This window comes from Juglans microcarpa x Juglans regia, chromosome 3S, assembly GCF_004785595.1.
Source record: "Juglans microcarpa x Juglans regia isolate MS1-56 chromosome 3S, Jm3101_v1.0, whole genome shotgun sequence".
Lineage (NCBI taxonomy): Eukaryota > Viridiplantae > Streptophyta > Magnoliopsida > Fagales > Juglandaceae > Juglans > Juglans microcarpa x Juglans regia.
In genome coordinates, this window is record NC_054599.1 from 18,718,149 (window position 1) to 18,861,328 (window position 143,180).

The window sequence follows — 143,180 nt, forward strand, 5'->3', positions numbered from 1 at the left end:
AAAGCCTTTGGATTGAAGTAGTTTGACGGAACTCAGCTTTAAAAACCCAACCAGATGGATTACCCCCATCGAAATGAGGAAATTCTAATCTCACACATCTAGGCAACAGTCCCCCATCTTCTTGACAGATTACTCTAGATTCTTGCACCTCACCTCTCGGTGAAACCATTCTACAATTTTCAATTAAAATTTGAATCATATCGCTAACCTTTATGTGATGACGTTTATGGAATGTTGTTGATCTTCCAATTGCCTCTGCATCATCTCCTGCTTTTGATTGTTTTTTTGCTACGCCTTTAATGAGTTAGCTTGAGTTCCCTCAACCATAAGAGGATCTTCCCTCTTTGATACCAATTGATATGGATTTTCTGGGTTATGAAAGAAATAAAGAAGATAAAGAAACAAGAATAGATTCAAGAATCCCTCAAGAATCATACACTTCCAAGAATCCCTCGAGGAAAAATCATACACTTCCAAGAATCCAATTTTCACAAGACTTTCCACATAGTATTACAAGTGTTCTTCTCACCTTATATACCACGGCTAGGGATTAAAATGCATAACAACACTAAAAACATACAATGCACCGTTTAAGCTAATACAAACGATTGTATCAAAATTCCTTGTATCCCATTTTTCCTCTTCGATAACTATCACTACTTCCACTTATATCTTCTGCTCTCTTCCACTTCATTTCACTTCTAACAAAATAGGAAGAAAGAGTTAGATTTACCTCAGAACGCCATAACAAAGAAATTCCTCCACTTTATCTAGTACTAGCCACTGCTAAATAATAAGAAAAATCCAATCGAAATTTCAATATTTCCATAAAATAGAATTAGACTCCCCATTTGGATAAGAGTTAATCTCAATTCATCTAATCTAATCATTATAACTTTTTTAAATTTTTACACAAAATATAATAAACAATTTAATTTTTTCAAATCTCAAAACAATAATAATATTAAAAAATAATATTCTAATAATATTTTATTCAACTTTTATCATCCAAACCTCACCTAGTTTTCATAACAAACACTATATCATGTTATTCCCTTTTGAGAAGGTCACAAAGGGGCATGAACGCCCTGAGGTTTCAAATTTGCAACCAAATTTGATTTGAAATCCCAAATTAAAAATACTAACTTGGATGAATATTTAAAAGCCGATAAATATCTTTTAGGGTCTAACATGTTGGGCCTGAACGAATGAAATGCCCAACCCAATTGCTTGTAGATGAATACGGGCGAACTAACAAAAACGACAACGTATGGTTGAATCTGGGGATTTGTCATTTGTGGAGGCAAAAACGATAACATATGGTGTTTTTTTTTAATAATATTTGAGACCAAACAGTGCGTTCAGCTGGATGCCAAACCCGTCATACGATTTGGTTTCTCGTTGGGTATGAAACAAAGTTTTATGTACTATTTCATCCAGGTCAGTATGACCGAAATTTATAGTGTTGGAACAATATCTGGCACAGTAAAGGTGAGTGTTTCGTACCGAGTTAAATATCGATTTTGATTAATACCGGTCATTTCAGTCCTCGATTAATACTGGTCATTTCGGTCAATACCAACTGATTTTTAGATTTCGCCTGGAATAAGAAAATTCAATCCGAAATGTTAATTAAAAGTGATAGCGATTTTGTAATTAAGAGCACTGGCATCAGTCTCTTCAAACATTGCCACTTCTCAAAATTTGAAATGGTTTGTAATTAAAAATATTAAAATCTCTAATTTTAAGTTACAGTAAATTTAAATTCATCTCCATATTTAAAGAGTGATTGTTCATTGCTATTCCCATTATTTTATTACAAAATCATCCAACTGCTTTGTCCTTTTCGCCTGTGAATCCGTTTCTTTCTCCCAGATCCCCCTTTATTTTCCTCTCCCTTTCTCCTAACAGCCCATGAATCCCCAGATCCCTTCTCTCTTTCTCTCCCACAACCCGTAAATCTCTAGATCCCCTTTTTCTTCCTCTCCCTTTCTTCCCCCCCCCCCCCCCCCCCCCCCGCCCTAATAGCCCATGAATCCGATAGATGTTTCCTTTCTCCCTTTCAATTTTTTCTCTGCTCTCTTCTCTTTCTCATTCTCTTTCTCTCTTCCCTTTAGAGCCCGACACTCCCTCTCTCCCATTCTCTTCATTTTTTATTTAGGTTTCGCTAAACCCAACCTTATAAACTCACCATTCCCAATATAAATTGTGCTTGAGGAGCAAGAGAAAATCTGTGATTTTGTGGGCTGTATATCACGCTTGAGGGGTTAACTTGAGGAAATCACTTGAGGGGTTTACCAATCCAGAAAATCACTAAGATTTACTCGAGTAAATCTTCAGGTACTTTTCTCGTTGGATTATACTGGTATTTTTGCATTTGTTTTGTTTAGATTTTTGGGTTTATTTTGGTTTTTTATTCCACCCTTCCCCAAATTGGGTTTTTGATTCCAGCTTTTTCATTTTTGTGTGCTCACGTACTCCATAATTACCATATTCTCAGCTCCAAGCTCAATCGAGCACTCTTCTTGACCTTTCAATTTTTCTTTTTACAAATTTTAGTGAAAGGACTCGTAGCAGTTTCGATTTTTGCATATACTCCATCTTGGTCTAATTCAGGTATTTGATCTTTGCGTGTGTGGAGTATAATGTTTTTGGTTTTTAGGCCCATTTTGGTGGAATTGACCATGCATTAATATACTGTTGATTGAGCTGAGAGTTCTGATCCTTAAAGTTGTTATTTTGGAATTGTGACTTGATCTTCAACAATAGCATGCTAGAAATGTTAACTTTTTGTGGGCTGGAAATGTTAAATTTCATCATCTTGTGGGCTGGTTGTAACTTTTTTTAAGTTTGTTGAGTAAGTTGTTTGTTAAGTTTGTTAAGCTATTTGTTAAGTTTGTAAATACTTATGTGCATGGCTATACTTGTATGTGATGTTTCCTCATGAATATATTAAGATCTGATTTGTTAAGTTAGCTATATTAAGTGATGATTTGGTAAGGCAGGTTGCTGCTTTGTTGGCCATTTAAAAGTGGAGGTTTTTTTTTTTTTTTTTGGTTACTTCACATTTACATTTCATTATATTAGGACATAAACGTACTTGGTCTGCTATTAAATGCTATTATATTATACTCTATGGAGAGTTGGTATTATACTAGTTGGTTTTGTATTATATATTACTCTAATTAAGTTAACCTGTTGTATTTTCGCTTGTAAATTCCTTAATATTTAGAGTTTAAAAACCTGAATTTTAGCTTGCATATTCTCCCGTATTTTAGCTTGCATATTCTGTTGGATTAGAGTTCAATGACTTGAATTTTAGCTTGTATAGTCTGCTGTATTTTAGGATTTCAGTTTGGACATATGAGTTAGGATTTATTTTCTTAGTAGCTATATCACGGGTTTTGATGAATGTATTACATGATTTGAAGTCCTATATATATAGGTTAAGCTGCTGTATTTTGACTTGAAAATTTCTTCCTATTCAGAGTTTAAAAACCTGAATTTTAGCTTGCATATTCTGTTGGGTCAAAGTTCAAGTACTTGAATTTTAGCTTGCATATTCTGCTGTATTTTAGGGTTTTGTTTGGACATGTGAGTTAGGATTTATTTTCTTAGTAACTATATCACGTGTTTTGATGAATGTATTACATGATTTGAAGTCCTATATATGTAGGTTAACCAGCTGTATTTTGACTTGCAAATTCCTTAATATTCAAAGTTTAGAAACTTGATTTTTAGCTTGCAAATACATTGGTCAGAGCTTAAAAACCTAAATTTTAGCTTGCATATTCTGTTGGTCAGTTGTTATTCTTTTGTCTGACTTCTTAAAAATTACGATTCTTAAAGGATGAACGCTCCATTTGAGGAGGACCCCTTCTTCACCACTCTTTTACAAAGTGAAGGAGAATGTTGTAATAGTACTCCAACATATACACAACATTCTAATATTGTGGTCCAAACAACTCCATTGACGGTGAAAAGAGGCCTCTGACAAAAAAAGTTCAAAGAGATGCAACTTTTACTGTAGAGGAGGATAACTTCCTTATCTCTGCTTGGCTCAACATTAGCATTGATACCATACAGGATACTGATAAAAAATCTACTCAAATATGAGACATAATTTTTTTATTTTTATCACAAGTATAAAAAACCAAACACTGGGAACCGTTTTGTAGGGTCATTGATCAGTCGTTGGTCCATGATCCAGAAATTCACAAATAAGTTTTGTGCATTTTTAGCGTAGGTAGATTCATTGCACCTGAGTGATGCGATTGAGCAAGACAAGTTATATACCATTTTCCTTTAATATTGCAATTATGTAGGTAAGATTTATTTTCTAACAATATTCATTCACATTTTCAGATTGAAAAAACAAAAATAATATACAAAGAGATAAAGAATGGAAACTTCACAATGGAGCATGGTTGGCGTCTTTTTAGACATCAATCCAAATAGTAGCAACATATGATTTCACTGAATACGAGAAGGCCACATGATAAACGTCCAGCCAATGAGCAGTCAAGTGAAGATGCTGATGACGTTGTGGAGGAGAACATTGGGAGGCCTCCAGGCAAAAGAGCTGAAAAAGAAAACTTAAGGAAGCGGAAGTCCTAGAAATCATGTGATGCTGAGTTCCACAAGGCTGGAATGATCGAGGATAGACGGTTGTTCATGGCAGAAAGGAGAGCATGGGTGATGAAGGCAGAACATGATAGATGTGCACAACTGGAACTTGATTAGAAAAAGTACAAGGCAAAGATGATGAGCAAGGATCTTGCTTGCATGAATGCCATGCAAAAAGCTTACTTCCTTAATATTCAGAGGAAAATTTATGAGGACTCTTTGAATATTTTTGAAAGTACATCTGACAAATCTACATCTACACCTCGTGGAGGTGTGTAATTGTTGGTACTGATTTTAGATTTCCAGCTTTTAGTGGCTGCCCAGCCACATAAACATGTGGCTAACAGCCACTATGAGATCTGAATTTTGTAGGCTGGATTGTGACCTGTTAAGTTTGTAAATACTTTTGTGGGCTGAGGTGCATTTTTTCCAGATTTGTGGGTTGAGGTGCACTTTTTGTGTAAATACTTGATTTGATTTGTTAAGTTGGAAATTGTTTTGATTTCAAATTTTTGGTTGCTGAGGTGCATTTTTCCAGATTGAGTTAACTTTTTGGTGTAGTTTTGTGATGGCTCATGGCCTGATTTTAGATTTGTGGTTAGATTGCTTGTTATTTCTTTAGTGTGATTTTTCCTCATGAATGGCTCTGAATTGTGGATTGTTTGGCTTTATTTGTGATGGTTCATGGTATTTTAGGATTTCATAATTGTGGTTAGATTGTTTGTTAGTTATATTGCTTGTTATTTGTGATTTGTGAAAATATAATGATGTTAGGACACCTAATCTGGATGAGGATGTGAAGGAGGAAACACGCGGGTTGGTGTTATTAGATGGATCTTAAGTAAGGAATCTTGTGTACTTGGGTGGATGTGAATGTAGGAAACACATAGTTTAAGTATTAATGATTAATGCCACTACGGTTGGTGTTATTAGATGGATTTCATATTAATGTCACCACGATTTAAGTATTAATCAGGATTAATTAAGTTAAGAAAAAAATTAGTTAAAAAATAATAATTTAAGTATTAAATTAAATTATTAATTAACATATGATTAGTGTAATTATAAAATATAAAAAATAAATTAAAAATATTATTATTAAACAATTAATATTATATTATTATTTTAACTAATTCAGTAGTTAATTCAATGTGAGATTATGGTTAGAAAGGTTTTGAATTTATGAAAAATATGTATTTTTTTATCAAATTTTAGAAATAATTTAATGAATTCAATGTTAATGCTCTAAGATTAAACTCAACGTAAGCTTTGTGAAACTCAAAGAAGCTTAAGGGGCGTTTCCCATTTTTTAATTTTTTCTTAAAGTGTTATTAGGGGTTAAAATGAGATAAATTGAAATGAAAGATAAAAGTTTATGAAAATATTATTTTTTAATATTATTATTATTTTAAAATTTAAAAAATTAAATTATTTATTATATTTTATATAAAAATTTAAAAAAATTATAAAGAAGAAAGTGGGGTAAGAATTTCACTGTCGGGCTGAAATCCTCTCCGTCAACTGTCTCTCGGCTTTCTTCTTCTTCAGATCTTCTCAGTTTTCTCCATTTTTCAGATCTACTTTTTCTCCCAGCACCCCCCCCCCCCTCTCAAACGCAACCCTAGCGCCACGCCACGCCGCCGACACTGTGACCACCACGTCCGGTCCTCCACGCCGTCGCAGACTTGCAGGGACGAGACCCATCTGCTCGTGTTGCTCCTCGGCCGCAGGTCGACGCCCACCTCCACAGTCCATTGTCAATTCCGTTACTCCACGCCGTAGGTTATATGCAATCCGCCATTGTCAAATCTCTTAGAAGCATCGGCACTTTTTTTTTTTCCTTTCTAAGAATACCGGCACTTGCACACTACATGGAGAGAGTGGTTGTGTTGGCTGCAGTGTTCACGGTACATAGAGAATTAGAAAATTTGCATACCCTCTAGTAATTCGGGAGGGGTTCGAGGGGCGTTGTAACATCTTTTTTATAAGTATTATAAAGATGAAATCTTTGATTCTGCAGATATAAATAAGTTTTTGGGATAATGAATTTTCTGCTGCGACCTGCTCAAAGTGCAGCTGCGGAGGAGCTGTCTGTTCATGAATCTCCTGCAGACATGAATTATAAGACAAAACCTGCAGCAACTTTGGAAGGCCTTATAGCTGGAGATCCATATCCGCAGTATTCCACGGTCGAGGATCGAAATGGAGGGTCTGTTGGAGTTGAAGGTGAAATTGGCAGTGTTGGAGGTCAATCTGCAGAAAGTGAATCTTCTTCTGTAGTGAAGCATTCTGACGTTTCTGAAGAAGAAGGATGCATTACCATTCCTTGTGGTATGTCCTTACAACTATAGCGAGTTTGTGTATTTTCTTTTTCAGTAATATGATCACATGCAGACATTTACATGAATTTTGTGTATATAGTTGCATCGGATGTTCATTTTGTGTGAACTTTTGATGGATGCATGCATGCATGAGTCGAGAAATCTAGTCAATCGAATTTAATAGGGAAGGCAATCATTAAATGAATGAAAAAAAAAAAACAAAACTTTCATTGGCAAGTTTGTGCAATAAGTTGATCAAGCTCTGTTGGGTAGCTGGATGATTGGTGGGTGTGGCTATGATTTTAATCAGTATGGAGAGAGAAAGGCCATCTTTTATTAATGAATTTTTGAGAATATTTGAGGTATTTTTTTGAAAAATTTTGAGGTGTGTTTTTTATTGGGACTTTTTAAGGTAGATACGAAAGTTCAAATAACTCTTGTTTTGAAATATGTTTTGTATTAGAATTTGTGAAAATGTATGGGAAGAGATGGAAATTTTTTATTTTGGTTTTTGTGTTTTAACTTTTAAATTTTCTCTGAAATATTGGCAATTGATTAGATAAAAAGTTAAAATAGCATTTTTTTTAGATTGAAAAGAATTTTGGTTTTAAGTTGAAATTTCTTTTTGGAAAATCTTGAAAATTGGAATTAACCAAACATGGCCTTAGTATTCTGCAGCGGTTTACTTTTGATCATTGCACTCTCTAGATCAAAGGATGAAACTTGAAAGTATCTCTACTGTTCCTTAACTCCTGGGGGTGGCTCAAGTGGTAAGGGCCTTGGTGTTCGTGGTATGCTCCCTTCTGGTCTAAGATACAAATCCTCTTGGATGGAAACAGTTTCTAGGGCTATTGAACCGGAGGAATTTCCCCTTGAATTACCCAATGTACACTTGCCGAGAGCCCATGCACCCCCGGGATCAGTTAGGACTTTGTTCTCAGATACCCGATGCCAATTAAAAAATTTTCAACTGTTGCTTTAGTCTTTTAAAGAAATGTCACTACTTTCTTACTATAGCAAGGGCTTTGTTATAGAAAAGATGAGGATTCCCTAATATTGGTTTTTGACTCAAATGCTTGATTGATATGATCCTATTTTTTTTTTGTTAGTTAGATTGAAGAATGGGTTCTTTTTAGTCTTACTTTAGCATGCTTTGTAATGTGCTGTATGAGATTCTCTTCATAGTTTACTTTTTCCTGTCCCAGTGCATCAAATGCTTGGTCTTCTTTTGTAGGTGAACTCCCCGACAATTGGAATGATGCAACAGATATTCATTCATTACGCAAAATGGACCGCTCTTTTGTTTTTCCTGGTATTTATTTACTTCTTAAATCTCTTACTTCTTTCATTTCTTACATGCGTTGGTTCTTTTTCCATGATCAAGATGCTGCATTATTTACATTGGACCTGAATTCTATTTCTTATACAGGTGAACAAGTTCATGTCTTGGCATGCTTGTCAGCATATAAGCAGGATACCGAAATTATTACTCCATTTAAAGTTGCTGCAGTAATGAGTAAGAATGGCAAAGGGCAAAGCCCTATGAAACAAAATGGAAAAATGGAAGATGGAACGAATTCAATGTCTAAAGAAGGGAAAAGTCCAGACGGTCAAGATATTGATAAGAATGACGAAAGGCTATTAAAAGAGAAGATTGATCCTGTGAAGGATGTCTCTGCTGGTGAATCCCTTTTAAGAATGGAAGATCACAAAAGACAGACACAGATATTATTGCAAAGATTTGAGAGCTCCAACTTTTTTGTTAGAATTGCAGAGTCAGGCGAGTCATTATGGTCCAAAAAAAGTTATCCAGAGAAGTCTTCAGAATCTCTGGGGATGAATGGTCAAGATTCTACTGCAAATGGAACCCAAAAAACAGCAAAAAGCATGCCTCATTTTAATGCAGTTATTGATAGAGGAAATTTTGATCCCAATATCTCTGGTGGAGTGGCAAGGAATTTTATTAAGTGTTGCTCTCTCTCTAGTGGAGACATAGTGGTAAGTGCCACAATCTTCTTGGTCGATAAAGAAAAACAAGTTCAGATGTTTTATTTTGTAATGATTTACATCTGTTCTTGCATTTATAGTTAATCTTACATGTAGAGAATTTATGGTGTATATTCATATGTGCCAGCATAGCATTTGGGAGTTGGATGCTATTATAACTTAAGCTTGATATTTCTCTGATATGGTGTATGTTCTATTCTGGTTCGAGAAAGCATCCTGTGTGTGATACAAAAGTGAAAATTTTATATCTAGCTGTAGATTCTGTAGATGATATTATTTTCATGTTTTGAAGCTGCCAACTTGTACCACAGAATTTTGTCTCATGACTGACATGTATTTACTTAAACTGCATAATTAGTATAAAATCTCATCAGTTTTTCAACTGTGTATTAGATTTGTTAATGATTTTTACAGATCAAATATGTTGGAATCAAGTTAGCAGTAATCTCCTTATTGTCCTGCATCTAGAAACTCCATTTTTTTTTTATCGGTAATCATGAAATTTTATTCATAATAATAGGCAAAGCCCAAGTACACAGGGAGTATACATGAGAATTACCTAACTATAGTTTGCAACTGAAAGTAGAAAGTCATGGACATTAAGTCCATTACAAACAATGGCCCCCACCCAAGAAAAGAATATTAACCACAAGCTGAAGATCTAAGTTATTGATTGAATATTTGACAAAAGCTACAAAAAGTATAGAATGATTTTTTTGGCGAAAACTAAATAATTAAAAAGCTAGGAAATTTTTGTTGCATGATGGGTGGCTAATGAAAAAAACCTGTAATTTCTTTTATTATGATGGAAAGAACATTTCAATTTAGATTATAGTAAATACAGCATATAGTCACAGCTATTAATGTTCCTAGTTTGGTCAAGATCTGGAGCAATCAACTACAGTTTATACCTTACTTGCTTTGGAGGCTACTGATCACATGGAATCTTGTGCTTTGCATCACTAAGCAAACATTTAAGGATTTTGGTCATAATATACCCCCATTGGCTGTCTATCTGGTTTTTATATGTTTGGAGGGTAATCCTCCTCCATGAACATGCAAATTATTTGTTTTTTGTTTTCACCCCTTTTGTTTGCTTTTCCTACTACTAAGTTTGGCAATTAGGATAAAACTAGTCGTCGACCCGCCAATATGCAAGAATAATTATAGTAGAAAAGTCAAGTGGTGAGGAAGTCAAAGGGGTAATAACAGAGTCAATAGCTACAATATCATGAACTCAAAAAGTAATAATAAAATGATAGAAGAATTAAGTGGTGGGAAAGCCAAAAAGACAAGTAATAGGAAGTCAATAACCACTATAAGATGCAAAGTCTTTTTTTCCTTTCTATTAATTTAGTAGTCATAAATGGTAGGAAACCTTTTGTCTTCAAACCATTTTTTTTTAACTTTATGTCAAAAAATTGAGTGGATTTATTGTAGAAATTAAGGACAAGCTTGGAGAGTGAGATAAGATGATAATTTTGTGAATATGAGTTAAATAGTTTGTGAATAGTAGTGAGATAGTTTGTGTTAGTGTTTTATAGGGTTTTGGGAAATGAGAGAGAAAAAGTTGAATAAAAAATATTTTAAAGTTAAAATATTATTAGAATATAGTTTTTTAATATTATTTTTGTTTGGGGATTTGAAAAGGTTGAATTGTTTTTTATTTTTTGTTTGAAAGTTTGGAAAAATTGTAATGATTAGTTTGAAAGTATTTGTATTTGAGTGATGTTTAGGAAGGAGATGAGATGAGAATTTTTTCCAAACAAGCCCTAAGACTATCTTTTTAGCAAGTGAAGGGTTGGGATAGGTCAATAAAATAAAATGAAATGATGAGGCGGCTCAATAGAAATGAAGCAGTTGAATGTAAGATGTTTTGCCCACCTAAAAAGCACTTAATGTACAGCCTAAAATGACGGGATTTATGATGCATGAAATCCAGTTTGGCATAACCTTGTTCAAAGTCACAAGTTTTATGTCACTCCTAGATGTGCATTTTAAGTTATTCCGCTCTCTACAAAATTTTACTAGAGGAAACAAGGGGTGATGCTAGTTTGCATTAAAATTAATTTGTAAATGTGCTTACGACTATAAACAATTTTTTAAAGTGACATTGGGAGAGGTGGAGGGGGTCTTGTGGGATGGCAAAACTCAATTGAAGGGAGTTATGGAGTATGTGAGAGATTTGATGATTAAAGTGGATAAGGGGCTGGACCTAGTCGTGGGTTTTAGTGGTGGGTCGAGTATGGATGAGGGAGGGCGGGGGGTAGATCCTTCGGGTTTGAAGGCCACAAGTGTGCCGTCAAAGGGCGTTTCAACACCATCACAGATAGGGTTGTTGGACGCTGGCATCTTTGTCCATGCCAGTGTCACTATGCCTCCTGAGTGAGCTATAGGGCCTCAGGCATCAGATGCAGTTGGGGTTGGTACTTCTGTCCGGGGTTCATCTTTAGTTGAAGATGAGGGTCCCAAGTAGTTTGGAAGAAACAGTCAAGCCTCTTTTAGAAGATGCAAACTGAGTTACAGAAGGTAGTGCTTCCCCTACCTGTTCTATTGAGGGAGCAGTAGGGTTAGACAAAGTGGCACAATAAGGATCGTCGGGGGGTGGTGCAAATTCAAGCAATGTTGATGGAGGGGAGGAACCTGTAATGGTGACAAAAACAATGGACAACAACCATATAGCTATCGAGCAACCATATGGCAGGAAGGAAACTAGCGGTTTGTCGCTGGTGCCTCATGTGGGGGAAGGTTTAGAATCGGGAGTGCAATTGGGTACTATGGCTGGGGATAATGTCATTCCCCTGGTTTCTGAATAAAGTTAATGGGTTTCAGCAAATCCTGGGGCTTTCATATGGAAAACATGGAGAATATGAAGACCAATTTAAAGCTCTACTCACTGCGATTGAGGCGAGCCACGCACTTGAAACCAAATCACATTTTAAGAAAAACAGGGAGTTAAAACGTCTTTTATGGGCAATCAACTACGATGCTAAATGAGGTAGCTCAAGTCAAGGGAAGACTAAAGGGAGGGCATTGTGAAGACGATCTCGTAGTGGAATGTTTGGGTAGAGGATTAGTTTTACGGAAACAAGGGCTGGGTTGCGGAGGTGTATTACATTCCAATTCGGGCTTGGTGTATTTTGGGTAGGTTTCATGGGCTTTTTGGGTCATTAGGGGCTCTCTTGTATGAGCTAGGTGTTTTCTTGTATACGTCTAGTATACTTGGTTACTCCTATTGATATATATATATATATATAATATTATTACTTATAAAAAAAAAAAATTAGCATAGATGTGTGAGTTTAGTGCACTCACTGCGATGCTTTCTATGTTTTATATTGCGTTACGCCGTTATCCCATATTTTGGCTGTCAGAGCTGAACAATGTTTTATCTTGATGCAGATTGCTGCATTTTCCAGTCCTTCAGATTATTGGTTCTCATCACATTCTATTGTTTGGAAGGATGCAGGTGCTTTTGCAGGTCAATGTTGGTGTTGATTTTCTAAGAGACCCAGTCATTGAAATTCTTCAATTTGAGAAATCTCAGGACAGAAATATGTCTTTTGGAAGTCAGGACAACTCAGTTTCTGCAATTCAGGACCCAAGTGGAGAACTGTTAAAATGGTTGCTTCCCTTGGATAACACTCTCCCTCCCTCTCGTCCTTTATCTCCTCCTCTAATTTCTAGTTCAGGAATTAGTAGTTCATCTCAAAAGTCCACCTTTTCATCCTCGTCTAGCTCTCAACTCTTTTCTTTTGGCAATTTTAGAAGTTACTCCATGTCATCACTACCTCAAAGTACTACACCACCTCCTGGACCTCTTAAAGTTCCTAGTTCTAAGCCAAGCTTTGACCTTGAAGATTGGGATCAGTTCTCACCTCAGAAGCCTTCAAAAAGTCAAAAAGCTGGAGGTGAAGACCTTTTATCTTTCCGTGGTGTGGCTTTGGAGCGAGAACGGTTTTCTGTTCGTTGTGGACTGGGAGGTATCTATATACCAGGTAGAAGGTGGAGGAGAAAACTTGAAATTATTCAACCTGTAGAAATTCATTCTTTTGTGGCAGACTGCAATACAGATGACCTTATTTGTGTGCAAGTAAAGGTATGAGTGGTTTCTACAGCTGTATCAAGTCATTGGATTAAACTACACTTCTTCCCTAGAATTTATATAATATTTGACCTAACTATGTAGAAATGACATGTTGGTTTTGGGATGCAGAACATTTCTCCAGCACATACACCAGATATTGTGGTATACATAGATGCTATAACCATTTTTTTCGAGGAGGCTTCCAAAGATGGACCACCCTCATCATTACCAATTGCTTGTATTGAAGCTGGAAACGAACACAGTTTGCCTAACCTAGCCCTCAGGTTGGTTTTCACTCTGGGCATCTTAATTTACTTTTTGTTATAAGCCTTTTACTGTACTCCCTGGAGTATCACTGTTCCCATCTATAGTGGTGATTGTGTATCTACTTCGTTTAACTACCAATAATGTTTGGTACTAACATATTATATATAGTGTATTGATTGCTTTGCGAATTTCAATTCATGGGACAGTGCCTTTGTTATGTGCATGATAAGTGAGGAAATTTTGATCCAGCAGATCTGGAACTAACTTGATGCAGAAAAAATGCTTGTCTATGCTAATGCCGGCATAACAAAAGGCAACTACCTTAAGTTTAGCTGACGCACACAGTAATAAAAGCACCACTTTCCCACTCTGTAGCTACAATAATTTGTTTAAGATCTGGGATTTAGCTCAGCAACAAAAGGCAGCATGAAGAATGAAGTTGGAACTTCGAGCAGGAAATTTTAGGTTCAAGAGTCTCAGGAAAGATTCCAATTCTGACATGTATTCTAATAAAGCTGGCTTTGTACTACACCTTCTTTAGCAACCCACCCTCCAATTCTGGCCCTTGATTGGATGTACATCCTTTTACTTTTTGCTTCTTCAAGTTCATTGAAGGTAACATGCTAGAAAATGTATTCAAAGGCCATAAACTAAATTAAAAAAAAAATGGTAACATATAGAAAAAGGTAAGAGAGACCAGCTAAATGTTGGGCCAGTTTTGGAGGACATATTTGCATGGTTTATCATGGCTTGCATCTAGAGTGTGCCCTCATCAGCTTTAATCCGTAATGTTGCTTGCAGTATAATTTGAGAATGAATTTTTATGGACTTGTGCTAACTAGTACGATGTCCTTGCTTGTTAAGTCCTCTAGGGAGATGAGAGAAATGTGGATTTGCTGCCAGCCCCATGGTTTGGGATATTTTAGATTGCGGGTCTATCATGTTCTAAAGGTTTTATTTTGAGAAATTTTTTCTCAGTGAGCTAATGGGAAGTAGAAAATGATAAGCTATAGCTCCACTTGTTTAGAAAGCGATAAAAGTGCTAAGTATAAGAGAGAGACCTAGAGAAAGTACCTCCTATAATGTAAACCTTTTTGGTATATGTTGCTCAGTTATTGAGAAGATAATAAGAAGGGGAGAGAGAGAGAGAGAGAGAGAGAGAGAGAGAGAGAGAGAGAGAGAGAGAGAGAGAGAGAAAGTTGGTCTAGAAAGGTGGAGGACATTTCATGATGTGATTGGTCTAGAAAGTAGGGAGTGGGGTGATGTGGAAAGAACCTCAATTTACCGTTTGCAATCACAAGCTGATATGTTCCCTTAAATCTTTCCCTCATGACAGAAGAGGCGAAGAGCACTCCTTTATTCTTAGACCCGCAACTTCACTGTGTAAGAATCTCAAGGTTCATGGTGAAAGAAGCTCTCTACCATCACATTTACAGGCTGGAAATACAGCATCAAGTTTGCAACTTCTCTCCAAGACCACTGAAGGAAAGAAGAGTTCTTCAACTGCTGATCAGTATGCGATTATGGTGTCATGTCGATGCAACTACACTGGTATCCATACTGCTCTTAGTTTACCATATCATCTGAAGGAGATGCAAGTAATTTTATGGAAAAATCATCTTAAAGAAGTTAGTTGTTTCTTATTGTTGCTATTCCTATGCCGTCATTTTTGTTGAATGTAGAGTCAAGATTGTTTTTCAAGCAGCCGACAAGTTGGCGACCACGTATCTCAAGGAATTTTATGATCTCTGTTGCATCTGAAATGTCAGGACATTCTCCTTGTTCTAATGGAGTCTCCCAGCTTCCCGTTCAGGTTACATATGAATTTATCATTCATCTATGTCAGTTTGTGTGGGTTCTCCACCTTTTACTCATGATACTATGCATGATACTATGCCTAATTTTTATCTGACCAGTTCAAATTCTCAGGTCTTAACTCTTCAGGCTTCAAATTTGACATCTGAAGATCTTACTTTGACAGTTCTTGCTCCGGCCTCATTTACTTCACCTCCATCAGTGGTGTCCTTAAATTCTTCACCATCCTCACCAATGAGTCCCTTTGTTGGGTTTTCTGAGTTTAACGGAAGGGCAAGGCTGGGCTCAGCACCTCTTGTATCAGATGATCGGAAAGAGAACAGTGATGGTGGAGCTCGGTCAGTTTCCTTTAAAGAGCAGACTTCTCCCGCTTCTCATGTTGTTCCCGGTACTGGTATGGGTTGTACACATCTGTGGCTGCAGAGTAGAGTTCCTTTAGGGTATGCCTCCCTTTCTTCTTCTTTTTCTTCTCTCTCTCCCTAACTACCCCTTCCCCCCAAACAATATTTTATGTGTGTGTAATGAACTAATAATGATGATGATTACATTTTTCGATGGTTATATTAGATGTGTTCCTTCTCAATCTACGACAACCATCAAGCTTGAGCTACTTCCATTGACTGATGGCATAATTACCCTCGATACATTACGAATTGATGTCAAGGAGAAAGGTATCAATCTGTTTATTTTCATTGTTTGCATGCTTAAGGTGTTAGAAAAGATCACTATTATCTTTGAATTCATGAAGAAATGCTCATCTTCATGGATGGAGCAGTTTAGAATTTTATGAACGGACCTACAAGTTGCCACCCACAGTTACTAGACCATAGCCATGTTTTGTAACGGATGAAGGTCCTTATTTTGACACTCCTATTTCCAGCCACTGGCCCTACTTCTGGTTGTTTGGTATCCAAATCGTATATAGCATCTGTCGTAGGCTAATATTTGTTATCAGTTAAGGGTTTGTCTAGTGGAAGGCTCTTATCTTGTTTTATGATTGCTGCTTCTTGTTTATCCCTAAAAACTGGTGGACTGTTTTGATGGCTATCCTCAGAGTAATCCAAAAGATAACCACAAGTGATGAAATTCTAATTGAAATTTACCATCTGGCATAACAGGTCTTACCTACGTCCCTGAGCATTCACTGAAGATCAATGCAACTTCCAGCATTTCCACAGTGATTATATAGGATTGAAGATTTGCAACTAGAATTCTCACCACATTATCTTGAACAGCAGAAAGAAGTTGGAGGTGTTATCCAGCCATCAGGCTTGCAGCTTTCCATCCAGACAACTATCACCAAGCAAATTTATTTTTCCTCTCCTACTGTAGTTCTCGTTCTCATGTTAATTTGTTTGTGAAATATAGCTTCCCATTGTGTGCTGTCAAACATGATCTTGAGAATCGGAGTTCTATATACCCTTTAGAGGAAAAGGATGTACGCTTTGTAGATTATCTACTCCTGTGAAATTTTAACTCATTTCATCACTGCTTTCTGTATAAACGTAGAGAAATCATTACAGGTCTTTCCAGAGTGAAGGTGGGTCTGATCTTGGGAGTTCTAGTGAGTTCATATCATTTCCTTTTCTTCTTCTGTTTATACATTATTCCATTTCTTAATTTCTTCATCCAGCAAGATTATTACAATCGTTAATGAATTAACATACCACACTTTGTGTGTTTTTTTTTCCTTTGTTTTGGGGTTTGGATCTTCCATTCCCTATAGAAGTAGTTTAAAGTTTGAACGCTTCATGCTTTTTCCAAAGCTTGACTTTTGAACTAAAAGTTTTAGAATGAAAGTAGTTATGATAATGTTATTTGGGGTGTGTGTATATATGTGTATACATATATATATATATATATATATATGAGAAACACTACCATGCCACCCCATTCTTACCCCTTTATTTGACCCTTTGGCAAAATTTTTTTTTTTTTTTTTACTTTGTGATTAAGGAAGTGATTTTAAGTGTATTGGTGTATTTTTTTATTTTTTAAAAATATTTAAATGTATTAAAAAAATGTGAAAAGAAAAAAAATAAAACTTTGAGCAGTACGTTTTGCAGTAAGAGTGGGGCGGTATAGTAATTTCACTCTATATATTATATATATATATATATGTGTGTGTGTGTGGAGACCCCATTATGGTTTAGAAATGTCTACCCAATGACCTAAACTCTACCTACTTTTATTCTATGACCAAACCTAACCTAATAGGTTCTAAAAGGGTCCCTACTTCCAAGTGGCTAGCTACCTTCCATATGGAAGTGTGAAAACTTTTACCTTTACCTGTTGAAAATTGTTATAATTTGAGCAATACATATTCCTGACTAACCAAAAAACCAAAAGAAATCATATCCTCCCTTATCATCTTTATAATTGGAGCAATAAATATTCCGGACCAGTTCTGATTGAATTCATAACTACCTTTGTACCATGTATTTTACTTAATTCTAGGATGCTTATAGAGAAAATGGGGATTCTAATCCTGCTCAAGGGTTCTTCCCATTTGAATAAATTAAAGTCTTTTGATATGGATAAATATCAATGCGCAATGGCTTGAACTAGCACACAAAGGTATTAAACAACTATTTCTTCTTGTTTTTAGTTTGAGAAAATCTATTTAAAAGTCTTATTTATAACACACCTAACACACCCATGATGTAGAAGGTTTACAAGTCAATTATGCTAAAAACATATTGGTATTTGATTTTTTTTTTTTTTAAGCTATAATGGATCCTACTTTAAGATATTGCTTATTTTTACAGATGAGATAAGTTGAAATAAAAATTAAAAGTTTAATAAAATATTATTAAAATATATTTTTTAATATAATTTTGTTTTGAGATTTAAAATTTTTGAATTATTTATATTTATTTTATGTAAAAATATAATAATTAGATAAAATAAATAAAATGAGTTAAAAAATTTTGTGAAAAGAATATGCTATCCCCATTTTATTTTTGTGTAACAAATTTTAAATGTCAAAGCACAATGACTTGAACTTGCACGCAAAAACAAAAAAACTATTTCGCTATCAGATTTTTATGTAAAAAATTTGGATTTGGATGGATTTTTTTTTTTTTTTTGGGTAAAAAATGAATGACTTCATATATTAATCTATCTCATGTTGGAAGAAAATTTTATTTTATTTATAATACAACATCAAATAAAAATAACGTGTATCAGTATTTTATAATTATTTTAATAATATTTTTTTATTTTAATAAAAAATATTAAGATATATATTGATAATGCAATTCTCAATTTTTTTTTATGTAAAAAAATTTGGTCGATAAATATTTTGAAATTTTCATTAATAGTACGAAAATTTTGCTCCATGAGATGAATGTGACGCGAGGGTTTGCTTTTGTGTCTGCCCACCGAAGACCGGCACGTCACCATCCTATGTGGGTCCGAAACCTTTTTATTCTCTCTCCTGCCCGGATTGGCCATTCGTCTCTCTTTCTCTGACCTAAATGCCCGCCCATGTCTCCAACGCACAACCACCGTCGGGCTTGTGTTCCCTACGGCCAATCCCGGGCAGCTAAACACCCACTGCCCCTTTTTCTACGGTCAGCTCGATTTGCTTTTTCTGGTCTTCGATTCCCAAGTAAAAATAAGAAATAAATAAAAATAAAAATGAAAAGACAATACTGAGATGGATAGATAGATATCTGATGATTCAGAGTGTATATCTGATATTTCCAAATTCCTATTTTTTTCCCCAGCTTTTAAGCTGGTCAGCTTGTGAGAGCCCCTCTGAGATTTCTGTATCTTTGAGCAGACATTTCTGGGTTCCACTGAGATTTGTTACTTCTCTCTGGTAAGTGGTAATGCTATCACTGTTTTTTAACACCAACAGTTCCACAAGGTGAGTGATCAGTTTTGGGTTTCAAGGTTTTCTTCAAAACATGATCTACTCCATGTGATCTGTATCTTTTCTCATCTGGGTTTGTCTAGTTTTCGCTACTTTTCGGCTTTGGGAAGAGAGAGGGGGGGGGGGTAAAGTTTTGAACATTTTGGTACTATGTGGCGATTTTGTTTTTGGGTTTGTCGGTAAAGAAAGACTGAATGGTGGTGGTGGTGGGGGAGGTGGGTATTGGGATTTGGGCGTTGTGATGGTATGTGTGGCTTGAGTGTTTAGGGCTAGTGAGGCATGGGATTGGGTGGTGAGAATGGAAAGGTGGAGACTTGGAAGGTGGGCAAATCAAAGGGTGCGATGAAGAAGAAGGAGGAGGAGGAGGTGGAAGAAATGGGAGAGGAGGACATTGGTTGCTGGGTTAGGCTGAGGTTCCTTGGGAGCTGCATTTCTTCAAGATCCAAAGTTGATAGCTCAAGCAGTGGTACCACTGGTAATTACGGTAACTTCTATTGTCTTTGAACCTTCTTTTGGTTACTATGTTTTTCTAGTTTTAAAGCAGTCATATGTTTCTGGTTTCGCACTACCACTTATTTTGATTTCACTTGGATGTGTTGTTTTCTAGGAATTCTCTATTTTCGCATATGTCGTGGATTAAGTTAATCAACTAACTAGTTCATGTTTCCAGATGTAATTATTATTGTGATCTTCACTAATGGCCCAAAATATTGCGAGTGATTAACGGATTATAACTAGAAAACACCATGCGACGTGAGGAGATTGCTTGATTGCTTGAAGGTGATCCTATAGAACTTAGTTTGTTATCGGTTATTTTGATAACTTCTCACTTATAAAAAAATGATAACCTCTCGCCCTCTCTCTCCTTCTCTCTCTCTCTCTCTCTCTCTCTCTCTCTCTCTCTCTCTCTCTCCCCCCCCCCCCCCTTCCTTTTTCTGGGGCGGTTCTTTAAGATAGCCGGTATGGTCTTGGGGAAAATGTTATTTATGCCTTGTGTTTTGTAGATAACATGGTTGATGGAAAAGTGGATCGGTTTTATCTCTGAGCAGAAACTACTTAGAGCTACATTTCATAGAAAGAAAACCTTAAACTAGAACTCAATCCCGAAAGCAACTCTAATCTGCTAGAGCTTTCTCTCTAGGCCTACACATCAGACCAGGCTGGAGGAAGGTTTTCATTTACACAAATAAGATTCTTGTAGTGGCCTTTACTTGAAGCAATCATTGCACAATCAAGTAGGATAAATGTTTGTAGCGAATGAGTCTTCTATATTTTCATAGTTTTTTACCTACAAAAAAAGCATGTTCATTCTTTTTCCATTCTGTAATCGTCTTTTGGCTTGTCATCCAGAGCTCTCCGTTACACTCTCTCACTCCTGTCATGTGGAATACATCTAAGCTTGTTGCATTGTATTTTTTATTTTGTTCATTTTGTTTTCTTTGGACGCCTTGTAATCTTGTCAAACTCTCTCATACACTGGTCCATCTTCTGCTTTAATTGACTTTTCATGCATGCACTTGTATCTAGAGTCTCTACTAATTGTAGATTTTTATGCTTATTTAAATGTGGCATAATGGCACAACACAATACGTAGGAATACTTGATGTCCACCTCCCTAGTTTATTCTTTCATGTTAATTTACATTCTTATATGCTGGTTCTTTGTCTTGGTCAGCTGAAAGTAAATCAACGAATGATACAAACAGAGACCAACCAGCAGCTCCAATTGTCTCATCCTCAGCCACTAGTAGTGCCGAAAGTAATTCATCCACTTCCAAACTTGAAGAGGAACTTAAAGTTGCGTCTCGTCTGCGGAAATTCTCATTTAATGATCTTAAGTTGGCAACGAGAAATTTTAGACCTGAGAGTCTTCTTGGCGAAGGTGGTTTTGGTTGTGTGTTCAAGGGGTGGATTGAAGAAAATGGAACTGCTCCTGTGAAACCCGGCACTGGGCTTACTGTTGCTGTTAAGACCCTCAACCATGATGGGCTTCAGGGCCATAAAGAATGGCTGGTTTGTAACTTTACTTTCCTACACATGAAATTTAAGCAACCATTCTCTCCTTTTTTTTTTTTCCCTAAGTTTTGGATTTTTTTCTTAATTCATTCAATATATTTGCCTCTCTCTCTCTCTCTCTCTCTCTCTCTCTCTCAATTCTCATATTACAGGCTGAAGTGAATTTTCTCGGTGATCTTGTTCATCCGAACCTGGTCAAACTTATAGGTTACTGCATTGAAGAGGACCAAAGACTGCTAGTATATGAGTTCATGCCTCGTGGAAGCTTGGAGAACCATTTATTTAGAAGTAGGTGACTGCCTTTTTGACACTTTATTGTCCTTTTTCCTTCACCATTTCATTTTTTGTTCATAAATGTGACACCCTTTAGGCCTTTTTGAATAAAGGATCTTTCCATATAATTATAGGTTGGTTTCAAAGTTCTCTCTCTCTCCAATATACCTAGAGGCTGAATAAAGGATCTTTCCAATTGAATAAAGCATCAATTTTTAAAATATTTTCATCAAACTAAAGTTTTAAATTCTTCAGGGGATTACATTCTCTCTCAAATATATCATGGATGTGATGGAATCTGTTGAATGGGAACCTTAAGTAGGGAAAAAAAGACATTTAGCTCTAAATTTTGGCAATATCATTTAGTAGGTAACTTATTTCTAAATGATATGGTGCAGTCTAGTGGTTAAAGGGTGGACTTACGATGAACTGTAGACCCAGACATCCTAGGTTTAGTCTGCAGTAGAAATTCATCTGGATTACCCATACACAGTTCTGGTGAGTGGAGTTGTGTATGCTGTAGACCCAGACATCCTAGGTTTAGTCTGCAGTAGAAATTCATCTGGATTACCCATACACAGTTCTGGTGAGTGGAGTTGTGTATGCTAACTTACAGTCAAAGCAGGTTTAAAATAGAGCATTCTTGGGCCTTTTCCGGAAAACATTCTGCAGAAATATTAATGCAGCTATGTTATTTAGATTCTCAATTAGACACCTTGAACTGAGTTTTGTGGTTAGATTCAGAAGGTCCTTGTCTAACATTCTGCTGATATTAGTCTGGAGATAAAGCTTCCTATGGAAGTCGTAATTCATATGTTTAAATACTGCTGTACCACTGAGGAACAATCTTAGAATTTCAAAAAACTTAGGATTAGATGGGGGCTCAGACACCGGTGCCAATCGAAAAAAAAAATTAAGAATCTTGGAAAGATCACTAACTGACTCAAAACATTTTTTGTACAAGTTACATGGATGAAAAAAGTTAGAAAAGGAAGAAACAAAGCTTCAAGAAATGTAGTACACCACAGCGTGATTTATGTTAAATGGTTTTTTTTTTTGCAAGCGATCTCTTAATGTTCTGTAGTATAGCCACCTCATGCTTACTATTTAAGAGTAGCATTTTGGAATTGTGGAGGCTCGTATCTGCTTTATTGGCAGGTGCTTCTATGTGACAATGCTCTGCCTTTACTTTGCATCCTTGTTTGATGTTCCCTGAATCACATGTTTTATATGCAGGGTCCTTGCCTCTCCCATGGTCAATTAGAATGAAAATTGCACTAGGTGCTGCAAAGGGTCTTGCTTTTCTTCACGAGGAAGCAGAAAGGCCAGTTATATATCGGGATTTTAAAACCTCCAACATCCTATTAGATGCAGTACGTAACTAAACCCAAGTCAACACAACAATTTACCCTTGATATCGTTCATCATTATAATAACATGCTCTTTCAGGACTTCAATGCAAAACTTTCTGATTTTGGACTCGCCAAAGATGGTCCCGAGGGTGACAAAACTCATGTTTCTACCCGTGTGATGGGAACCTACGGATATGCAGCCCCAGAATATGTCATGACTGGTAAGCGTTGATAAATTCATCCCCCCTTCCACACTCATGTTCTCATTCTTTCTCCCTTTACAATGGATGCATGCAGTAGTCATATTTCTGTTGAATGAGTAGGGTGGATTATGATCTTGCATTCTGTATAACTACATATAATGTGGCAGTTCTAAGCTTGTTGAATCTGAGGCTGGAATTTCTTTCTCTCAATAATAGAATGTAAGAGATGAAATCTTCAAAGACTCTTATCTCTGAATGCATTGCTTCTGTTTGATGCATATGAATACACCTAATTGCAAAAGCATCAAATTCTTTGCATTGCCTGGCTCTTTCCAATCTTGTCTCATGTATTTTTTTTTTCCCTTAACTAATTTATGTTTAGTAACTTGCTAAATCAGGTCCTATTTTTTTAGCTGTTTTAGATTGGCTTGGAGGCAATATGCCCTTTATGGCCTTGTTAAGTCAAATACAGGGCTCAGTACCGCAATGGTTGGGCAAAGGTCTATAGTTTCTTTAGTTTTGCTTTTAGGAAATAAGGGGGTGTAACCACTCCCTATGGTCAGTCATTTCCATGTTTGGTGTCTTGTGGAAGTCATACTTCCTTATTTTGTGTTTTACTTTTCATTGGCTGCATGAAAAATTTCTGGGATGCATTCAATGCTTATGCATGCTTTTGTTGCAGGACATCTTACATCAAGGAGTGATGTCTACAGTTTTGGTGTGGTTTTACTTGAAATGCTGAGTGGCAGAAGATCCATGGACAAAAACCGACCTAATGGTGAACATAACCTTGTAGAATGGGCTCGGCCACATCTAAGGGAGAGAAGAAGGTTCTACCGGTTGATAGACCCTCGGCTCGAAGGTCACTTTTCAATTGGAGGAGCCCAAAAAGCTGCACAACTGGCTTCTCACTGCCTTAGTCGGGATCCAAAAGCCAGACCCCTAATGAGTGAAGTTGTTGAAGCCTTGAAACCTCTGCCAAACCTCAAGGACATGGCAAGCTCATCATACTATTTTCAGACTATGCAAGCTGACCGAATTGGGTCCCCAAATGCTAGAAATGGCATCCGAACACAGGGAGGATCCTTTTCAAGGAATGGGCAGCAGCAGAGGAGCCTTTCCATGAATGGTTCCCATGCTTCTCCATATCACCATCAGTACCCTCACCAGTCTCCGAAACCCAATGGTAAACAATAAAATTGGCTGTGCTAGTTTCTCTCTCTCTCTCCAACCCCTTGGCATCATTCATTTCTTTTTGCTCCTTCCTTGGTATGGATCGATCTTCTGTTAAATCAATTGTTCTTATAGAACCAAAAAGCAACAGAGAAATATGCTTGCTTTTATGTTGTTTAGAGTTGTGACCTCCCTACCGAGGAAGAATGTAAGGGCAGGTGAAGCTGATTGAGGAAAATGTGTATGCCAACCAATGTATTCCTCCAGCTTGTTTGGAAATAGCGAAGTGTAACCCTCCCGTTCTCTTCTTTCTTTTTCCTTTTGTCCTTATCATCTCATTCTTGATTTAATGAAAGTGTGCCATGTTGTATGTTTCTCGTTGTTGTAACTTGTGGGATAGGGAGAGTGGCATCTTGTTTTTCTTGGCAAGGAGAGTGGTAGCTTAAAAAAATAAAAATCGAAGATTTACTGCTCAAATGGGAATGAGTGCTTGTAGGGTTGATTTTGGAGTGGTTGCTCAAAGATTTACGGCACATCAGGGTCACTCGTGTGGTCTTCATATACTACATGTTTAGCAATTAGGTAAATGGATTGTTCTAACCAAATCATGAATAAGTTTTAATTTCTACACACTATTACTATTTTAGGATACACGTTTAGAAACCCATAACCCCTTTGAAGAATTTCTCTATCCCTTAATCAAGAATGTGTAAAAAAGTAAAGAAATTGTGTATACTTGGGAAAAACTTCTTGTCGAGAGTTTGTGCACTTTCGAGATTAGACAGGAGATTCTGTTTCTAGACATCCGGTGCCAATAAAAAAGAAGAAGTAACTATGCTTTGAATTAGCCGAGTAAAGTTTCACTCCTACCAAAGATAACAACATCCTCTGAATTCAATAATATTGCATCTCTTTTGGAGCAACAAACAGTAAACACCAATATTCCTTATTTATGTGGAGCTTTATGTCGCGTATTCCATCCACGTGCACGGTCTGTAACACGAGTGGTACGTTGGTTTATTTATGAATTGTGAGAGTAAAATCTGAAAGTTTGTAATATGACCTGTCAGTGTACACTACCCTCTTGTGCACTTCTCTCTTGTTATGAATTCTAGGTTAGACTATTAGTATTTAAGGATTTTTTCAATAATAAAAAAAAAGTTTTCCCGGACTAAGAATTAATCATTCGAGTTTTTAGTATGGTTGTGAGTCAAAGTTATGGCTCAAACTCGATTTAAATGAGTGCTTATGGCTTTTCATTATCTAAGCTCCTCCTGTTCGACTCCTTGAGAGTAAGGTGCTACTATAGTTATATTCAAATAATGAAACCACCTCTAGTTGCCCCCCTCCCTACCATTTTTACTAAAAATATGCTAATTAAAAAAAAATTAAAAATCTCATCAAGCTTGTGATTGGATATGAATGGTAAAACTACTTAACTAGCACCTTGGAACAGCAAAGTGGCAAGTGGGCACTAAGTCAACGCATTTCAGTCAACGACTCTAATCCAAAACCACTTGATCGGAAACGTGATTGTTGAAGTTATCCACTAACTATAGTCGTCTTTCTTTCTAATAAAAATAACCTTTTGGTCCACAAACTCAATTTTATCAATACCATCGTAATGGAAAAACCACACCATTCTTTCCGATAGTCATGAAAAAATTTCGCCCTTTTTCTTTCCTAGTGTAGACACACAAATCTTTCAGGAAAAAGAGGGAAAAAAAAAAAAGTGTAAACAAAGTGGCCATATATTAACATATTTATTTATTCTATTTTCAAATCGATGTGTAAAACTTATGTAACTTAAATAAGAAGATTTGATTTATAAGATTCAAATTTTAAAATTCAATACTTTTATTAGATTATTTTTTAGTTGATAATAGAATGTTTTTTAGTTGATAATAGAATTCTTCGTATAATAATGTTAGAGACAGTTTAAAAAACACAAACATTTTATAAAAAATTGAGCTTCGGTTTGTATTCGCAATTCATCTCAACCCATCTCACTATTATTTATTACTATTCATCAACTTTAACTCATAAATTTTATTACTATTCACAATCCATCTCATTATTATTCACAATTCATCTCAACTCATCTTCAAATCTAAATGACAGTCTTTCACATTTTATGGATCCTTTTTTTGTTTTTTTAATAATAATAAAATAGCTGCTCAAGGCTTGTAGTATAATATATCATTATTGTTGTTTAAATTCTATAATTTGATTAATTTTTAAAAAAGAGTTATAATCGATCGGGCTGAATTCTACCAAAAAAACAGCTCTCCAATTATTTAGAGTGTGTTTAGATGTTGAAGTGAGTTGAGTTAAAATGATAAAATATTATTAGAATATTATTTTTTAATATTATTATTATTTTGAAATTTGAAAAAGTTAAATTATTTATTATATTTTGTGTTAAAATTTAAAAAAATTATAATGATGAGTTGAGATGAATTGAGAGTAGTTAAACATAAAAAAAAAAAAAAAAAGCCTTAATCTTATGAGACCGCATCCAAGAAAAAATTTACTCTCACACTCAGTTCTCCCCATTTCAGTTCCCTTCTTCGACCAACAAGCAGACGTCCAAATCTCACAACAGATCTCCCCCTCTCCTGCGCAGATCTCTTCATCGGCGAGCTCCCTCTCAACACTCAGATCTCCCCTCCTGTGCAGATCTCTTCTTCCTTCGAACACCTGCAGCCCCTCCATCCAAATCTCACATTCATGCAAGGACCACCCATGTTTTCTGTACCTTAGGACATCTTAAAAACGAGAGATTTTGATAGTTAATATTGCAAGATATTACCTGAAGCCTAAGCAAAGAAGTTGCCATGCGAGTTTCTTTGGCCACAATGGACTTGACGATCTCTTGAGCTTTTGGTTCTAATTTTTGGGTTTGTTTTAAAATGTACAAGAAGCAAACTTAGATGGATTTTTCAGAGGACTGGTGTTTTCAGAATCGAGATCCAGGTTTTTTTTTTTTTTTTTAAGTTTTTTGAAAAGAAAAACCTTTTTTTCTTTTTATTTCTAGTAGATTTTAGTCGTTTTCTTTTCATTTTTCTTTGGATCGGCTTGGAGGGTTATTTTTTATCCCTCAAGGTTGGTTTTTTAGGCTTTTGGATTAGAAGAGGTTGTCTATTTAAAACCCCTTTGATCTTTCTCTGAAGATTTTTTTTTTTTTTTTCCTAATTATCTTGTTTTTTGCTTGTCTTTAGAACCGAAATCTGTTCTTTAGTTTTGTTAAGAAGCAGGTTCTTATTTCTCCTCCTTTGGTTTGAAAAATTTGTAATTTTTAGGTAGAGTGTTTTTAAGGCATATATGGCAGCTACTATGGATTTTTATAATAGCAGACGGTGATGGATTTTTATTGCAACTTAAATAAGAAGATTTGAAGGCTTGAACAATAGAATGATGAATTCATTGTGCTTTATGTAAAATTGCTGATGTGGCAAATTGTGATTGAGGGCTGTTAAAGCCGAAGGACCAGCCCGACCGCTCCAAAGCGTTTCACTTTCAGAAAACGCTTCCCAACCTTAAAAGCCGGAGATTTCACCGGGTAATGGATTCAAGAATCCGATCCGTTGCCAGGGAACGTGCGTCGTGATAATGCGGGGCGTGTGGAGCCATAAAGTGCATTATGCCATCAAAGCATATCCAATTTTAGCACTCATATCATATCCCGGTTGTTTCTCCGCAATTCGTCGTCGATCTTCTTTCTCCGCAATTCTACTCCGCGTGTTGTCCCACTAATATCCTGTAAAATGAAAACCTTTCCGATTCTGTGAATTCCATTCTCTCTCTCGGAGGCTGAAGTTTCGAGCTCGGAGCTTACTAGGTTACGAAGACTCTCTGCTGAGTTGTTTGTCAATTTTTCTTATTCCTGTTTTATTTTGTTTTTCCTGGGTTATGAATTGCTTCGCTGCTTTCTTTGCTTATATGCTTTGTGATACGGACATGCGAGAGGACCATTCTGCGATATTTCCATGGAAACTTAAGAGTAATTATTTGTTCTTGCTACCATATTTAATGGTTTTTGCTATGGATGCTCGAGAGGCTGACGCTATCTATTCAAAGTCTCAAATATCCTAGTTTGCATGTATACATTTGGTTTTTTACTTGTTTTTTACTGTTTTCCGTATTTCTTTGAATTGAATTGGTCTTATCCATGCGTGTTTAAATTGACATAGGACAGGCTGTTTCTTTTCTCTTTTTATATTTGGAACATTTTTGTTCTTTCGACACCTTGCTGTCAGCTGGTGTCGGACCTTTTTCTCTGCGTTGAAGGTGAATATGGCATAGGTTCTATCTTTTTTTTTTTTTTTTCTAAGATAATCTCAAATCATGACTTCTGCTGATCTAATCTACAGTTTCTTTAAGAAAATATAATTGTTATGTGAAAGGAGAATGTACGCGTTTGGCTGTTACTCATTATTGTTGTGATCTTTGAGAATAGGATCAACAGATCTAGTTTCTTCCAGTTTCATAGTTTGAGCAGCATAAACTAGACTAATTTCATTGTTGCGTAACATTCTTTATTGTCAATCTCCTTGCTAGGCAGTTGGTTGTGCGGCTCTAATTGTTCTGATACATACCTGGCTGAGCATTACTGCCTTGCTTCTTTAGCATGAAGTCAATTATTTTAAATCCTCTTCTATTATAGTTGATGTCATTGATGACCATATAATTGTTGAATACCACGGTGATGTTTAAAGTTTTTTTCTACACTTACCTTGTTTGAATATCTATCTATATATGATATCTTTTTCTTTATGGTATTTTCTGATGTATTTTTTAATATACATTCCTTGCGTATGACAGGCAAGCTTTGTAGTTTGTTCCGTTAGAGCTATGGTATTTGTTTTGGTTAGAGGTAGGATTGTTTGGTCCTGCTGTTACCTGGGGAAGTGGTTTTTTTCTCAGTATATAGTCATGCTTCTTTCAGATAATCAGAATCAAATTGAAAACGGTTGTCTTTAGATATCAACGTTCAATAGGGGATAATCATTTATCGTTTCAGAGCCCTTTTTCTCTTACACCAAAAGATTTGGAAGAACACAAGGTATTGTTTTGTATTAACTAGTGTTTGAAAAACACTGGTCTTCGTATTTTTTATTTTGTCATCCTGCTGGAGGTGTATATTTTATTGCATTTTTTGGAATCAGGAACCCAATTTTATGGTAGATACCTACTTTGAGGCTTTTAAGTTTATGAAGATGAGTTTCACCTTTTGTTACAGTTTAATATTTGGAGAACTGAGATGACAGCCATATCAGTGACAATTAAAATCTGAACCGGATGCACCAAGTTTATTATGGTTAATAGATGTGATCATAATTTCAGGATTTTTTTAATAACAAGTTTGATTTGCACCTGTTGCATAATTCTTTTTCAAATATACTTTGGTTCTTCATTTTTCGCCTTTTTTCCCCAAATATTTACAATTAGTTCTATCTAAAAAAATTTACATTCGTTTATTAGTGGTTGTTGTGTGATTTTTTTTATTATTTATATATATATATATATATATATATATTGTTTTATCTCTTTCATGTGGAACACAGACCTTGTTAAGTCTTTTGTCAATTGTGCATATTAAAGATTGCTTTTATACTGTAACTGATTTCCATATCTGATACTGTAGTTTGTAGGATAAAAAATGGGGCAACTTTTATGCTGTGTTCAAGTGGACCAGTCAACTGTAGCCATTAGAGAAACTTTTGGGAAGTTTGATGATGTGCTTGAGCCTGGTTGTCACTGCATGCCATGGGTTTTGGGCAAGCAGATAGCTGGCCATCTCTCCTTGCGTGTGCAGCAGCTGGATGTTCGATGTGAAACGAAGACAAAGGTTTGTTTCACTTATTTTTGCCTTATTTTCACTTCATTTTTCTCCAGTAAATCCTGTTTTACTTATTGGGTGTTACTGACTTACCAGGAACATGCTCAGTGCTATTATTTTACCTGATATACTACGATTTTACCTGAATTTGTTTTTCAAGTTTATGAATGTCACATATATTATTTGGAAGTTTTCTTTTTGTTTTTGATAAGTAACTTGGTATTAACTGAAAAAGAATCATGAAGAGGAAAACTATAGTGGGCATGCCCCAGAGTATTGACAGCAGAAGTATGCCATGCAACTACCGAGCACATGAATGAACCCAACCCCTTCCTAGATTCCAGCTAATCAACAGCGGTTATGCAACAGCCATAGATACGTTCCAATACCTATATACAACATCCATGCAGCCCTCTCCTGCATAAACAGAAAATGGCTATAGTCTAGCCACCATCCAGAAAGCTCAATATTGATGGATCTCCCCCTAACTAGTTTCAGCACACCCATAAATCCACCCATATTAGCACAGCCACAAGCCAATCCAGAATGACCCGGCCTGCATAACAAAAACCATCTAGTGCCAATAAATGCAACAGAACGGGCATAAATAGAAAATAAAATAAAATAAAACAACACAAATTCCATAGATTATCCTGCAGAAGCGGGGATATTTTGAGAAAACCCAGAAGATCACTCAAGCCACGCATTTTCCTGAGCGAGAGCAAAACCCTCCCTTGAATTTATGCTATTCCTCACCCAAAACAATGTATCCCATAACACTTTCTCAACTAATTGGGGAGATGCTGCATGCAGCCTGGAGTTACTCTCCTTCCAAATAAAGAAGAAAGCAGCATCTACCATGGGTTTAATAGTTAAGTGCTTTAAGCCTTGCCCATTGAAATGAGCATCTAGTCCTTGTACCATTTCTGCCCAACTTTTTTGTGACTAGAGGATATTACACCTGTTCACAGGTAAAACCAGATTTTCTCAGAGAATGGGCAAGAAAAAAAATGTGAGCGGGGTTTTCCTCTTCTCCATCACAACTAAGAAATATTAACATGCTGAATGAAGCCAATCCCACGAAATTTCTCCCACAAGTTCACTCTTCTTCTTATTGCAAGCCATTGAATAAAAGCATGTCTCGGCACCATACCTCTAAACCATACGACTTGCTTCTAATTAACTCGGTGTCCTGTATATTTTTTTCGAATCAAGTTCGATGCCTAGGCTACAACATTATCCTTTTTTTTGGAACAGAAAGCCAAACTACTTTATATGCTTCTGATTTATGGTATATTGTCAGGATAATGTCTTTGTTACTGTTGTTGCTTCTATTCAATACCGGGCCTTAGTAGGGAAGGCTGCAGATGCTTTCTACAAACTCAGCAATACCAGAGGACAAATACAATCCTATGTCTTTGATGGTATGGATGTGTGACTTGACCTTGAAAGCTATTACGTTAGTCGTTTCAGTCTTTATAATGAAAACAAAAGGTCATATCCTTTATTATTACATGTCCCATGGTCCCTTTTTATTTGATAGAAGTTTCTAAAGAAGTCTTTTCTAAGAAGTCTTTCCTACTTCAAATTGTATATAAAAAAAAGAAGTCTTTCCTTGTATGGCATTTTTTTTAGGTTTTCTGAAAAAATTGGATTGTTTATTTTTCACGAAACTACTATACTAGGGCAATTGACAGATTCGTCGCGATTTGCATAAAGCATCTTCATTATCTATCTTCATACATTGGACTCGGATGGTAGATTAATATTAGCACAATATGTTCATATGGAGAGGACGGACCATTGATGCTCCTTTCAAATGTAATCATAATCGTGATCTGATTTAAAGTATTATGAGAATAAAAAAAGGAAAAATTATGTAGCATTGTTATGAGATTTTCTCTGTAGAATCATTTTTGGGTTGAGAAAAGCTTTCATCACTACTGAGCATATTCGCCTTGAAGACAGCTATAGCGTGCCTATTTGTAGATCATGTTTTGGAGAAACTAATGAGCTTTTATGTTTAGTTATTAGGGCAAGTGTTCCAAAGTTGGAGCTGGATTCTGTTTTTGAACAGAAGAATGAAATAGCAAAAGCTGTGGAGGAGGAACTAGAAAAGGTAGCTGTCTATCTACTTATGTGGTTATAATTAGTCAATTTGCAGAAACTATAACATTTTCTTTTTATTATCTCTGAAACTTATATGCATAGGCGATGTCTGCTTATGGGTTCGAGATAGTTCAGACTCTCATTGTGGATATTGAACCAGATGAGCATGTGAAAAGGGCAATGAATGAGATAAATGCCGGTATAATTTATGCATCCCTTTTCCACTGGAATATCTTCTTCCTTTTTTTCTATTTTTTTTTAATTTAATTATTTTCTTAGAAACAAGAATGAATTTGGTCAATAGTATTATTTGGAACAATAAAATTGAAAACGACTCTCACATTTTGTGGTGTTGTAAAAGAGGCTTTGTTCAATAATAAATTCCATTCACTTTTAAATGAATAGCTGCTAGAATGAGGGTGGCTGCAAATGAGAAAGCCGAAGCAGAGAAGATATTGCAAATCAAACGAGCTGAGGGAGATGCCGAGTCCAAGTATCTGTCTGGGCTTGGCATAGCTCGGCAACGTCAAGCCATTGTAGACGGGCTGAGGGACAGTGTGCTGGCTTTCTCTACAAATGTTCCTGGGACTACATCAAAGGATGTCATGGACATGGTTCTGGTGACTCAATACTTTGACACGATGAAAGAAATTGGTGCATCCTCGAAATCCAATTCCGTTTTCATCCCACATGGACCAGGTGCTGTGAAAGACATTGCTGCACAGATCAGAGATGGCCTCCTTCAAGCAAATATCACTCAGAAATAGTGTATACTTTTTAGAGGGGTGGCTTTTCTCTTCTTACTCTTTTCTCTGGTTCTTCTTCCTCTTCTTTGTGAATCAACTACACGACTAGAAGTTTGAGAGTGTTTTGCAATTGAAGATATGGTGTGTATGTGTCGTAAAGTTTGGTTGGGGGCGGGTGGCGGGATTGTTTATAATAACAAACGGTATATATATATATATGCATGGGTACCCCTCTGATTCTGTTTGCTATTATGTAACTGTAATCTGGATTCTTTTGAGGACATGATTTTCTTGTTCTCTCAGCAAATAGGCTATGGTGAGAAATCGTGTAGGATATATATAAAAGTGCAGGATACATAGAAGGGCTGTAGCCTGTACCCTACCTCTCGTTTTGGTTCAAATCTTTGGCTGCAGTCAGTTTTCTGGAGATCATTTCAATAATAATAATAATAATAATAAAAAGTCGATGATTTACTTGATCCGAGTAATGTGGGCGTGTTACTGTTACACGAATATGAGATTTAATAGACAAAAGACATGTTGCAAACACCACAAACATAATACTTGAAGTAAAGATTCCTTCTGAAAGCTGTTGCTGAAGCCAAGACAGCTGATCCATCGATAAATCCAGACAAGTCACCTATGCCTGGTCGGAAAGGTGATTGTGACAAAAGTAGTTACCTTGCGAGAAATTTAAGTGAAGCCACAAAAAATACTGTGGATATAAAGAAGTGCACACAAATCCAGACAAGTCACCCCTGCCTGGTCGGAAAGGTGATTGTGACAAAAGTAGTTACTTTGCGAAAAATTTAAGTGAAGCCAAAAAAAATACTGTAGATATAAAGAAGTGCACACCAAAAGAGGCGGCTGACAAATGATTAAGCATCAAAAACTTCAAACTCATCCATAGGCTCTGCCTCTCCAGTTCCAATAATATATCAAGACAAGACTCATTGTTGCTGCAACGCTACAATAATAATAATAATAATAATAATAATAATAATAATAATCGGGTGGAACATTATTTAGCTTTCAAAGCAAACATAGGATGCATTGTTTAAACTTTAGATTGCTGCTATCGTAATGTGCATGAAGTTTCCATCTCATAGGAGATTTAATCGATAGGGCCAGTGTCCTTTACAAGGTGTTAGATGGTATTCTTGTAATGAAGTATACTCGGTATACCTTTTTTTTTTTTTGTAAATAAAAAGGGTAGGAGGGGGCAACTGGAAATGATCCCTATTTAGGGGTGACTATAGTAACATTCTACTTGCTGGGATACACAATGAACATCTTGCTTTCTTTTAAATTATGTAACAAATAAAGGTGTCCTATATTAGTTCTTTCAATTAACTTCTCTGCATCCCGCCAAACCCCCCCCCCCCCCATATTAGTTCTTTCATTTATAGAGTTTTGAACACTCTGTCAACGGCTTCTCTATATCCTTTCACATATAGATTCACTAAGAAAGAGCACTTTCAATGGCTTCTCCATTCTCAATTTTAAGTAAAATCATCTTTTACCATCAGATATATAGTCTTCGTGTGGACATTGATCAACAACCTGCACAAGCTCTCAAATCTTAAATTCCATATATGATATATCTTAAAATTAATTAGACTCAATGGATGAGTAAACCTACAAATCTGCCTGAGAGTCGGTCGCTTCCACGTTAGCCATGCACTCTTTTTCAGCTAGGGGAGGGAGTTCTTGAGTTTTGCACTTCACACTATACCTGTGCCATTCACCCTTCAAGTGACCCCTGAACACACACACACACACTCTCTCTCTCTCTCTCTCTCTCTCTCTCTCTCTCTCTCTCTCTCTCTCTCTCTGAGCAAAGTCTTCAAAGTCCAAGCCTGGTTTTTTCGTTGAAGAGGAATTGGAAGACTCGGCTTCTCCTCCTCCTTTTTCCCCATCTACCTACTTTGTTTATAAAGTTAGTTTCACTTTCTTAGTTGTTTTATTTCCTCCAAGGCCAAAAAAAACGAGTCTATAATTTTTTGACAACTTTCGAGAGGTATGTGTTGTACGAGAAGGTTCCCAGGCCACTAATGCCTCAGATAGAAGAGGCATTTTTCTAAAAATCTCCGTGCGTGACTCTCACGTGCCACCCATAGCCCCACATGGTCCTCACGTGCCTCCTCTACCAGAAGCTTTTCTCGCCACACACGTCGAACCAACGGATTTGCCACCATCAGATCCTTCAGATGTAACCGTTGTGGCTACACGGAGGCAGGCCCGTGGGTCCCACGTTCTATCATAGATTTCAAAGCCTACCGAAGTTGGTCTAAATTGTAATCTGTTCATTTTCGTCTCTATCTTAATGCTTTTCTCATCGCTTTCTTTACTGATTTTCCTAAATTTTGCTGGGATACTCTTAAATCCATAGAGTTTAGAAAAACAATTTGAACCATTGGCGCCCGACAATCACCACCCCCTCTTTAGTTCTTTGGTGATCTCTTTTTGCCATAACCCATTATCCCTATTTTGTTTACTTTTTCCCTTGACATGAGAATCACATGTATTCCTTTAGAAGAGTGTGGAGTCTTGAACCAACATATAACGCGATGGAGTTAGGATTTTTTATTTGACTTTTTATTATAAGAGTTATCCTATTTGGCCACAGAATCGTGAAGACGAGACAATGGACTTCCCCAACAGCCACTTCAAGACAAAATGCAGTTACTACAATCACTATGGCCTTCGATCATGGGACTACAATCTCACTCATGGATTATATCAAAATTGCCACTTTGTGTGGCTCCCCTTTAGTGGGAAAGGGTAGGAATATATTTGTTTACGTGCCAATTTCTTTTTATTTTTTTATAGTATTGCACTAGTTAAGAAAGGATGTTTGTCGGAGTCTCCCTACCCATTATTCATATATTTTTGTATCCTTTAAATATAATATATTGAGCTTTCTTAAGATAAAAAAAAAAAAGTGACCTCTGAACTCATTGGAATCCCCAACAAATGCATTGCACGTACTGAACTTAATTTGCTTTCAAAATTGCTTCCTGAATAGGATTGTGTATACGACCCTCGCATGAATAGTAGAAACATTGTTTAGAGCTAGCTTGGCTTTCCCTCCCCCTTGGCATTCCCAGTTCCGACGGTAACATTATTATGATTTTGGAATTTCTTGCTAAGTTCAGCCACATATTTGGTAGATCCCTTCAGTTTGTGTGAGGACAGGATACTCATGGCAAATCCTCATAATCATCTACATGGGTGTCCTCCACATGCACAGTATGGGGAAATAGCGAGTAATTATTAGTTTGTCTTCTGAAATGTGATAGGTAAATATTAATTAAAACTGGTGTTTGTATGATTAATTTTAATTACATGATCTCTTAGGATAGGATGAAAATATTACTTTATTCATAATGCAAAATGTGAAACTATCTAACAATTTATTAAAAAATGAAAGAAAAAGATTTGAAGCCATATGCACAAACTCTTTTTAAGGGATATGGTTTTAAAAATTGCATAGTAAAACTCTTACCTCATTTTGTATCAATTCCTTGTAACACTCTATATTTAAGACAATTCTAAAATATAAACTCTAAACTTCTAAAACTCTAATGTCGATTATTTTTAAAATAATCATTAGACATAATTTCGGCCTTTAGACAGGGGTGGCAACCCAAAAAGATGGTCAAAACAATCGCAAAAGAAATTGATTTGGCCCTTGCTTGAAATAATCATCTATTGGGGGGTGATCGAAACTTGTCAAAAAACCTGTTGTGACAGATCCAATCAAAACCAGTGGGAGCCATGGGCGGATCCAATGGCTTTATAGAGCTAGATGTAGTAGATCAAGCACCACCTAGGCACCGAATCTAGTAAACTTGATGCAAAGGAGGTTCCTCATCCGGCCTAATTTGGCCAATTGTAACACGCGTAGAAGAGACGGCCAATGTGAAGTCTTTTGAACTGGTGAAGTCTTTGGAACGATGGAATTAATGCAGTGTACTTGAATTAACTGAATACCTAAGTGTTGGAAGGAATGGGCCATGGGCCAGGGCGATGGGCTCTATCTCTTAGTTGTTTTTATTTTCTTAAGTATTGATAGTTTATTAAATGGGTTGTAAAGACAATTGGGCTTGACCCTTTACTCTTAGTTGTCTTTTATCATTCCTGTTGTAGTTCAGCCTAGTGTGGGGGCAACCCTAAGTAGAGAGTGTCTGCTACTCTGATGCTCCTTTATCGAATCAGACAAGAACTTTTTCATTCTCTCATTTTTCTTCTGGAGGAATCTCACCCTCGAAGTGGAAAAAGTATCTTACTTTTACAGATTTATCTTACTTTTCAACAGAGGATTGTTACAAATTGGTATCAAAGTGACACCAATCTCTGTGCAAATACAAAAACTACAAAAAAAAAATAAAAATAAAAATAAAATTCTTCTACCATGGCTGAAGGCACACGTCTAAACTAGTTGCAAGATGGGTTGACAGCCTTGAAAAAGTCCACTGATGCTCAGTATCGTAACCTGAAAATTGAGATGATAGCTCAATACTGTAAAAGTGGCTGAAGGCAGCAATTGACAACCTTAACCCTAGAAATGTAGAAGATAAATTAGAGCCTTGCCTTAGGGGAATCAATATCTGGGTTACAACAAAGAAAATATGGCAACATCTCATCTGGAGGGGAGGTATACAGTAAATTTGTGCACCTTGACTTTCCTGTGTTCCATGGTGAAGACCCAATGGGATGGTTATACAAGGTAAACCATTTCTTTGTCTTTCACAATATACTACTACAACACATGATTAGCCTGGTCTCTTTTCACATGGTAGTGCAAGCTCTAGTGTGGTTTCAAAGGTTGGAGGAATCTGGACAATTGTATGATTGGGATGCCTTGTTAAAGCCCTGTTGGTCATATTTGGCTCTAATGTCTATGATGACCCAATGGAAGCTCTAACTAGGTTAAGGCAAAGGGTTTCAATTGAATATTACAAGGCTCGATTTGAAACTTTATCAAATATACTAAGAGGGCTTTCTGACACTTATAAACTTAGTTGTCTTATGAGTGGACTTAAGGATGAGATAAGGTTGACAGTGAGGATGTTTAATCCCTCAAATCTGTCTACAACCTATAGCTTGGCTAAAATATAGGAAGAAAATATGAATTTAACAAAAAGAGACAGCAAGCCTCTCTTATCTCAACCACCAGACCCATTGTGATACCTCATATGATAATGATAAGGGTATGTGGTATATGAGATCCTACATTGTTTGGGAAGGATAAGTTTTTGCTCTTTATAAGATTCCAATGAGGCTCCAATTGTATAATTGGTTAGTCCTTTTGGAGTATAGGCTATGTTGTTTGAGCCTTCCATTGAGGCGTTACAAATAGTATCAGAGACTATCCCAACCAGAAATGTAGGACTTGAGCCGTGCCACCTACGACGACCTGGTCCGACGAGGACGTAGGAAATTTTAGGGGGGTAGATTATGATACCCCATATGATAAAGATAATGGTAGGTAGTGTATGAGATCCAACATTGCTTGGGAAAGATAAGTTATTGCTCTTTATAAGGTTCTAATGAAACTCCAATTGTATCATTAACTAGTCCTTTTGGAGTATAGGCCATGTGGTTTGAGCCTTCCATTGGGGCGTTACACCTATGATTACAAAAAAAATCTCAGTTCACAAAAAACCAATATAGCCCATCCATAGAATCAACCAAACCCAAATGAAGGACACGAGGGAGAAGGGATTGTGCTACCATTATGATTCCAAATGGAGCCCAGGACATAGATTTTTAAATGCTAAGCTATATCTCCTTTAGGAAGTGTTGTAAGACCCTGAAGTTGAATCTCACAAGGAAGTTGTAATAACCAAGAATGAAGGAAATGGGGAACTAATGAAGTTGAAGGCTGTATAAGAGAGCTCAGAAATTTCATTGCATGCACTCACAGGGTCACACAACCCTAAGACCATAAGGGTTAACGGAAGGATAGGAACAAATTGGGTGACTATTTTAATCAACATAGGCTTAACTCACAATTTCTTGAACCCGGTGAAAGTAAAGAAAAATAAATTACCCTTGGACACCATTGAAACAATAAAAGTAAAAGTGGCCAGTGGAGAGTTGCCTCCAGTGAGGTTAAAAGTGAGGGGATTATGATCTACATCCATAATACTAAGTTTAAGTTGGATATCCATGTCTTAGTCTTGGCTGGTTGTGACATGGAGATGGAGATCCAAGGGAGTTGGGACCTATCTAGTGGGATTTTGGAAAGCTCTCCATGAGTTTTTCCTACAAGGGTTAGCCTATCAAATTAAGGGGTTTGGAAGCCACTCGGTCAATTGAGGAAGGGTTACTAAATCAAGAAAATAAGCTAGAAAAGAGTGGTATTGTGTTACAAGTGCTAGAAGGTGAAAATGCATGTGTGCTGGACGAAAATGAAGTGCAATCGTTGGCCATCCATTCACTTCTGGATGCATTGATGTTTTTTTTTTTTCAACCTAAGGGATTGCTCCTACCAAAAATAAGGACCATGCTATTAACCTATTGCATAGAACTAAACTCATTTCCATTAGACCCTATCGATACCTATATTACCAAAAGGATGAGATAAAGAGAATTGTGAAGGAACTTTTGGACTCGTGTGTCATTCAGCCCAGCCAAAGTCCATTTTCCTCACCCGTGTCATTAGTAAGAAATGTGGATGGAACGTGGCACATTTGTGAGGACTATCAAAGGCCCAACAGTGTCACAATCAATGATAAGTTTCCTATTCCGATAGTGAAAGAGCTAATGGATGAATTACATAGGGAGACACTATTTTCTAAACTAGATTTAAGGTCTAGACACCACCGAATTCGGGCTAAGCCTGAGGATGTACAAAAAACTATTTTTAGGACCCATGAAAGGCATTACAAATTTTTGGTCATGCCATTTAGGCTAACTAATGCCCCATCCAACTTCTAGAGCTTAATGATCGTGGTTTCTAAACCATATCTTAGAAAATTTATTATTGTATTTTTTAATGATATTTTGGTTTATATTTGCAGTGAACAGAAACATGTGAAACGCTTGAAGATGACTTTACAAATTGTGAGGTAACACCAGTTGTATGCTAAGAAGACTAAGTTTAGATTTGGCTGCCAAGAGATTTCCCACTTGGGATATCTCATTTCAACCTAAGGAGTAAGGGTAGACTCGGAAAAGTTAAAGGCAATGAGAGATTGGCCACTTCTAGCATCCCTAAAGGCCCTAAGGGGATTCTTAGGGTTGACTGAGTATTATAGAAGGTTTATAAAGGGTTGTGGGGGTATTGTAGCACCCATTCCTGGGATGCTTAGGAAAAATAGATTTTTTTGGAGTGAGGAATCTAGGGCTGCTTTTCAAAAATTGAAGGAAACGATAATGTAGCCTCCTATTCTTGTTCCATATTTTTCCCTACCCTTCACTATCGAATGTGATGCTTCGAGTTAAGCCATAAGAGCAGTTTTGATGCAGAGGGGAAAACTGTTGGCTTTTTTCAGCCAAGCTCTGAAGAAAAAAACTAAAGACATGCCTACCTATGAGAAGGAATTATTTGCGTTGGTTTTAGCAGTGGTAAAGTGGAGACCCAACTTGCTTGGCCAACCATTTATCATCAGGATTGACCAGCAAAACTTAAAGTACCTTTTGGACCAGAAGGTGGGCACCCTTGTCCAACAAAAATGGATCACAAAAACTCTTGGGATGACTTCGTGGTTGAATATAAAAAAGGTTCTAAAAATAGGGTGGTTGATGCCCTAGCCAAGCTAATCAGTGAAAAAGAGACTTCACTATCTTTAATATCTTTCCCAACCATGGATTGGGTGGAGGAGTTAAAAGAGGCCTATGCTAAAGATGAAACACTACAAACTCTCATCACTCAGTTTGAGGAGTAGAAGTTTCCACCACTGTTCACTTTGAGAGGAGACTTACTCTTCTATAAGTTTAGATTGTATGATCCCAACCAAGAGGAGTTCATGACTAGGCTGTTGGAATGGATGCACAACAGCCCCAAGGGTGGTCATTCTAGATTTGATAAAACCATACACAAGGCAAGGAGGGAATTTTACTAGGCGGGTCTCAAGGGAGATGTCAAACAGTTAATCAAGAATTGTGATTTATGTTAGTGGGTCAAGATAGACAACACCCTTCCCAATGGACTGCCACAACCCCTTCCTATCCCTAATTAACCTTGGACACATATTTCTATGAATTTTGTGGAGGGGCTCCCTAACTTTAATGGCTTTAACAACTTGTGGGTGTTATAGACAAGCTTACTAAATACAGCCATTTTATACCACTCAAGAAGCACCCTTACACAGCCAAGACAATAGTTGACTTGTTCCTCAAGCATATATGTAAACACAAAGACAATACTTTCACCAGCAAATTCTGGTAGGAGTTTTTCACACTCCAAGGGGTGCATATGAGTCTAAGCACTGCATACTACTCCCAGATTGATGGCCAAACAAAATCAGTAAACAAAGCCATTGAGAACTACCTATGGTGTTTTATAGGGGATATGCCCAAGGATTGATCACACTGGATACCACTGGCTAAGTGGTGGTATAACTCTACTTAACACTTGTCAACTCGGATCACTCCATTTGAAGCCTTATATGGCTACCAATCACCCAGGTTACTAAGCTATGTACCAAGAACATCTCGTTTGGAAGCTGTGGAAGCCTCACTTCAGACTAGGGACCAAATACTATAACGCATAATCTACAAAAGGCCCAAGACAAGATTAAAAGGTACTCAAATCTACGCAGAAATGAGCAACAACATGAGATTGGGGATTGGGTTTTTCTAAGATTGCACCCTACCGACAGGTTTCAGTAAGCCATCGTTGTGACCTTAAACTCTCCCCTAGGTACTACGGACTGTTCAAAATCTTATAAAAGGTAAGGGTCGTGGCATACAAGCTAGATCTACCAACAACAGCCAAGATCCATTCCATATTTCATGTGTCACAACTCAAAAATAAGATAGGGTCAAGGATTACTGTAGTGCCGACGTTACCTCCAGTTGATAGCATGGGGATCTTGAAGCCTAAGCTGGAAGAAGTGCTCGGCCAACGATTAATGAAATCCCATAATAGAGCAAGTGTGGAACTCTTAGAGCATTAGCACTGGATTGGTCATCTTATTCTTCAAATTTTGATTAATATGTAGTTTTTTCACTTTTAACTAATCATTCAAAACTTGAAGTCTACATTAGATTAGTTATCACACTCTCTATAATAATAAAATATTTTATTTTATATTTTTATATTTTTTTAATTAATTTTTATTTTTTAATTACTTGTTCATTTTATTTTCATAATCTTCAATAACCTCTAACAAATATATTCATTTTTATTTTTACAATCCAACAATCTATAATATAATAATCTCATATGTATATAGATGATAAAATCTCATATGTAAATAAAAATCTCATATCTATAATATAATAATCTCAAAAATACTTTTAAATTTGTTATAATTCTTTTCATATTTGAAAAGAAGAATAAATTTACTGTAACTTATATTTTGGATAAAAACAATTTAGCTAATTCAATGTGGAGCAAATATGGACGATATTTATTAAATTTAAAGATGAAAAGACATTTGACTAATCCAATACCAATGCTCTCAGTGAGGTGGCAATGACAAGAAATCGACAAAGCCATGTGGGAAGATTTCACTCAGTTGAAAGAAGCGTACCCTCACCTTGTGGGCAAAATGCTTTGACGGAGGTGGGTTATGAAACACGCGTGGAAGAAACGGCCAAGGTGAAGTCTTTGGAATGATGAAACTAATGCAAACTTGGATTGACTGAAGACCTAAGTGTTCGAAGGAATGAGCCATGGCTCTATCTCTTAATTATTTTTATTTCCTTTTAAGTACTGATAGTTTATTAAGTGGGTTGTAAAGACTATTGGGCTTGGCCATTACTCTTCAACAGATGATTGGATCGAGGTACTCCACCACCACTTTGGCATTGGAGGTGGAGACAGCCCACTAAATTTTTTTTTTTTTTTTTCATCAAGATGAAATTAATTTAATTATTTGAAATTAGTAGAATTTGAATCCTTTTAGGTGACTCTATTTTACCATATTTTTTTTATTGAAAGGTGTAGAAGACCTTGTAGTTGTTTATACTAGATCCTAATTTTAGATTTTCTCTTAATAATTTATGTATTTTGTAAATAATTCATTTAAATCAAATTAGATCGGATTGACTTGGGAAATGATTTGATCTTACAAATAACACCTGAGAAATGAGAATGACACATATCTAAGGGTTTATTTGGAAATAGATCTTATCTCAAAATTATCCTTTCATCTCATCTCATCTACTTCCTAAACATAATTCAAATACAAATATTTTCAAATTAATCAATACAACTTTTTCAAACTTTCAAATAAAAAATAAAAAATAATTCAACATTTTTAAATTACCAAACAAAAATAATATTATAAAATTATATTATAACAATATTTTAACTTCATAATATTTTTTATTCAATATTTTCTTTCTCTTTTTTTTTTTAAAATTTAAATAATACTCTACTTAAACTATTTTATTATTATTTATAAACTATATTATCTTATTATTATTTATAAAAATTTTTATCTTGTTTGGAGATAACGTAGATAATAAGTTATTCACCGGCCCCTTTCATATTGACAGTCAAAAGTTTTCTCCAATTCATGCAAAAAAACGCAGCAGTTCTGCAAAGCCCTATTTCTTGGAGACGATGGATGTTGACCCTTTGGATTCATGCAAACTTGCAAAGACGGCTTGATTACTGCGATGGGTCCAAGTGCAAGTTGAAAGGAAAAAAAAAAAAAAAGTAAAAAGTGCTAAACTTTCTTGGGTTTTTTTTTTTTGGGGGGGACGTTACGTCCACAGATGAAGGCCACCGTGTTTTTTTTTTTTTTTTTCTTACACATATTTTTAGAGAAATTTTATTTATAATTCTAAATAAAAGACTACGTATATAATTCTATTCATAAAAAGAAAAAAAATATTATTTTAAAATAAATATTATTATAATTTTAATTTTTTTTAAATATAATTGTATTGAGTTGTCTGAACAATCTCTATTTTGGGAAGTATATATAGACTAATTTATCTTTAAATTTTTTTTTTTAAAATAAATTTACAATATCATTTAAAAATATTTTTTTAATCATAAAGTAAAAAATAATAATAATAAAAAAAAAGGAATCGGTGCGACGGTGGCTGTTGCTTTCGGTGGGCTTTCTGTGGAGCAAGCATTTTCCCTTTTTCTGGGAAGGAAAAGATGAGTAAACTTGTAAAAACAAGGAAAGAGACTTCTCATGCTACGTAAATATGTGGACAGAAAATAATCGTTCGGATTGATTAATTTTTTGGGATTTGAGATATCTGGCGAAGAAAATTTTGAATGAAAAAAAAGAAACTTCCTTTCTATTTATAAGCTCCTGGTTCTCTTCTCGCTCTTTTTTCAGTGAAATTCAATCATGTCGACCGTGAGCATAGAGCCTCTGCTCCACCACTCTGTTCGTGGTGGCGTTAGGTACGGTCCCAAATCCAAGACTTTCAAGCCCTGCTATTTTAATTGCTCTCCGAATCGTAAGCTGCTCTTCCAAGCCCGAGCTTCTGCAACTTCAGGCCTTCCAACTTTCACGCTTTCAGAGCTAGCTCTTCTACCGATACAGCTCTCGTGGAGACCTTGGAATCCGCCGACGTCTTTTTTAAGGAGACTTACCCTCTGAACCGAGTCGAAACGGTGCATATTTTTCTGTTTATATCCTAATATTTCCGTCGCTTTGTTTTGCGTGAGAATGTGGTTTCTGTTCGGTTCGCGTGAGAGCGTTGGAAAGGAGATGCACTTATTTGGTTGCCGATCAAATGAAAGTTGAGGGTGTAAATATTATTTGTTTTTGGTTTCTAAGAAAATGAGAAAAATTTGAGTAGTTTCATCGGAAATAGTCGTACAAATGCTTCATTAAGGCTTATACACAAGGGAAGATTTTCGCCGATCTTTTTCGTATTTCATTTGTTTCTCAGCTATAAAAAATAAAGTTTATTGTCGATTAGAAGCAATGTAACTTCTTCTGGCTAGTAGATTCCAGTGCCTCACTTTTTCCCGGGAAAAAAGAAGTGCATCAAACCCAAAATTGTGTTCTTAAAATAAAAATGCTCTATTTTTTCAGCAGCTTGGCAGAATTGAAGGGTTTCAATCTGATTAAAAAGGTACCTGTGATTGAATTGGATGGTTGGTGGAGGGAAAAATCTTCATCAGGCTAGATCGCGGGCAGAATAATGAGAATATGCAGCTCACTGTAGGTTGTAATCTTCCCGGGAAATGGATTCTTCACTGGGGAGTTTCTTATTTGGACGATGTTGGCAGGTACCCACTGTTTTAATGTTAGATTATTGATTCGGTATTTATATGGGTTTAGAAGAATCTTACTTAGAATACAAGTTTGTATAATAGTCGTATGTTATCAAACAAGACCTGTCTATTTAACTCTTACAGCGAATGGGATCAACCTCCTGCTGAAATGAGACCACAGGGTTCAATTCCCATCAAGGTATGTATTGGTTTCTTAGGGTCGTGTATAGAGCCACTTTGCATTGCCAATAAGAGTATGAGAAAACAAAAACCTTTTCAGGACTATGCCATAGAGACACCTTTAAAGAAAGCATTATCACCGGATGGAGATACTTTTCATGAAGTGATGATCGATCTTATCCCGAAGAGTGCAATCGCCGCTATCAATTTTGTTTTAAAGGTTTTGCTTTTCAACAGTTACCAGTTGACACTGCCAGTTCATTGTGTGGAGATCTTTTTGTGTAATCTATTGGGAGGTTTTGGTGGTGCAGGATGATGAAACTGGTGCTTGGTATCAGCACAGAGGAAGAGATTTCAAGGTGCCTCTAGTAAACTACCTTCAAGATGATGGCAATATAGTAGGAGCAAAAAGGAGCCTCAGTATGTGGCCAGGTTGTAGGAGCTATTATATAATACTATGGTTCATTTGGTTTCCGTGTTTAATTTGTATCTGTTCATTGCCCGAACTATCTTCAGCCTTAATTACTCTGTCATCTATTTGGAACGATTTATAACCCAAGCAAACATATGAGTCTGAGTTGACAACATCTATTAAACCATGAAGTTGTGTCAAATAGAGGTGATTTCTCGATAAGACCCACTTGCTGAAAGGGGTGATAGATTCAACAGCAACAAATCAGCATTCCTCATTTGTAACTTCCTTCTGATCTTCGATGCATTTGTTGTTGAAGTGAGTATTAGCTGGTGTTAATAGCATGTTTTCTCTTCTGTCCCTCCCCCACCATTTTTTTTTAATTGAGCTTCTGTAGACTTGAATTTTCTTTTCAATGTTAAACAGTTGAAGATTGATTCCTCTTTTGTTATTGTTATAGACGTGTTTCACCGCCACCACCTCACGATCACCTGCAACCAAAGTGTAGAGAGCACGAGGATCCGAGGGAGCTAGCCTCAGTAATTTGAGGATAACAATAATAATAACAATAATTTGATCCCTTTACTTACCTAGATTTTTCCTTTATATAGAACTCCATGAGCTATCTTTATTCTCTCATGGATAGTGGTTATCCATTATTCAAATTCAAATTTAGAGATGAGGATTCATCTCTTAGCAAATTCGAATAATAACCTCCGTTATGTTTTACCATTGACTGGATACTATCCCGTCAGTATTAGCTTATCCAGTCGTTATTGGCCATGGGCTGGTTTCCTTTGTACTGGGTTGGGCTCCTCGGTTATGATATGGGCTTTAGTCGTTGGTAAGGGCCCAGGTCCATCTTAGGGGCTAATGGGTTGGGATATCCTCTCTAGTTACCCCACGAAGTCTCATTGCGCATGGACTTAATTATTAGGTGTCGTTTCTTTCTTCGAGGTGTTGCCCATTTTTCCTCTTCTTTTGGTTTTCTGTCACGTTTCTTGCTTTCCTCTTCTTCTCTAAGTTCTTGCATTTCTCTTCTCTGAGTTCTTGCATTTCTCTTCTTTGGTTCTTGCATTCCCCTTCTCTCTCCGAGTTCTTACCTCTTTGTGATTTCTTTCAATCCTTCCATAGCTTCCTCTTCTTCCAAGGGTAAGGCAGTTGCTGCTCCGAACTCTTCTCCACCCCGTGACTCCCCTCCCAGACTCGTTGTTGCTCCACCGGCTCCCATTTTTGCGGGTTCTCGCTGGTCCTCTGTCGTCACTTTGCGTGAGTTGGAGAATGCTCGGAATAATTTCAACATCCCTGATTCCGTCGAGTTGAAAGCTCCAGCTCCCAACCAGAAACCTGTCGACGCCAAAGGTATGGCTGCCTCTGTTGCCCTTTATCTTGCTATGTTCACCATGGGACTTCGTTTGCCTTTTGTGTGCCCTGTTCGCGACATATTAGACGTCTTAGGGCTTGCTCCAGCTAAGTTGGTACCCAACGCCTGGAGGATCTTGATGGCCTGCTGCGTTTTGTGGCGACGGGTGCTGGAACCCATGGGCAATGAGTACCCAGACCTAACAACCCGTGAGTTTTTGTCCATTCACAAGTTTAGGCACTTGGATGGTAATCTCTGCAGTTTTACAGCCCGTCGGGCCTTGGTTGACTTAGAGCGCAATGACTCTCATGTGAAGGAATGGACCAATAAAATTTTCTTTATTGATGGCTCTGGCTAGGAGTTTCCTGCTGATGAAGTTCCTAATCGAGAATTTTCCATTAAGGCCTGTTGGTCTCCTGTCTCCGATGGGGATGACTACGAAGTGATTCTTTCCTCTCGTGAGGAGGCCTATGTTAGGCTAGTGGAGTCCTGGGCTCAAGCTCACCCCAAATTGTGCCTCTCGGATGCGCTTTTAACCCCTAGTAACATTGAGAGGTTCATGATGGTTCCCAGTCGGACCCATATTTTGGGGCGCGAGTTTTTTGGTCCTCCCCCGCAGTCAGGAGATTTGAAAAAGAAGAAACGTCCTGGCGAAGGCGGGAAGAAACAAACAAATGTTAAAAAAGCTCGTGTCTCGTCTCGCTCCGATGAGTCCATTTCATCCAAAGGTGGTGTTCTACTTCCCTCAGCGGCGGGCGGAGATACAAAATTGGTACCTCCTAAAAAACAGAATGGGACCAAGTTGAGTTCTTCTCACGAATTGTCGAGTAAAATTGCCTCCCAGAAAGGTGGGAGCACCAAGGTGGCCACTCAGGAGGAACTAAGTGTTATGGATCCACTATCTCTTTCTTTGGATGACATCATGTTGCAAGCCGAGGAAGACCTCGATAGTATCCTCGCTGCAGAGATTGCCGCCAAAGCTACTGCACAGCCTTCAATGGCTCCGACTGATGATTCCCGACAGCAATGTGATGATACTCCAGTGGAAGAAGACATTTTTGTTTTGAACCCTATCCTCCTTACAATGCCACCTTCCGCTCCTGCGAGCTTCCCGCCCTTTGAAGCTTTTACGCCTCTACTGACCTCGCTCCTTTGGATCTACCTTGATTGGAAGGGGTGAAGAGGGGAGTGCTCAAGAGTTAGTTGCAGCACTTAGTTCCCCTTGCCTCAACGACTTCGGGTGGGGTTACTATGGATTTGCCCTTTGTTTTTCCAGCCCTCTCCCTCGCCAGTGGCAGTAGGGTTTCGATTCCTTCACCGCCTTTTAGTGTTTCTCCTCGAGGAAGTGGCGAAGCATCTTTGACAACTCCTGAGGAGGATCTCAGGACCAATCAGGCTGTACCCCGCTAGGATGAAACTGGTGAGATATGGAAGGCCAAAAACTGCTTGGTCCCTCCTGTTGAACCATCTGTTTGCCGCCCTTTGTTCGTCGCTATTGAAGCCGCCTTTCCCCAGGGGGATTTTGCTAATATCTCCTAGCCGGCTATCAAACCGAGAGGCTCTTCTAGCTCCCATCCGGTAGCTTCCCCGGCCTCCTTACATACTCACCGAGCAGAGGTCATCAATGCCTTTGTTCAACAGCTTTGTAGTGTTTTTGCGCCGGTATTGCCACGTTCTCCTTAATGTTTTGGTGAATAATTCCAAAGAACATATTTTTAATCCTTCTTCTTTTTATTTATTTATTTTAGGGTGTTGATCGTCTTGCTGCTAACCTGGCGGATGATTGGATGAATTTGGAAGGCGAGAAAAACCAATTGGTTGACGAGTTGGCTCTCTTTGAGGCTCGCTCCCATTTTTCTAATGACGAGTTGGCTACCCTTCGTGCCCAAGTTGCTTCACTCCCAGAAGAGTTGGCGACTTCTTCTGGGGATGTTGACCACTACCGTCAGGAGGTGGTAGCAATTGGGAAAGAATGGGATGACCTTGCTACTCGCCTGAATGAAGCAGAGGGAGCTGTGCGGGAGAGGGACAACTTAGTTGCCAAGGCAGAGGCTTTTAAGAAAGAATGTGATGAGTTGGCTGCTTAGGTGGAGTGTGTTTTGAAAGAGCAGGATGGCTTCGCCGCCAGCTTTAATCGCGCGAACTTAGAAATTGAAGGATTGGCCAAGTCCAAATCCGAATATGCTTCTCGCCTGACCTCTCTTGGAGATGAAAAAAGGGAGTTGCTTATAAAGCTGGGGGCGGCTGAAGGGATGAAAGCTGAAGCCGAGAAGAACTTGGTTGAGGTGAAGGGCCTTCTTAAAGACTGCGATTGCCAATACCTTCAGCTTGACAAAGTTGTTAAATCTGCCAAGAAAACAATTTCTATCCTGGAACGCCGATTAGTTGAGGTGGGATCTGCCTTGGAGAATTCTCAGAATGACCTTAACCGGGTCCTTCTTCAGTTGGTTGCTGCCCCTAAGATTCGATTACGAGCCTGGGGTATAGGCTTCAAATTGGGGGTAAAACAGCTTCGTGAGTTTCTTCTTCGGGAACCCACAACGAACCTACATACCTTGGAATGAAAGTCTATTAGGGCTAGTGAGGTTGCCCTTCATTTCTGTGACTCCCTTGGTTGGGCCGAGATGCCTAACACTTTTTGCTGCCCATCCTGACGCTTGCTTAGCTTGGAGCTTTCTCATTCCCATCGGGATTTGCTTTCGATTTTTTTTAAGCCTTGTAAATGACTAAATTTTGAAAGACTTTTTTTTTTTTTTTTAAATTTTTATATTGGACCTTTGTAAGTCGTTTTTGAGACTTTTGAACTTTGCCTGTTGGATGTGAAGTATTCATTGCTGCTTCTACATCATGATATCAACCCATGCTATTCATACCTTTTGTGTTAACCTTATATTGTTCTTGATTGTGAGAGTTACATCGCCCATTAGTAGGAGTTTCTCTTGACCTCCTTTATCCCTTTGGGGCTAGGGGGAGATTTCCTCGACCGTTTTATCCTTTTTTTTTTTTTTTTTGGTTCGTGGGAGAGTTCCTCAACCACATCGCCTTTTGGCGGGAAGGTGTTTAACGAGAGATTTCCTCGACCATTTTAACCTTCAAAGTTTTTAGGTTCGTGGGAGAGTTCCTCAACCACGTCGCCTTCTAGCGAGAAGGTGTTAACGGGAGATTTCCTCGACCATTTTAACCTTCAAATTTTTAGATTCATGGGAGAGTTCCTCGAGCACGTCGTCTTCTGGTGAGAAGGTGTTAACGGGAGATTTTCTGTACCATTTTAACCTTTAAGTTTTTAGGTTCGTGGAGAGATCCTCGACCACATTGCCTTCTAGCGAGAAGTTGTTAATGGGAGATTTCCTCTACCGTTTTAACCTTTAAGTTTTTAGGTTCGTGGGAAAGATCCTCGACCACGTCGCCTTTTGGCGAGAAGGTATTAATGGGAGAGTTCCTCGACCGTTTTAACCTTTAAGTTTTTAGGCTTGTGGGAGAGTTTCTTGACCACGTCGCCTTCTCCTTTTTCTTTTTTTTTTTTGTTTTTGTTTTTTTTTTTTTCAAGTCTTGGATACTTATTGAAAAGCCAAAAGAAACAAAACAAAGGAAATGGTGGACAAAACGTGCCGACATTTATTGAAAATGATATTCATACATAAATCAACAAACGAAATAAAAGAAAACTACATATCTTTCCTTTAAACGTAGTACTTTCGTAGGTGCTCTGCGTTCCATGGGTGATAGGGACCCCGATCTTGTCCCTAACACTAAGGACTACAAGCTTACCTTGGTGAGGATGATGACCGAGTGACCTTACCAACTTGCTTGGCCTTCAACAAAAGGTTGGTGTTTGGGTGATGGAATGATGGAGATGATGATGAACTTGGGTAGGCTAAGTGTTTAGGGAGGACAAATCAATGTGGGTGGCTAGGGACTTGTCCTTGAGTGTGGCGCCAAGATGATGGGCTAGGATTGGATAAGTGAGGTGAGGTTAGGGTTTTGGATGATCTAAGTGATGATTATGAGTGTTTGATGTAATTGGACGGCTTGAAGGGTGTCCTTGATGCTTGGGCCACTTGGATGGTAATTAGGGTTGGTATAGTGAAGTGTAGCTAGGGTTTTGTGAGGTGGCTAGGGTTGATTTCGAGATTGGGAAGAGTTGGCTTAGGGTTGGAGTTTAGGATGATACTAGGGTTTAGGAATGAGGTAGAAGAGTGAGGCTAGGGTTTGGAGGCTAGGGTTGTCGTGGCTAAGGATGAGGGATTAGGGTTTTGGATGTTGGATGGCTAGGGTTGCCAAAATGGATATGGTGAGATTAGGGTTGGCGAGTTGGAGGGAGTTGGCTAGGGTTGGATGATTTGAAATGGATATGGAAAGATTCTAAGATGGAGGAATCTTTTAGGATAGGTGGAGGATTTGGGTTTGGCTAAGATGGCAAGTCAATGGTTGACTAGAGAGATTTTAGGAAGAATGATTTAAGGAATTGAAGAGGATTTGCAATTCCTTAAATTAAGGGATTTGAATTTGAATGTGAGGAAGTCAAGACTCCTAAAAGGAATGAGTTACCTTATAGGGGCTTGAGGTGGGCGGCTAGGATTTTGAGGAGGGGAGGCTTATGATGTGGCCGAATGTGGTAAGTGTGGTATATGGCTACGGCTTTGTGGATATGGAAAGATTTATGGGCAAGCCATTTATGGTAAGTGAGACTCACGGCTAAGGCAAAATGGAATGAGGAAATAATGTGGTGGCCGAATATAGATGGAAGCCAAATATGGGAAGTGGACTTCGGCTAGGGCAAGTTGGATGATGGGAAGAATTTATGAAAAGTGACAAACACTTTAGTGGTCGAGAATGAGGGTATGGAAGGATCAAATGAGCAATGAAAGAATGAACACCAAGAACAAAATGATGAACACTCAATAACAAAGTAAAATACTTAAGAACTTGAATGAACAAGAGGTAACAAATCAACTAATGATCCACGGATTGCACAATAGTTGTAATAAACCTCATGAATTGATAACTTGATAAAAACAAGGATAACAACTTAGATTCACGAATTGCACCAAGTTGCAAGAACAAGATAAATGAATCACACATATTCACGAATTGCAAGGTGTGATCCTCTCTTTGGGATTCAAGAATTGCATCCAAAAAGTCCAAGTGCCTAGCATTGATGGTTGATCTCCTAAACAAAGTAATTCTCCTCTAGGGAATTTGCAAAAGATCCCAATGCAAAGACTAAGGGTCATATTTATAAAGATTACAATTTGGAAGCCCCCAATAGGTCACTTGGAAAATAAATAATTAAATTAAAATAAACAATAAGCAATAACATAATTGGCATGGGCCAAGTTGACCCATGGCATGCATGAGCCCATGTGTGGGCTAGGCTGACCCATGGCATGGGCCATGGGCATGGCTGACATTACTGGCAAGGTTGACATGGCTAGTGGCTTGGCCATGGGCCACAAAACATAGGGTCCTACCAGTGAGGTAGCTGGCGTCCTACGGCATCCTTGAGGTGGTAAGTCCCTGGCTTGTGGCTTGCTACTACAACATAAGGTCTCTCCCATCGAGGGCCTAATTTCCCTTCTTCTCCCGAGGTCACGTCGGTTTCCTTCAGTACTAAGTCGCCTGCTTTGAATGACCTAGGCCTCACTCGTTTATTGAAGTTTTGCTCCGCTTTCTTCTTAGAAGCCACAACTCTGACTTCTGCATCTGCCCTTATCTCCTCTAACAGGTCTAAGCTTTCTTCTAACTCTTCTACGTTTGTTTCTAGATTAAAATTTCTTCTTCTGTAGCTTGGTAACCCGACCTCTACTGGTGCCATCGCCTCACTCCCATAGGTTAGGTTGAAAGGTGCTTGGCCTGTTGAGGTTTTTGCTGTCGTTCTGTAAGTCCACAAAATTTCTGAGAGTTCGTAGGCCCATAGGCCTTTTCTGTCGCCTATCTTCTTTTTCACCATTCCCATGATGGTTTTATTAGTTGCTTGCACTTGTCTGTTTGCCTGGAGAAGAGTACTTGACCTTGATTCCTAGCTCTGCACACCATTGACGATAATGTTCAGAGTCGAATTGTCTTCCATTATCATAAATGATACACTGAGGTATCCCAAACCTGCATATTACTGCCTTCCATAGGAACTTTGTCACGCTTTGAGCAGTTATTGTAGCTATCGCATAAGCTTCTGCCCACTTTGTAAAGTAGTCGACAACTACAATGATGAATTTGGTTCCTCCTTTGCTAGGGGATATAGGGCCCACCAAGTCCACTCCCCATTGGAGCAACGACCATGGGGATGTTATGGACTGCAACTCTTCAGGGGGTGCACCTGGGATCGGTTCATGAATCTGGTACTGAACACATTTTTTCGCAAACTCCTTCGCATCTTTGAGTGTGTTTGGCCAATAGTACCCTACTTTTACAATCTTTGCAGTGAGTGATCGTCCTCCTGAGTGACTCTCGCAAATCCCCTCATATACTTCGCTCATCACGTACTCAGATTCTTCTTTTGTTATGCATCGCAACAATGGGTTTGAGAAATCCCGCCTATAGAGTACTCCGTCAATGATGGTAAATCTAGTCGCCCTGCTTTTTAACTTTCTCGCTTCTTCCCGAGATGAGGGAAGTTCCCGTCTCTAAATACTTTTTTATATCATTAGTCCATCCTGGTGTGTTCTTCCCTATATGTAAACTTTCTTCTCCTACCGTTGGTCTAACCATTGCTTGTAAATCAACCTTCCATGATAGTGTTTCTTCTTGTTTTAAGGAGGCCACGCGTGCCAATCGGTCAACCTTGGAATTGTCTCCAAGAGGTATCTTCTCGATTCGAAAGTACTTGAGATGTTTGCTTTGTTCCTGTACTTGGTGAAGGTACTTTATCAACTTGGATCCCCTTGCCAAATTCCCCTGTGATTTGCCCAACTATCACTTGTGAATCAGCTTTCATCTTGACTTCTTCACCTCCTAATGCCCTCGTGATCGCCAAACCAGTGAGTACTGCTTCATACTCAGCTTCGTTGTTTGTCACCTTGAACTCCAATCGTACTATGTGGTACAATTCTTTCCCCTCACTTGTTACTATGTACTCCTTGACTCCACCTGCTCGGCAGGTTGACCCATCTACATACACTTGTCATGGATTCTTCTCAGGTGGTTTGTGGACTTCTTCTTTGAGATTGGAAAACTCTGCTACAAAATCGGCTAGTATCTGCCCTTTCACAGTGCTTTTTGGTATGTAGTTGATGTCGTACTCACTTAGTTCAATTAACCATTTGACCAACCGTATTGAGGTGTCTGGTTTCTGCACACCTTTTGTAGAGGCGACGAAATGATTACCCTTATTGGATGGGCTTGGAAATAAGACCGTAATCGCCTTGCTGCTACTACCATAGCGAAGGCGACCAACTCCACCTTTGGATACCTGGTCTCTGCTCCTCTCAACGCCCTGTTTACGTAATACACCGACTTTTGCTCATTCCCTTCCTCTCGTACCAACACAATAGATACTGCGTCTGGAGTTACTACTAAGTACAATGACAATGGCTCTCCCGATTTGGTGTGACTGAGCAATGGTGGCTTAACTAGATACTCTTTCAAATGAGAAAATGCTTCTTCGCAGTTGGCATCCTACTCTTGTGCTTTCTTAAGCACCTGAAAGAAAGGAAGACATTTATCTGTTGATCGGGATACAAACCTGTTTAGAGCTGCAATCTTGCCCGCCAATTTCTATACTTCGTTCAAGTTCGTGGGCGACTTCATCTCTATTATTGCTCTGAGTTTCTCGGGATTTGCTTTGATTCCTCTCTTTGACAACATAAAACCAAGTAATTTTCCCGACTATACTTCGAATGCGCACTTTGTTGGGTTGAGCTTTATTTGGTATTGACGTAAAACCTGAAAAGCCTCTCTAAGGTCTTCTATGTGTTGGTCAAACTCTCTACTTTTTACTAGTATATCATTGACGTACACCTCCATTCTTCTTTTGATTTGGTTTTTAAACATTTTGTTTACAAACCTCTGGTAGGTTGCCCCAACGTTCTTCAGGCCGGAAGGCATCACTTTATAGCAATACAGTCCCCGGTCAGTTATAAAGGCGGTTTTCTCCCGATCAGCCTTCTTCATTCTTATTTGATTGTATCCTGAGTAGGCATCCATAAAACTTAACATTTTATGCCTTGTTGTTGCGTCTACTATCAGATCTATCCTTGGTAATGGGAAGCTGTCTTTCGGGCAAGACTTGTTGAGGTCGGTAAAATCCACACACATTCGCCACTTCCCATTGGACTTTTTTACTAACATCACGTTAGACAACCACTCTGGATAATGTGCTTCTTTGATGAATCCAGCTACTAATAACCGATCCACCTCCTCTGCGATTGCTTCGTACTTCTCGGTACTAAAGTTTCTCTTCTTTTGTTTTATTGGGCTTACCTTTGGGTCTACATTCAACTCATGTTCGATGACTTCCTCGCCTATCCCGGACATATCTTTATGACTCCATGCGAATACATCTTTATGATCTAGAAGGAAATCTATTTGTTGCTTGTCTTTCTTCTTGTGCCAATTTTGTCCCAATCTTCACATGGCTTTCGGGTTGATTCTGCTCAAGGGTGACCAGCTCTAGAGGCTCATCTGCCTCCCTATGCTTCAGGGTATTTTCATCTTTAGTCTCTAACTCCGTCGCCATTACCTGTGGTCCCAGCGGGAGGATCGTATGCTTTTCAGAATCCACCATATTGACCTCCCTTTGCCCTTGTCTGAGCTCTTGCACATAACATTCTCTGGCCAAGACTTGCTCGCCGTGTACTTCGCCTATTCCTCTTGGTCTGTGTACCTTGCATGTTGGGAACTGCATCTTTAGATGATAAGTCGAGGTAATGGCCTTTAATGCATTCAACGTGGGCCGCCCAATGATCGCATTATATGCCGACCGAGTTCTCACTACTAAAAACTCAATCATCGCCGTGACGACATAAGGGTCTATGCCTTCAGATATTGGTAACGTAATGGACCCCATTGGTTGCATTGTATCTCCAGTGAACCCTTTAAGTGTAGTTGGTGTTGGTATCAACTACTATTTGCCGATTCCCATTTTGTTGAAGTATCCCAGAACAAGATATCCGCTGAGCTTTCATTGTCAATCAGTATTCTCCTGGTGGTAAAATTTGCCACCAAAGCATCATCATGGGGGTACATAACCCCTCGACAATCTTCCTCGTCAAAAGATATTGTGGGGGATCCTTGTACTCTGGGCTGTTTGACGGGCCTCTCTACGTTATAGATTTTTTCATATCTTGCCCACCTTGCATAGGTCTTTCTCCCTGAGGAAGTTGGGCCACCTCCTGCATATCCGCCGATAATAGTGTGTATCTCGCCCAAAGGTTGGTTTCTTCGGTTTTCATCTGCTCTCGCTCTTCGGTCCCTAGGTTCATTTGACCTCCTTTCCCTTTTTGGTGATTCCCATCGCCTGTGGCTCTTACTTCTTCTCTTCTTGTGCCCATTCTTCCTTTCGTTTGTTCGTCGTGGGCGGGTCATGTTCTAGGCGATCAATTGTTCTAACTCGTCATTGTTTCTCATTTCTTCTACTTTTCGTTTCAGGTTGTAACAGTCCTCAATTCTGTGTCCCCTTGTCTTATGATAAGTGCAGTACTTCTCGGTTTGCCGTTCATTCTTAGTTGGTTCTTCTTCCTTTGTTTTTTCTGAATAGAGTACATAATTGCCACTATACCTTCTTACATTACCATCCCGCCTTGAGTCTTGCTGGTCTCTTTTCGCCTTTTGTCCTCCATCTCGGTCTTTCCTTTATCCTCCTTTTGTTTTCCGTTCACTCATTCTTTCTGGTTGGGTGGTCAAAGCGATCAAGGTATCTTCAGCATTAACAAAATCATCAGCCTTGTCCATGAACTCTCATAAAGGTGGAAGGAGTTTTTCGGACCAGCTCGGCCATAAAAGGGCTCCTTGGCCAAACACCTCCCGATAGTGCTGCTAAGATGATTTTCTTGTCTTAGTCGTCGGTCATCATCTTTTCTTTATTGAAGCGTATGAAATATATTTTCAAACTTTCATCCTCCCTTTGTTTGATAGTTAATAAGTAGGCGGCGGGTCTCCTACGTTTTCTACTTGCCATGAATTGGGTCAAGAACTGTCGGCCCAGCTCTTCAAAACTCTCTATGGAGTTTGGTTGCAGTGCACCAAACTATTCGCTCGCCGATCCCTTTAGAGTCAAAGGGAAAGTTGTACAAGCAATTTTCCTCGGGAACCCGTGAAGCGTCATATGAGCTTTGAAAGTCTCAAGGTGCTCCACGGGATCTTTCGAGCTGTCGTATAGGTCCATTGTTGGTAGAAAATGGTAGATTTGTGCTCGACAGCAACTGATCGACCGAAGAAGACGTTCCTATTTTCTTGGCCATCTCCTTATATTTGTCCATCAAGCTATGTACGTTGTGGTGCAATTTCTTTGCTTTCTCGTTCTCTTGATGGCCTTTTCCCGCACTATTTGCCTCCATCTCTATCCTGTCAGCCTGACTGGATGTCGCATCCTCGCATGACGGTCCATTTCGTGACTTAAGAGTCTCATTTTCCTTACGCAAGGAATCCATCTCCGTGGTAAGCTTCTTTATCATTTCCTCCATTTCTGGGATCTTCTCCTCCATGTTTTGTAAAGTTTCTCCTTGATCTCTAGTTGCCTGAGATTGAGTAGTGATGGGCATGTGAAAGCATGCAAAGTGTGAGACTTAAAAGATCCCACAGATGGTGCCAACTGTTATGGACGTGTTTCACCGCCACCACCTCACGATTACCTACAACCAAAGTGTAGAGAGCACGGGGGTCCGAGTGAACGCCTCCGATGCCTAGGTTAGTAATTTGAGGATAACAATAATAATAACAAGAATTCGATCTCTTTACTTACCTGGATTTTTCCTTTATATAGAGCTCCGTGAGCTATCTTTGTTCTCTCATTGATAGTGGTTATCCTTTATTCAAATTCAAATTTAGAGATGATGATTCATCTTTTAGCAAATTCGAATAATAACCTCATTTATCTTTTACCATCAACTGAATAGCTATTCCATCGGTAAGGGCCCAGGTCCATCTTAAGGGCTAACCGATTGGGATATCTTCTCCAATTACATAACACTTATTTTTTAGTACATTCCCTACTTGAATTGTTAAATCGCCAATTATTATGATGACAAGAGCTGATGAGAAATTGTGAATTTAATCATTTACTAATTTTTTAAACACGAATAACCTCAGAAATTCTAGCCATGTGGCCATGTGCTTTGCTGCAGACTCCATTTGTGCCTACTAGGCTACTATAATGGGTTGGCAAGAGTAGTATCATGATGGGTGATTTTTATCTTTGCTCGCTTTCCTGGTAATTATCCTCTCCTTCCATTCCGCGTTCAGTGATGATCTGACAGTTTCTTGGCTCTTCTTGAAACCCAGGGGCTTTGGGGCCGCCATCTAACTTGGTCCTTGGGGCAGAAGTCTCACACTCTAATGATTCAGACAGCACCAATGAATTCAGAGAGCCTAGACAAGAAAGTAGGAGCCTAGAAGGTTTCTACGAGCAGCCTATTGCAAAACATGTAGCTTTTGAGAATTCAGTCACTGTTTCTGTTAGAAAGTGCCCAGAGACAGCTAAAAGTCTTCTGTATGTGGAAACCGATCTACCTGGAGATGTTGTCATTCACTGGGGTGTTTACAGAGATGATGCTAAAAGTTGGGAAATTCCATCTGGCCCACATCCACCTGAAACAATATTTTTTAGGGACAAGGCTTTGCGTACACGATTACAGGTATAGCATTGAAGTTATTGGGGTTTTATAGAGCTAGAGTGAGAGATTGTGCTTTCTCAATTGTGTGACTGCCTATTTATTTGTCCTTCCATATCTAGTCATACGCATACCTTTTTTTAAAAGGAAAAAAAGTACGCATTTGACTAGAATTTAGGAGGATTTTTTTTTTAATTTTTATTAAGTGCCAACATATGTATGTTACATGTGTACTTGCAAGTTGATCATGCTGACAGCAACTCATATAGGGTTTGATGCAAATGTGTTGTGATGCGGTGGAAAGTTGTTAGGTTTACTTATATTCTTCTCTGTGCTATTCTTCTGTGGAAACTTTGAATTGGGATGGCTCAATTCATCTAGTTTAGCTTTTGATCTTAAGCTGTTAAGAATGTTGTCTTGGTTATGTTACTTGTTAAATTACATGGGTAACAAATTTGCAGCCAAAAGAGGGAGGAGATGGATGTTGGGGCTTGTTTACTCTAGAAGAAGGACTTGAAGGTTTTGTTTTTGTGCTCAAGCTAGATGAGGGCACTTGGTTGAAATGTATGGGAAATGACTTCTACATTCCTCTCCCAAGTTCTAGTAGCTTGCTTACTAAATCCAGACAAGATCTATCTGAAAGTGCACAGATACCTGACAATAATGCAGAAGCAAATGAAGAAGCATCCCTTAGTGCATATACTAATGAAATAATAAATGAAATAAGGAACCTGGTAAGCGACATTTCTACTGAGAAGAGTCGAAATACCAAAACTAAAGAAGCCAAAGAAAGTATTCTTCAGGAAATTGAAAAGCTTGCTGCTGAGGCCTATAGTATCTTCAGGAGCTCGATTCCAACTTTCTCAGAGGAAGCTGTTGTTGAATCCGTGGAACCTAAACCTTCAGTCAAAATATGCTCGGGGACAGGCACAGGGTTTGAAATATTGTGCCAAGGGTTTAACTGGGAATCTCATAAATCTGGAAGATGGTACATGGAGCTGAAAGAAAGAGCTTCAAAATTATCTTCACTTGGTTTCACCGTGATATGGTTACCACCACCTACAGAATCTATATCACCCGAAGGATACATGCCAAAAGATTTATACAATTTAAATTCCAGGTACTGCGAGATAAGGATATAGATAAAGTGATAAATGATCTCATATGGAATCTGTTTTGTTATCGTATGCAAAGAATTCTAGCTTGCTTTGAAGTTTTTCAGTAATTATAACTTAAACCATTCTATGAGGAGAAAAAAAAAAAAAAAAACCGACTATGGTAGTGTCCAGGGACATCTGCTTACTAGCTGTATGGTCATATAGGATTACAGTTACCATAACTGGTTGGACGTGCAAATTTTGTTGAAGTGTCAGTTACTAAATAACAGTTAGTCATCATTGGTTACTTATTAGAGAAACAGTTAATCATTGTTTGCCAGGTCAGATGTGTCACTTTTAAAAATCTATAATATTGTTTTCTATGTTCTTTTTCCAATATGAAGATAGGAGGTGGTGTTCTGAATAATGGAGAAGTCCTGTGAGTAATATTTGTTTCGGTTGTGGATACAAATCAGATATGGAAATATTGATGAGCTGAAAGAAGTGGTGAAGACATTCCATGATGTTGGTATTAAAGTTCTTGGAGATGTTGTCTTGAATCATCGCTGTGCACACTATAAGAATCAGAATGGTGTTTGGAACATCTTTGGTGGCCGTTTAAATTGGGATGAGCGTGCAGTGGTTGCAGATGATCCACATTTTCAGGTACTGTTATTTCCTGATTACCAACTTTTTCTTACGCCTCTCTCTGAAATTCTCTTTTGTAACACTTCAAGAAAAGCTGCATTGCCATCTCAAGGGTTCCTTAAGAATGAAACTTGTACAATTTAAATTCCAGGTACTACGAGATAAGGATATAGATAAAGTGATAAATGATCCGTGTTACAACCTCCTATGGAATCTGTTTTGTTATCGTATGCAAAGAATTCTAGCTTGCTTTGAACTTTTTCACTAATTATGGTAGTGTTCAGGGACATCTGCTTACTTGCTGTATGGTCATATACGATTACAGGTACCATAACTGGTTGGACTTGCAAGTTTTGTTGAAGTGTCAGTTACTAAGTAACAGTTAGTCATCATTGGTTACTTATTAGAAAAACAGATAATATTCTTTTCTGTATATTTGCTAGTACATCAAACAGTGATGGAATTAAGATGGAATTTTATTCCTATGAAACTAAAAATATTGTTCTTAGAACTTTGCGCGACAGGGTGAGAATAGTATCTCATTTTTATATTGTTTGATACCTTCATTTCTTTCTTATTTCTTTTTATTATTTGTTATGATTTGTTATGTGTGTTATATTATTCAATGCCCTATAAAATGCAGTGCACCATGGAAAACTAATTGATGAATACTCTGTTGCCAAAGGGGATACATTATTGTGGGGGTTGTCTTTGATCAAAAGAAGTAGATGACAATGTTTCTTAACTAGACTGTCTTTGATCACATCTCTTACTCCTAGCACAGCAGTTATTGCAACAGCTCTACTGGTGGCAGTTTTAGTGGGGGTAGTTGCAGTACCACTCACAATAGAATTTCATAGAATGAATGAAATAAAACTTGACTCTCTAGGCTAACATTCATGTCTGCTTATATAATAGAAACAAAAGTGTAAACCTAGGAAGCTTTGTATCTGTTCTCTAACCTTTGGTATATATGTGACCGCCATAGCACTTCTAGTGGAATCAGTAGATCTGTTTTCTGTCTACCAATCAAAAAATGAAAAAAAAGAAAAATATCTTGTTTTTGGCTAATTCTTCTTGAAACAGAAGGTTAGAAGCGTGTTTGAGAGGCTTGGTCTCTGCTGTTTGTATGATTTTAGAACTTTAGACCCAAGGAACAATGAAAATTATGAATGTAGAAGAATCAAGTGACCTTGAAGCTTTCAGGATTGCCAACCTGTTTCTGTATTAGAAATGCACAATTTATTCTATAAGACTACGTGCCTATAATATACAATTTTTTTTTATTGGGCAGAATGCTAAGTATTTGTTCGCAGATATATAAAATACCTTATTTTTGTCATACAGGGTAGAGGCAACAAAAGTAGTGGAGATAATTTCCATGCTGCTCCAAATATTGATCATTCCCAAGATTTTGTGAGGAGGGATCTCATAGAATGGTTATGTTGGCTGAGGTGAGCAGTCTGGACTGTTTTCTTGAATTTCTGAAGAACTTTTTCCAAGAAAACATTTATTTTTTGTATCAAAAGAGTCAAGAAATACATTTGAGACGAAGACATGTCCAAAATCCTGGGGTAGATCAACAAGTGAAAGCTCGAGGCTGGAATTATTCCACAATGAAAACCAGAGTTGAGTCCTGATCATAGCAGCTCCAGGGGCATCTCAAATAATTTCTTAAGGTTGCATTTGAGCCAATGCCCTGGTTTCATTGCATAGTGTGAGCACCATGTTTTATTTAGAAATAATGAATGCATGAGAGACTTGGTTGTTTCTGGAGTTCAGAGGTGGTTCATTGGAGGATGGTCTTGCCCATAAATGTCCCTTGAAGTTAATCAAAATTTTTTATTGAATTTAATTGGGTGGATAATGCATAATCTTCTTAACCCTGAAGTGAACTGTATGTAGCTGCCAAAAACTATGTCTTGAACGCGTGTATTTAATTCCGAATGTAATAGAAGCTTCACTTCTCATCCTGTTGATGTGCATATCTCTCTGCTCCATTTGTAAAGTATGTTTCTGTAAATAAGATCACGTTAAGATTTTTGTCATATAGATTTACTTTGGAAATGGGATCTGCAGGAAGGAAATTGGGTACGATGGATGGAGGCTTGATTTTGTCAGGGGATTTTGGGGTGGTTATGTCAAAGACTACCTTGAGGCAAGTGAACCTTTCTTTGCTGTTGGTGAGTATTGGGATTCCCTCAGTTATACATATGGTGAAATGGATCACAATCAAGATCCACATAGACAGAGAATTATTGACTGGATCAATGCGACTAATGGAACTGCTGGTGCCTTTGATGTCACTACCAAAGGGATTCTTCATTCAGTAAGCATTCATCTGGAGAGTTTTTTGACGTGGTGTTTGGGTTATTAGAGGATGTTGTGTTAAATCCTTTGTTTTATGTAGCTTTAAAATTGAAGTTCAATTTTGTTTTCAATAATTCATCTTGAAGCTGTATAGCTTGCAGTTCTACTCCAATTCTTCATTGTTATTTCTATGGAAGCTGTATCACTTATGATTCTGGAATGTGCTAAGTTTACCTAATCAAAGGAAAATGCCAGAACCTGATGGCATGCATTCAATCTTCAACTAATATTAGAACATAGCAGGGATCTGTAACCAGGACTCCAATTTTATGGACTTCTACTAGTAATGACCTTTCTTAAGATGTGGACAGTATATATTTACATGGTATATATATTTTATGTAGGCCCTGGAAAGATGTGAATATTGGCGATTATCTGATCAAAGGGGAAAACCTCCTGGAGTTCTTGGGTGGTGGCCATCGCGTGCTGTTACCTTTATAGAGAATCATGACACTGGTTCTACTCAGGTTTGGACTTCTTTCATTTTGAACCATCCATTTTATCCACCAGTTTTGTCTTCTCATAAATGATTTTCATTGAAATATGGAAAGTAATACAGCTTAAACTAACAGCCAAGTACTTATAAAAAAAAAAGGTACTCTTTATTTTCAGCTATGGCTCGAATGAAATTATGTGAATTCTACAAAACAAAGTCCTTGGCTCATAGTCTCTCTGTAAATCTGTGGTTGCATTATTGAATTACCACAAATCTTGTACCATCTTTCACTTTTCTCCCACTGATATTAGGTTAGAATAACACCCTGTCTCGACTTGGAGTAGTAAGTGACATTGTATTCACACAAGTGAACTTTTTACATTATTTTCTTCCTGCAGGGTCACTGGAGATTCCCAGGTGGAAAGGAAATGCAAGGATATGCTTACATCCTAACTCATCCAGGAACACCCACGGTGTTCTACGACCACATTTTCTCTCACCACCAATCTGAAATTGCAGCTCTGATATCTCTCAGGAACCGGAATAAAATCCACTGTCGCAGTACTGTAAGTATCAATTATAGGCTTCGATATTGGGCATCATGTGCATAGAGAACCTCCTAAGAAATTTTTTTCTAATTTTCTTGTTATACATTAAATATTGACAAATAATGCAAGTCAAATCAGATTAATCTTTGGTCTCTGGTATAACTGTCTGTCATTTCTGTCATTGTCATTCTTGGCTTAGAACATCCTACTTTTTGGAGCTAAAACATTCAATTCAAATCCATTTTTGTTTCCTCTTTCTGTTTCTTCCTTGTCACCAAATGGACAGTTAATTTTTATTTCTAAATGGATTATTATAGCTAAAGCCAAGTATGTTGGTAGAATTGACAGAAAGGTTTCAAAATATTGACTTCCATCTTGATACTTGCATAATCTAGGTTCAAATCACCAAGGCCGAAAGGGATGTGTATGCGGCCATCATTGGTGAAAATGTTGCAGTGAAGATAGGACCAGGTCATTCTGAACCCCCAAGTGGGCCCCAGAGATGGTCTTTAGCTGTTGAGGGAAAAGATTACAAGGTCTGGGAAACATCTTGATATAGTCACAATGATATGAAACATATCTATAGGTATATAAAGTCAGTTACTACAAGGTTTCCACGACAAGTTCTTGTCATGTTTTGCTAAAAATTTCAGTGAGAAATAATGTAATTGTTCGTGATGGTGGTCTGGTTGCAAACCTCCATTGAAGTTGCCTGTACCACATGCTTCTCCTGACCCTAGAGGGTTAATATCAGCTTGACGGGCGCCGCCGGGGGAGTACTATTACGGCCAGTTATCTAGTGTGTAAGCAGAAGCATCGTATTAGGTGTTGGATACGGATGTACCATTAAGCATATAATTGGACTGTACAACCTCGTGTAAACATTATTTCAATAAAGATGTCAAGAATATCATTATACTATTTACTGTAGAGTTCTGTAAACAAACATTGATTATAAGTGACTAAATTTTTTTTCTTCTCTTTTGTGCAAAACACTTATATGTACCATTTCTTTCTTTTTTTAATCAAGAGGACGATACCCAATTTTATTACAAACCCCACTTATATGTAACATATCCGAATTAAGTGTTTGGATGGAAAGAAAGTATACGAAAGTGAGAAAATGAAAGGATTGATCAGTTTCGATGGTGATCATACCTCCAAGAAATGGAAATTTACATTCAAAACTCAGAATCCCTCGTTACAAGTCTTATTAAACCATTTATACTTTGAAATGGGCCTAATAAACTAATAACAGAATTGCTAAATCTGTTGGTTTAAACCAATCAGAATGTAGCCCAACTAGCAATTAACCATTTATACAATAATAAGACCTTTTGGTTGGTGTGCACTGTGTGGCGGAGAAATGCCATATTACAGGAGTTTTTCTATTCAACGGCCTTATATCACATACTTACAAACATGAATCTTTATCTTTTTTATTTTTTTCAGCAAGTGTATATAGTATAGGACTGCTGAGTAGAATTCAAAGGCTTGGAGTTCCCATGGAAGTTGAAACTTCTCCTTGACCATCCATAGATTTAGTTAGGGCATTTATAGCATGCACGACCTAAATAAACTAAGCCTTCATAAAAATTTAAAATCTACAATAGTATTTAGAGTTTATCTTTGATACGTATGTGGTGTAAATCCAGGTTTTATGCCACCCAATATAAAATGAGAAATGCTACTATGCTACTCTAGTTATACCGCTTACTTTGTTCCATTGACGTGACCACGTGGTTTATTAAAAAAAAATTAGAAACACACATAAAAGAGATAGGGGGACCTAGGGTTTCATTTTTAAGTTTTCGGACTGTTTTATTTTGAATATATATTTTTTATTTTTTAATAAACCACGTGGTAGCAAATAGTAGTGCCACGTCAATAGGGCAAAATGAGTGGTATAACTAGGGCAGCATAATAGCAATTCTAATAAAAATTTGACACGTCAACTTCTCTTAGATTTTTAAAAGAAGTGGGTTACACATGATTAAAGCCTAAATTTGAAATAAGTCCAAATTATAAAAAACAAAAACGTTGATACTCCATTCTTGAAGTCATTGTATGAAAGAAACATGGACCTCTGAGTATCATCATTTGGGAATTTAACATGGAAAGGAGTACAAATCCAACAAGAAACAGCCTTCTTGGCTCCATCAGCTCACTACATTGTGGAGCTACATTGTAGTCATCATCTACATTTTATAACCACCTCGAGCAGGGGTTCACCACAAACCACCACTGCCTAGGGTGGCTGGGAACACCCCAACTATCAGCATTGTTGCGAGGCCACAATCAGGCCCAATCCACTTAATCTTGTCGGATTCGTCCAATCTTACCAAATCTTGCCGACGTTAGTGATTTCTTGATCAACGTTGGCAATTTTCCGGCCAATTTTGCTTTGATGAGGGGTGATCAATTGTCACATTGGGCCGAAGTGACTTTTTGGCCACTCTCATGGTGGAAACTGCCACCTCGAGAGACAGCTAGCCAAAATTGGCTAGTAGTGGTAACAAAATATTTTAGGGTTAGTGCGATGTTTATAATTTTATAATTTGAAATTTATATTTTAGGGTTTTAGAATATGAAAATTACATTGTGGTTTAGCTTTAATTAGAAAATATAGGATATTGATCTAACAAATGGAGATTATAGGGTGTAAACTAAGTTTGAGTAATGTTGTATATATGTACTTACAATTTTACTTACAAAACTCATTTTATCAGTTTTCTTTTCAAATTCAAATTTCATAATCTGTAGTATATCAATAGTTGACACATGGATAATTAAGTTTTTTGTAAGTTTTTCTCAAGTACACTCAACATTTCGCAAACTAAGTTTTATACCACATGGTCTCTCCAATTAGAAACCCTCAACGTGGCATGAATCTCATGTGATTGGGAGGTGTCGATCGAGGTTGGCTTTACATCGAATCCAGGTTGAAGGTTTTTCCTAGTAGTAAAAATCCTTTGGGCTTCAAGCAATATTAAAACTAGAAACAAATTATCTCAATGTCGAAAATTGGAGAGACGAGGATTAATACGTCATATAAGGTTTCCCACTAAAGCTTTAGGGAGTTGATGAGAAACGGATGAAAAAGAGGAAGTGTACTGACCAGCTGCACCATAGCAATTGACAGGTGATCAGTATCCAAGCTATCACCCTCTCGAGAAATATCATAGAATTATATATACGATTCACATACTTATCGTGATCGTTCAATGACTTTTCTTGTATGAGATGTGTAGTCAATCATTTTATCTAACTAGTTTGGAGGTCGCATGCGAAGCACGTGCTTGATTCTCCGTACGTGCAGCTTAAACCTTTGATATGCAAAGGCCAGGTAAACACATTAACAAAATGCATGCAGCTAGCATTTCTTTGGTAGACCTTTCTATCTATCTATCTAGCATTTTTATCTTTAATTTCCCGACCCTTCAATAACTTCTCCTCGCTGCCCCTTAGGATCCTTTGACCCCAACTTGTCCTCTACATGATCGTGGCCTCTAGGAACATCACATGGATACTCTTCTTCTTTATCTGCTCCCCACACTATCAAATGACTCTACTTGGAAAGCCACCTCTTTGTTAGAATAATAGGTGTCATATTTCACTTGTTCAAGTTTAGGAACATCACACGTACGGTTGGTTATATTCCCACTGCATATTTGGGAAACATTGATTCCACACCCCAGTGAGAAACCCCAACTCTTGAGACAAACTTTCAATTACATGTTAAAAAAAAAAATGGAAGAAGAAAGGCAAGCCATGAAGGAGTTTTTTTGAAGGAAAACCATGATAAAAAGACGACTAATATATAATTTTTACACAACTCCCAATTAAGTAATTATAAGAGTTATTCTATTATCAAATCAGTATGTAAAGCATACCATCCACATCACTTAAATGGTAAGATTTGATTTGTAAGATTCAAATTTTAAAATTTTTCTTCCAATTAAGATTATGACATATAAGTACTAATTTACTATATATGTGTGTTGTGTTATCCACACCAGTTTATAAATAGAATACAAATCAAATCTTACTATTTAAGTAAGAAAAATTATATTCTTAAACCTGTATGTGGTGTAGAGGTTTTAGAATAGCAATACTCACAGTTAAAAACTCTATTACCCACAACAATTCGATCTCAACGGGCACTAAAAAAGCAAAACACACTTTAGGACATAAATCGCTATATATATCTAATGCAACTACCTGATCTTTTATTATGGTATATATAGATTATGAAAGGGATTTGCAATAATATAACGTTTCCTCTAAACTATAGTAATGGTGACAATATATCGATTGATCATGTTCTAACTTTTTGTAGGGGGCCAGGGGATTTAAACGGACCTGATCATCGCATAGATCATGTGAAGAAAAAAGACTCTTTAAGTTGTACATAAACTTTTGGACTTGAGTATAATTGAGATAGTATATAAAGTGGATCATACAACATTTATTGTTACCTATATAAATTTTTCTAAAAGTATTTAAAGGCTCAATAAATGTTGTAAGGTCCATTTTATGTATTATCTCTCTACCCGTTGAAGTCCACAAGTTAGTTTAGAAACCTCATTCACCATTATATTTAATATAGAAAAAAATATAATTTGCGCGCGTGAAGGGTATGCAAGTCTCGTCCAGATCAGCATACAAGTCTCGTGCATGCCCTTGAAAAAATGGACCCATTTAAATAATAATAATAATAAAAATAAAAAACCCACTTTTTCAAAGGTCGGGGCATATACACCCATAGGCCAATAACTAGCATTAAAAAAAAAAAAAAAAAATAAAAACCTTAAACAAATTCTAGCGAGTGCTTACGGATTCATATTCAATAGATCATAAGAGTTTGTTCCCTAAATGAACTCAAGACATGCAATATTATCGTTATGACTTATAAACAGTGGCACTGAATTAACTATATATATCTCATAAATCATTTTCTTATTAGTTAATTATATATGTAGCTGCATGCATGCTATTGGTACTCCTAGCTAGCTAGATACAGGGAATCAATAGATGGAGCTAAATTAGCACCAGAGTGCCAACGGCAACTAGACATAGAGATCAGAAGCTAGCTAGCATAAATATTGTTAACCATGCATTCATGACCTTCAAGAAGCCAGCCAGCAAATATTAGTTTCAATAGCTAAAAATGGCATTCTTATGACGTTAGATAGGAAGCGGTTCCCCACTCTTCCCGCCTCAACCCTCTCCAACTTCATCAATTGTTTTAGACTCTTTTCTGTTGTATTTAAAACTATCCATACATTAAATTAACATCGGTTTCCGCGTGGGTTCGTTAGTCCTTTGGCCAGCATCACTAGACCTTGATGACCTCCACCACCAGCAAGATCATTGCCGGTGATTGATTGAAGGGAAGAAAAAATACATATTTTACACGCAGAAGCATTATTAATGGCAGAAGTTAGCAAAAATATTGTCTTGCTCCGTGTGTTTTTGGTGTCATTTGTTGTGATTATCCCGACCCTTCATGCTGCTGCTGACAATTTCGTTCCATTGGATGGTTACTGGAAGCAACGAGCTGTGGAGGCCCGAAAGGCTTCCCTTGAGGCCTATGATCCACATCCTGAGAAAATCACTAGCGACCTCAACTTTCATGTCAACAAGTGCGTAGGTTTCTTACGTATCAATATCGCTACGTACCGAATAAAATTATCATCATATAGTATACAGTCCGATATCTATAACTTCTCTTACAAATATTAAGTACTAATTTGTCATTCTTTTGGTGCGTAGGGTTCTGACTGGGAGCAACAACACGAGAAGAAACCTAAAGAAGAACACGGGTCCATGCAGGGCCACCAACCCCATTGATAGATGCTGGAGGTGTGACCCAAACTGGGCCAAAAATCGCAAGAAGCTAACTGACTGCGTGCTCGGCTTTGGCCGCAACACTGTTGGTGGAAAATATGGTCCTTACTATGTTGTGACTGATTCCTCGGACGACGACCTAGTGGATCCCAAGCCCGGAACCCTCCGACATGCCGTTACACAGGATGGGCCCCTCTGGATTATCTTTGAACGCAGCATGATCATTAGGCTCCATGAGGAGTTGATCATGACCAGCAATAAAACCATTGATGCTAGGGGAGCCAATGTGCGCATCGCTTATGGTGCCGGCATCACCATCCAGTTCGTGCAAAATGTGATCATCCATAACATCCATATCCATAACATTTACGCCGGTAGTGGTGGACTCATCAGGGATGCTATGAACCATGTCGGTATCAGGACACCTAGTGATGGCGATGGTATCTCCATCTTTGGCTCATCCAACATCTGGATTGACCATGTTTCCATGTCTCAATGCCAAGATGGTCTCATTGATGCCATTATGGGATCAACTGCTATAACCATCTCCAACTGCCATTTTACCAACCACAATGAGGTAACCTAGCTAGCCATTAATCTTCACTTATAATTTGTTTTTTTCCAAAAGAAAACAGTACGTACCTGAGCTAAACAGCTTAAATTTATTACTATTAAAAATTACCAAACAAATCTGGTTTAGATTACAATTAATTAGGATGATGATTTAACTTTTTAGTGAAAGATCACAAAAAGGCATGCGCATCATTGATAATTCAAAGGGTGATTCAGGTGATGTTGTTTGGTGCAAGCGATAGCTTTTCTGGTGACGAGATAATGCAAATCACAGTTGCCTTTAATCACTTTGGAAGGGGATTGGTGCAGCGAATGCCAAGGTGCCGATGGGGGTTCGTCCATGTTGTTAACAATGACTATACTCATTGGCTTATGTATGCCATTGGTGGTAGTAGCCATCCTACCATTATCAGTCAGGGTAACAGATTCATTGCTCCTCCAAACCTGTCTGCTAAAGAGGTATGTATGCCTATGAAAAAAAAAAAAAAAAACTTCATTAATTATGGTTCCATCTCTCTCTCTCTGTCTCTCTCTCTCCCCCCCGTTTTTTTGCTTTTTCCCATACTATTGTTATCAAACCGTGAAGTGATTTAGTGCTGGAATTGTGAGTGATCCTTTCTTTAATCTCATTTCAATATGATACCATTTTAAAACACAAACACACATATGACCCAAAGTATATCAGAGTACCAACAAATGATTAAAATCATTGTGTTTCTTTTTTCATGGTGACTTTAAGTTATTAACAAATTCTTCAATATCTTTGACGTTTGAAGGTGACCAAGAGAGACTATGCATCTGAGAGTGAGTGGAGCAGCTGGACATGGAGGTCCGATGGAGATTTGATGATGAATGGTGCGTTCTTTGTTCAATCAGGGACTGAATTCGACAAAAAACCATTCTCAAGGTTGGATGTGATCAAATCGAGACCTGGAACCTATGTAAAAAGACTCACACGCTTCTCGGGTACACTTAGCTGCAAACCAGGCTTACCCTGTTAGCCTTGGTTAGTTCTTTACCCAAATGCTTTCAATGATATGTTAAAGTTTCCATCCTCATAGTTTTGAGGGGAGGTAATTTATATGAAAAAGAGGATGAAAGAAACAAAAGATTGATGACGGAAAAATGCCAGCAGCTGTTGTCATGTAGCTGTTTAAAATATAAATTTATATATTTTTATGTCTGGATTGTCAAGGGAGAAGGCCGGAAAGCAAAGCAGCAGTACTGTGTTATATATGGGTACGTACAAAAACAAAATTTGGATTTTGTGATGGATGAAAATTTGTGACAAAAGATGAATTTTTGTGACAGTTTTCCCAAACCATCTTTAAAACTTGATTTTATTTTTTTAAACAAACGTTCGAACATTAATTATATTTGGCATTCGAATAAAACTTTTTGGGACATGACTTTAGTCAATGCATGTCTATGCGAACGTGTAGTACTATTACTTTCAAACATAAACCAAAAAAATCTGAATGTATTTTTATTATATGTGAACATTAAATATATAATAAAAAATTAGAAAATAGAAATACTCTTAAAAGAAAAATAAACACTTGCAATATTAGAGAGAGAAAACCAAACATAACTAATTTTTTCATCACATTATATATATAGCAGAGTATACAATGATGGGAAAAAAAGTACCCAAAGTGCGCAACTCAAAAGGTGTTGCTGCCTAACTCATGAAGTTGTGAGGTGGACCTAATGACTTTTATGTTTAGGATGTCTAAATGACCGAGAAGATTGGATATATGGTCCTCTAAAGATGTCCGAAAAGTCTATCTATTTTTCAATGCTTGTACGATCTCTAACATCGATCATATAATCAACCCAAGCAATTCACGTCTACCCTCGCTAGCTAGTACGGGGTTATCAACATTGGGGTTAGTTTGGGTCGGTGGTGCAACATCCTAATTTGGAGCCACATTTTCCTGACAAACATATATGCTGATTGGGCCTATCTGCTCAATCAACTACTCTAGGCATGTGAGGCCACCCCTCGCTACAATAGCAAGCAGCTAATAATTAAGTAGTACCCCATGCAAATGGTAGATTGCCGGTAGAGATACGTGGCCTTATGTTCCACTGGGTATATGTTTGTTGTTATAACTATGAGTTAGCAGCATCCAAAAAATGGAAGTAAGGTGTTCTAATTAATGAATGAATTACTCATCTCGAATGCCATGTGGTAATCCCCTATGAGAGCTCGAAAGTCCTCATTATAGTTATCAACAATATCACCCACAGAGTCATCATTGTCAGACGACGGGGTAGCATTTTATATGTATAATGATGACCCCAACGTCCTGCATCTTGTAGATGACCCCAGCGTCCGGCCTGCATCTTATCAGCCTCCATGGTAGCCGATGCCTCAGCTACTTAAGGGTTTTGTAGGAGCTTGGTAATGGTGTCTGTGGAGACCTCTATCTGCACTCCACATATAGATATGATATGACTATCCTCAGAGTTAGGTATTTCCCACATTTGAATATATATAGAACTCCCGCACTACATCAAAATAAATGTGTCCCTTTCATGCACATATGATTTTCTATTGTTTGTCAATAAAGACGGACGACAAGAACCTGCCCAACTATCTAGGGGTTCTTATAGAAATAGACCTAACAAAGCCTCTGGCAAGGGAAGAACTATCTCAGCTCAGGGCAATAGCTTGTGGATCCCATTCAGGTATGAAAAGCTACCATTTCTTTGCTTCTCATGTGGTAGAATCATTCATGATTCTAACGGTTGTAGTGAGCGAAAAGACTTGAGTGGAGGGAGTAATGAAAAGGAGGAGCAGTTAGGGGCTTGGTTGAGAGTTACCTCAATGGGGAGGAGGAAGAGTAGTTATGATTACAATGGAGTTAACAGAAGAATGAGGTCTTGGAGGGTGGAAGTAGGGGAAGAGGTGGAGTCGAGCTATAATAGAGGAAATGAGGAATTGAGAGAAGAAAAGAGGATGATGCAAGTGGGGAGTAATGCTACTGAAGAGGTTGAAAAGAAATTGAGTGAAGCGGCTAAGGGATCCAGGGGTGACAATGATCTCAAGGACACTAATGGGGTTATGAGGTCTGAGGAGGTTGTAGATGAGACATAGGGTACTGAGGTAGGTTCAAAAGAAGAGATGAGAGTAAAAGAGGTTGTGAAGGAAACTTAGATTAATGAGATAGTTTCAATAGAAAAGGTGAGGGTGGAGAAGGATGAGGTATTAAAGGATATGTTTAAAAAAGGAAAATCCTGGAAAAGAAAGGATCGAGCTGTGGACAATAGGAGTGGGAGTTTGAGCCATTTTGAGCAACTAAAAGGCCTTGTGAGGGAGAGCTGTGTGGCATAAAGGGGGGGTGGGAAAAAAGAAGCAAAAATTGTCTAAAGAAGGGGAAGGAAAGCTACAAGAAAGATTGACAGGGGCTGTTAAACAACCCTACCAAGCATTATGAAAATACTAAGTTGGAACTGTCGAGGGATTGGCAACTCTTGGACAGTTCAAGACCTCTGCTGTTTAGTGGAGGAAAAGTTGCCTAGTGTGGTGTTTGTGATGGAAACCAAAATGAGAACAAACAGACTAGATGGCATAAAGAGGCTAAGAATGGCAAGCTATTTTGGGGTGAAATTGAATGGAAGAATGGGTGATTTAGTGCTGTTTTGGAAAAAGGAGGGAATAGTGGAGATACTGAATTTTACACAAAGACACATAAGCGCATGGGTATGTGACAATGAAAGGGGGGAAAATGGCTCTTAACAGGGTTTTATGGGCAACCCGAGACTAGCAAGAAGTAAGAGGTAAGAGGCTTGAAATTGGTTAACTTCTCTCAAGCCTGCTTGTAATAATAGATGGTGTGTCATTCGTGACTTTAATGAAATACTCCCCAATGATGAAAAGGAAGGGAGAAGGCCTAGAGGAGATAATTTGATAAATAGCTTTAGGAATGCATTGAAGGGTGGAGGGTTATCTGATCTAGGGTGAAAATGAGACAAATTCACTTGGAGCAATAGGCATGGAGATGACACTTTTACAAAAGAAAGGCTAGATAGAGTGGTTGCTAACAAAGATTCGATTGAGGCTCATAAGGAGATTAATGTGGAGACTTTAGTTGCCAAAAGCTCTTACCATAGACTTGTACTATTGAGCTACTCACAAACAGATGGGACTGAAATATATGGTGGCAAAAACATCAGGTATGAGGCATGGTGGGCTACAGAAACAAATTGTGAGCAAGTGGTGAGGGAGGGCTGGAAGCAAGCAAACTTTGGAAGATGACCTTTTGAGAAACTAAAGAGGTCAATTGATGGGTGTACAGTCTTTGAAGAGGTGGAGCAGAAACGTATGGAGGAATAAGGTGAAAGAGATCAATGAAAAATCTGAAACTTTAAAGTTTCTACAGGTGGATGACGGGAGCCATAATATTACTGAGATCAGAAAAATTCAAAAAGAGTTGGATGGTTTGCTTGAGCAGGAGGATTTGAAGTGGAAACAAAGGGTTAAAAGGCATTGATACAAACATGGAGATAGAAACACTAAATATTTTCATGTTTGTGCCAATGAGAGGAGAAAAAAGAAGATTTTTCAAATCTACAATGAACAAAGATGCAAGTTGACCAGCAGGAAGGATATAGAAGACGCCTTTAATGGTTATTTTGAGAAGTTGTTCCTTTCTACAGAACCATCTCAAGAGGAGTTAAATGATTGCTTAAGCGTAATGAAGCCAAGAGTGACTGAGGAGATGAATGAAAGCTTATCAAAATAATTCAGTAGAGCTGAAATTGAATTGGCAATCAAACAAATGGCCCCACTGAAATCTCCTGGACTAGATGGTTTAGGGGCTTGTTTCTATCAGAATCATTGGAATGTTGTGGGTGATAAGGTGTGTGAAGCTATCTTGAAGTTCTTAAATGGAGGAAGGATAGATAGAATGACAAACTACACCTATATAGCCCTTATTCCTAAAGTTAAAAATGCAGATGTGGTTAGTGAATATAGACCTATCAGTCTATGCAACATAGTCTATAAAATTGCTTCTAAAGACTTGGCTAACAGATTTAAGAAGGTGTTAGTAATGGTTATTTCCTCAACACAAAGTGCATTCATTTCAGGAAGGCTGATTGTTGATAACATTATGGTGGCCTATAAGGCCCTCCATGCTATAAAGACTAGATTAAAATGTAAGGTTGGATCTATGGCTATCAAGTTAGACATGTCTAAAGCATATGATAGGATCGAATGAGGTTGCCTAGAGGCTGTTATGAAACAACTTGGATTATGTGAAAATTGGATAAATCTTATCATGGAATGTGTGCCAACAGTGAGTTACTCAGTCTTAATAAATGGTAAGCCAGCCAAGGAGGAGAATTGTTCCAAATAGGGGCTTGAGACAAGGGGATCCCATCTCCCCTTATCTGTTCTTAGTATGTGCAGAAGAATTGATCTCTTTACTTAATTATTCTGATGCAAGTGGTCTTACAAGAGGTGTGACTATGGAAAGAGGGGCTGAGGTGGAGAGTTGGGAATGGAAAGAGCATCCATGTGTGGCGTCACAAGTGACTTAATTCTCCATCATCATTCAGTGTTCAATCTCCTATTAAGATTCTTGACAGCAATGCAAGGGTCTATGACTTATTGAATTACGATGGAAATGGGTGGAATGAGGAATTGGTGAGGGAAGTCTTCATAAAGGAGGAAGCAGATCTAATTTGTAGAATCAGTTTGAGTAAGTTAGGCTTAGATGACAGAATGATTTGGTGGCCTTCTAATAAGGGATCTTTCATTGTGAGGAGTGCATACTTTGTAGAGCAAGGCAGAAAAAGAGCTCTTAAAGGTGAAACCTCTAGAGAATGTGAAAAGGACAAGAAATGGAAGAGAATTTGGGATTGAAGGTGCCAGGAGGAATCAAAGCTTTCCTATGGAAATTGGGAATGACCTATTAGCTACAAAGAAGAACCTGTGGAAGAGGAAATGGGTGGAAACTGCAATCTATCCAGTTTGTGGTCAAGAGAAGGAGACAGCTATGCATGTGGTATGGCAATGCCCTGCAGCAAGGGATGTATGGGCAGTGTCCTTTAGAGTTGCTCAAAAATGGTCCAGTGCAGAAGATAACTTCCTATTGTTATGGGACAAGTTCATGGACATATTGTCTGATGTGGAGCTAGAACTTGCAGTTATATTAATGCGTATGATATGGCTAAGAAGAAACTTCTTTATCTTTGAAGATAAATTCAAGGATCCTGAGAGTTTGGTAAGAACGGCCAAGGCAATACTTGGTGATTTTCGAGATGCTCAAAGGAAAGAGAAGGATCAAGAATTTTTAGAGTCAAATGAGCTAAGAGGGGGTGATAGAGTTAATCGTAGGTGGATAAAACCTATACAAGGTTTCATTAAGGCCAATTGGGATGTTTCCCTTAGTAAACACAGCTTGGGACTAGGCATAGTCTTGAGAGATGAAAAAGGAGATATCATGGCATGTGCCTGTTACAAAAAGAACCCAGTGCAAGATCCTGTGGAGGCTGAAACTATGGCTCTCTAGTATGCAATGGAGCTGTGTAATTCACTTGGTTTCAACAGAGTAATTTTAGAAGGAGATGCTAAAGTGGTGATGAAAACAGTCCATAGTGAGGAGGAGAATCTGTCCTCTGTTAGCCATATTATAGAAGATGTCAAGACTGTTTTGAAGGATAGAAGAGCTTGGAGAGTGCAGCATGTCTGAAGAGAAGGGAATGAGGTGGCTCTTTTGTTAGCAAAAAATGCTTTTAAGTATGATCAATAGAAGATATGGATAGAGGAATGTCCACAGTTTATTGTTTTACAAGTTTTTAAAGATGTAAATTGTATTGATCATTCAAGTTCCGTTAATTGAAATATATGAGGTTTGATTAAAAAAAAAACCCCATTTTAAGGAGTAGAACTCGTCTATGATAATCTCACGCTCGATCGACTACAATAGTTCAAGCCTCAAGACTTGTAGGCTCCAAGCTATATTTAACACACTGACGTTATATACACGTAGTTAATATATATAAGAAAAATGCTTGGGTGACCGATGTATGTATAATTGGCTATTTTTTTCAACAATTTTTTAATTAAAAAAAAAAACAGTCAAATACATTTATCGGTCACCCTCTTCGGTCAACATATATAGCAGCACCCTTAATATAATATGTCAGATGTATTTTACAATAAAAAGAATTAATTATTTACAACCGAATCATATTATATTGCCTTATAAATTTAGTTTATGTAAAATTTATATATAATAGTCCAAGTATTTCTCTATATTTAATAAAGAGGCCGTTTCCTTGGAAATAACGTCGCTGTTAGGAGCTCCTTGGTAGAAACCAATTGAGTACTCCATCTTGTCTCCACAAACCTAACGATGCTCCAATTGTTATATTATATAACAATTGCTTCTTGTTTACGGATTGAACGCAGAAAAATCCGACCCGGATGAACAGCCTTAGTTATATATATTTATAACTCGTTGTCAAACAAGTACTGTCAAATATGATTCACTTCAATTGGACAAAGATTACTATATATATATATATATATATGCATATATATTCAAGTCCTTCACAATTTGAAAAAATGACATATTATACATGTTGTCGGATAATTGCACAAACGACGGATTTGGGTGTGTCTGATCTCCTCTAAGAAAACAAAAATCTGAAAACAAAACCAAACCTTAGTTATGATCTCATGCATCTGTTGTAACGTCTTGTCAAACGTCAGAATATTCCAAAAATATAATACAGGCTGATGATCATCTTAATTTGATTCATGATCTTGTTCATAATTAATCTACAAAAAAAGTACTAATTGGATTAATTTACAAACTGATAATTGGAGAGTACGTACGTTCCTGAAATTAGTTCCATGAGTCGTTGAAAACATTAATGTTCCTGACCTTTGAATCGTTGAAAACATTAGTACCATGAATCGTTGAATTACAAACTGATGATTTTTTACCCAGTGTTAATAGCTAGTATCATGAATCGTTGAAAACATGATTAATGTTCCTGACCTTTAAAATCTCATGTCTTTCAAAATCTTTTAAATTTATGAATCGTTGAGAATTAAAAACTGAATAGTACTGATCATTTGTGAATATAAAAACCGAAAGATTTTTTGTATTGATGAATATTGTCATAAATGAAAGAATATTGAGAAGTGTTTCTTATAACGTCCTTTAAAATTCTATATACTTTAAAATCATTTAAATTCAAAATCAGTTATTTTACAAAGTAGAAACTAATTAAGAGTTAATTTTTGGGGATAAAAATAGAAAGGTTTTCTATATTAAAGGTTCATTCAAATAACAAATTGATGAGAATTAAAAATGCTTATAATAATGATATACACCCAATACATTGCACAACACATTGCATAACAATGTTATAAAATGAGGGTATTTTTGTAAAATGATATTACTTTTATAAGATGTTTTACAAAAATACCCCTCATTTAAAACATAGTTGTGTAAAGTGTTGTGAAAAATATTACATGTAAATCATTTTCCATTAGGAATTAATAATGATATACATTGACAAAAGACATTGCTTTGATTATACCGACGTTTAATGACATTGACATTTAGCCATATGCATTTACCCTTACACGATATATATATATATATATATATATATAAAATATATAGAGGGATATTAATTTTGGATATATCTTTATCACAAAGTTCAAACTGAATGCAGACACTTCAAGCTAGCTAGCTTGTAACAAATATGAAAGCGTAATCATCGAGAGCCTTTTTGTCTTAATTTCTCACTTGAAGCGCGCTGTCTCGTACGATCAACAAAAACGAACTTAGAGCAAGACAACTTCTGGGACACATAAATAGAGCTGCTTGGTTTCGATTCTCAACATCAAGCATTAATTAATAAAAAAAAACACTTTGTCCGGCGTTGTCTGTGATCTATTACCTCAACAAGAAATCATAAATGGAGATGATAAATGTGAAATTATCTGATTTGAGCCGGCCAGGATTCCATGATCACTTGTGCATGAATATGGAAGGGCGCCGTGATGATGCTTTGGCTACTAGTAATAAGTGTGTGAAGAGAAGGCGAAGAAATTCATCTGCTCCTGCACTAAGCTGCAGTAATATTCTAGGGGACCAACAACAAAAGCAACCACAAGCCGTGGCTGACAAATCCATCACCACTACTACTACTATTACCAGTACGGGTGTGAAGAGAAGTTCAAGATTTCGTGGAGTCAGCAGGTTAATTAAATATTAATTTTTCATTCTTGATTTAATCATTCTTAGTCACAATGTCGTACATGATTTTAAGATACAAATGTCATGTGTGCTCGTCTCCGCATGCGCGCCTGTGATATCATCCTTGTATGTGGGTGCAACTCATCAGGCATAGATGGACTGGACGTTTTGAAGCTCATTTATGGGATAAGGGATCATGGAATCCAACCCAGAGGAAGAAGGGAAAGCAAGGTACGTACGTACATCTCTACATGCACCACTTAATATTGCTGTTCACTTTTATATATTTATATGTGGATATGTTCTAGCTAGTCTTGATTGCTTATAACGTGCGGCTTCTTTGCTGATCTGATGTTTTGTACATTGGAATTGCCGGCCGGCATAGAGCAGTGTACCTAGGTGAGTACTTCAATTGCTAATTCAAACAGTTTTTGCCCGTTAGAGAGACTCGATTTAGAGGGAACTGACCTTTACGGCATTGCTAATTCATGATCAGGAGCTTATGATGAAGAAGAATCTGCTGCAAGAGCCTATGATTTGGCTGCCCTAAAGTATTGGGGAACATCAACTTTTAAAAATTTTCTGGTAACAATATCAACATGAATTTCGAAAACCTTCTTTCTCTTTATTTTTTTTTTTTTTTTAAAAAAGAACACTTAGGGTAGTCTGGTATTATATTCTTGTAGGTATCTGATTATGAGAGAGAAATTGAGATAATGAGAACTGTAACAAAAGAAGAGTACTTGGCCTCGTTAAGAAGGTACGTACACTAGTGTTTCCTACCTTGAGAATTTCATGTCTCGCTCGATAAGGTTATTAATTTCCAATAAGATCACGAGAGTAATTGGCTTTTATACGTTCGTTTATAGGAGAAGCAGCGGGTTTTCAAGAGGTGTATCCAAGTATAGAGGAGTTGCTAGGTAAACTAACGTACAATATGTATGAATAAAATTATATATTGCTAACAGTACTGAACCAATTCATGAACCTTTTGACGAATTGCAGGCACCATCAAAATGGGAGATGGGAAGCAAGGATAGGGAGGGTTTTTGGAAACAAGTATCTCTACTTGGGCACTTACAGTGAGTAAAACTAAAACCCCTCTGAATCTCTTCTTTTTTCCTGAGCTTAACTTAGAAGGAATTTTTTGCCAAAATATAAGACAGAGTAGTCATGTAGTCAGTCTAATAACCACTTACTTGTCTTGGGCAACTCATTACTAAACTGAAACTGAAGTGCAAGAGCTTTAGAATTTTTCATTTGATGGTTTATGTAGGTACCCAAGAGGAGGCTGCTCATGCTTATGATATTGCAGCAATTGAATACAGAGGCATTAATGCAGTAACGAACTTCGACCTGAGCACATACATCAGATGGCTAAGACCAAGTTCCAATTCTCTTGCTTCCCAAGAACCAAAACCAAGCATAGAGATTCAGCATAATATGTCTGCTAACGCTGTTCCGAGCATGGGTATGACCGAGCAGTCGATCTTTCACTTCAACACCTCGACGGTAGATGCATTGGAGATGAACACGCTTCTTCAAAAAGAGGAAGTTTTCCAGAGTGAAGATCCCATTAGTCCTAGCAGCTATTCATCATCCCCAACTGCACTTGACCTTCTCCTAAGATCTTCACTATTTAAAGAGCTCATGGAAAGGAATCTGAATGCCACAGACAAAGAAACTGAAGAAAATGACACGAATTTTCCTCGGTATGCAGGCCAGGCATTGACAATGGGGCTGGGGAGAATTTTTGGCTATGAAAGTGGCGAACACAAGTGAAAATGGGGTTGCCACGTGTCGCTTGTATCCTATTATGGCCCCTCCTAAATCCAACAGGCACAGATCCCAACACAAGACAAGTGAAAAAAATAATAAACAGGTCGAATCTCATGTATATGGGTTGACATTGAGTTGGCCTTCTAGCAGCGCCCGAGGTATTTAGAAACGATGGGCATTTTACTGGGATCAATGAATATACCAACAAGCTTCACAGCACGAATTAGATTGTATAAAATTATCGCCGTAATGAAAGATAAGAATATATATATATTATTGAAAGATAAGAATATATTTATACATACATATATATATGGAAATTAAACAAGAAATCTCCAGTAACAGTGATGCTCTAACAAGTCAAACCAAATTAACTGTAGAATAAGCACATCGACGAAGAACCACAATATGGCGAGTTACCATCTCGTCTACAAATTTGTATTCAACACTTGGTAGTGAGCGCCCTGCAAAGTTATAAGCACAATTGAATACAAAGGGACAGAAAAAATGTCAAGATTCCCGAAGTTAAGGGGAAAAAAAAAAAAGTACAGAATCGGAACCATATGATGTTCATGCATGCAGATTTTATGGCATGAGATTGACGAAAAGGGAACAGATCACATGTCTAACATTCCACGAGGAAAAATGAAACAAAGAACCAGAGACCATATGGAGTACTTGCATGCAAATTTTATGGCATGAGATGCCTCCGGAAAACAAACATAAATTCTAATACAAACAGGATAACTAAATATTATCTACCCATCTTATCCACCAAAATTCCATTGCCTTTCAGATTCCCAAGTCCTAACTAACAGTGGAATACTATACTAGAAAGCCTACCATTCAATAAGGAGTTGGTATTGGAAGCGGGAATTATAACCAAGTAACCCTCTGTCATTCATTGAAGTGGAGAACGAGTTTGTACACAATCCAGGAAGGCTTGAACCATAAAGTTATCGTAACATTTGTTCTCAAAGATGAAATGAGTTGAGAGGAGTTGTGAAAACAAACAAGGCCTAAACATAAATCTATTAGGAACGGCAACCACCTACCTCAAGAAACAGAGACATGCACAAAGGTTTGTGCTTGGGGACATATGATGCACTAAAAGGGGAACCTCAAAAAATAAATGTGGCCAACATGAATGTTGCTAAAGAATTATAAAGGTTTCAGACAAGGCATGATTAAATCATAGTCCTAATCTTAATTCTTAAAAACATTATGACAGTACTTGTAAAAAATTCTGAAGAGTCAAATTATTTATTAACTCATTCACCATATTATAATTTTCGTTTAGCTTTTTATTTTTCCCTCAGGAACGATTGGAAAAAGCAACACCAATTGAGGCATAAACTTTGATCACATACCGAATACATGCTACACCAATCGACATTGAAAGATAAGTCCAATTGGATACTGGCTATACAGTGATGATGATTCCTAAAACCCACTCATACAGGTAAATATACTAAAAATGGGTTCTAACATTTTCAGATGTACAACTGCATAGGGCACAATCATGCATATCCGAAAGCACACACTCTTCCAGAAATATACAAAGATGAAAAGCTAAATTAAAACCTCAGCAGGGTTCTTGGCTTTTCTTCCAACCTATCAACACCATCTTGCACAATAGCATCCGAAGTTGACCTATTGATACCTCCAGGCAAACTGTCTGCAATCTCCTTAAGACCCTGTGAACACAGTTAAATGGCATAAAGTTCAAAAATCAAGGGTGCATCTAACCAAATGATACAAAATCAATTACTTAAAAGGGTATGAATTTCTGTGATGATATCTAAAGACGATATAAAGCCTTGAAAAAATTACAGGACTTATTACACCTGAAAATATAATATGATGCCAAAGCAGACATATAAGAACGAAACAAATTCCTTCATGTGGTTATCAAGCCCACTACCACAGCAACTAAAATGCTAGGGGCGTCAACTACAAATGATTGGAATAAATATTCCACACTGAAAAATATTAACTTTAAACGACATACTGCCTCGTTAAAATGTAGGAACGGGATAAATTTTTGGCAAAAAGGAAGAACATGTCACCATATGAGAACTGTCTCAACTTAAGAAAGTTACAAATCAGCAGATAATACTTTTATTCGTCATTGGAAGATTAGAAAAACATGCTAATCAGCAGGATTCTTAGCAAGCGATATGAAAACTGAATCTCTATTACAAGCATGACATGTTTCTATTTTGCTAATTAAGCAACCAGAAGAAAAAGGGTACATAGGAATGAACCTGAAGACTTGGAGTTTCTGCATATGTGAGTAAACTACGAGACTTTCCAGTAATTTTAAGTTGCTCCTGCAAGATGTTGAACATTAATTAAATTAGTGATCATGTAACTAATAGAACCCCTAGAGATGAGACCATAATTATGTCATCAGGAAAATGTTAAAGACAGCATTATATGCTATATATCACATTCAACATTAGTGAATTTTCCAGGAAAATACCAGAAAGATTAATCCAAAACACCAACCAGGCAAGCATAGAAATTGTTCTTTGAAATGATGGGGAGATAGCATTGGATTTCATTACTGCCACTTTAAAGAGTGCGATGAATGAACATGAGTAGCAGGACCATAATTAACTCTGGATACAATGTGACTTAGTACAACTGGGATGGATACATTTCAAATGACCACCCATTTGGGGAGCATAAAACAAATGATATGAACTTAAAAGTTAGCCATAAGCCATATTTAAACTTATTGGTTCTAACCTTAAGAACTTCAGGCATCACTCCTTTCTTTCCATCAACGAAGTTGCACAGGTACATAACACCAAGATTTGCAATATTCTGTCACCATGGAATAATGTCAGCATCTCCTTGAGGAGATATGCAAATGCAACTGTAAGATTAATAGCCAATGCCAATACAAGTTATATATCAGTGGTGACTTAAATGTGAGGATATGTTAAAAAGAGTCACAATTATAAGCATCTCAAGCAAACATGAGAGTACACCTTCGACTGAAACTGTAAGCTAAGACATCACTCAACCATATTTATGTAACATAAATGTTCACTTATTATCATTTTTTTTGTAGTGTATGGTGAAACACATCTAGCCCATCTGTGGAACACGATAATTTACAAGAACTCAAATTACCCAAAATACATCAATGTTGCAACTCCTATTTTTCTAAAAAAGGAAAATTTATAATAAAAAACTAATTGCTGCAACTGGATTACCAGGTTTCTTCCCCATGAATCCTATAACATCAATTAACAAAACATCAATTCCAACTTTATACAACAACAACATTAACAAAATTTGCAAACAAAAAAGTCAGTCAAGTGGATTGCCATCATAGACTGATGTCTCCCAACAATCCATATGCATCTCACTTTTCGATAAGAAAAATATGCGTCTAACTTTTCAAAAGACAGATTGTGATTCCTTATTATCCCTTTTCCCCTTTACCAGTCAAGACTTTTTCCAGTATAGGATAAGAATTGCAAACAGAAAATGAGGTGTATCAGGTGGTGAGTGGAATGTGTAAAGATAAAGCTCCAGGTCCGGATGGCTTCTCTATAGCTTTTTTTCAAGTGTTGGGATATAATGAAAGTAGAAGTTATGCGGGTATTCCAAGATTTTCATTCTTGTCAGAAGTTTGAGAAGTTCCTAAATACTACATTTGTTGCACTCATCCCTAAGATAGCCGGTGCCCATGAGTTGAAGGATTTATGTCCTATTAGTTTGATAGGTGGGATCTATAAAATTATTTCGAAGGTGTTAGCTAATCGTATGAGTACTGTGATGGATAAAATCATTTCTAAACCTCAAAATGCTTTTGTTAAGGGACGTCAAATTTTGGACTCGTTCTAATTGCTAATGAGTATTTGGACAGCCGAATGAGGATAGGTATCCTGGGGGTTCTTTGCAAGCTTGACATGGAAAAAACATATGACCACGTGTGCTGGGATTTTCTTTTTTATATGCTAAGAAGATGTGGCTTTGGGGATAGGTGGTGCGGATGGGTTAGACATTGTATTTATTCTCTATATTAGTTAATGGCAACTCTTGTGGTTTTTTTCAGAGTTCGAGGGGTTTGAGACAAGGGGATCTATTATCCCCTTTCCTTTTTGTTTTAGTGATAGAGGCATTGAGTCGTATGGTGGAGGCTGTTGTAGAGAGGGTTTTTTGTCAGGTCTTTCGGTGGGAAATAATAACAATGGTACTATTTCAATCTCCCATTTATTATATGCGGATGATACTTTCATTTTTTGTGATGCTGACAGTGGACAGATTCAATGTTTAAGGGTTGTATTATTGTGCTTTGAAGCTATCTCGGGCCTCAAGGTGAATTTAGGCAAGTCGGAATTGGTACCGATGGGAGATGTGAGGAATATTAACCATTCAACGGATTTGATGGGTTGCAAAGTTGCTTCTCTTCCATTGAAATATCTTGGGCTTCCGTTGGGGGCGTCGTTCGAAGTAAAGAATATATGGGATGGTGTTGTAGAAAAGGTTGAGAAAAGATTGTCAGGTTGGAAGCGTCTATATTTATCTAAAGGGGGAAGACTAACCCTTATTAAAAGCACCATTTCCAATCTTCCCACTTATTATCTTTCCTTATTCTTATTACCCGTTGGTGTGGCTAACGGGATTGAGAAGTTGTTTAGAGCATTTTTGTGGGGTGGCATGGGAGAGGAGAAAAAATTCCATCTTGTGAGTTGGCATAGGGTGTGCTGTCCGATTGTGAATGGAGGTTTGGGGTGCGAAACTTGAGTAATTTTAATAAGGCACTATTAGGGAAGTGGCTGTGGAGGTATCAAATGGAAGGGGACTCATTGTGGAGAGAGGTTATTGATCAAAAGTATGGATGCGATTGGGGGGATGGTGCTCTAAGGAGGGTAGGGGATCTTATGGTGTGTGCTTATGGAAATATATTAGAAAGGGGTGGGACAGTTTTGGAAAACATATTTAAGTTTGAGGGTGAAAGAATTCCTTTTTGGTTCGATGAATGCTGTGGTGAGAGAGCTCTTCATTCTATTTTCCCGGTTGTTTTTAGCTTGATTGGAAATCAGCAAGCTGCTGTTTCAGAGGTGTTGAGTCATGCTAATGGGACTGTGCATTGGAATGTTACTTTCACTAGAAACGTACAGGATTGGGAACTTAATGACATTGCAGACTTTTTCAGTTTCTTGTATTCTCTGAACATAGGAGGAAATGAGAAGGATCGAATGCTGTGGAAACACACGGGGAGCAAAAAATTTCCAGTTAATCTTATTATAAGGTGTTGTCTGGTCAGCAGCAATTCTCTTTTCCGTGGAAAAGTATTTGGAGGGCATTTGTGCTGTCTAAAGTTGCCTTTTTCACTTGGGAAGATTATTTTGACGGTTGACAATTTGAGAAAACGTGGCAAGGTTATTATGGAGTGGTGTTTCATGTGTAAGAAAAATGATGAATCAATTGATCATTTACTCTTTACATTGTGAGGTGGCTAGGGAGTTATGGGTTGGGGTTCTTAGTAGAGCCGGGTTGAGTTGGGTTATGCCAATGAGAGAGGTGGATCTACTAGCATGTTGGAACAGGCAGAGCACAGAAGCTCTCAGTTGGCAGCGGCGTGAAGGATGAGTCCTTGGTGTCTTCAACAACAAGAAGCGAACTGTTGAGGATATCTGGAAATTGTTTGTTTCTTCTTTGCTACAGTGGAGGAATGAGAGGTCCTTCAACGACAAGGAGCGAACTGTTGAGGATATCTGGAAATTGTTTGTCTTCTTTGCTGCAGTGGTTTTCAGCTGTTGTTCTTAAGGGAGGAAATGCTCATTTGTTTTTGTTTTCTTTTCAGGTTTCTAGAATGTAATTTGGTGCTTCTTTTGTATACTTCTTGTGTACATGAGTTTCACCTAGTTTCATTAAATAAAGTTTCTTACTTATCAAAAAAAAAAAAAATTGCAAACAGAAAATTTCAAGACAATGTTATAGCTAATAACAGAAATTCTTTATTAATACATTAAAATATGACTTCTCATATAAAAAAACAATATAACTGAAAGGCTAACCTGCTTATCCTCCAATGTACATATCTTGCCATCCTAAAACAAAAAACAAAAAAATAAATAAGTATGCCAATAAATTAGAATCAGTTCAAAAATATGAAAGCGACTAAAGGAGGCCCCATATGATATTGTTACAGTGTACTTCGGCCACAAATTCTGCATTGTAAAAAAAATCTTCAATTGCTTGTCAAAATCAATACTGTTGTAGTGTCTCCCCTCCTCAATGCATGAGAAAGGAAAGTTAGAGAAAATATTCTCCTTTTTGGTGAAAGAAGAATTCTTTTAGTGGGAAATTCTGGTCCTTCAGAGGAGAGAGAGCTTTGGGGTTTTTTGTGGGGGCGGGGGAATTCAACGTCACATTACAAAATATTATCACTGCAAACTCAACCACAAAACTGACACCGGAAAAATAATAAAATTAGGAAAAATTAAAGGAACTCACCAAACCTTCCACCAATCGCTGTAAATCATTCAAGTCATATCCAATGTCAGACAGAGATTTTTGAACTTCAGAAACCTGTTACAAAAGTTTTAAACATATTAAAATGATAATGAAAATAAAACCATTGAATCTTTCTACTTAATATTGGGATTTTTCTTTTCTTTTTTTATAAGTTCTACATAATATTGGGAATTAGCTAATATATTTGTCCAAACCAACATAGAAATGCAAGAGAAGTAGGCAAAACTTTTTTTTTTATAAGTAGGCAAAACTAATCTACATTAGTCGAGAATGCATCATTAGAAACAGCTCTAGAAGGCCAATAGTACTGAGAAATATATTACTTTAACTATATTCTTTGCTATAGAAATGAAGAATAACAAACACAAATAAACCTCGGCACATACATCATTCTTAATCAACTTTGACATCTCATTCTGCTTTTCCATTTTATCATCCAAGTTCCCTATCCGCTGTGTCAAATGCCTCTTTGTTGCCTGTCCAACAGACGAAAGATCCATCACATCAATATTGTAAACTTAACAAACAATAACTCAATTTATTTTTCAATGTGCATTACGAGCAAGGATGCCCTTGAGCCTTGGCTGCCAAGACTGGACGTAAAAGGGCAACTCTATTATCAGAACTTCAAGTCTTTTGAGATGACCCAAAGTTCACATGAATAGAAAGAGATATGAACATAGGCACAAAGGCACCCTTGTATCAACTTTACACTTACATCAGATGATGAAAACTACTCAGAAACAACTCCCCCTGCCCCCAATTAAAAAAACAAACCTTAGCAGTGAATGAACAAAGTCCTCCCACAATATAAATGGTAAGAACACTGTTTTCTGATAGGTAATCGAGAAGTTTTATTCATAAAAGTAGGCAAATCCCAAGTACACAGGGAGTATACATAAGAAGACTGTTGAAGCATAACAAAGGCAGACATGTTCAAAACTATTCAAACTATTGGTCAAAGGTATGGGCAAGCTGCTTGCTGTAACAAGCATCCAACATGGCGTTAATTGAATGGTAAAAGTATTTTAGAGATTAACAGAGATCAAAAGCTTACTTTCAAAGACATGGAAACAACACAAACCGAGAAAGTTTTCATTAAGAAAAAGATAAACACCTCAGACCTATCAATTCAATTGCAAATAAAATATGCAGAATGATGCATAATCAATGTTAATTTCTTTTTTTTTTATAAGTAATAATCAATGTTAATTTCTCAAATTATTTGTACATTATCATGTCCTCTTCAAAAGAAACAAATTATATTGGAAACATTGGAATAATCTAAATAAAACTTACAGCAAGAGCCTCTGACACATTCTCCAGATGCTTTGTCAAGTTTGAAACAGCACTAGCCATGTTACGTTTTGTCACATACATAAGATCTGAGAATTTAAGTCCCTACTCATAAAGGAAACAGGTTAAAGGAACAATTAGTATACCAAAAGCACATATTCTAGACCCAGAAATCCCCCCGCCCCAAAAAAAACAAAGAAAAAAGAATTGAATTAATTTGACAAAATTGGAGAGTCAAAAAATTAAAGAAATAATGAGCACATCTAGATACCTTCCACCACATGTAGCCATAACCCAACGCCCCCAAGGTAGCAGCTGGAACTACAAGAGATGTTAAACCTGAAACACAAAAAGGGGAGGTACAATTGAACAACAAGGACCAACCAGAATATACTTGATAGCAATTGGAAAACATATAATTCAAGAAATGTCATATGAAAGCGTTGGTCGAGATTGGATAGGTTTCTTATTTCTCCTTCTTGGGAAGCCCACTTTCCAGAGCTGTCAGAAGAGGCTGGCCTGGGTTTGCTCAAATCACTTTCCCATTTTGTTAGATTGTTGAGGCATTCATAGGAGTCGCCAATATTTCAAGTTTGAAAATATGTGGTTAGCAGTGGACGGCTTTGCTGAGAAAGTTCATTCCTAGTGGTCTTCTTATCAATTCACGAGTACCCCTAACTTCATCCTTGCAGGTAAGCTTAAGGCTTTAAAGCAAGATCTAAGAAGGTGGAACTTGGAAGTTTTTGGCAGTATTGACAACCAGAAGACTACTTTATTGGAGGAGTTACAGGAATTGGAGGGATAGGAGTTGATGGGAAACACCTAAAAAGAGGTATTGTTGAGGAAGAGTGTGGTGGTGATTGAACTGGAGAGGGTATTGTTGATGAAGGAAACCTCGTGGCGACAAAAATCCAAGGCTCTTTGGCTAAAATAAGGGGATAAATGTACGAAATTCTTCCATAGAGTGGCCAATTCACCTAGGTGCAACAACACTATTGAGACACTCAAGACAGGTAATCAAGTTCTCTCTTCCCCCCTGAATTAGAGAACCATATTGTGAATTACTATGAGAACCTGCTCACGGAGCCGACCAGTTGGAGGCCAAAGCTCAATGATTTGCCTTTTGAGTCTATTGATATGCAGAGTGCGAGCTGGTTGGAAAGACCTTTTGAAGAAGATGAGGTGCATAAGGTCATTAGCAGTATGGTTAAAGACAAAGCGCCTGGGCTGGATGGGTTTTCGATGGGGCTTTTCCAACATTGCAAGGAAATTGTGAAATATGATGTTATGCAGGTCTTTCTTGAATTCCAAGCCTTCTAAAAGTTTGAGAAGTGCCTCAATGCGACGTTCATAGCCCTCAATACTGAAGAAACATGGGGTGATGGAAGTTGAGGATTTCTGCCCCATAAGCCTGGTGAGTGGGGTTTACAGAATTATTTCGAAAGTTCTTGCTAATCGGTTAAGCTTGGTAATGGAGCAAATTATTTCAAAACCTCAAAATGCCTTTGTTCAGGGGAGGCAGATACTTGATTCAGTTCTTATTGCCAATGAGTGTTTGGATCATAAGTTGAAGGAGGGCATACCAGGCATTCTATGCAAGCTTGATATGGAGAAAGCATATGATCATGCAAATTGGGATTTTCTCCTTTACTTACTTGGGAGGTGTGGCTTTGGTGATAGGTGGATTTCATAGATTCGACATAGCATTACTACTCGTTTCTCAGTGTTAGTTAATGGTACCCCTGCAGGTTTCTTTAACAGTTCTCGTGGATTACAGCAAGGGGACCCATTGTCTCCATTTCTTTTCGTTATTGTTATGGAGGCACTTGGCCAAATGGTGAAGGCAGCGGTTGAGGGTGGTTTTTTAGCTGGATCTTCGGTGGGTAATGGTACTAATGGCTCTATCATGATCTCATATCTTTTATTTGCAAATGATACACTTCTCTTTTGTGAAGTGGAGTAGGGCCAAATTCAAGCTGTACGAGCACTTTTGTTGTGCTTCGAAGCCGTGACAAGGCTTAAGGTAAACCTGGGTAAATCTGAGATGGTAGCGGTGGGTGTGGTGCCTCGAATCAGTTGCCTAGCAGATCTGTTGGGGTGTAAAGTGTCTTCTCTACCTATGAAATATTTGGGCCTCCCTTTGGGGGCCGACTTTCAAAGCTAGAGCTATTGGGAAGGGGTTATTGTAGCCTAGCAGATCTGTTGGGGTGTAAAGTGTCTTCTCTGCCTATGAAATATTTAGGCCTCCCTTTGGGGGCCGACTTTCAAAGCTAGAGCTATCTGAGAAGGGGTTATTGAGAAAGTGGAGAAACGGTTGGCTGGGTGGAAAAGGCTGTATCTATCGAAGGGGGGGCGACTCACACTGATCACAAGCACTTTATCTAACCTCCCGATCTAATTCTTCTCTCTATTTCCATTGCCTGCGAGGGTGGCGAATCGGATCAAGAAGTTATTTCGAGCTTTCCTGTGAGGTGGTCTAGGGGAGGAAAACAAATTCCATCTTGTTAATTGAAATAAAGTTTGCTCCCCAGTCTCGAGTAGAAGATTGGGTGTGCGCAATTTGAGGACTTTCAATAAAGCGTTATTGGGGAAATGGCTATGGAGGTATCACTTGGAGCCCCAGTCATTGTGGAAGGAAGTTGTTGACTCTAGACATGGAGGTACTTGGGGGTAGTTGGTGCACTAATCTAGTGAAGGGGGATATGGTATGGGTTTGTGGAGATATGTTAGGGGGGTTGGCAATGTTTCGAAAACAATATCCTATTTGTGGTTGGATAGGGTACTAGAATCAGGTTTTGGCAGGATGTTTGGTGTGGAGAGCGCTCTTTGGAGAGGGTCTTCCCAGCTCTCTATAGTATTGCGGCTAATAAGGAGCCTTCGGTGGCAGATTTGCTTGTGTTAGCCCATGGCACTCATCGGTGGAATATTCTATTCACTTGGGATAAACATGACTGGGAATTGTCTACCGTTTCAGAATTTTTCAGCTTGATATACTCCTCAGGAAGATTAACGACACATGGTGATAGGATATAATGGAGGTCCAGTGGCAGCAAGAAGTTCACAGTCAAGACATATTATAAAATATTGACATCACAAGGTAATGTATCTTTCCCGTGGAAAAGCATTTGGAGGTCTCGCGTAGCTTCCAAAGTGGCTTTCTTTGTATGGAATGCTACCCTTGGGAATATTCTAACCACGGATAACTTAAGGAAGAGGGGCCTCATTGTGATGGATTGGTGTTATTTGCGCAAAAAACATGGAGAATCAGTAGACCATCTATTATTGCATTGTGAGGTGACAAGAGAGCTGTGTAATGGGATATTTAGTAGAGTGGATGTTGCTTGGGTTATGCCGTCAAAGGTGGCTGACCTGCTCGCTTGCTGGAAGGGTCTCCAAGGTTGTTCCCAGGTGGCAACAGCATGAAAGATGATCCCGTTGTGCATTATGTGGTGTATTTGGATGGAAAGGAATGCACGGTGCTTTGAAGATAGGGAGCAAACAATGGCTGAGGTTCAGAATTTTTTTGTACATGCTTTACTCCTATGGTTTTCAGCCATTGTCCTTAATGGAAATAGTGTGCATGATTTCTTATCTCTAATTTAGCGCTTTATAATGTATTTAGGCGTTTTCTTTTGTATACTCTTTTTGTACATGGGCTATGCCTATTTTCTTTCATATCAATGAAACTTACTTCTTACTTATAAAAAAAATGTCATTTTTGGCAACTGATATCAAAAAGAAAAGGCATAATGCATTGAGAATCACGTTTATATGAAAAATAACATTTTCATAAAAATTAAAAGGTGAATAAGCATAGACTATTATGAGAAATTGTTTCTGTAGATGATAGAGGATACCAATTTGACCACTATTCCCATTCAGAACAGTAATTTGCCGTGATGAGGCTATTTGTCGAACTTCCATAGCCAGTCGACGGACCTACAAAATAGTCAAGTAGCAGTTCATTACACCCTATATCTCAGCTCCCAGGCCTCCCTAAGCAAGTTAAGAGAAAAAAAAATGCCTCACTGTTTCATTATATTTTCATGTTCACATTACCTGGGTTGCGATGGCATCGGAATATTCAGAATCGCCGTCTGAATGATCCCCAGATTTTTCCATTCCCTTCAGCAATGACTGTCAATCCAATAGGGTAATCCAAGTAAGGGAAAGAAAATAAAAACTTTCAAATATCATATGCAACACGAAGCTTATTAGAACTGAAAATTTTTCACTTTTTTCCTGGTCAGGCATTGACGGCTAATTCTTTAGCTTTCATTAGTTTCATAAAAGCAATAATATATATATATATGATCACAAATCTCTGATCAGTTTTACAACTCAAATTAAAAAGAAAAAATGAGAAAATTAACAACCAACCCTCAAAAAATAAAAATCTATAAATACCAAATTGATAAGAAATTACCAAAAAATATTTTTACGAAAAAGTGTGCAAGTACGTAAACGGAGCCAGATTTGACCAAACAGTAAAACTAGCAGAGTTCAAATAAAAGAGCACCTGAAGTTCGCCAAGCAAGTCCGATAATTTACCGTTCTTAAGCATGATCGTGCCAGTGTATCCTGCACAAAGAAGAACACTCTCAGATCGATATAGCTCACAACTGATGTTGAAAGTATTTATATAAGATCGGATTCGAAAAAGAACAAAGTACCTGCTCCGACTAAGATCACGATCCGAGATAATCCCATGCCCGCTTGCATAGCCATGGCTGAGTTTGGTGAGTCCGAAACCCTACGAGATGGAGGGGTGGAGATTGGGGAAAGGCAAGAGTGTGAGACGGGGGTTTCCGGGAGATCCTGTAGCTGTGTTAGGTTCGACGACCAGTTTTATCAGCAAGCTTTTAAACGACATCGTTTTTTGGAAGCTGACATCACGATTTTGATACGAAATTACGAGGTAATATTATCGGATTAAATACGATAATGATAAAATCAGATTGCGGTTGATTCATATATGATCGGACTTGATAAGATCAAAGGCTAAAATGTAATATATATCTACAAACTAATGTAATACAAAATTAACAAATTAAGATTGAGGATTCAACCCACTTATTTAAAAATTTCGGGCTATTTTTAACTCATAAACAATCCAAATCTAATTGGACAGAACTTGAATATGACACGACAGCATGAATCAGTTGCTTTGAATGATGTATTATACTATTATGAACATATCAAGACGAGAAAAAGAAAGAACGAACTCTACTGATTTTGCATAATTGAATTTCTACGTATGACTAATGCATACTTCATGTATTATTCCATATCACTTTTATGTTATATTATATCAATAAATGTATATAAATAAAATATAATTATATTTAGAAATTGGTATGGATAATTTCTTCTATACCAACAAAGTTAAATTTTAGCTAAAGAATAGCTGAAGTGTAAACTAAAGTGTAATAATGGGCTCAACAAATAAACAGTAATTTTAACTTCAGATTATATCACTAGCCAAATTTGTTGAGCTAAAGGAGCTGGCCAAATATTATTTTTAGATTAAAAGATTATATTTCCGTTGCTTGCTTCTCTCCCAAGCCACCGTGATGACTTTTTGAATATGAACTTTCAAGATAATCTCTCTCTCTCTCTATATATATATATATATTAAAATCTTAACTACGATTCTCAGTTTTGCAACATTTGCTAGCTCAACGAATACAATAAAATATACGTCAGAGGTAAAATTCCTATCAATTTTCCAAGTAACAAAAATTTATAAGTAAAATAAATAAAGAATATCCACTATAATTAAAATTAAAATTAAAATAAATAAACAATTCAAAATCAATATTTGAATAGAATAATAAAATATTTGTTGAGTCTATTATTTGATGTTGTTAAAAAGTGACTAGTTAAATTTGCAAAAGTAAATTTCTTAGACAAATTTTGACCAAAGTTTATTGAGCCTACTACTAGTGCTCTTACAATCATTGGCTTAGCCATATATCTATACCATCTAAAATTTATTCAAGATGTAGAAAAATTGGTTTAGTATAAGTCATTTGAGTTATGAGCTACAACAATTGCCCATATATGTTAGTAAACAATAATTTAGTCATTTAAGGCTCCGTTTAGATACAGGTTTCATTTCATCTCATCATTACAATTTTTTCAAATTCTTATATAAAATATAATAAACAATTTAACTTTTTCATATCTAAAAACAATAATAATATTAAAAAATAATATTCTAACAATATTTTATTTAACTTTCATCTAAAATCATCTCATCTCATTATCCAAACGGACCTAAATGTTTGTGTTATTTTCTCTCTCCCTCTGGCTAAATGATAACATTTTCGTTGCATCTCTTCTCACAATTTCTAAGATTTTATATATTTGGTTTCTACGTTGTTAGATATAAGCATGAGATTGGTTTGGTACATATTTTGATGCTTTTGTGTTTGAGAATGAAATTAATTTATATATTTTGATATATAGGTAGTTGGAAATTATGAAAAAAATATTTAACAAAAGAAATAAAAAGATATGCATTTAAAAAGTCGAAAAAAGTAAAAATAAAAAATTATTATTATATAGAGTAAGATGGTTAATATAATATGGATTCAACTTTTGAATTGGCAGTCAAAAGTCAAAAAGTGATTTATTAGCTTAATTTTACCTAAAAGTTTAGCTAAATCAACGCTAATATTACTCGTAAATGAAAAAAAAAAAAAAAAAATCCAAAAAGAATACTGCTCTGAATTGGTTCATGACTTTGAGTGTGCTATTTTATGAGCCGCTTTTTTTTCCGCTATATGATTAAAAAAATTATCATAGTCAAGTAAAATGAAATGGAAAAGCAAATATAGACTTCAAACTTTCCTCGACAGATCAAAATCATTGCACTGCTTACCCAATCCCTTGTATGCTAGTCGAATATCAGATCACTATAGGAAAATCCCTTACTCATTTACCGAATACTCATTTCGGATGGAAATTTTGGAGCCAACTTGTTCACTTGAACAGATGCTCTAAGCAAGATTCTGACAATCGATAATCTGACGAAACGTTAGGTCATTATCTTAAATTGGTGTTGTGTTGTAAGTGCAAGAAAGCTAATAAGTCAATAGATCATCTCTTACTATATTGTGAGACAGCTAGAACATTGTGAATCGAAGTATTCAAACTAGTAGAGTTAAATTGGGTAATGTCTGCCACAATGGTTGAGTTATTGGCCAGCTGGACATTTCTGGAAGGTGCTCCACAAATCAAAATTGTATTGAAGATGGTTCATATTTGTATTATGCGGTGCATATGACAAGAAAATAACGATTGAACATTTGAAGATGAAAAATGCTGAGTACAAGCGTCTCATGTAAGCAGTGCGTATACGCCGGCTGATGTGGAAAAATACAAACGCACCGTTTCAAAAAACTGGAGCATATCGTATTGAGGCTTTCCTCAATTTCCCTCTCCTCAGTTTCCCTCCTCAATTCTCTTATGCTCTCTGTGTTTCCGTTTACGCACCTTCTACGCACGAAGCGCAGCCTCCTTAAAACCATCTAAACTCATGAAACTTTATTGCCTATTAACTCTCAGGCTGTGCTCTACTCAACCTCTCCTCCATTTTTATTTTCACTTCTTTATATCTATAGCTCTTCATGCTTAATTAGCCGTCACAAAGATCACTCATAAAGATGTATTTATTTGTCACTCATAAGATGGAATTGAGGAATCAAATAACTGGGGACTTCATACTATTTTAGAAGAAGAAGAGTCAGAATTTGCAACCAACGTTCAAGGTCTAAAGCCTCTAAAGATTAATGAAAAATTTGAGTTCAAAGATCGAATGGAAGAGATCCAAAAGGTTTACAAGAGCTACTCGGACAAAATCTGAAAACTGGGTTTGGGAGAAATAGTCGAAATGGGTTTTGGAGAAATCTGTTAATCATGAAATCCAGTGTTTTTCTTCATTGCCAGATGAAATCTAATAAATGGGTTTATTTTTCTTGGGGAATAAATGCTTTTCAGAGGAAGGCCGATTTGTGGTTTCTGTAAGAAAACGTTTTTCTTCATTGCCAGATGAAATCTAATAAACGGGTTTGTTTTTCTTGGAGAAGAAATACTTTTCAGAGGAAGGTCGATTTGTGGTTTCTGTAAGAAATAGGCTTGGGTTCTCTTCTAATAAATTATTATATGAAAACTCTACATTCAGTCGCCTCATGTAAGCGCCGAGTAAGCGCGGGCTGACGTGGTAAAAAAAAAACCCAAACACATTGTTTTGTCCCTCTCTCCCTCCCACTCTCAGTTTCCATCTTCCGCATTTCCACTTTCCATTTCTCCTTCCCTCGAAGCCGAAGACCACTCGAAGCAGCGTCTCCCACCCTCGAAGCCACCCTCGAAGCCTTCCTCCCTTCGTCAACCTCCCTTCGTCTTCATTTCTATTCCAAGCTCCAACCCATGTACAGGCAGACCAAATTAAATGCAGGAATATTAGAATTACACCAGATTTTATTGATCTGCATGTTATAACAAAACCATAAAGTACAGAATCAATATTTGCATAAATGAACAAGAGTATAAGCGAATCAATGTGTCCTGCAAACTATGTGAACAAAGCTACTCCACAAACATGATTTCAATGAAGAAAACTCAAAACCCAAAACATATATAGATAATTCACATCATAATAAGTGGAAAAAATAAAATAAAAAAGAGGACTTTGCAAGGTGTGTGTACCTATGGGACAGATCAAACTTCCCCAATTTGTAAGGAGTAAGAAGAGGAAAGGTGAGAGTTTCCGCGGCCATTTGTAATGGCGTATTCTTCTTCGACTCGTGCGCTTCTACGTTGCTTTCCAATTCAGCTTTTGCTTTCAGAGAGAAAAGAAAGGGTATTTAGATGAGCAGAAAAATATCCACAAAACGACCCACAATCCCAGACGAACATGGCAAACCAGATCAATGTGGGTATCAATGAACCAGATCAGACGAGTAGGAAGATGAAGAACTAACACGAATACAAAAGATCCACACGAACACGATCAAACGAAAACCCACATGAAATCTAGTTGAAACCTCTCTGAAAGCTAACGAGCTCTGTTTTAGTGTAAAAGTTTCTTTCTTATTCTTCGATGAAAGGACAACAAATAGCGTGCAAATGAAATTTAGCCTTTTTTTTTTGTTTTAACTGATGTGACATCAGCGACTTTCTCCCTTTGCGCCCAGCGACTGTACCTAGAAGAATTGTTATTATATTTATGGATTTGAAGACGGTGAAAAAGTGCTTAGATCCTCAACTATGGCATGCCTGCGTCGGTGGAATGGTGCAAATGCCCTCAGTCAATGCCCAGGTCTTCTACTTCCCTTAGGGGCACACTGAGCATGCATGTAGAAATGTCGATTTCCGGAGCTACCCGAGGGTTTTGCCATTTATTCCCTACAGAGTTTGTGCTGTGAAATACATGGCTGATCCCGAGACTAATGAGATTTTCACCAAGATGAGACTGGTTCCAGTGAATGCCAATGAGCAGGACTTTGAAGATGATGAGATTGGAGGGATTAATGGATTTGAAGATGAGACTGGTTCCACGGCTGGATTACTCGGCTTATCCCTTTTCAGACGATCTTTCCGTGGCTGGAACTCCTTGGCTAAAGATGAGAAGCACAAATCGCTGAAGAAAATCAGAGGAAGAAGATGAGAAGTGGAGAAGTGAAACGGAAATGGAATCTGAAATTCACATCACTCTGTTTTTTTCTTTTTTTTTTTTAAATTAACAGCAGCTGCCACGTCATCAACCTACTGCATGACGATTGTAGCTAACAATTGTATATAGCAGACTTGTTTGAAGATAAGGAGCAGACACTAGAGCAGTTTCGATCTTTATTTTTTCGTACTTTATTTCTTTAGGTTATTTCTATAGATTTTAATGGCGTTAATTTATATTATTTTCTTGTTTTCACTTCTGTGACCTAAATAGATCGTCTCTTATATATCATCGTATTTGCCTCTGCCTTATTCTTATATATCATCTAATTTTATAAGCAGGATTGTCATTCTTTGCGCATTGAGGAAACCCGAGTGCGGACCTTGTTCCCTCGAGAGGAATGTAATGGCCGCCGCTTAGAAAAACAAAAACAAAAAATCTTAAATTTTTGCCTGAACTCAAGGATGTCAGGATGAAACAAAACTGCATTAGTTTCTTCAAAGACGATGAACTGTGTAGTTCACATCATGCAAAATCTAAGAAACAGAAACACCACCAGAAAGTTGGGTAATCAACGTTGTAAGTGAAAGCAAGAGAAAGAAGATGATGTTCTTCCTGCAAAGTAAATGCACGTATATATAGAGTACCGAGAGTCGCAGAAATTACAACGAGTTTTTACCTTCATCCATCTCTCGCTTCTCGCAGCCAAATTCAGGTCGATTAGAAATAGACATTTAAGAGTTAAGACTGCTTATTTGGCGTACGATGGCAACTTCCCGGAACGGAAAACCGCGAACTTGGAAGTCTCCGAATACGAAAACCCAATCCCATTCTCCTCCAACAACTTCTCAATCAACCTCTTATCCCTCTCCGGATCGTCGCTCTCGCATTCCACCTCGTAACACGTCCCGAAATCGTAGTTCGTCTCGTCCACCTCGAGCTTCAACCCTTGCCATTCATACACCGCCCTCACGTTCCTGAACCCGCCCAAGCACACCAGCCCTTTCCCCCTCCCTCCAAGCCCGAACTCTTCCTTCACTCGACGAATTATCGCCGAGGAATCCACGGATAAGAGACGCCAAGGCTCGGCGATGCAAGCGCGGGCGAGGGTGGGGTCCAGGGGCTCTTCTACCTCTTCCATGCGAAATATTCCGTCCGAAATTACGGGTTTGGCCTTGAGGGAGAGGATAGTCTGGGGATTGTGGCCGTTGGGTCTGGAGAAGCGGACGCGTAGAATGGCGAGATTGGAGGAGAGCTCGGAGTTGGAGCCGTCGAAAAAAATGTTCTCTTGGATTAGGGTTTTGGTGTGAAAAGGGGAGAGGAAGGAGGAGAGCTTTTGGTGGGAGACGGAGTCAAGGAGCCGGAGCTTGACCTCGACTTCCATTGTTTTGCGGGGGTGAGGTTTGGTTGCAGCCTGAGAAAAAAATAAGATAATGCCACACAACACATTTTGACGACATATTTCTCAAAAATAAAATGATATTATTTTATATAATGTTTTATAAAAATATTCCTTATTTAAAATATAATTATGTAAAATATTGTGAAAAATATTGTGTATAAATTATTTTCCTTTTAATAATTATTTTTTTATTTTTTTTATATTTTGAAAATACATTCCATATATTAATTAATAATTTAATTTTTACTTAAAATCATTATTTCAACTATTTTTTTCCTCAACCAAATTATTCAATAGTAACTATTAGGAATATTTTTAAAGTAAAATATTATTTTAGAGATAAATAATATCTGATTAAATTTGGAGAAAGAGGTGAATTTATTGTAGTTCAAAAGTGGAGCCTTAAAGTTTTGACTACTCTAATACAAATCACTTTTGAGCTATCTAGCTAAAATTTTGCTAGACACTGGCATTTGACTAAGTCAATATCAGTGCTCTTAAAGGCTTATTTCGATGTCATTTTCTTACGTTTTCTCCTTTTCTCAGCAATATGAAGAGAGAAGATGCATAGATGAAGGCGACGAAAAGAGAAAAGATGCAGAAAAGCCGAAGAGAGAAATGAGTTTGGTTTCGGAAAAAGAAGAAGAAACAAAAAATGAAGAGAAAAGAGAAAGATGGGAATGTAAAAAGACTAAAAGAAAAACAAAAAAGGTAAAACTACCAACCCTCTAACACAGCTGCACCAAAAGATCAAAACATTTTCATTGGACACTAAAAAAAAAAAAAAAAAGAAAAAAAAAAAAAAAACAGAAGGATAGAAAAGATACAAATCGCTAAACATGAATGACATACAGAGGACGATAAAAATACCGTTTACAAGTATCCGCACTTAATTTTTATAGAATATATATATATATATATATATATATATATATATATATATTATATATAGGATGTGCGGCCCTTGCTAATGTTGACATGGACTCATTTCGGGCTCAATGGCTTTGAAATTTCTAGTGTATATATATATATATATATATATATATATATATATATATATATATTGGAGGCTATAAAATGTAATTTTTTTTTTTTATCGGAGTCTCAAATTTACTATTTTTTTTCAAAATAAATTAGCTCGGTTTATCGAAGGAAAATTCTAATCCTAGCATCTTTGAGATGACATATTTAACGCTAACAGTGTGAGAAAGTCACATTAGCTACTTTTACGTCTAATATGCATCTTGTAGAGACATACAAACCATTAGCGCGATGTCGGAGCAGACTTCCTAGCTTGAAGATTCAAGTTCTGTTGAGATACAGAAACAATTTTATTTTATCTCATCTCATCATTATAATTTTTTTAAATTTTTACATAAAATATAATAAATAATTCAACTTTTTCAAATTCCAAAACAATAATAATATTAAAAAAATAATATTTTATTTAACTTTTATTTAAAACTATCTCATCTCACTATCCAAACAGAGCTGCAGAATATATTTCTGACAATCAATTTCCTGAATAAGTCAGTTCGACCAAATGATAACAAACATGAAACAACATTCGAATCTGAAGATAAAGAAGACATGGTTTCCAGTTAATTTTTTCTGTTATTAACGGAAGCAAGGTGAAGGAAAACAACTTTAGAATGTTAAAATGTTCTTAGATCCTCATCAACAAGCATATACATTCAAGCTAATAGAACAACTATTGAGTGATTATGCAGACAGAATAGACTGGACAATATGTAAGAACAGACATTTCCTCTTTTATGAACAACTTTTCCCAGTTCTCCCTACCATCTCCAATATGAGTTTATTCAATATGCTCATCACTTTCCTTCTTCGGCTTGAGGATTAATCATCAAGGGATTTATAATTCTCCGAGGGCATGTCCTAATATTGTGCCCTTTTTCTCCGCATAATCGGCAAGTGTATGTTCTGTTTCCAATGTGCAAGCCTCTTTTGACATGAGTACCACTCAGCTTTACCCCTGTTATCTGAGGGCAAGTCCTGCGATTGTGGCCACTTTGACGGCACTGTCTGCAACGATGATTCCTTGTAACCGTGTTTCCATTATTGCTTGACCTTGAGTTTTGGCAGGTTCTTCTGTTATGGCCCTTTTCTCCACACAACCGACACTTGAACTGTCTACCGATCAAACTATCCCTCAGTTCTGGACAGTAGTGTCTCCTGTGCCCCTCACGTCCACAATTTCTGCAGTAAAATCTTACTCCTGCATCAGAACAAGAAAATGAAACCATGTGAACATGTACACCAGTAATTTCCAGAGCATAACAACCATAAATAAACAAATAAATAAACCAGGTCATTCGTCCAAAGCCTAGCTGTAATGAGAAGTATACTTTACACCACCAGTAATTTCCAGATCACTAAAGCCCATGAATACTTTTTTTTTTTTTTTTGCTTGGAAAATTTACTTACTCACCCAAGGGGAGGAAAATGCTATCTGGGGAAGGTTTCTCACCCCGGTTTTCTTTTGATTGCAAGCAAAAATCGGGAGGGAGTGGGAGTGTTGCTCTCATAAAAAGAATCACAATGATGAAGAGCATTCGCTCTCAAATGGTGCCATGGCAAAAACACAAGTCTTTCAGCTTCCAAATAGTGTAGAAAAACATAAGATCTGAAACCACATTAGGTTGAAACAGTTTCCATGTTAGCATTTTATGCAAACTATGCAACTCCATTGTTTTCACCAGACATGGAATAGGCTGAAGGGGGAATGGAATGAAAATTGAAAAATACACGGAGAACAGAGTAAAGTTTCAAGTAACATACCAAAGCACAGCAGCATAACGACAAAATATAGTCAACTACTCAGAGTTACATCTCTTACCACTAATCCAGGAAAACAGAGACAGTAATACACACATTGCAAAAGGTGTCAGCGGTGAACTGTGTTGTATAAGAACAGACCTTTCATAGCAATGCTCCTCTTGTGACGGTTTTCCGGATCACTAAAGAAAGCTTTTAAAGCTTCAGAAGCACGCCTTCGTGCTGCAGCTGTTCCTTTGGCTTTCTACATTGCAGACATCTCTCAATATCAAATGTTGGAAATTCAAGGTTCTATTAACATCTCTTCCAGGTTGAAAAAGAGAGCGAGCTACACTAGCATCTATTTAAAGAGTCCTGCTACTTGTAATATCCCAAAGTGTAACACCAGCATAACACCAATGACATGGCACATTGACATGCCGTCATGTAACATCCGAAGTGTAACACCAACATAACACCATTGACTTGGCTGTCTCCCACCTCAACGGTTTTACAAGTAGAATGTTTTTCTATTTAATATGTAAGACATACACTTACCAACTTGAAGCTTACCTTATTTGGTCCTGCAATGAAATTGGAGTTGCACATTTACAGCTTTAAGCCTAGCCACATTTACAACTTTGAGCCATATGGTGATGTTGGAAATATGTACTTCAGTTTTACTAATTTTTTAACCAAAATAATCCTATATAATATAAACAACACTGCACAATTATATCAACCTGGGAACACCGGATGGAACAAAAGTTCATTTTACATATCATGCCATCCATTAAGTATCCTAAGAAACAAGATTGTATGGGAAGTAGAATATTTTTTGTTTGATGCTCACTTACAGATCATTAAAGTCCAATTCTTTATGGGTAAGCATTAGAAAAATTTTTAATTTAGAACAAGCACCGCACCATTGATGCAAATCCATCACCTAATAAGATATCTGATGCCGTGAAAATTCAGAGCATTGTGAGACAAAACATTTGCATACCTTAATTGCAGCAACTCTTTGTGCTTGAAGTGTAGGATCGCTATGGATAATTTTCATTCTCTTGCTAAATAGACCTGTTTTGGCATTGAGACTCTGCAATAATCCAACTAAACCAAGAACTTTTTAAATGATCTGATCAAGATAGTTTAGTTTTCAAATTTTATAAAAAGAACGTATGATGAGGAATGATGCAAACATTATTTGTGTCCAAGGCCTACCATCATCAGAAGAACCAATTGCATGATTGGTTTATAGCAAGCATGCTATATGTTACATCATACAAAACTTTAATTGAAGGGCCTTTAAGAGTCTGCATCCACTCTGAAAGGGAGACATGATACTATTTATCTAAAATTCTCACATGATACTATTTATCTACAACTCTCACAAGCCTTACTCCAAGATCCTTTACCGATCCCACACACACACACACACACATATATATATATATATATATATCTAGTCACCCATATCTTGTTCAAAATGGAAGACTGTGAACTTGTGGTTTCAGTTGTACTTGGAGATTGATGGCATTTCAATATGGTTAAGGTACCTACCCTTATATGTACTCAAATCAAGTCTCCGACAACAGATCAATATACAATGTATAAAAAAATACATGCCATGCTTTGTATAGGAAGTCTGTCAGATAAAGGTTGAGGCAGGCAACTAACTTTCAGTGATCGGCTAATTTTTAATCCGACTTCAGGACGTGGTGATGGGTAAACACGCTTTGCTTTTTTCTTCTTGCCCATCTTAAGCTCTAAATTGTCAACTTCATCATCTTCCTTCATTTTGAGAGGAGAACTGTTTGGGGGGGGGGGGGGGATTGGGGAGAGGAAAAAAAAAAAAGCCAACATAAGAAACTTTCTGCATCCATTTAAAAAAGTTTAATAAAAATTCAAAAATTTGACATATAAAATTGAAAACAAGAATTTTTTCAAAACTACTTTGCATCATCAAGATGGAGATTGTTTTGACATATGAAATTAAAAACAAGAACACTAGAAAAATACTTTGCACAATCGCTCTATAACTCCTGGAACAAGTGACTTACAGGAATAGAATAGGCTTAGATTTCCATGTGGCATGGTGTATTAGAGCATGAAATGCACCATACAGTCCATTGTTTGTTCTAGGGGCTCAAACCACCGACATAAGAAGCATTCCAACCTTGTCATTCAGTATTTTGGGTGACCAATCTTTTTCTTTTTAAAACATTCACCTAATAAAACATTCCTATCTTAATTTTTTTTTTTTTTTTAAACATTCACCTACAGACCAAACATCTATTAAACACCAAAATACTAAAATACCATTGATCATCCTTTTAACCATTATTATTTCATCACTCTTGACGTGGCATCAAATGATTGGCAGATAAGTAAAAAATAAGAAAAAGTTTTCCAACCATTTGATACCCGCATCGAGAGATAATGAAGGATGACGATGAATTGAATTACTCACAATCATTTGCATTGGTTTTTGTGATTGAAAAAACACAAAACCCAACACCACTGTCACAAACCCTCTTGCAATAATTTCTCTCCAAATATCATTTCAATGTACCCCACCAATTTTTCAAACTACAATAAAAAATATTCTCAATCCAAACATATTTTCTATGGGCCCCACCACTTTAACAAAACACCATAAAAACCTCTCTCTAAAAATCTTCTCAAAGATGTCAGAAGTTTAAAAAAAAGACTTCAATCCAAACAAGCCAATGGCACAAATTCTAGCATGTCATCTTTCAAAAATAAATGTACTGCAAACTACACCAACCTCCCTTTGAATTTTGGAGACAGGTCAAGGACTTGCATCCCATTTTTAGATAAACCTCAGGTTAAGAAGTTTTTCTTTTCGAGTTTTGTATCTTCACTTGAGGGGAGTTTTAATGGATGAATCATGAAACTAATGTATAGCTGTGTTAAACATAATTTTAATGTGGCCAGACCTTACTTGTTTTGAAACATTCGTGAGCCTGTGATGGATAGGTAAAAATGTAAAAGCAGAAATTGGTCCAAACTGATCTGTCAGAAAATTTCTATTATCTTAGTCTTAACTGTTCAATGATGTTCCCAATTTTTGGCAGTATAATATTCATGGAAATATATGATTTGGTGAACTCATCAAGCTGGTTGGGGTGCAAGGAAAACATGTAACCCTCAAGGTTGGGCCATTCATCCAAGCTGAATGGAACGATTTCTCATTTTCATCAACCCCTTGTATTTCTTTTTTGAAACATATCTTTGTCATTAGTCTTTTCAGACTGCTGTTCAAATCTCTTTTCAGCTTTAGCCTAAAGAAAATGATAAGATCATTCATTGTTCAAGGAAGCATTAATGGGAGAGAATGGTTGTCAAAAACTCTACGTTTAACTTCAGCAGAGTAAATAGACCCTGCTGAGTCCAGTTATTAAATGGCAGTCATCATGAAAAGTTCTTTCCCAAATATCAAGGGCAACATACTAGATTTCAAAACATTAGTAGATCTACATTACAAGATCATAAATAAAGGAAACAAAAGAAAGTGGCAGTTAAAAAGGCAAGGGTCTAGTGTCTCAATATGATGTTCTAGATTAATTGCATTTGTGCTTAAGATGCATACAAGTATAAAATAACAATTGCAATGACAAAATTCAAAACATTTGAGAGTAAGTAATTAGTTTAATGGCTGAACACAGACCAAATTAGAAAGATTATATATTAATATATGCTAGCAAGTGACAGCGTGATGTGGGGAAAAGATGAATTTGATCAAACAAATAGTGTATAATAAAGAGAGGATTTTGAAAGAGTTACGTAGAGCGAGCTTTCTCCCATGGTCGCTCATCAATTGACTCTTCCCATATGACACAATCGCCCAAACACTGTCGACAAGTCATTATACCCTGTTGCCAATAGGACCAAAAAAATAAGCAGTATGATTTTTTACCAATCAAAAATCATAACAAATGATTGGTACAATCCAAGCAAGAAGAGTATTAGGAATTTTACTAAGAACAACAAACAGAAATTAAAGTAATTTTCTTTCCTTGAATAGCTACACATGCACCTGGTGGATTTTAAACCCCCAATCCCACTCTCCATGCTGTACTTACAGGGAGAGGAGTTCCCATTTCACCTAGAGCTCAATGACAAAATTAAAAGTGAAAGAGTTATGCTATTTACAAGCCCGTTGTGTAACATGTCACTTATTGTGGAACCCATTATATTTATAAAAATGTTCAAAATATCAATATTTTTTTATGTAAGCTGATGTGGCGCTTACACATCAATAGCATGTTTGGTGAGTCAATAAACAGGCTTGCAAATGGATTTATTCAAAGTGAAGAGTTATGCTATTTACAGGTCTGGTGTGTAACACATCACTATTTGAGGGACCCTCATATGCATAAATGAATAATAGTCAAAATATCAATACGTTTTTATGTAAGCTGATGTGATAGGCTTCCACATCAGACCAATCACGAGTACTGAAATCATTGACCCTCTAGAAGTTTATTAATACAACCTGATACAATATTTGCCATACCACCAATATTGATGTTAGAAATATAATGCAAAAGTGTCCGGTGTGCAGCATGAGGGCATAATGTATGACCGCAAGGGGAACGGGCAGTATTGGGTTGTCTCATGATGCTATGAAACTGCACAAAACCATTTTGAAAGCCTGATAAATTAGTTGAATTAATTTTATGAAGTTTAATTAAAGGTTTCTTCACAATTTGTTTCAGCTTTCCCTGTCTATGGTCTGCTTTGGAAGTACGATTACATAAAACAAAAGTGTTCTGATAAACACATATACCGAGATTAATACACAAAAACAAGAAAAAGGTGAGAGTTTTCTTTTCTAACATAATAGAACATTTTATGTCCTCATACCAAGAATTTCAATTTTGTAGGTCTTCTGGCTAAGGGCTTTCTGGCCCTCATGCTCAAAACTCAAAGCAAGATACAAACTCCCATGTAGTCTACCTTCAAGGGTGTTTTATGCCAAGAAACTTAGTGCAGTGCAACAATGACTCAGCATCGAACTGTTTTAGGCCATGAAGATCAGCATGTGCAGGACATTGCACAAAAATATCTCTGACTTTCATAAGTTATGGGTGCAACTTAAGTATCTTCACATACATTTTGATGCACTTCTAATCCTACTAAAAGTATTGAGAAGTCATGCAACTCCATCCCCTTCTCTAAACACAATACGTGGCACGGAGACCAACCAGCAGTCAGCCATGCTGATTTGACAGAAAACTGATAACGGTTCTTAACTTGACAACCAAGTATCTTGTGAACGCAGGAGCGACAAAGAATGTTTTCAATAGTCAGATCTGTCATGAGGTGAGTGCTAACCACTTGGTATGGAGGACATGCATTGCTGTGTGCAACAATTTTGTCTTGCTATGAGAAAGAGAAAAAAATTCCACTCAAATTGGTACAATTGCAATTTAAAAGTTTCCAGGTTCAACTATCATTATTGGCCACTTTATGTAAAAAGATTCAAGGTTATGAGGACCCTTTGTCGGCAGAACCAAAACTAAGTAATTGTTTGTCTTATCTTAAATTACCAAAATTTTCTATAGTCGTTTCCATGGGATGTGTACTAACAGATTCCACTCCTACGAACGGGTTAAGTTTTTTAGAAGTGCCCTCTCAACAGTAAGTGACGAGTACCGTGTGTGAGTGCAATCCACTATCCATCTGGAACCATTAAAAGAGCATATACCTTCCCATTACATTGTGAACAGTCTAATCTTGATCTTTCTATTCCACACTCTGTACAAGGAGTATAACCTCTGCCCCGGCAAGTTGGGCAGGGTAGCTCTCTGATGTACTGCCCACTTGGACCAAACCAGGACCGTGGTTTGGGTACACCAGAAGTCTCATTCCTGAAATTAAATTTAACAAATTGGATGTCATGCATCTCATGGTAATGGAGATAGATATAAGAAAGAAACAAAAGAAAATACTACAGCTGATTCTGACAAGACCAACTTAATGAAACTATTTCTACTAGAAATGAAAGGACACACTAGCTAGCGCCTAGGATCAATGAATAATATATCACTAAATAACACCTCTCTCTCACTCTCTCCATTTTATGTAGGATTTACCAAAATATGCACGTAAAAAAAATCACATACAATGGCATTAAATGAAAGATAAATAAGACTGATATGATAATCGTAGAAGTTATTAAAAACGAAAGCATTCTAAACCACAGCTTTGGAGTAACAGCGAGCTTGTATTGCCCTTCGGATGGATCATTACGCAACTGTACCACAATTAAAACAACAACAAAAAAAGACAGATTTAAAGCCACAACTGTAAAAGGAAGTAATTGTATATGAAATTGCAGCATAAAATCGAAAAGACGGGTTAGAGAGAGAGTACCTGCTGGCTTTGTTTGGGAGTTGGAACGGAATCGTCACTGGTAGAGGAGGAAACAGCGCTTGGGATGAAGCTAATCTTACTCCTGGAACGGAGGAATATCACGAAACACAAGTTTTTGCGCCTCCATTGAGATGACAGCAGAATTCGAAATGAGAAACAGAGCGAGGACATTTCATAAGTTAAAAAGAAAAAAGGAAAAAAAAAAAAAAAGAAAGAAAGAAAAGAAGAGAGAATCTGCGAAAGGATATGTGAACGAAAAAAGTTTCGAACGGAAAGGAGAAGGAAATATAAAAAATGATTAAGAAAGCATTTTGAGGTTTCATTTTCATGCGTGTGGCTCATGTGGATAGAAGACGACCACTCCTGACTGTAGAGCCGAAGCCCTTCGAATGTCCCCACGGTTTTTTCCAGTGGGATGTGTAAACCGATGCCTACGTTTACAAAGGTTTTATTTATTTTTTATTTTTTAGATTGATGTTGTAAAACATTTGTACATCACTTAAAAAATATATTATTTTATTTTTTATTTTCATATTTTATATTTTATAAAATATAAGAATAAAAAAATAAAATCACATATTTTTAAACGATGTGTAAAAATATGAGACTTATATTTAAAATTTTTCTTTTCTTTAAATATCTCTACTAATAAATTATAAAAAAAATAATTTCACAAATTGATATTATTTCATCTAATTCATTAAATTTTTAATATAATAAAAATAATTTTACAATCTGATAAATTATATTAAATCACACAAATTTATAGAATTATTTTTATTTAATCTCTTTATGATTAAAATATATATATATATATATATATATTTTGCGAATAAGTTTCATTATTAATTTGGAAAAAAAGTACAGTATAGAATGTTGTTGCCAGAAAATCGTCTCAAAATAAGAAATACATGGCAAGGAAAAAAAAAAAAAAAAACAAATTGAAAGATTGTACCGAAGATGGCATAGTCCCATTCTCGGTTGAAATAATTATTCTTATTATTTAGATCTTGTTTGGTTATATAGATAAGTTGAAAAATCTATAAATAATAGTGAGATAGTTTATAAATAGTAGTAAAATAATTTAAGTTAAGATATTTTATGAAATTTTCAAAAATTAAAATATTATAAAATTAAAATATTGTTATAATATAATTCTTTAATATTATTTTTGTTTTGAGATTTGAAAAAGGTAAATTATATTTTGTATTTTATTTAGAAGTTTAAAAAAATTGTAATAATTAAATCATGATTAGATAAAGAGGTTAAAAGTTTGAAATTAAAAAATATTTGTGTTTAAATAAGTGAAATGTTAAAATGAAATGAGTTGAGACCACGTGTGAGACAATAGTTGAAAATCCGCTATTTCACATCCAATGCCTTTTGAGATATGGTAGGTGGACAAAAACGACTTCAAAGCATATATAGTGATGTTTGGATAGTAAGTTGAGATAAAATGAATTAAGATGAAAATTTAAAGTTGAATAAAATATTGTTAGAATATTATTTTTTAATATTATTATTATTTTGAGATTAAAAAAAAATTGAATTGTTTGTTATATTTTGTATGAAAATTTAAAAAATTTGTAATAATGATATGAGATAAGATGAAGTGAAACATTTCTTATATTCAAGAGGAGCATTCACATTTGGCTTAAGATAGGAGCTTCTTGCCTAAATTCTAGTAATAATATTTAGCTTTTGACAAAAAAAATCTTCATCTAACTAATTATTTTTGGAAATTTTTTTGAGATTTTAATAGAATAGAGAAAGAATGAAGAGTAATGATATACCTATAACATTTTATATAACATATTGTACACATTACAATGTGTTAAATAAGGAATATTTTTGTAAAATTATGTTACTTTTATAAGATATTTTATAAAAATACTCTTTATTTAATATATTGTTGTACAAAATGTTATAGGTAAATCATTTTCCATTTTGAAACTTGATCAATGATTTTCAAGGAATACATTTCATTTTTCACTTTTTAAAAGGCTGTTTGAAAATATAACTATTTTTAAATATTTTCATACTATTTTATTATTATTTATAAATAATTTATTAATATTAACAAATTATTTATTATTATTCACAAATAACCTAAAATACACTCATTTGAATGCTAATATTCTCGCACGGATGAAAATACTCCAAACACAACTTATTTCATCTAAACCAATCTCAATGTTTTCATCTTTGTTGCATTATTGTTCATTGACAAGATGAATGAATGCTAATATTCTCGCACGGATGAGAATACTCCAAACACGACTATTTCATCTAACCGATCTCAATGTTTTCATCTTTGTTGCATCATTGTTCGTTGACAAGACTAATCACTGGGCATGGCAGAGGGTCTCAGACGAAGGTGTGAGGTGACTGTTGAGTATTTCAGTACCCATCTTCTTATTTGGAAGGAAAATACTGTTTAAAAAAATTGATAAATATACATTATTTTTCATAATATTTACATTTTAAAAATAATGTTATTCTTGCAAATTAATTTATAAAAGTATCATTATTTTATCAAAATATCTTTATTTTATAACATATATTGTGAAATATATTATAAAACACAATATATGTTATAAAATATGTTATATGAATATTATTAGTCATTTGAAAATTGTTTCAGTACCTTATAATTTTTCAGAAATTTCAATTTCTGCTTAATTGTTTGTTATCTCATTTCTCTCATTATTTTTTTTAAACAAAAAGCTATTCGCTCTGTTGGTGGGATTTTTTTATTTTTTTACTTAATAATTTAGGAAATATTTTTAATAATATTGTAATTTTTTTTTTCTAAAATATTCAAAAATGTTAAGAAAATACATGTAAAAAGAATTTAAAAAAAATATACAAAATACACTAAGGGAAGCTCCCTGTAGAGCCACCCTTTTCCTAACGTAGAAAGAGATGAAAGGAGAAAGGCTTCAAGAGTGCATAATGTTGTCTCCATAATTGATAATATTTAAAATTTTTAAAAAATTTAATTTGAATTAAATAATTTTGAGAACAAAAAATGTGGGAAATTAATTTTGAAATGCATTGGGAGAATTTCCTCATAATATTTGTGTTTTATTAGTAAAACATATAAATAAAATAATTATTTCATCACTACACTAACAAATTAATCATTATTTTTTTAACTTTTTATAAAAAGTTAAATATATTTTAATTTACTTTATATATCTAAATATATATAAATACTATCTCAACGAGACTCACACTCTTATACAAAACTTACTGAAATATCTCAAGTAATTATTATTGATAGATAAACTCAAATGATCTGTGATCTTCTTAACATCTGAATAGAATCTAATTAGCTATGAGTGGTTAATCTGGAGAAGGACATTCAACAATGCGTGGTGAGCGTTCGTTCCGTCATTGATGCTTGTGTCACATGGGACATGCTGGCGACTGGCGAGCAAAGGGGGGAGTGGAGGGATTGATTGGCGAGGTGGCAGGAAGGAAAAGTGGTTGGCCTGGCTTGCAGCATGTGTGTAAGTGCGGATGGGTGGCAGTTTATGGGGAGAAAAGTTTGGATGGTGCTACGTCACTGCTCTCGGCTGTGGTTGGAGCTGCCGTTGGGTATAATTATTCTTTTTTTTTTTTGTTATCTTTTTGTATATATAAATTTTATAATTTTAAATATTTTTTTAAAAAATAAAAAATTTACAATATTATTAAAAAATACTTCTTTAATTATTAAGTAAAAATAAAAAATAAAAATTTCAACAGTAACACTGAGCTGTAAGAATCAATGGTAAGAGTATCATTTTCCTGGTTCTTGCTAGTTATTTTGATGTGGCTTTTTTTGCTTTTTTTTTACCTGTATTTTTTAACACTTTTAAATATATATATTTTAAAAATTCACATCATTAAAAAATACTTCTTTAATTATGAAGTAAAAAAAAAATGCCAATAGTCGCTGGGAGCAAGACGCTTAGCATTTTCCTTTGTGGAATGCATTTGGATAGGGATGTGAAAAGCCAAAGTGTGGTAGTTGGTGTGGGTCGTAGTGGAGGGGGTATATTCATCCCCTATTGGGCTGGGCTTGGTCCACCTCTAAAAGATCTAAAGGTCAGAATATCACTAGTCCATCAAACGGTAAAGGAGAAGAGGACCTAGATCGATGTAGGAAGAGGGACAACGTTTACACGAGCATGCCTCTGTCCAGATAATTCGTGGGGAGCCAGACTCCATTAAATGACCTGATACAGGACATTGATAGGAGATCCTAGCGAGAGATTGTCCCAGACGTTAGGCATCAGACCTTTGCCCAAGGAGTTAAGGAATCAGAGTGACTGGCAGTCGGGTTTGAGGGCCTTCAAGTCAAAGGTATTCAGGTCGGTCCGGGGGTTCTCCATTAAATGGTCCCTTAACCTCTCAAAGCCCTCCTTATACCGATAACCCCAAGCCTCGTTGCGGACCACCTCGGCCACCGACAGTTGAAGAGAAAGCCAGATCAGGTCTTCCTTGGAAGAAATAAGCTCATACTCCACTGTGACTATTTGCAGGTTTTGGGAAATCACTTTCCCCCTAGTAGAGGCCAACATGTATTCTAGGATCGCAATTTGCCAATCCCAGGATCTAACCTCTTCTTATTTGCCCAACCAGGACTTGATAAGCTTCACATACTTCTCCTCCAGCTTCTTGTATGACCTTTGGTCCGAGTCACGTTATCTGACCAATTTTTCCTTCTCAAATCTAGGGTGATAAAAATCTAGGCTCAAGTCCAGTAGGACTTCCCAGCCCGCTCGATCGTAGCAGCGTAATCTTGAGAATATTTCCTAGTTCTCCAACTCTACTTCCTGGTGGGTTAGCCATCCCACCCGGTACCTCGCTCCTCCTCCAATAGATTGGTCTCATGATGGCAGCAAGCTATATCCTCCTGTGATTTACTAGGTTGCTTTGGAGGTATGCCAAGACATTATGAAGAGTATAGAGATCTTCTTTCGATGGTGAGAACGAGCGTGAGCATAGGCAAAAAGGGACTCCGCCTCATCCCTCTTAGTCTGTACCTTGGCGACCTCCTGATGAGCCTAGATTGTGAAAGAATGTAGCACCCGAACCTCCTCTTCTAAATCACCGTCCCGTCAATAATCCTAGCTGCCAACAAGTCAACTCCCTAATAGCCTAATGCAAATTGGTAAACGGAGGTACAATAAAGAAAAAAGATCAGAGACTGGAAGAGGAAAAACTTACCGAGGTTAGGAATGTTTTGAGCTTATCGACCGTAGCACACACAGATTTAGCCAGGGCTTTATCAACGCTCGAACTAGATGTAGAAAGTTAGGACGCAGAGGGTCCAGGCATCCCTGAAGCACCACGCCCTCCTTCCAGAGAGGCCTGACTCAAAACTCCCAACTGCTCGAGTTGATAGGAAGAAGGGGGATAAGGAGCCCAGGAAAAAGGGTCCATGTCCCTATCAGTCACAGGCTCACTCGGGGCATCCACGGCACCCCCATCAGTCGTCTGCTCAACTGAGGTTTCTACGACACCTGCATCAGCCAACTGCTCACCTAGAGTCTCTACAGGCTCCTCGAAATCCACTGACAAAGTGACCTCAGGCTCGGAAAAAGAGCTAAAGAGTGAGGAAGGTATGGAGACCCTGTCCTCGATTAGATCAATGACCAAGGGGTTGTCTTCGGACAAGGGAAAAGTCATCCTCTTGCCACAAGACACAGTAGATGGGGACCAAATAAGGAGAGTGGACGCCACCATCATCACCGCCAAGTGATGCGTCTACAGTCGAATCAGAGAGCGCCCCAAAAACAGTAGTACATGCCTCGACGTCTCCCTCATGATGAGCGAGTGCCTCTACGGTATCGTCAAAAGGCACTTCCAAAGTGTGTTAAGGAGAGCCCCTTGCAATTGGTTCAAGGAATGTTGAGTAAAAGGCCATCTCGAGCTCCTCCTCGTCCTGGCTAAGTGCCTCGATCGACCCCTAGTCCCTAGCTGGGTGGAACGCAGATCCAACAAAGGAGATAGAGCAGTGTGTAGGTGTGATACCCCATATGATATAGATAAGGGTAGGTGGTGTATGGGATACCACATTGCTCAGGAATGAGAAGTTCTTGCTCTTTATAAGGTTCCAATGGGACTCCAATTATATCATTGACTAGTCTTTTTGGAGTATAGGCCATGTGGTTTGGGCCTTCCATTGAGGAGTTACAAATGGTATCAAAGTCTATCCCAACCAGAAATGTGGGACTTGAGCCATGCCAACTACAATGGACAGGCCCGACGAGGACGTTGGGAATTTAAGGGGGTAGATTGTGATACCCCATATGATATAGATAAGTGTAGGTGGTGTATGAGATCCCACATTGCTTGAGAATGAGAAGTTCTTGCTCTTTATAAGGTTCAAATGGGACTCCAGTTGTATCATTGACTAGTCCTTTTGGAGTATAGGTCATATGGTTTGGGTCTTCCATTGGGGCGTTACAGTAGGTCCGACAAAGGCTTTTCAAAACCCTTCATCATCGCCAAGTCAGCCTCTGCCTACTTAAGGATCATATTAATCCTATCCGAACTTACGGGTTCATAGCAAGTCGATCCACCGACCCACGATGAAGGCTGAGCCCTTAGAAGATGGCTAGAGCCACCAAGACAGGGGGGACTTCCTGCTTGGACTTTGAGCTACTACAAGCTCTCGTCGTCTCCCGAGTCGCCTCATTCTCAGTATGAGACTTCTTCCCCTTCCCCTCCATTGGAGTGTCAGAAGGCCTTTTTTGGCCATGAGAGCCGAATGACTCCCTCAAGAAGTGGCGGCCATTGATGCGTGATCAGTCGGACATCACAAAAAACCGGTCAATGTTGGTTCTAGTTAACAGAGCAACAGTCCAAACTTCCTCCTAGTGCCCCTTAACCCAAGAATAGACGATCCTCAAATGAGCCTTTTCTCGATCAAACAAGTTCAGAGAAAACCTTTTGTCATTGGGAACAACTTCCTACGCAACTCGAGCAAGGAACTCTTGACGAATGTCCTCATCAAAGGAAAATTCCCAACCACGAGCCCATAGGAAAAGAACCTTTTGAACCAGTCAATAATGCGGGAAAAGCTGGGTTCCAAACGGGCGACCAGGTATTTACTATGGGAATTGAAACTACATAGGTTGCCACCACAGCACTGTACCTCGTGTGTAAAAAAGAACTCCTCGGTAGCCAAATCGAGATAATCTTCACCTCAGCTCTGAGGATCATGCGCCAAACAAAACAGTATGATAATAAGATCCTCTACACATTGGGGTAAAGTTGAGACGGGGCCAACGCTAGGTAATACAAGACGTCTCGTAAGAGTTGACAGAAAGGAAGCTGTAGGCCATTTGAAAACATGAAGAGTATAGTGTGACCTTCTCAGCAAACCCCTTCGAGTCAACGGCCCCGTGGCAAGCCCCTGAAACTTCCAAAATAATAGAGTCAGGCTGTAACGACCCAACCCAATATTATTAGGAATAAATTATGGATAATTTCAGTGGGCCTAAATTAGGTTAATGGGCGGATTATACTAGAAGCCCAATTGAGTGTTCAAGTATTTTTTAAAATAGACTATGGGTCTAGGATTTTTATTTTGGCAGATATCGATTTTGTTAGGGCTTGCCAGGTTATAATATTTTTAAGGTGGAAATTTTTATTTACGAAGAAACTCTTGAGGAACATATAGGATTATTTTAGAGGTTGAGTCGAATGCCAAAAACTCAAACAAAAACCCTATGCCACACGTCTCCTATTTAGCAAATTATTATAGAATTCTGTCTCCATTAAAACTCCTAACCCATACCAACTACTATAAGTCTATACCCAAGGCTCCACTCCCATGCAAATGCACATCTCTTCCCTTTGTTTTCTCTAGGATTTTCCATCATGCCTTTTTATATACATATGAGAACCTTCTTGTTAATAGTTATCAAACTATGGTTGCCGCAACAGCCCTCCACCACCCAGACTCCTCACCATGGTAGACTTCTCTTCATGCATGGTTTAGTTGCGTTCCATGTCCGTCTATCACTGTATACATCGCTCCATGTACCCGCTTCCTCCGCATACACGTTTGTCATCTCGGTTTTCTTTTGTTTCTCAACCACCTATGTTTATAAATATGTTTAGCCCTTCTGCATGAAAATCATAGTCCACTACCACCAACATCAAAATACACGCACGAATGCAAAGCACCTTTCAAGAACTCACCGAACGCTCAGCCCGTCCCCAGACTATCACGTCGTTTTCTCTCCACCGTGAATACTAAAAGCAACCGTGTTTCCTAGCTCAGCCCTCCATCGTGAGCCTCTTCCTCCAAGCCGCTCCTCCCTCTACCGTGAACTACCATGGAAACAAGACTCTTGCACACCGGAAACCATTCCTTTCTTCCTCACATCTCATGGCCTCCACACCACGGTCGTGCAGCTACACCAAGAACCACCAAGGCGAAAGCCAGCCCAACTCATCAACACACGAACAAACTCTGTTTCCACCACTGAAAAACAGGGATTTTTCTCCCCACCATGAGCCACAGCCCAGCCATCCCACGGCACCAACTCCCTACACGTCTTCACCACACTGCACAGAGAGTGCCGCCCGGCACCTCACGCCACCACAAGCCGCCACCCTTGCTCTGTAAGTTCACACCGACCCACTCCATGCATGGCCTCTCGGCATTTTCTTGTTCTTCTGTAAACTCTCTCTCACTCTTCGTCTCTCTCTCTCTCAGTTGCATAATCGCCCACTCGTCGGAGTTGCCACTGCACCCAGCCATGAGCCGTCGTACCGAGCCGCTTCCTCTCGGTGAGTATAACATGTCTCTTTCTCTCCCGAGCCTTCTGTTTCTCTACAAAACATATTAAATTGCTTTTAGGTTTTAGTTTAGTAAGGGCAGATATTGATGAGATTACAAAAATGCCCGTTTATATTGTTTTTCCAAAATGCCCATGCCCAGTATGCTGTTTTTCCAAAAATACTCATGCCTATTTAGGATTTATAGGTGAGAATATTTTAGTGTTAGGAAGAATATAGGTTTAGGAAATATAGACTATTTTAGTATTTTAGATTATAAATAAAATCACATGTTTAATTATTAATTTATGCAAATTACGTGTTTATTTTTATAGGCGACCGATTACGTGCCAAAAATAGTAGATTAGCGTTGCAAGGTAAGTAGCATGATCATACCCTTACACGTATGTACGGTAAACGACATGTCTTCTATAAAAATATTTTGCATATACGCCCTCCATTGGAAGCCCCTTTTTACGTACCTAAATCATGATTTTATATGAAGATTTATGCATTAAAGTATTTTATGAAAGTCATGATTTTATGTGAAGGTTTATGAATATTGATGATCTTATGTGATAATTTATGCATTAAAATAATTATGGAAAGTCATGCATGATTTTATGTGAGAGTTATACATAAAATTATTTATGAAAAGTCATGAATGTATGTGAGGAAACATGTATCACAACATTTATGAAAGAATGCAATTTTATTTGAAATCTATGATATGATATGATAAGTATGTATGTGATTTCTTTTGAAATCTATGAAATGACAAGTATTCAAGTATGATTATTATAAGATATGTAACGGCCTATGTTATGATATGAAAACGGTACCTATGTTATGGGCATATTGCATTGCTAGGTCGTGCATGGTGGTAGTGCACCCAGTGTTTCTTCCTTATGTATTGATTCCACAATCCGCGGCCATGTGCGGAATCAGAATCTACTTAGATTCGCTAACCCTAACTCACGAGGGTCAACAGTGGGTAACGGCCTATGATAAGTGAAAGATAACTTCATGTTCATGTTATTTATGTATGTATTTATGAATATGCACGTTTTTCAAGAAACCTTATGTTTATTATGTCTACTGTATGATGTGTTGCTTATTAAGTATTCGACTCATTTTTGTTTGTTTTTATGTTTTTAAACCATCTCAGGTGATGAAATTTATGAAGATGAGACTGCAGGACAGAACTTGACCCCGGGAGGCAAGACAGGGGCCTAGACAGATTATGATATGATTATTTTTATGGTTTAAGGTTTAAATAAATTATTCTGATAAGTACATGAGACTTTCGTATTTTTTTTAATAAGTGCTTCCGCAGACTCTATTTTGGATTTTATATATTTATTAAATTTCGTTTTATTTATAGAATCTCTCACATCTGGCTCGTTGTTAAAAAGAAAAGTTTTTGAGTTCAAGTTTAGTAGTAGCACACTTGCTCCCCGAAAATTCTAAAATGTCTTTATTAGGGATTGGGGTGTTACACAGGCACTTCGAACGAACTCCCCACCTTGTCCAGATCCGACGAGGTGGTGATCTCAGACCAATGGTATCCCTGGAAATACCGAGGGCGCTATCATGAGCAAAAGGCCCAAGGTTTCCGGAAGACCCTTCAGGGTGGTATAAGGGTGAGCCTCGAGACGAGGGACAAAAGGAATTTTTGGGTGCCATTGACAGTCGAAGGAAAGAATGGAGGAAGAAAGGCTAGAGTTTCTCGAAGGAGGGGAAAATACAGAGAAAGGGAAGCTGGAGATTTTCAAAGAAAATGCAAGAATGAGTAAATGGCAGAAGTAAAGAAGTGATAAAGCGGGGGCTGGGGGTTTATATAGAGGGTCAGTGTCGATTGAATGACTCATAGTGGGAAAGTGACGAATGTCACTAGAGAGGGAACACTGTCACACGTTACCCCAAGTGTGGTAAAGTGTACCATTACAGACAACAGATACGAATTGAGTCGTTATACGTTATGGATCACTAAAGCGTTGCGGGAAAAAAAAAATTCTCACCGCACTCATATGGTAAGAATTTGTGGGGTAATTGCAGGGGCATGTTCATCCCCCATCGGGTTGGGCCCGGTCCACCTTTAAAAGGCCCAAAGGCCAGAATATAACTAGCCCATCAAATAGTAAAGGATAAGAGGACCCATACCAGTGTAGGGAGATGGAACAACTTTCACACGTGCACGTCTCTCTTCAGATAATTTGCAGGGAGCCACGCCACATTAAATGATCCTGTATGAGACATTGATGGGAGATCTCGACGAGAGACTCTATCCCAAACAATCCGCACGAAGAAAGGCCACACTTCACCACCTGACACAGGAGACATGACCCCAAGGACTGGCGAGAACAACCGAATTAAATGCGATGGCATGACACCCTGAATAGTCGGCGGACACCCTAGGCACAGAGGAAAAAAAGGCTCCACCAGATGAAGGAGATATAAAAGCCTAAATACAGGTACAATTCATATTCATGATTGTGTATTTCTTCACAAACTCTATCACAAGAGGATATACTAACTTAGACATCAGATGTGTTTTTGGTACTCTGGCCACCAAGCTTCCTTGACACAGGTCAGGCGAGAAGGCTGGCGAGATGCGAAACAAGTCATTAACAGTAGGATAATAGACTGAGGCTACAAACATCTTCATACAAAAGCAAAAATAGAACCTAAACATGAAAAAGAAAATGCAGAGAAAATAGATGGTTTTGGAGGTGAGGAAGGGGGTCTCACGGTGTTCTTTACTAAAAGGCAATGGTGGCATACAATAGAGATAAAGGGTTTCAGTTCAATTATTGTTTCATAACTAATGCCCTCATTTAGAAAGGAGTCAAATTGAGTACTGTATTGATCGTAATTTGGGCCTAGTGAGCCATTTAGAATGTCCCAATATGGTGCCTTTTATTGGTCTATACCAAATCCCACCTCCCTTTGTGTAGTCTAGTTGATTAGTTGCAAAGCCAATTCAAGGGTAAGGTGACTTATGACATTGTCCAAGGGCTCTATGGCCATCTCCTGCAGGGGTGGCAATATGTAACACGATCTGTGAATCCAACACAAATACGATACGAAATTATCATATTTGAGTTTGATAAAAATAGGTTTGAGTGAAAAATGGGTTGACATGTTAAGACACGATTAATAACATGTCAATAACGTGTCGACCTGCTTAACCTGAAATCAATCTGCAATAATCCCTTTAGATTTCATTTCAAAATTACAATTTTATTATTATTGGATTGTAATATTGGTATTTTTCAATATGGTTATGTTTTTATGGTTGATATTATAATTTTAGACCTATGCTCATATTTGTTATTGTAAGGTTTGTAATGTTGGTTTTATTATAGGTATAATATTGAAAAATATTGAAATTTCTTGTTAGCAGGTAGTCTTATTGTTTTTTTAAATATTGTGACTATTAATAAATATAGTTTTTAACTTTGATGTAAAATTATGTTAATTAGATCAAATGTTTTATGCGTGTAAATTCAACCCATGTATATAAAATGGGTTGAAATAAATAGTGTCGTGTTGACCAATTTCTAATTAATTATTAAACGGGTGACACGACACGATCCGTTATTTAAATTAGTTGGTTTAGGGTTTGAAAGTTTGACACGTTTAACTTAACAGGTCGGATTTGAGTTGACCCATATAGTCGAATGTTCATGGCTTAATACAATACAAATACGACCCGCGAATATGAATTGTAATCCCTGAGATTCCCATGCAAGGCCTTTAAAATAAAAATTATTTTTAAAAAAAATAAAAACTGGATCGTTTGGCACAAGAAAGCGAATCCAACTTGTTATGTTAAAAGAATAAAAAAAAAAACTAAGCTAATGAGGGAATGAAAGTTGATAAAGTTGTACCATTAATTGAGTTGCAAGTTTTTCGTCTTGAGGAGTTACGATCATAGTACTTGTGATACCTCACATGATAAGGATAAGGGCAGGTAGTGTGTGTGATTCCATATTACTTGAGAACAAGAAGTTCTTACTCTTTATACCGGTTTCAATGGAGCTCTAATTGTATTATTAACTAATTTCTTTATAATAAATGCCTGGTTTGAGCCTTCTATTAGGACGCTACAGTACCACTGCAACTCCCTCGTGCAAATGCCTCATCCCCATGATAAAATGAAGTTGGTATTATCTTTATACATATGGAAGACCGAAACATTTTACCAGATTAAACTTCCAGTTTTTTGCTCCAAAGAGATTCCAAAGTACCAATACCACCTTAATCTCTCATATGCAAAGAGCATTGACATTAGAGTAGGCAATTGTCCTTAAATTTTGGCTAATTGACCCTAAAAGTGATTTGCATTGGATTAGGTATCTAATAACATCTAAGCTTTTAGTTACAGTAGCTCAACATATATGTAGATGAACAATAACTTAACCATCCATCTTTTTAAAATTATTTTCTCTCTTTCCCTGAGCAGTCATGATATTTTTCTCATCCTAATTCTTCTCATTCCTTGCACAAGATTGATTCAGACATCTATAGATTCTTCCATTTATCTCCATCTCTCATTCAATCCAAATAAGGATAAAATGTGTTAAGACTTTCTCGATTAGTTCGCTTTGGAAATAAAAGCAAAAAATTAGAATGATATTACCGTTATGTCATTAATTATAAAGTTATCGAGAAAATGCACATTATAAATTATGATGATTAAAATAAAATATATTTTACTTGATTTAAAAATATAACTAGTAGATCTGTAAAATATGACAAAAATTCTAAAAAAATAATAAAAAAGTTGTCATTTATCTCTTTAGAGCATTAGCATTGGTCTATACATATGCATATGCATATGCAAAATCATATTTGCATGATATGACCCTAAAATCCTCCACATTGGCTTATGCATATCCAAATACTTAGCTACCTATGAACAGTGCTTATCTAAATTTGGATAACCACTATTCACCCTATAAATCATATTTTAATCATTATTTCTCTCTCCTCCCACTCTCTCTCTCTCACAATACTTTCATTTTCTCCTTCCTTCAACAACACAACAAACCTTTACTTGCACATTCATTTTATTATTATAATATATTACATATATTTTTTTCATTTTATTATATTTTTAATATCATATATAAAAAAAATTATATTTTTTCATTATTGCATTTGTATTATTAATGTCAAATGTATGTAGACGTGGATGCTAATTGTAAGATATATATAAAAAATTGATTTTAGCAAAAATTAATAATAATTAAATAATAATATTTTATTATTATTCTGTCTCAAATATGCATAAGCCAATGTGGGAATTTTGCTTGAATGGCAAAATGGATATGCAAAAGATGTGATTTTGCATATACAAATGCATAGACCAATGCTAATGCTCGGAAAAGGGTCGGACAAACTGCTCACCTGCCCTAAAGGTGCACACCTGCCTACATTGCTTATACGTATTCATAAAATAACCTTCAATAAATATAATATAGAAATGTTGAGATTTTATAAAAATAAGTTATAAATTAACTTAATTTTATGTGATATATTAGATTTATTTTATAATAAAATTAATTTTATAATCTAACATATTATACAAATTATATAAGTTTATTTTTAAAAAAATTCTGCTACATACAGTCATTTTTATATATTTTTTATATACTTTATTGATATGGCTGGTTAAATTAATTTTTTTATATTAAAAGAAATATGCAGATAATAACATAAATGGGTTTGTTTATACAGTCTCTACAGTCGTTCCCCATATGGTCGGTTTTGCATCTCTCCCCCATCCCCATAATTTAGGGATTATTTTAGGATTTTGGAGAAAAACCCTCTCCATCACAATCCCCATTTTGCGGTTTGTTTATACGGTCTCTACAGTCATTCCTTATATATGGGGAACTATTGTACATCCGCATCTCCACTTGGTTCTTCTTCGTCCCGCGAAAACCCTCTCTATCGGTTGGCCCCTCCCTCGCAACACCAACGAATGCAGTACATACCTCCATCGGCAATTTTTGTAAGTTTTTTACTTTGGTTTCTTCAAAATCAAAACCGTTTCTCTTCCTTCATTTTCCCGCATTTTCTTGGAATATCTCTGTCCTTCTATGTTTCACTCTTCCCATTTTTCTTCCTCCTGACGCCATGATCAAGGTAAGCATACCGATGGAGAGCGACTCTGTCTCTGGCGAGGCGATGTATTCGCTGTTTGGCTGCCGAGAAAGTTATGGCTCACTTTCACTGATTTGCATTTTGTTTTGATTTTTGTCACTCGGATTCAGTTTATGATTTTGGGCTTTGTTAGAGGAAACCGCTTCTCATTTTTATTCTTGCATCGCCATTGATTTCTCTGTATTATTTTAGCTCTCTTCGCTGTTTGGCTGCCGAGAAACACCATGGAATCGTCTACTGTTTGATTTGCAATTTTTTTCGGTAGTCACTCTCGTTTAGATTGAGGTTTTGGGCTTTGTTGAGGAAACCGATTCTCATTTTTATGACATGCATTACCATTGATTTCTCTGTATTATTTTGGCTCTCTCGAGTTGTTTGGCTGCCGAGAAAGTTATGGAAAATTATTTTCTGTTTTTTTTAATTACTCTGTTTCTCTCATGATGTGTTGACTGTTGGCTGTGTTGACTGTTGAAATGCTGAGAATTTCAAGAAAAAAAATCACTCAGATTTTAGAGGTTTCTGGTTTTGAAAAAAATTTGGTAGAGTTTGTGGTTATGGAATGTGTGAGATTTTTGGTTTTGAGAAGAATTTGATGGAGTTTGTGGTTATGAAATTTGTGGGGTTATTGGTTTTGAGAAAAATTTGGTGGATGAAGTGGTTATGGAATTTGTGGAGTTATTGGTTTTGAGACCTTTTTGGTGGAGTTTGTGGTTATGGAATGTGATTTATCATTGTTTGTAGTTATCCATTCATTAATTTGTTGTTTTGTTGGGTCATTTGCAGTGCTTCGTATCTCTCGAGGAATGGGCTGTTATTAGGCTGTGATGATGGTGTTGTAGTGATGCGATTAATTCACAAGTGTTAATAGGACCCCATCGATATGGCGGGGTAATCCTTACCGGGATTGTCATATTGCAGTTTCTGGTACTTTCTAGAAAAGGCAATGGACGTTCGGGTGGGGTTTTGCAGCCGTTAGATGTGAATGACTCATTACTTACGCATGCTGTCAATATTTCCACTATTCTGAGCCACATTTACTTATAAATTAGATATGAAGGAACCTGATGAGAATGCTCTTATTTAGCATTATTGTGATTTGCATCGTTGTTTGGTTGCTGTTTTGTGTAAATATGTGAATTGGTTAGTTCTATTCGATTGCTTTTTTGTTGTGTCATTGTTTGAGAGAGTTATGTACACATAAAAATTATGTGTAAATTAAATCCATTCGGCTGTGATGATGACAAAGCCTAGTGGGGATACAGGAAATTTATGGTCATTTCTTCAATGGCTAGGTAACCTGGACGGCCAACAAGTAGTGGCAACCGATTTTTGTAGCCATGAAAGGGTGGCCAAATTTCGTAGATGTCACGATTTGGTTTCTAAGCCGGCTTTTGGAAAAACTCCAAACTTCATATTTAAGTATCTAACATTTCAATACATTTTTAGAGATGGATTCACAAGACCCTGGACATATGTACTTCACCAATCTCCTGAGTGAATATCCTCAACTAGACTCCACTTACGGTGGGCAAAGTGGAAACTCTCCTATGACTGTTTATGACTCTTTACCCCTACCCCATAACGATCTTATCGGCGTTAGGAAATCAGTTAGGGGTGCGAACTTCACCCCCGAGGAAGACAAGTTACTTGTCTCCGCATGGCTTAATTGTAGCCTTGATGCCGTCCAGGGAACAGACCAAAAACACTCTCAACTTTGAAAAAAAATTTATGAATACTTCCAGCAATTTAAAGAAACTACAAACGATCGGACTATCAAGTCTTTAATACATCGGTGGTCAGTTATTCAAAAGGCCACAAATAAATTTTGTGCGAAACTAGCGCAAGTTGAAAGGTTGAATCAAAGTGGCATGACCGAGCAAGACAAGGTAGAATATCCACACTTTTACTTGTTTTATAAATATTTAATTTTTTTATACATTGGTTTAACATAAACTTTTTTGTTTACATGCAAGTTTGACAAGGCAAAGGTTATGTACGCATCGCTAGAGAAATGCTCCTTCTAGTTCGAGCATTGTTAGCAAGACAAGGTAGAATATCCACACTTTTACTTGTTTTATAAATATTTAATTTTTTTATACATTGGTTTAACATAAACTTTTTTGTTTACATGCAAGTTTGACAAGGCAAAGGTTATGTACGCATTGCTAGAGAAATGCTCCTTCTAGTTCGAGTATTGTTAGCACTTGTTAAAGGACCAACCTAAATGGATTTGGCGTTCCACAAATCTAGATCCAAAGCAAAGGAAAACGATGTCCTGTCCCCGACCCCGACTCGATGTTCGGATGCTACGGTAGATTCAACTTTTGATCTAGAGGCGGATAATGTGGTAGATAATGAAGTGGTCAAATTGGACCGACCAATGGGAATGAAAGCTGAGAAAGGAAAACGAAAGGCCCAAGCCTCGTTAACATAGGAGATTGTTGGGCTCTGCAAGCTGAAGTAAATGTTTTTGGAGGAGTCACGTGCTCAGGAGAAAGAGTATTTTCGTCTCAAGGCCGAAAAGATGAAGTATGACAAGGAAAAAGAGTTAAATTTCATTCGTCTCGAGGATGAAAGACTGAGGTTGGAGGTCGAGAAGATGGAAAATGAGAAGGAAAAAGAGTTAAATAAAATCCATCAAGAGGACGAAAGACTGAGGTTGGAGGCGGAGAAAGTAGAGCTCGCTAAGAAGGAAGCGGATCAACACATTATGATGATGGACGTGAGTGCCATGCCAGGACTGCAACGGTTATATTTCGAGTAACTGTAGAGAGACATCATGGCGAGACGCAATGATACAGGACATTTGAATTGATTTTTTTATGTAAAAAAGTTTATTTCTTTATTTATTTTTTGTTTTAGACAATGATGGATGACAATATTAAGACAATTTATTTCTTTATATTTAATTTTTAATTTAGATTGTGTAAATTGATATTTTGAAACAAGAAAATTGCCTATTACAATTTCAGAAACTATTACAGATTACCTCAAATATAATCACTACTAACATAGAGGAAATACGAATTGAAACTTGACTAACTCAAATATAGTCACTACTAACATAAAGGAAATACGAATTGAAACTTAATTAACTCAAATATAGTCATTATAACATGAAGGAAATACCAATCAATTATTCGACATGTCTACTGTTGGGAATATAATAGCCACTGATGTTTAATTAGATTTGCTTGGAGCTGATAATATGCCGAGGTGTCTCTAATATTATGATGATGTTGGATGAAGTCCGTAAGCTCAGTTGTATGATTGCGCGAGAATTGGGAGACTTTATCATCAAGTTGATCATACTCAATGTTCGATTCCTCACTATTATCACGCTTGTCTTCAATGATCATATTATGTAGAATAACACATGCCTTCATTATATTTGTTAGTTCCTTGACTTTCCACGTTCGGGAAGGTCCACGAATGATTGCAAATCGTTGTTGAAGTACCCCGAATGCACGCTCGACATCTTTTCTTGTGGATTCTTGTGCTTTCACATATTTTTTTTTTCATATTCCCTTGTGGTGATGGAATTGTCTTGACAAAAGTTCGCCACTATCCCGGATAGATACCATCAGCAAGATAATACCCCATCTCGTAGTGGTTGCCATTGATTGTGTAATTGACTGGAGGAGCACGCCCTTGGGCAAGTTCCGTAAAAATAGAAGATCTCTCTAGCACATTAAAGTCGTTATGTGAACCGGGCATACCAAAAAATGCATGCCATATCCAGAAATCATATAAAGCAACTGCTTCTAAAATAATAGTTAGTTCACGAATGTGGCAGGAGTACATACTTTTCCAAGTTGCGGGACAATTTTTCCACTTCCAATGCATGCAGTCAATGTTTCTCAGCATTCCTGGGAATCCCCGTTGTTCACCAACCGCAAGCAATCGAGCAATATCATTGGCATTTGGAGATCGCAAATATTCATCTGAAAAAATACTTACTATTGTCTCAGAGAATTTTTTAAGGCTCTCAATTGCAGTACTTTTACCAATACGTATGTATTCATCCATAAAATTTTCAGTAACCCCATATGCCAGCATTCTAAGTGCTACGGTTATCTTTTGCATAGAAGATAAATCGAGTTTTTCGGCATTATCTATTCTTTAGACAAAGTACGGCTCGTACGACTCTACCTCATTTAGAATACGGAGAAATAGGGGACGGTTCATCCAAAATCTCATTCGAAATAGATTCGAGGGATATATTTGGTTTTAGGCAAAATAATCGCAAAATAGACGCTCGTGCCCTTGAATATGATCACGCCGAATAAACTTACGGCGTTGGCGATTGGCACAATGCCTCGATGACTGTCCATCGGCCTCGTCATTAAGAACAACATCCAACTCATCTTCAGATGATAAGTATGTGAGCAATTTGTGAAAGAATGTACGAGCCATTTGATGAAGGGAGTGAGATATCAGGGGAGACTGTTGAATTTCGATTCTTTAAATCAAATGAGACTTGAGTTTGTAAGAATGTGAATGCAAGCATAATGCGTATTTATAGAGAAAAAAGTTACTGTTGCATATAAGATAAAAAATGTTACCGTTTGGGAGAAGACAAAAAAAGTTACATTTGGAGAAAAGATAAAAAATATTACCGTTAGTGGCATGAGTTGAAGATGTTACCGTTGGAGGTAGGAGTTCAAAATGTTGTCGTTAGAAAATGCACATACTAAAAAAAAAATTACTATTTTTATAATACGGATTTCGGTTTGAAAAATAATACTATATTCGGTAGTCAAAATCATATAAGTATTTTGAAAAATGTGATATTTGAAAAGAAGATAATAAGATAAAAGAGTTAGTAGTTAAGATTGTAAATGGAAGTGAGAAAAAAATAATAAAGAAAGAATAGAGAAATGTTATTTAATAAAATAGAGATAGAGATTAGGAATGAGATGTATAATGTTTTAAAAAGATGAGTAAAATTTAGAGAAAAAATTTAGAAAATAAATTTTTTAGTTAAATTATAAAAAAAATTATGGAGAATTTAATGGGGATGTTATAAGGGAGTACGTAAAAATGACGCGTTTATAAAACTCGGACTCCAACATTTTTCCTCAATCTTTCGTTTGCCCTTCAGTTTGTAGTACCACGGTCCCGTCGTGCGGACGCTGCGCATCTATGGTAAACTCAGACTAACGTAGCATTGCTAAAATTGTAAAGAATAACGGAGGATTCAAAGAAAACATAGAGGGGAAGAGAGAAGTAGAAACAACAACAAAGAAAGAGCAGGGATGCTGCGACTATAGTCCCTATCTTCGCCACTAGCTACTACGCAAAACCCTAAACTTCACTTTAAGCCTTCACTCTCAACCAAATGCATCGCTTGTAACCCAAGCATCTCCAGCAAGAAACTCTGCCTGAACTGCCGCCACTCCCAGCACTTCGAACGACCGAGGTCCGCCACCGCGTCCGCTTCAAACAACTCCTTTGCTTCAGAGACTTCCGGAGAAGGTTCTTTCACTATTCGTATTTCCTTTTCTTTAATTCCTGGTAAAAAAAGTTAGCAGAAAAGTATATATAGAAGCTCGAACCTCTGTTTGCTTGCCGATGAAGAACGTAGGAAAAGCATAATTTCTTAAATTTTGGTCTCTTAATTCTCTTAGTTTCTTTTCTTTTTCTTCCTCGATATTCTGGGCGACTAAATGGAGGGTTTATTGAATTTTTCAGCCTAGCTGAGCCTAGTTTGATTATTTCTTTAAATTTGTTTGATTTCAGCTACCATTTGCAATGAATAGAAAGACAGACCGAAGAGGGGCTTAAGTTAACATTTGTAGGTCTAAAGCGTTGATAATGGAATAATGATTTGGTTCGCTTTGTGTGTATAGCTGGACCATTCCCACCCAGGTATTTTGTGGGTCACTCAATATACAAAGGGAAGGCAGTCCTTACGGTAGAGACCAGAGCTCCTGAGTTCACGCCTTTGGATGTATGTTTCATTGAAGCTTCTTTAGATTATTTTATTTTATTTTTCGTATTAGAAACATGGTTCTTTAGGCCCCGTTTGGATAGTAAAAGTGTTTCATCTTATTTCACATCATCACAACTTTTCTAAATTTTCACATAAAATATAATAAACAATTCAACTTTTTCAAATCTCAAAACAATAATAATATTAAAAAATAATATTCTAAAAATATTTTATTCAACTTTTAACTTTAATCTAAAATCATCTCATCTCATCTCACTATCCAAACTTCACCTAAGTTATTAATGATTGCGGAAGAGCGATGTGTCTTGTGATGATTTGTATTCTATGCAGTCAGGGTCACTCAAACTCTCCAAGGAAGGTTTTGTGCTACTTCAGTTTGCTCCTGCAATGGCTGTTCGATAATGTGATTGGAACAGAAAGCAGGTGATCTTCATTTTTTTGTTACTACAATAAAAAAGTTGAAGTCATGGGAGATGTTAGGTAGTGTTGTGAAATTTTGTGCAATCTGAATTTCAAAGGACTTTGCAAATGGTGTGGTAACCTTTGAGTACATCCCAGGGTCACTGATGATATTTTGTTATAACTCAATTCTTGCCTTTTGAAGGATTGATTCAAAGATTGACTATATAATTGTGCACAATGTTTTAGAACTTCTTTTCTTAATGATTTAGAACTTTTTTGTGTATCAAATATCAATGTTTTAATCTTCCAAATGCTTATTGTAACAACCCAAGGAAAGTTCAAGAATTATCTGGGTTCATACTCCAAAATTACTAGTCAAGATTACAATTAGAGCCCCTTGAATACCAATAAAAAAAATTAGAGCCCCTTGGAAATCATTATAAAAGGCAACTTCTCCTTCCCATTTCCCAAGCAATGTATTACAATTTTCCCTGCTTAGATTCTCAACGTTCTTGTCTAGTCATTTCATCATATGCGGCATGACTAAAGTCCTACCCTTTTGGTTAGGATTTTCTATAATACCATTTGTTACGACTCAAGGAATGCCCAAGTAACATTTGAATCAATGCTTCAAAAAGAACTTGTTGAGGTTATAATTAAAGCCCCTTGGAATCATTATAAAGGGCAACAATTTCTTAACCCCAAGGGGTTCACTCAAGTGTTAAAGGCCTTGGTTTGGGTAGTATGATCCCTCTAGGTCTAAGGTTCGAATCCTTTTAGGTCAGACAATTACTAGGGGCGATTGGACTGGAGAAACTTTCCCTTGAATTACTCGAGGTGCATTTGCGAGAAACTCCTTGCCGAGAGGTCTATGTATCCCCGAGATTAGTTGAGACTTTGTTCTTGGATACTTGGTGCCAATAAAAAGAAAGACGACAATTTCTTCTTCTTAAGAAATGTGGAATCTCATTCACCACCTTATTGTACTTAATCTGGGGTCTTACACTTACCTTCCAAACTGCATGGCTTTTTAAAACATGGGAACCTTTATGTGGGCTTCCTTTGAGATTCTTTTAGATCGCTATTTGTAGCAACAATGTGATCCCGCCCCCGTCCATAAGCCCCCCCCCCTCCCCCCCCATGGCTGTCACAACCAGAAGAACAAAACAAAAAAATTCAAAGAAAATAAATAAACAAGTTAAACAAGAACAAATCTAGTGGGACATCAAAAGAAAAATAAAAAACTGAAAATAGGAAAAGGAGGAGGAGGAAGAGAGAAAGAAGAACTCGCGGGGGATGGAGAGAAATTGAGAAAGAAGAGAGGGGAGCTGGAGAGAAGAAGCGACGGGGAGAGAGAGAGAGAGAGAGAGAGAGAGAGAGAGAGAGAGAAATGATTTAGGGTTAGGGTTTTTAGCTTTTATACTTAAGGACCTAAGTATAAAACGACACCCGTTTTATACTTAGAACTTTGTTAATACATATATTTATATATGTAACATACTATTTTTGGTTTTAGGGTACATCAATAAATTTCCTAGAAAATTTATTTTATTATAGTTTTATCAGAATTTATATTTACTTTATTTTTTATAATTACTTTTATGATTTTATTTAAAATTGCTAGAGTTTTGTTTTTAATAATGATTTTCTATATTGCATCAGATTTACGTTCACTAGGTTTGGTTTGAAATTTAAAGTTTATTTTCTCTATCTCCACCGAACCTTATCTCTTATTTTTAGCCTCTTTGTTAAACACTTTAAATCTCAAACCCGTATGTTTCTCAGTGTCTGTTTCTAACGTTCTAGTGGAAAACAGACTCTGTTGATGAGTAACGATTTCCACTCCGCACGTCGCCACTCTCATTTCTTAATTCTCATGCACGTCTCTACTCCTCTAGGTTTTCCTCTTATTTCTCTATCTTCTACCAATATTAAATAGCGCTTACCTCGTACGAGAGGAGTAACTCTTGAGTCACCCACTCCTTTTCGCAGCAACTCCACGCTGCGTAGAGGCACCGAACTCCCTCTCCGGTGTCACAGAAGGTGCCGACTTGCCCAGCCCAGCCCCAGCTCAGCCACTCCTTTTCGGTAAGTCGACCGCCGCCAACCTCATCTTTTCCCCTCTCTTTTGTTTCGGTCCTGCAGTTTCTCTCTCTAAACTCTCTCTCTCTCTCTCTCTCTCTCTCTCTCTCTCTCCCCCTCACTCGGTGCCGCACCACCTTAGGAACTCCCAGTCGCGTCGCCTATCTCTCCCAGCCACCTTGAGTCGCCGTCGCACTCAGACCTCTCTCGGTGAGTCTTCCGATCGCAGAATCCCTCTCTCTCAAACTCTCTACTTTCCTTTTGGTTTAGCCGTGTTCTCTGTTTCTAGAAGGAAACCGTGGGCTTTTGATGGGCCTTGGGCCCTTGGCCTTGCGTGGGTGTTTGAGCTCATTTTCGTTGGTCTCATGTAGTTCAGTATTATATGTTTTTGGGCCAGGTTATATGCTTTTACAGAAACTATTTTAGTTATGTTTAAATGGGCTTGTATTTTAAATTGGGTTTGATATTATTTTATTTCAACAACAGTTTTAATAAATTATATTGGGCTTAATATCTTAAAAGTCAGTTTTCTTAAATAAATATATTAATCAAATACTATTTTTATAAGGATGTTTTGTAAATATTTTGTTAATATTCCTTTGTCTATTTAGTAGAATTTAATAAAATTATTATGTTAAGAATTTAATAAAATTATGATGTTAAGAATATTTAATAGAATTTATTAGGTTTCTTATAAGATTTAATAATTTTGTTAAGAAATAAAACTTAGTTTAAGAATTTAAGTTTATGAATTATTTTAAAATAGTTTGAGTATTCATCTAAATTATGAATAAGTATTTTAAGTAATTTAGATACTAGGATTTATTGATATGTTTAACACTATCTTTTAGATTGTGGATTTAATTAAGTAAGATATTAGTACTTATGTGTTTCCAAACTAATTTAGTGATAGTTATTATTTCTTATAGGTCTAAGTTACGAAGTGTTATTCAAGAAGGCACGCAACGAGGTAAGTAATTTGATCACAAGTTTAGGATCATCACAGTTCAGTTTATAGATAATTATTATTCAAGCTAATCATTTCCAGCCAATTATTTATGAACCACTCATGTCATATGCAAACATGTCATCCAACATAGCATACGATCATGTCATTCCGCATCATGTTCAGATTTAGAAATTATAATTATGTATGTATTATGTCATGCATCTCATGTGTATAAGATACGTAAGCCATCTTAAATTCAAGTGAAAGATAAGATCAGATCAGTTAAGAAGATGACCATTCAGATGCATGGTACCAATGCAGTTCAGTTTCAGGGTGGATGTGCAAGCCACGAACTCAGTCGTGGTCCACCATAGTATGCTAGAATACTATCAGTGGCTCCCCTTGCGGCCGCGGGATGTGGGGCCGGTGCACAACCTCGCACACAGGGTTAAGTGTGTTGGCCAGTCAGATAAATCAGATCAGTCAGATAAATCAGATCAGTCAGATCAGTCAGTTAATTCAGTTAAACAGTCATGCATAGCATAAGCATCAGTATGAATAGTCATGAATTTTACTCAGCATAAAAGTTTTATAAAAACTTTATGTTTAGTATGTTTACGTTGTGATGGATTCCTTGCTGAGTATTCAACTCATTTTTGTTTATTTTCATGTTTTAAACCACCCAGGTGATGATGATGATTACGAGCAGGCATGCCAGGAATAGAAGGAACATTAAATTTTTGTTCAGACTTTCTAAAATAAAACATGTTTTTATGACATGAGTTTTGTTCAGTTTATTTCATTTAATGTTTTTGGAAGACTTTTTATTAGACCTTTTCTATAAAATAAATTGCTGATTTCATTTATGAAATTTGAGATCTCTTGCCGGATTTTATTTTTATGAAAAGTACGTGACACTTCTAGCCTACGGGAAGGGGGTGTTACAATATATTTCTACGGGAAACAAGGGGTTGGGGTCGGGTTTGGTGTATTTTGGGTCTTTAGGGGCTTCTAATATAGGTAAGGTGTTTTCTTGTATACATTTAGTGTACTTGGTTACTCCTTTTGATATATATAAAATATTTTTTCTTATGAAAAAAATATATTTATATATATGAAATTGGGCTGGGCCGGAGCAGGGCAGGTAAATGTGGGTGAGCTTGGGCCTAGTCCGCCCCCCGCCCCTGCATGGGGTGGGCGGGGTTGACCGCGCCGCCCATGCGGGGGCTTGGGCCAATATATGAATATTATTTATTAAATGCTTTGCATATGCTGCATGTGCTTGTGTGTTCATGTAAAGCTTATGGGGCTACAAGCCTACATGGTCAAATATTCAGCCTATTATGTTATTTCTTAATTCTCTACGTGTTTGGCTCCTGTTGATAGGTGTCAATTCATTTTCAAGCATTGTCTTTTTGGAGGGTTAATCTACAAATTTACATGATGCTTTGATTTGTTTGAATGTAGGTATTCTCGCTATCAGTGATGGAAATTGGAACTCTTGTTAGCCTTGGCACTAGGGATTCGTGTGAATTTCTTCATGGTCGTTTTAAGGGAAAAAGGAACTGCTTACTCTATGCCTTTTAATTTCTATAATGATACAAATGCATGGGTGAAGCTTGGTATTCTTGTAACAATATATGTGTTGTATCCATGCACATAGAGATACATGAGGACTTGCCCAAGTCATCATTGATAAATATTGCATTGCTCTTGTTGATGAAATTACGAAGAGTTAGTTTGCATAAGCTTCTGCTGTTGTGTTTTATGTATAGAAAGTTGTTCTGTTTTGCAGTGATGAGGGAAAGGTCAGGAAGGTGTTGAAAGTGGAGCCTTTTCCCGACGGTTCTGGCCATTTCTTTAACTTAAGTAAATCTCTTTTTCATCAAGTATTGGCAGTGAGCATTTGGATATTGTTTGCTTTATAATGTTATGATTAAATGTGATGCATTAGTTGTCAATTTTTTTTTGAAGTTGTGGAATGGTTTATTCTAAATTCCAATAGCGTACTGCAGATAGAGGCTGTGATATATTAATAGAAATCGGGGGTTCAATATTTTATAGGAAGTTAGTTTGTTATCGGATATTCGCTAACAAATCTGTATGAGATTTTAATAATTGATCCTTATCAACGCTCCCTTTATGCTTCCATATCTACTCCTGATTGGAGCCAGGAAGTGTTGGTTAGTGGTATTTTACTTGGATAACAAACCAAGTTCAAGTGTATCATTTTTTACCCATTAAGATTTGAGTAATGTTATATACCACACTCTCATCATATTTTGATTATACTAAGTAGTATGTGACACATTCATCATCATTAAATGATAAAGAAGCATGCAATAAATGATTATTTAATAGTGATAAATATGTCACATCTTACTTAATGGAATGAAAGTAGTATGATGTATAGAATTTTCCATTTTGAAAAGAACGTTTAATGTGTGTAACTTGGTCCATATCTTATTTTGTTATGCCATTTTTTGAAGGTGTTCAGAACAAGATTTTAAATGTGGATAAGAGCATTTATATTCCTATTACCAGAGCAGAGTTCACTGAATGTGGATGATTGTAGGATCAATTGACACCTGTCCTACTAGGAAGGAATTTCTGTTTCTAGAAGATTCTTCATTCTTCTGTTGTGTTGTCCTTGCATCTGTCGTGCGTGCTGCTGCCTCTTCTTTGCAAGCTGTCATGCCTTCTTTTGCTTGTGTAGCTGCTGACTCATGTGGTCTATTCTTTTCCTTAACACTTGCGAGTTCAAAATTCTCAAAACCCACCAGTAAAAATTTCCCTTACTGCCTTTTTGTCGAGGATTCAAATAATTCTTGGCCAAATTTACTCTGGAAAGAAAAATGTTATTCACATATATACCTTCGGACATTTTTCATTTGTCATTGATTGTGATTTGAAGTCAATGGTTAGTGATATATAGAAAAAAGGTATGCAAATTACTGATTCCAACCATAGTGGCTTAGTGATGGCCAGTGTCGACCATGATGCATAAGTGTCGATTATTGCTTGTTGCTGTGGAATCCATTTTTGCCTGAAAACCGTTCAAAATATCATCTCATGCTAAAAAAAAAAAAAAAAAAAAAAAAAACAGATAGATTAATCCTCGGTGCTCTACGGCTAATTCTAATCCCATGGAGGCCAGTTGCCATTTGGCATTTGCAGTCCCCGAGATGAATACGAATGGGAAACAAGGGATCGACAGATTTTCTCTCGACCATGATGCATGAGTGTCGATCCGGCTCTCTTTATATCGACAAATTTTTTCTCTTGAAAATAAGTTAAATTAAATAATAAGATTTTTTCCATTATATTTATCACGAAGTTTTGCTATCCAAACACTGGTGGGATCCACAACTTCCCCAAAAAACTCATAAAACTTCAAACTTTTTGTAAAAATTCTCAGACTTTTTTCCTCTTTCTCAACATTCAAACAAGCACTAATTCAACCAGGCAAGACGGACATCAAGAACTTCATTACTCAATCTGCAGTCCTTCAAGGTCTCGAGGATTGTATAGGAAGGGACTGGTTTGGCAGCACTGCTGCGCAGCCTATTTCTGATTTTGGCTTCCTTACATGTCTTCTGCTGAGATATGGTTTTTGCTGTTACTTGAGTATTCTTCTAGCCGAAATCCAAGAGAATGAAAGAGAACCAAATTGGTGGGTCTTCCGGTAGTTGAAGGACCAAAGAAGAAGATAGTCGGAGCATATGCATGGAGTATGTCAGATACTTGCAGCTGAAATCTGAGCTTATTGCGAGGATTGTATAGGAAGGGACTGGTTTGGCAGCACTGCTGCGCAGCCTATTTCTGATTTTGGCTTCCTTACATGTCTTCTGCTGAGATATGGTTTTTGCTGTTACTTGAGTATTCTTCTAGCCGAAATCCAAGAGAATGAAAGAGAACCAAATTGGTGGGTCTTCCGGTAGTTGAAGGACCAAAGAAGAAGATAGTCGGAGCATATGCATGGAGTATGTCAGATACTTGCAGCTGAAATCTGAGCTTTTCTCCAATATTTTAGGTAAGTTATAAGACAGCGCCTTTAAATCTTCGTGTGCACCAGCTCTCCTCTGCACTTTGAAATTAAAAAAAAAAAAAAAAATGGAAGAGGAATTTCTGTTTATCTTAAACCTGTTACTCCATGTTAGTATTTGTTGTGCACTCACTTCTATTTGCGAAGCTGACTGTGATGGATTCTATGCACATTATTGCCTCCCAAGAAACCAGAGAAGTCGTCCCAACAATTACATGCAAACTCATTCAACGCTTGGTATTGCGATCCAGTCTTGCATCCAAATCAGTTCACCTGATTTATGTGGAAGCGGGAGAGGATAATGTAGTGGTTGGCGTCATCATGACATTCAGAGATGTGATTTCTTGCTCCAGTTATGAACCCCTCAGCCATTTTGATAACCACTTTGGTTTGCAGTGAATGAAATGTTGAAACAGTAATGCTTCTGGTGTGGGAATCCTTAAAATGTATGGAAGTGGAGATATGTAAACAAGTCTGGTTTGGGACCAGGGAACTACTTCAGCCGTTCAATCAATACTGTGTATGTACTTTTCATGTTTCTCCTATTAAGCTAAAGCCAGGGTGCTTTCTCAAACCTTTGTCGCTCATTATCCCCCTAATCCTTTCCACATCCCTCCACCTTCCACATGCGGCATATATATTAGACAAGATCACAAAAGGAGACGGATTTTCTGGCTCCAATTCTGACAGCTTTATTGCCATTTCTTCCCCCACTTTTGAATCTAAATGACATTTACAAGCACCAAGTAAAGAAGCAAAAACAGATGCAGAAGGCTGTGGTAATTCTTGTATTAATTCTTGAGCTTCATCCAATCGACCAGCTCGACCCAAAAGGTCCACCATGCAACCAATGTGTTCTCCTTTTGGTTCCAAGCCATAATCTATCTTCATCTTCCTTAAAAGTTCCCAAGCCTTTTCAACCTGGCCAGTGTGGCCACAGACAGATAACACACTAGTAAAAGTTGCCGTACTTGGATGTACTTTTTCTTCTACCATCTGGTCAAATATCCTAAACGCAGATTCATTCTGCCCATTTATTCCGTAACCAGATATCATAGCATTCCAAAACGCAGGGTCATCAGGTTTTCTATCAAACTGATCGAAAATCGTTTGTGCCAACAAATAATGACCACATTTCATGTAAATATCAATAAGTGCAGTGGCAATGAACTCGTCAGTACTGATATTGGTTCTAATCGCGTGTCCATGAATCTCTTTTCCACACTGCAGAGCAGACAGATCTGAACAAGACGGTAAAAGACTTGTGATAGATTTTAAACTTGGGACTACGCCAGCAGATATCATTCTCTTGAAGTACTTAATGGCTTCAATCCCCTTCCCCAGTTGTGAAAACCCGCTTATCATTGAATTCCAGGTTGCTGAATCAGGTACCAGCCCTTCAGATTCTAACTGTTCAAATAACTCAACGGCGTTCTCAGTCTGATCATTCAACATCATGCCAGCAATCATGGAATTCCATGTTATTAAGTTTCTGCTTCCATCAAACTCTTTGAAAGCATCAAATGCCATTTGCCAACAGCCACATTTGGAGTAAAAGTCCACCAGCGCCGTTGCCAGCATAGCATCAAATTCTATTTCGGTTTTCATTATGAGTCCATGCACTTGCCTACCGAATCGAAGATACAGAAGACTAGCACATGCAGAAAGAACCGAAATAAAAGTAACCGAGTTTGGCTCTTCGACTGAACATTCCCTCATGTCCTTAAACATGTCCAAAGCCGTATGTGGAACCCCATTCTGCAAAAGTCCCGAAATGAAAGCATTATAGCTAACTACACTCTTATTAGGTAACCCCTCAAACACCTTTGAAGCTGAAACCAAATCTTCATAATATGAATACATTGTCACAATCGAGGTTGCAACAAAAACATCCGCCTCGACTCCCAATTTTATCGCCAGCAATGTATTTCCATGCCACGTCCAACGCTTTCACACGCCGACATCAAACTAGCTATTGTCCCGGAATTAGGCCTGCATGTTCCAAACCCCACCTGTTTAAACACCGATAATGCTTCTCTGCGATACCCATTTTGTGAAAACCCCGAAATTAAGGAATTCAAGGAAACCAAGTTTCTTTCAGGCATTTCACCGAAAACCTGAAGTGCATCATGTAATAGATACAGTTTCATGTACATGTCGGTGAGAGAAGTGGCTGCGTAAACGTCAGAAAGAAAGCCGATTTTGATGAGATGGGTATGGATCATCTGCCCTTGTAGAGCTGACCCGAGTTTGGCACAGGCTATGAGGAGAGGGGAAAGGTGAATTTGTTAGGAGGGAGCGAGGCTGAGTGGCAATGGGAATACAAGGAAAGTGCTGCTCTGTAGAAGCCATCCGTGACAAGCTTGGCTATTTCGCGCTTCATGGGACAGGTTCTAAAATCTAAAATGGCCAGGGAAGCATCAATCTACCAGTCCTCCGGAGGTTGAGTTGGGCTTAAGTCCGGTTAAGCTGTTTCGAAACTCAAACCGGACATATTTAGGAAACATTTAGATGTTAAGTTGAGTTGTAAATATTAATATTTTATGGATCTTATTGATATAAGTTTAACTTTTTTGGGTTGATATTAAAATGTACAAAATAGGTTAAGATGAGTTTAACTTTCTTATGAAAAGTTAAAAAAATAGTGAATCTCATCAATAATTAGTTTGAGATGAGTTGAAATGAGTTAAGTTTAACTCAATATCCAAGTATAACCTTAAGAAATTCGACTTCTTTATAATTCCGAAAGCTATTTTTAGATTTAAAATTTTGTTCAAACTTTAGCAATTAAGTAAGAGAGATAAATATATGAAATATGTAGGTAATATTTGTTGAGTACATAATTAAATGAGTAATAAATATTATATGATCTACTTAATTTGTCTTATCTCTTTCTCACTTGAAATTTTCAAGTTTAGGTAAGAACTTTAGGAGACCTTAGGACATGTTTAGACACTTGGAGTATCTCAAAATTTTATGAATAGTAGTGAAATATTTTGAGTGAAAATGTTTTATTAAGTTTTGAAAAATGAGAGAAAAAATGTTGAATAACAATATTATTAAGTTAAAAAATTGTTTGAATATAATTTTTAATATTATTTTTGTTTTGATATTTTTTAAAGTTGTATTATTTTTGTGTTTTATTTTTAAGTTTGTAAAAGTTTTATTGACTTTTGTATTTGATAATGATTAGGTAACTGTAAGGAGTTTTCTCCCATTCTGTCTTAGTGGGCTTGAAAATGGCAATTAAGGGAACAAGAAGCGAAGCTCCAGCCCAAAATAAGTAAATTCTTCGGCCCGGCCCAATGGTAGACTCCCCTGGATGCAACCTCCATGAGGGAGTGTACTGCAGGGAGATGAGACTTGCCGACCTAGAGACCCCTCGAACAATTTCCAACCCTTGAGCGGCTGTCTGCGTAATGGATGGAAAGTAAGGGAAACCCTCAATCCTCTGACATGGAAGATATCAACAGACCACAAAGGACGCCAGCGGGGTGAGGTAAATCGAGGAACCACGCCGCATTAATGACACTATTACCTGAGTTACACGCCACATTAATGTCGTCGTCGCAGAGCTATGCCGCATTACAAGACGCTAACAAAAAGAACAGTACGAAAGTCACAGACTCCATGGGGGCAGACACGATCAGTCCCCCAGACTCTTGGTATAAATAGCAAGTCCCAAGTATGAGAAATTTTCTCTGATCCCTAGACTCTCTTACTTATTTATAAACTTCCAATATACTTTACTGACTTTGGCATCGGAGACTCCCTAGCCCCAATGCCACCCTCTCCCAGATGTCTTCTTCTCTATTTTTGTAGGCCCAGTTTTGAAGACCTGAGTTGCTAGAACTTGACTAAAAAACGTACGAAACACGACGTTAACAGTGGCGTCGTCTTTGGGATCATTATAGATCTTACGTGTACTTTGTATACCTACGACAACTAGTTCCGGACAGCTCATAAGAGACATAGAGGAAGCCATGGAGGCAAGGTTGAAAAATATGGAGTAATGGGTGACGAAGCTAACCGACGAGGTGCAAACGCTTCGCAAAGAGAATGAGGAGCTCAAAAAACCTCAACGAGAGCAGGATGAGGAGGCAAAGCCCAGCAACAGCGTGCACATGGGGTCCCGGAACACGAGGGGTTGGAGCAAATAGGGAAGATGAGAGAAAAAACATGCAGGACGAGCTTCGTAATCTAAAAGGAAAGTACGAGAAGATTGCAAGGAAGGTGGGTACGTCGTCATCAGAAAGTTCAGGGTCCCAACCACGGAGATGGACGATGGAGGGAGGGACCCCTTGAGCACCTGGAAATCTTCAGGACTCACATGATGTTGCATGACTTCCTGGGCGAGGTGGCATGTAGAGCATTCCCGTTGAAGGGTCCAGTATGAGTATGGTTCGAGTCTCTGGCGCCCAGATCCGTAGATAGTTTTGGTGAGCTAACCAAACTTTTTTTTACCTAGTTCATGTCAAGTCAGAGAAGGTGGCACCCAGCAACGTACCTCCTCACCATTAAACAGGGAGAGGAGGAGAATCTAAAGTCCTACCTGGCCTGATTCAACAAGGAGTGCATGACCACTGACGACTAAGATGAGAGAATAACCCTAGTAGTGCTTTTAGGAGGGGTCTGGCCACGATCCAAGTTCATGGCTGAGTTGGCGAGGAGGACCCCCGTGACGTTGCGAGAGTTCATGGATCAGGTCGATAACTTCATCAACGCTGAGGACACTTTTCGAGTTTTGATGGAGCCAAGACAAGAGTTGGGGCGAGCAGAGAGAAAGACGAGGGCCCCATGTATGGCTAAGGTCCACGAGAAGCTGGAGAAGAGTTCCCAAGACAAAATGAGGGAGGAAGCTTCAACGAAGGGACTGGGACCTCTATCCAACCGGTCTACATTCACCATCCACGAGGTCGACACCTCCGTTGCCCACGAAAATGATGACCGAGGTATTGCACGCCGTTACTGCACATATCACATATCCACATCGCATAACACCGATGATCACTTCTCCCAACAAGGGAGAATGGAGCATGCAGAGCAGACGAGGCAATGTTATCCCCTCGCTTGGAGACACTGGAGCAGGAAAGAAGGCGAAGGTGGAGGGAAATGAGCACAATCCGAGTCGACCGGCGCAAGAGGGAAGAAAGGCCCTGCCGAAGACCACCAGCACGAGGGTCCCAGCAAGATTGCCCTTGTTCGCTACCTCGGGGGGACCTCCAGTCAGGGAAATCTGAACCATAGCTGGAGGATTCGTGGGTGGGGGCACTCCTCCTCAAGCAGAAAAGCACACGCCATGTGGGCCCAATACCACAAATTGTACTCGGTGGAGTACCATCTCGCCAAGCACCAAAGGGGTGAGCCGAACCCGGTCA

General features: G+C 37.3%; 11 protein-coding genes and 1 pseudogene across 20 annotated transcripts; 7 read left to right on the forward strand and 5 right to left on the reverse strand.

Annotated features, from left to right (window-relative positions):
- Positions 1-6,119: 6,119 nt before the first annotated feature.
- Positions 6,120-16,649, forward strand: LOC121258220. 4 transcript variants are annotated; one of them, XM_041159630.1, is made up of 11 exons: positions 6,120-6,408; positions 6,647-6,957; positions 8,182-8,259; positions 8,377-8,945; positions 12,424-13,053; positions 13,171-13,325; positions 14,645-14,859; positions 14,991-15,121; positions 15,238-15,563; positions 15,691-15,794; positions 16,242-16,649. In XM_041159630.1, exons 2-11 carry the CDS (start codon positions 6,669-6,671, stop codon positions 16,310-16,312), a joined length of 2,568 nt encoding a protein of 855 aa, XP_041015564.1. In that variant the 5' UTR covers positions 6,120-6,408; positions 6,647-6,668; the 3' UTR covers positions 16,313-16,649. The 4 variants fall into 4 exon arrangements, with proteins under 4 accessions (XP_041015564.1, XP_041015565.1, XP_041015567.1 ...); XM_041159631.1 differs by having other exon boundaries at positions 6,703-6,957; XM_041159633.1 differs by lacking the exons at positions 15,691-15,794; positions 16,242-16,649 and having other exon boundaries at positions 15,290-15,476.
- Positions 16,650-18,801: 2,152 nt separating this feature from the next.
- Positions 18,802-34,537, forward strand: LOC121258221 (probable serine/threonine-protein kinase PIX7). Of its 3 annotated transcripts, XM_041159635.1 has the most exons (7): positions 18,804-19,487; positions 20,678-21,015; positions 21,171-21,306; positions 22,528-22,664; positions 22,741-22,864; positions 23,529-24,073; positions 34,498-34,537. In XM_041159635.1, exons 1-6 carry the CDS (start codon positions 19,283-19,285, stop codon positions 24,041-24,043), a joined length of 1,455 nt encoding a protein of 484 aa, XP_041015569.1. In that variant the 5' UTR covers positions 18,804-19,282; the 3' UTR covers positions 24,044-24,073; positions 34,498-34,537. The 3 variants fall into 3 exon arrangements, with proteins under 3 accessions (XP_041015570.1, XP_041015568.1, XP_041015569.1); XM_041159636.1 differs by lacking the exon at positions 34,498-34,537 and having other exon boundaries at positions 18,802-19,478; positions 23,529-24,393; XM_041159634.1 differs by lacking the exon at positions 34,498-34,537 and having other exon boundaries at positions 18,803-19,487; positions 23,529-24,393.
- Positions 27,527-32,869, forward strand: LOC121258222 (hypersensitive-induced response protein-like protein 1). 3 transcript variants are annotated; one of them, XM_041159640.1, is made up of 6 exons: positions 27,527-27,876; positions 29,673-29,870; positions 31,165-31,285; positions 31,889-31,980; positions 32,073-32,169; positions 32,376-32,869. In XM_041159640.1, exons 2-6 carry the CDS (start codon positions 29,682-29,684, stop codon positions 32,735-32,737), a joined length of 861 nt encoding a protein of 286 aa, XP_041015574.1. In that variant the 5' UTR covers positions 27,527-27,876; positions 29,673-29,681; the 3' UTR covers positions 32,738-32,869. The 3 variants fall into 3 exon arrangements, with proteins under 3 accessions (XP_041015574.1, XP_041015571.1, XP_041015572.1); XM_041159637.1 differs by having other exon boundaries at positions 27,528-27,876; positions 29,666-29,870; XM_041159638.1 differs by lacking the exon at positions 27,527-27,876 and adding an exon at positions 29,068-29,084 and having other exon boundaries at positions 29,667-29,870.
- A 9,790-nt stretch (positions 34,538-44,327) lies between the features above and the next one.
- Positions 44,328-64,887, forward strand: LOC121257760 (alpha-amylase 3, chloroplastic-like; the record flags this gene model as incomplete). Its single annotated transcript, XM_041158968.1, has 13 exons — positions 44,328-44,480; positions 44,974-45,104; positions 45,234-45,288; positions 45,370-45,489; positions 45,581-45,701; positions 58,481-58,833; positions 59,271-59,929; positions 60,383-60,572; positions 61,902-62,008; positions 62,634-62,883; positions 63,269-63,391; positions 63,759-63,926; positions 64,304-64,887. Coding segments are annotated over 13 exons (2,589 nt in total), but the record flags the coding sequence as incomplete, so codon positions are not given.
- Positions 64,888-69,191: 4,304 nt separating this feature from the next.
- LOC121256930 (pectate lyase-like) lies at positions 69,192-71,655 on the forward strand. The gene is made up of 4 exons (XM_041157738.1): positions 69,192-69,553; positions 69,684-70,335; positions 70,548-70,790; positions 71,108-71,655. The coding sequence occupies exons 1-4, from the start codon at positions 69,342-69,344 to the stop codon at positions 71,330-71,332; spliced, it is 1,332 nt and encodes a 443-aa protein (XP_041013672.1). The 5' UTR covers positions 69,192-69,341; the 3' UTR covers positions 71,333-71,655.
- A 7,628-nt stretch (positions 71,656-79,283) lies between these two features.
- LOC121258749 (AP2-like ethylene-responsive transcription factor At1g16060) lies at positions 79,284-81,421 on the forward strand. The gene is made up of 8 exons (XM_041160290.1): positions 79,284-79,567; positions 79,713-79,795; positions 79,955-79,963; positions 80,061-80,149; positions 80,251-80,324; positions 80,434-80,484; positions 80,570-80,646; positions 80,841-81,421. Exons 1-8 carry the CDS (start codon positions 79,284-79,286, stop codon positions 81,344-81,346), a joined length of 1,173 nt encoding a protein of 390 aa, XP_041016224.1. The 3' UTR covers positions 81,347-81,421.
- Positions 81,422-81,593: 172 nt separating this feature from the next.
- LOC121257950 lies at positions 81,594-93,960 on the reverse strand. Of its 2 annotated transcripts, none has more exons than XM_041159237.1 (13): positions 93,817-93,960; positions 93,663-93,724; positions 93,203-93,280; positions 93,001-93,082; positions 89,415-89,482; positions 89,147-89,248; positions 88,234-88,323; positions 87,827-87,901; positions 87,388-87,420; positions 84,098-84,175; positions 83,611-83,676; positions 82,958-83,040; positions 81,594-81,807 (listed from the first exon to the last, which is right to left on the reverse strand). In XM_041159237.1, exons 1-13 carry the CDS (start codon positions 93,869-93,871, stop codon positions 81,786-81,788), a joined length of 894 nt encoding a protein of 297 aa, XP_041015171.1. In that variant the 5' UTR covers positions 93,872-93,960; the 3' UTR covers positions 81,594-81,785. The 2 variants fall into 2 exon arrangements, with proteins under 2 accessions (XP_041015171.1, XP_041015170.1); XM_041159236.1 differs by having other exon boundaries at positions 82,928-83,040.
- Positions 93,961-99,289: 5,329 nt separating this feature from the next.
- Positions 99,290-100,267, reverse strand: LOC121257561 (triphosphate tunnel metalloenzyme 3-like). Its single transcript, XM_041158606.1, has one exon. The coding sequence runs from the start codon at positions 100,204-100,206 to the stop codon at positions 99,574-99,576; it is 633 nt and encodes a 210-aa protein (XP_041014540.1). The 5' UTR covers positions 100,207-100,267; the 3' UTR covers positions 99,290-99,573.
- Positions 100,268-101,818: 1,551 nt separating this feature from the next.
- LOC121257560 lies at positions 101,819-109,828 on the reverse strand. 2 transcript variants are annotated; one of them, XM_041158604.1, is made up of 8 exons: positions 109,408-109,828; positions 109,236-109,288; positions 108,740-108,902; positions 106,813-106,901; positions 104,683-104,815; positions 104,009-104,101; positions 103,165-103,267; positions 101,819-102,463 (listed from the first exon to the last, which is right to left on the reverse strand). In XM_041158604.1, exons 1-8 carry the CDS (start codon positions 109,747-109,749, stop codon positions 102,060-102,062), a joined length of 1,380 nt encoding a protein of 459 aa, XP_041014538.1. In that variant the 5' UTR covers positions 109,750-109,828; the 3' UTR covers positions 101,819-102,059. The 2 variants fall into 2 exon arrangements, with proteins under 2 accessions (XP_041014538.1, XP_041014537.1); XM_041158603.1 differs by having other exon boundaries at positions 109,233-109,288.
- Positions 109,829-127,932: 18,104 nt separating this feature from the next.
- Positions 127,933-128,427, reverse strand: LOC121258750. The gene has a single exon (XM_041160291.1). The coding sequence runs from the start codon at positions 128,425-128,427 to the stop codon at positions 127,933-127,935; it is 495 nt and encodes a 164-aa protein (XP_041016225.1).
- A 1,610-nt stretch (positions 128,428-130,037) lies between these two features.
- On the forward strand, positions 130,038-136,326 carry LOC121258751 (annotated as a pseudogene).
- Positions 136,327-138,333: 2,007 nt separating this feature from the next.
- On the reverse strand, positions 138,334-140,296 carry LOC121258563 (pentatricopeptide repeat-containing protein At2g02750-like). The gene is given in 3 exon segments (XM_041160097.1): positions 138,334-139,721; positions 139,724-140,077; positions 140,080-140,296. Coding segments are annotated over 3 exon segments (1,848 nt in total). The 5' UTR covers positions 140,186-140,296.
- Positions 140,297-143,180: the final 2,884 nt, after the last annotated feature.

Coding starts and splice junctions, on each gene's coding strand:
- LOC121258220 (XM_041159630.1), top strand. CDS start 6,669: ATGAATTTTCTGCTGCGACCTGCTCAAAGTGCAGCTGCGGAGGAGCTG. Junction 8,946..12,423: donor TCTCTAGTGGAGACATAGTG/GTAAGTGCCACA, acceptor GGAAGGATGCAG/GTGCTTTTGCAGGTCAATGT. Junction 15,122..15,237: donor TCTCCCAGCTTCCCGTTCAG/GTTACATATGAA, acceptor TCAAATTCTCAG/GTCTTAACTCTTCAGGCTTC.
- LOC121258221 (XM_041159634.1), top strand. CDS start 19,283: ATGGGATTGGGTGGTGAGAATGGAAAGGTGGAGACTTGGAAGGTGGGC. Junction 19,488..20,677: donor TGGTACCACTGGTAATTACG/GTAACTTCTATT, acceptor TGTCTTGGTCAG/CTGAAAGTAAATCAACGAAT. Junction 22,865..23,528: donor CCCAGAATATGTCATGACTG/GTAAGCGTTGAT, acceptor CTTTTGTTGCAG/GACATCTTACATCAAGGAGT.
- LOC121258222 (XM_041159640.1), top strand. CDS start 29,682: ATGGGGCAACTTTTATGCTGTGTTCAAGTGGACCAGTCAACTGTAGCC. Junction 31,286..31,888: donor ACAATCCTATGTCTTTGATG/GTATGGATGTGT, acceptor TTTTATGTTTAG/TTATTAGGGCAAGTGTTCCA. Junction 31,981..32,072: donor TGGAGGAGGAACTAGAAAAG/GTAGCTGTCTAT, acceptor TTATATGCATAG/GCGATGTCTGCTTATGGGTT.
- LOC121256930 (XM_041157738.1), top strand. CDS start 69,342: ATGGCAGAAGTTAGCAAAAATATTGTCTTGCTCCGTGTGTTTTTGGTG. Junction 69,554..69,683: donor CTCAACTTTCATGTCAACAA/GTGCGTAGGTTT, acceptor TTTGGTGCGTAG/GGTTCTGACTGGGAGCAACA. Junction 70,336..70,547: donor ATTTTACCAACCACAATGAG/GTAACCTAGCTA, acceptor AGGGTGATTCAG/GTGATGTTGTTTGGTGCAAG.
- LOC121258749 (XM_041160290.1), top strand. CDS start 79,284: ATGGAGATGATAAATGTGAAATTATCTGATTTGAGCCGGCCAGGATTC. Junction 79,568..79,712: donor AGATTTCGTGGAGTCAGCAG/GTTAATTAAATA, acceptor GCAACTCATCAG/GCATAGATGGACTGGACGTT. Junction 80,150..80,250: donor CAACTTTTAAAAATTTTCTG/GTAACAATATCA, acceptor ATATTCTTGTAG/GTATCTGATTATGAGAGAGA.
- LOC121257950 (XM_041159236.1), bottom strand. CDS start 93,871: ATGGCTATGCAAGCGGGCATGGGATTATCTCGGATCGTGATCTTAGTC. Junction 88,324..89,146: donor ATGTGTCAGAGGCTCTTGCT/GTAAGTTTTATT, acceptor TCTGTTGGACAG/GCAACAAAGAGGCATTTGAC. Junction 87,421..87,826: donor AGCGATTGGTGGAAGGTTTG/GTGAGTTCCTTT, acceptor TTTTTGTTTTAG/GATGGCAAGATATGTACATT.
- LOC121257561 (XM_041158606.1), bottom strand. CDS start 100,206: ATGGAAGTCGAGGTCAAGCTCCGGCTCCTTGACTCCGTCTCCCACCAA.
- LOC121257560 (XM_041158603.1), bottom strand. CDS start 109,749: ATGAGCCACACGCATGAAAATGAAACCTCAAAATGCTTTCTTAATCAT. Junction 109,289..109,407: donor CTCCCAAACAAAGCCAGCAG/GTACTCTCTCTC, acceptor ATTGTGGTACAG/TTGCGTAATGATCCATCCGA. Junction 103,268..104,008: donor AAAGAGTTGCTGCAATTAAG/GTATGCAAATGT, acceptor TCTGCAATGTAG/AAAGCCAAAGGAACAGCTGC.
- LOC121258750 (XM_041160291.1), bottom strand. CDS start 128,427: ATGCTGGCATATGGGGTTACTGAAAATTTTATGGATGAATACATACGT.